The following is a 123,163-nucleotide window of genomic DNA, read 5'->3' as shown; positions in this document are numbered from 1 at the left end:
CCAGGGAAATGTAGGGTCCGGTTAAGAGCTGTCATCAATTTTCAAAAAAGCAGTAGGATGTTTGATTTCCTTTATTTAGTTTCGGCCGCTGGAGTGCAGACATGAAGTAGGCAGACAGCTGAGCTGCACTAGGGCTAGAGTTTTGCCAGGTGACTTCAGCGGCAGGAGAGAGATAGGAGACCAAGGGTGTTTGTAGGAGAGGGGCTAGAATGCTGGACTCTGAGCTGGGGAAGGAGGGAACGGAGAGGGTAGCTCTTTGTATGATGTGTGCGTACGTGTGCGCGCGTGTGTGTGCACCTGTGTACTGGGTGTCAGAGCGCCTTGTGATTTTGAAGTGTAGCTGGAAAGGGGGAACTTGAGTGAGCCAGGAGGTGAGGAGGTGGTGGCCAAGCATGAGCAGGTTGGTTGAAATACAGGATTTGGAGAACGTGTGGTTAATGGTGTAGACGGAGCTGAGGCTGCGCCCCTGGGATGGCTGAGATGGGCTGGAGAAAGTGACCGCTGGAGCCAAGAAGCCAAGAGGCTGTAGTTCTGGTCCTTTCCTCTCCCACCAGGCATCAAGCAGATGGCTCTACATCCCATCAGACCTTGGGAACTGTTGACTAAATGTTGGGCCAGAGGCCAGGTACAGAGGGGAAGTGGGAGCAAGGATGGGTTTAGTAATGAGTGTGGAGAGGGTGGAGAAGGGAAGTAAGAGACGGAAGAGCAGTTTCTAAATCATCTCCTGTCTCCTTGGGTCTGTCTAGAATGCTGCCATTTGTGGGAGTTTAATAGCCTCTAATGGAGCAATCTGAGGTCCGCGGGAAGACATATTTAACTCGATTCAATGTGACCAACTTAACTAGGCACCTACTGTGTTGAGAATGGCAGGCTCTACACTGAGAATGCCTAGGGAAGCTTATACTCCAGTTAGAGAGAGGGTATAAACCATGCATTAAAATGTCAGGCAGCTTCTGGTAAGTGCAAAACTGTAAATAAATAGCCTTACCTACTGTAGACAGTGAAGTAAATTCCTTGAGAGGTTTGTTTGAAATTGTAGAGTCTCTGGAAGGCCTGCTTTAATGCAGTGTGGGATGGAGGTGGAAGGGGCCACAAATCAGAAACTTGCAAACTGAGAGAGTTAGATCGTTTGCTTGGTAATTATCCACAATGCCCCCTTCAAAAATGCTCTGAATCTGTATTCCTCAGAGAGAACAGTTTTTTTTTCTTAATATCCTTATTGGAGTATAATTGCTTTACATTGTTGTGTTAGTTGCTGCTGTACAACAAGGTGAATCAGCTATACGTATACATATATCCCCATATCCCCTCCCTCTTGGGTCTCACTCCCACCCTCCCTATCCCACCCCTCTAGGTGGTCACAAAGCACGGAGCTGATCTCCCTGTGCTATGCGGCTGCTTCCCACTAGCTATCTGTTTTACATTTGGTAGTGTATATATGTCAATGCTACTCTCTCACTTCGTCCCAGCTTACCCTTCCCCCTCCCCGTGTCCTCAAGTCCATTCTCTATGTCTGCGTCTTTATTCCTGTCCTGCCCTAGGTTCTTCAGAACCTTTTTTTTTTTTAGATTCCATATATATGTGTTAGCATACGGTATTTGTTTTTCTCTTTCTGACTTACTTCACTCTGTATGACAGTCTCTAGGTCCATCCACCTCACTACAAATAACTCAATTTTGTTTCTTTTTATGGCTGAGTAATATTCCATTGTATATATGTGCCACATCCTCTTTATCCATTCATCTGTCGATGGACATTTAGGGGCTTCCATGTCCTGGCTATTGTAAATAGAGCTGCAATGAACATTGTGGTGCATGTGTCTTTTTGAATTATGGTTTTCTCAGGGTATATGCCCAGTAGTGGGATTGCTGGGTCATATGGTAGTTCTGTTTTTAGTTTTTTAAGGAACCTCCATACTGTTCTCCATAGTGGCTCTATCAATTTACATTCCCACCAACAGTGCAAGAGGGTTCCCTTTTCTCCACATCCTCTCCAGCATTTATTGTTTGTAGATTTTTTGATGATGGCCATTCTGACCGGTGTGAGGTGATACCTCAATGTGATTGGTCTGTTCATGTTTTCTATTTCTTCCTGGTTTAGTCTTGAAAGGTTGTACTCTCTCAGAATTTGTCCATTTCCTCCAGGTTGTCCACTTTATTGGCATATAGTTGCTTGTAGTAGTCTCTCATGATCCTTTGCATTTCTATGGTGTCAGTTGTTACTTCTCCTTTTTCATTTCTAATTCTGTTGATTTGAGTCTTTTTCCTCTTTTTCCTGATAAGTCTGGCTAATGGTATCAATTTTGTTTACCTTCTCAAAGAACCAGCTTTTAGTTTTATTGATCTTTGCTATTGTTTCCTTCATTTCTTTTTCATTTATTTCTGATCTGATCTTTATGATTTCTTTCCTTCTGCTAACTTTGAGGGCGGTTTTGTTATTCTTTCTCTAATTGCTTTAGGTGTAAGGTTAGGTTGTTTATTTGAGATTTTTCTTGTTTCTTGAGGTAGGATTGTATTGCTATAAACTTCCTCTTAGAACTGCTTTTGCTGCAGCCCATATGTTTTGGGTCGTCATCTTTTCATTGTCATTTGTTTCCAGGCATTTTTTGTGATCCTCTTTGATTTCTTCAGTGATCGCTTGGTTGTTTTGTAGCGTATTGTTTAGCCTCCATGTGTTTGTATTTTTTACAGTTTTTTTCCTGTAATTGATATCTACTCTCATAGGGTTGTGGTCGGAAAAGATGCTTGATATGATTTCAATTTTCTTAAATTTACTGAGGCTTGATTTGTGACCCAAGATGTGATCTATCCTGGAGAATGTTCCATGAGCACTTGAGAAGAAAGTGTATTCTGTTGTTTTTGGATGGAATGTCCTATAAATATCAATTAAGTCCATCTGGTCTAATGTATCATTTAAAGCTTGTGTTTCCTTATTTATTTTCTGTTTGGATGATCTGTCCATTGGTGTAAGTGGGGTGTTAAAGTCCCCTAGTATTATTGTGTTACTGTTGATTTCCCCTTTTATGGCTGTTAGCGTTTGCCTTATGTATTGAGTTGCTCCTATGTTGGATGCATATATATTTACCATTGTTGTATCTTCTTCTTGGATTGATCCTTTGATCATTATATAGTGTCCTTCCTTGTCTCTTGTAACAGTCTTTATTTTAAAGTATATTTTGTCTGATATGAGTATTGCTACTCTAGCTTTATTTTGATTTCAATTTGCATGGAATATCTTTTTCCATCCTCTCACTTTCAGTCTGTATATGTCCCTAGGTCTGAAGTGGGTCTCTTGTAGACAGCATATATATGGCTCTTGTTTTTGTATCCATTCAGCCAGTCTGTGTCTTTTGGTTGGGGCATTTAATCCATTTACATTTAAGGTAATTATTAATAAGTATGTTCCTGTTACCATTTTCTTAATTGTTTTGGGTTTGTTTTCATAAGTCTTTTCCTTCTCTTGTGTTTCCTGCCTAGAGAAGTTCCTTTAGCATTTGTTGTAAAGCTGGTTTGGTGGTGCTGAATTCTCTTAACTTTTGCTTGTCTGTAAAGCTTTTGATTTCTCCGTCAAATCTGAATGAGATCCTTGCTGGGTAGAGTCATCTTGGTTGTAGGTTTGTTCCCTTTCATCACTTTTAATATCTTGTCACTCCCTTCTGACCTGTAGAATTTCTGCTGAAAGATCAGCTGTTAACCTTATGGGGATTCCCTTCTATGTTATTTGCTCCTTTTCACTTGCTACTTTTAATATTTTTTCTTTGTGTTTAATTTTTGTTAGTTTGATTATTATGTGTCTCGCCATGTTTCTCCTTGGGTTTATCCTGTATGGGACGCTCTGTGCTTCCTGGAGTTGACTGACTATTTCCTTTCCCATGTTGGGAAAGTCTTCAACTATGAACTCTTCAAATATTTCCTCAGACCCTTTTGTTTTTTCTTCTTCTGGGATGCCTATGATTTGAATGTTGGAGCATTTTATGTTGTCCCAGAGGTCTCTGAGACTGTCCTCATTTCTTTTCATTCTTTTTTCTTTATTCTGCTCCGTGGCAGTTATTTCCACCATTCTGTCTTCCTGCTCACTTCTCCGTTCTTCTGCCTCAGTTATTCTGCTATTGATTCCTTCTAGAGTATTTTTAATTTCTTAGTTTCTTAGTTATGTGTTGTTCATTACTGTTTGTTTGCTCTTTAGTTCTTCTAGGTCCTTGTTAAATGTATTTTCTCTATTCTGTTTCCAAGATATTGGATCATCTTTAGTATCATTACTCTGAATTCTTTTTCAGGTAGTTTGCCTATTTCCTGTTCGTTTAGTTGGTCTTGTGGGTTTTTATCTTTCTCCTTTACCTGTAAGATATTTCTCTGTCTTCTCATTTTGTCTTATTTACAGTATCTGAGGTCTCCTTTCCCTAGGCTGCAGGGTCGCAGTTCCTCTTGCTTCTGTTCTCTGCCCCCGGTGGTGGGGTTGGTCCAGCATCTTGTGAAGGCTTCCTGATGGGAGGGAATGGTGCCTGCGTCCTGGTGGGTGGGGCTGAGTCTTTTCCCTGTGATGAGCAGGGCCGTGTCAGGTGGTGTGTTTTGGGGTGTCTGCGAGCTTAGTATGACTTTAGGTAGTCTGTGTGCTGATGGGTGGGTTTGTGTTCCTGTCTCGTTTGTTGTTTGGTGTGAGGCGTTCAGTGCTGGGAGCTGCTGGCAGTTGGGTAGAGTTGGGTCTTGGACTCAGATAGAGGCCTCGGTGAGAGCTCTCAGTGATTAATCTTCCCTGCGGCCAGGAATTCTCTAGTGGTCCAGCATCCTGGACTCGGTGCTCCCACTCCAGAGCCTCAGGCCCGACTTCTGGTCAAGGCACCAAGACCCCACAAGTCTCTCATCCTGGCCATAAAGGGGATTAAAAACAAAAAAAGACTAACAAAACCCCAGACAAATGATAAAAAGTAAAATCAAACAAACAGAAACAAGGAAACACGCACACACACAAAAGAAACCGAAACAGAACAAAATAAATCAAATAGCAAGAGAACAGCCAGACAAACAAAAGAACCCAAGAACAAAATCAAACAATTAAGCAGAAACCTGACAAAAACTCAAAACCAAAAAACAAAACCAAAGCAGAGTGCCAACTGAAGAATGAAGCAAAGAAACAAAACAAACGGACAAAAGTCATTTTTAAAAAAAGAAAGAGAAAGAGAAAGGGGAAAGAAGACAGAAAAACAGAAAAGCAACATAGAAACAGAAATATTAAAAAAATAAAATAGAAAATATATTTTTAAAAAAAGACAAAACTCAGGAAAAATGGTAAAAACAAAATCAAACAAAAACAAGGAAACACACACACACGTAAAAGAAACAAAAACAGAACCAAATAAAAAGCAAGAGAATAACCAGACAAATAGAAGAACTCAAAAATGAAATCAAACAATTAGGATTAAAACTAACAAAAACACGTAACCTAAAAGCAAAACCAAAGCAGTGTGCCAACTGAAGAGTAAAGCAAGGGAACAGACCAAACTGATAAAAATGATTTAAAAAAAATAAAACAAAATAAAAAGGGAAAAAACAGGACAACAGAGAAACAAAGTAGAAATGAAAATATAAATATATATAAATGTATATATAAAAGAAAAAGAGGACAAAAAAGGGAAAAGAACACAGACCAACAGAAAAACAGTAAAAATAGAAAGTATAAAAAAATAAAAAATGAAAATGTTATAAAACACAGAGATCCCAAAAGACTAAATTAAAAAAAAAAACTAAAACAACAACAATAAAAAAAAAAAAAAAGAAAATGAAACCAGAAAAAAAAAGCTAGAACAAACAATAGAATGAATCAAAACATAATAAAATTAGTAGTAATAATTTTGTTTCCCTGGGGTCTCTGCTGTAAGTGTCCTTGCACACGCCGTGAGCCACTGCCCACCTCCACCTCCCCAAGAGGCTCTCCTCTGCCTCTGGGCTGGTCTCTGGACCTGCTGTGGGCTGGGGGACCACTCAGACTCTGATCTAGCCCAATTCCTGTGTGTGCTGCCCCCAAAGTCCACAGCTGCCAGAGCTAGACCATTTTCGTTTGTGGGAACACTCATTGTCTGCTCAGATATTCCATAGACACAGGGTCTACCTAGCTGATCATGGGGATATAATCTGCAGCCTGTAAAGATGATGGAAAGATTTTCGATCTTGTTCCTTAGTCACTCCGTCCCTGGGGTTCAGCTTTGGTTTTATCCCCACGTCTGTGTGTGGTCCACCCACAGGAGTCTGTGTGTGGTCCACCCACAGGAGTCTGGTCCTGAGGCTTCCTTGGAGCTCTTGGGTCTGCCCCTGTGAGGACCAGGAAAAACAGCAGCCTTACATCAATTTCCTTGATGCACCCTACTAGGTTCCTGGGGTCTCATCTTTCCAGGCTCCTAATTACTTAACAGAAGAGTCAAAGCAGAAGAGTCTTTCTATGAGCACCAGAGGAAGGAATTTATAAACACTGACATCCCTGGAGTGTGAGAAAATCAGATTTCAGAATGCCTTCTCCACTGCACATTTCTCATCTGTTTATCTGCAGACCCACTCCTTTACCAAACCCGCCTCTCTCCACGCCACCAGGATGGAGCCCAGGCTCCTTTCCTTCCGCAGCATTGCCCCCTCCCCATCAGTGCAGAGGGTAGTGCTAATTGTACCCTGGGCTGTCATCAACAGGAGTCTTATGGCTCATCTACAAGAAGCAAAGTGAATTGGCTCGTCTGGGCAGTTCCAAGGACTTGGTACTTGGACCTCCCTAATGACTTGGATGAAATAATACAATTTCCTGGGCTCTGCAGAATTCTGAAGTCTCCAGCTATTAGAGCAACTGCAAAGTACCCTTTCAGTACTTAAATGCCTGATGCATTTTGTGTTTTTATTTTCTTGGGCCATCTATTCTGCTGAGCATGCCCAGTTTCCTTTTAGTTTGGCATACCCAAGAGGCCCTTGCTGCCCCCATCCTCAAGCTGTTAAGATGGAGAGAAGCCTGATAAACTGAGGAAACATTGGTGCCAAATGAATATGTGTCACATAAATGCTTGGCAAGGCTAAGGGGAGCTATTGGTTCTGTTAGTAAGTAGAAATTCCCTCATATGGGCAGGAGGGGTTTATACTAGCCAAAGGAACTATGGTTGGTATCCCTGGCTTTTGCTAATGGTAGGAGGATGCATAATTACTCAACATCTCTGAAATGTAGCATCCTCATCATTTAGGTATTATCAGATGGGACCATATCACAGTGTCACTGCAATCACTACATGAGAAAAAAAGAAACAGGGAAGGTTTGCACAGGTGATGGAAGAGCTGAGAGACCAAAAGAGGGACTAAGGTAACAGAGATTAGTACAGCGAGAGGCTATGGCCACCATAAGCTTCATGGACAGAGGGAGAACATGGCCTTCACCAAACTCGGGGTTCACTTAGCAGAAGTTGGGCACATGGTAAGTTGGGAGCAGGAGCTGGAGCCACAGAGGAGACACAGCTGCCATCGGAAATGCCACCGGAGGATCAGATGGGAAGAAATTCTCCCTTTCACTAGTGCCAAATCAAGCCAGAAGCTTGGTGGGCCTGGGAGTCTGAGCTGTGCAGCTTTTAACGGAGGGCCCTCCCCACCCACACCACTGACAGCAAGAACAGGGGAGAGGCAGGAACAGAGTGATAGAGGGACCAAGTGAAATGGTCTGGCTCCTAGGTCTTCACCTGGGGTGACAGTTTGTTTCCAACCTATCTCCTCCTCTCTTGTCCTTGTCCCCAGTCTTTCTCATGCCTCTATTTCCCAAATGTCCCTGAAGTGTTCTGCTCAAGCTGGGTCATTCTTCTGTCTACAGATGGGAAAGGAGGAGAGACAGCAAGGCCACAGCACCATCAGGCCAGCACCTGCTGTTTAAATGCCTGCACGTGCAGCCCCTGAGCCAGCCAAGCACAGAGGGAGGTCGGGCATCCCTGCGCCCCTGCTGCTCATGTGCTCTGCCCAGAGCTGGGAGGAAGTGGGCTCTTTCGGATCCCCAGGTGCTCTGGCCCTGAGCCTGGTCTCGGGGTGTGATATCAGGGGAGACACCTATATTAGTTCTTAAAGCCCTGGCCTCAAACTCAGGCTCAAGCCAGGGAAGGTGGAGAACAGAACATTCTTTAGGATTTTCTGGTGGCTCATTTGTCATTTATCTCAAGAGCCCGCCCATTATCTGCCATGTTGAACTTCATGTTTACAAGCTCTCTCCTTACATTCTATTACTGAAACTAACCCAGAGCCATCCACAGCGGTCTGTCACCCCAAATTTGGGAAAAGCTTCATGCATCAGTGGGAAAAATTCACACAGTGAATGCAGTTTATTCTCCCAACTACAGTGCATCCTGTTGATGGAGTAGAATTCAACCATTAAAAGGTTTATGCTGGGACTTCCCTGGAGGTCCAGTGGCTAAGACTCCGAGCTCTCAATGCAGGGGACCAGGGGTTCAATCCCTTGTCAGGGAACTAGATCCCACATGCATGCTGCAAATAAGAGTTCGCATGCCACAACTAAAGATCCCACATGCCGCAACTAAGACCTGGCGCAGCCGAAATAAATAAATAAATATAAAGTAAAATAAAATAAAATGTTTATGCTGACATGGGAAAATCTGTTAAAGTGTATGTGGGAAAAATCAGGATGCAAATTTATGGCAAACAAAGGAAGCAACAAATGAGCAAACAGCATAGAAAAACGTCTAGAAGGGAGTGCACTAAAATGCTGTGTTTTGGCAATTGGTAGCATGATTGACTTTTGTGGAAAGAAACTAAGTTTAGTTTAGAAATTCGTTGTGTTCAGTAACTGGTTGCACTTATCTTTGTATCCTCCTTCCTCCCCCTTCCCCCATGGAGGGGTCCCACTGTGTTTCCAAGACCAGACAATCAGCCTGCAGGCATCAGACCAGACTATCTCTTGACTCTGTTCGAGGTTCCTACCTGGCCACCTGCCACCTCAGGCAAAGATAAGAATGAAGAAGGCACTCAGCTGCCGGGGACTGAAGCCGCAGAGGACAGGGAGAGAGCCTTGAGAGCTGCAAGCTGGGATCATGATACCGTCGTTGGGATTTGGAAGAAACCAGAAGGGAATGATGAGCAATTACAGATTTAAAACTAAACAAGCAAGTTCAGATTCTCTTACATACCTGCATTTTGTTCAGGCTCTAATTCGGTGGACCTTTTCCAGAATACTATGTTCTAAGGCAGCGGTCCCCAACCTTTTTGGCACAAGGGACTGGTTTTGTGGCAGACAATTTTTCCATGGACTGGGGGTGGGGGGGGATGGTTCAGGCGGTAATGTGAGTGATGGGGAGCAATGGGGAGCGGCAGATGAAGCTTCGCTCCCTTGCCTGCCGCTCACCTCCTGCTGTGCCACCCAGTTCCCAAGAGGACGAGGCCCGGTGCTGGTCTGTGGCCAGGGGCGTTGGGGACCGCTGTTCTTAGGCACTAATTTATCCTAAGTGACTTGACTATTTGTTTCCTCTAAAAGGCCTAGGATGGGCAGCAAGAGATTTTCGGGGTCTGAAGCAGAGGAGCCTGAAAAGGAGGGGAAGAGTTCTGATAAGGGAATGAAGAGTGGGAGGGATTCTCCATGTTTACACTCTCCACAAAGCAAGCTCTGGGTAACTCCATTGTACAAATCATACAAAGGGAAATGGACCTGCTCCTTCCCCAAGGCTGTCAGCTGGTCCCCTTAAGGTCTAGACCTGGAGTCTCCTGACTCTCATTCTCATGCAATATTCTGTGAGAAATTCACCGCCTGTTAGAATTCTCAACTTGGCAACCCATCACCAATTTGCTCAACGTATTAAAAAAGCACTTCTGGGACTTCCCTGGTGGCGCAGTGGTTAAGAATCCGCCTGCCAATGCAGGGGACACGGGTTCGGGCCCTGGTCCAGGAAGATCCCACATGCTGCAGAGCAACTAAGCCCATGCGCCACAACTACTGAACCTGTGCTCTAGAGCCTGCGAGCCACAACTGCTGAGCCCATGTGCCACAACTACTGAAGCCCACGTGCCTAGAGCCCGTGCCCTGCAACAGGAGAAGCCACTGCAATGAGAAGCCCACGCACTGCAACGAAGAGTAAGCCCTGCTCGCGGCAACTTGAGAAAGCCTGCCCGCAGCAACAAAGACCCAACACACCCAAATACGTAAATGGGAAGCTACGTTGTTCCTCTGGAGGAAGAATTAAACATGGGAGATTGAAAATCAAAATATTAAAACAAAAGAGTTTTTATTTTAATAAAAATAAAATAAGTCCTCTGTGGTTTAAACCCACTGGATGGTTAATGGCAACCGAATCACTTTCTCCTTAAATTTTAGGTCTTCACGGTTGGTGAAGGTAGGTGTGTGGGTTCCCTAGGACTGCCGTACAAGTTGCCATAAACTTGATGGCTTAAAACAACAGAAATTCCTTCTCTCACAGTTCTGGAAGCCAGATTTCTGAAATCAGGGTGCTGAGAGAGCACCATCTGGAGGCTCTCGGGGAACCCTTCCTTGCTTTTTCCAGCGTCTAGTGGCGTCAGGTACTCCTTGGCTTATGGCTACCCCACTCTGTCCACTTAAGGCGGCCTTCTCTGTGGGGCTCTGTCAAAAGTCCCTCAGCCTCTCTTATAGTGATCCCTGTGATTGCATGTTGAGCCCACCTGAGTGGGTCCTTAAATTAGTGACAGCTTTTGTCATAAAAGGCAATATTAGGCCATCTTTCCAAACGTCAGAGAAGCCACACTGGAGAGGGTAAAGTATTTTAACTGTCAAATATGCTTTCTTTTTTTTTTTGCGGTACGCGGGCCTCTCACTGTTGTGGCCTCTCCCGTTGCGGAGCACAGGCCCCGGACGCGCAGGCCCAGCGGCCATGGCTCACGGGCCCAGCCGCTTCGCGGCACGTGGGATCCTCCCGGACCGGGGCACGAACCCGCGTCCCCTGCATCGGCAGGCAGACTCTCAACCACTGCGCCACCGGGGAAGCCCAAATATGCTTTCTTTTTGCTGACTTTTTTTTTTTTTTCCTTAAGCATGAATGCTAGGAGAAGCCCAGTAACTGCGGTATGAAACTCCAGTGGTAGATTTTGTTCCACTCAACATCAAGGGATACCTGAGGAGTGAGCACTCAAGAGATGGCCTGGTAGGAAGGAGGTCCTAAAGAGTTTTGGTGGATTCCTCACTTGCCAGTCCGCTGGGGCAGGGTCCCCTAACCATGCTTTGGGTCCCAGTAACCATGTCAGCATTGCCTTTTGCATAGTTAAACTGATGTGTATCCGGTATAACTAAGGAATAAACATTAAAACCATTTAAGTGTTTTAACATATATCCGAGAATTCTGATTTGTAAAGAATTGAGCCATACTGAACACAATTTAATCTGATTCAGAATAAATTTATAACATCTCCAAAAAAATGTACAGATTCCGAGGCTAGGATACCTTTGGTGCCACCGTTCAGCTCACTACACTGGGTAATTCTTTTCTCGTTTGTCTTATCCCAGAATGAGCCCAACTGCCCATAAAATTTGTTGTTTTCTAACGTTCATGAATTTTCAAGTTTTACTTTCATTCTTTCCCTTGGTTAATGACCTAAATAGAAACATGATTTCCATGGACTTCTTCCTTGTGTTCTGAAAATAAGCTACTCTCTCTGGTGCCCTAATGACTTAACAGTGGTCCTGATTGTTTAAAAATCCCAGATTTGTGTTTACAAGAACATACCTGCTAGATTCAAGCTCACCTCTCTAAAAGTCTAAGTAAACAGCTCTGTGACTAGTGCATTAGTGTAATCAGCAAGAAATTGGCCCTGATTCTCCTTAACTCACCTTGTCATCCGGGAACAAACTTTGAGATCTCCTTCAAAATTAGAGTTGAGCTCGACCGAAATCTGTGCGTTATGTCGGGTGGCCTCCTGAAGGCGCTGCGCAGCGACTCCTACGTCGAGCTGAGCCAGTACCGGGACCAGCACTTCCGGGGTGACAATGAAGAACAGGAAAAATTGCTGAAGAAAAGCTGTACATTGTATGTTGGAAATCTTTCCTTTTATACAACTGAAGAACAAATCTATGAACTCTTCAGCAAAAGTGGTGACATAAAGAAAATCATCATGGGCCTGGATAAAATGAAGAAAACAGCATGTGGGTTCTGCTTTGTGGAATACTATTTAAGAGCAGATGCAGAAAATGCCATGCGGTACATAAATGAAACTCGTCTGGATGACCGGATCATTCGCACAGACTGGGACGCAGGCTTTAAGGAGGGCAGGCAGTATGGCCGTGGGCGTTCTGGGGGCCAGGTGCGAGATGAGTATCGTCAGGACTACGATGCTGGGAGAGGAGGTTATGGAAAACTGGCCCAAAACCAGTGAGTGGTGAGAGCCCCGTCATGAAAAACTCACTCCTTTGGCCTGTTGAATTTGATGTGCATTCCCAAGGTCTGCGAACCTGCCTATTTTTACCAAGCTTTATTTAATATGTCTCTACTGAGCTGGAAGGCTCTTCATGGTTTTCCACTTAAAAACTTATTAAAGGACAGAATCCAAAAGAATGCCTTTAATTCTATAGTCTTAACATCTTGGTTGTGTGTCAGATTACCAGAATGATTTCTGTTACCAGGTCAAAAATTGTGTTCCTTAGCAACAGACTTCATGTGTTATGTTGCTCTATCAGCCAAAACACACTTCTTTTAGGAAGAATGGAAAAAAAATTTTTAAGTGTTTACCATGTTTGCATCTAAGTAGGTTTATGGTCTACCGTGGGGCCTGGAATTACTATTTTTATAATTTTAAGTTTGCATGAGATAAAGTTTAATAAGTGGAGTTTTGCTGTGTAATGTAGCTTTACTCTAAATTAGGAATAGATTTTGATAACTGAATTTTTTTCTATGTTGAATTTTAACCTCTAAAGGCAAACTTAGAGTCAAGGGAACTTCCTAAATAGTTGGGTAAGCCTTAGACAGTCGCAGGGGACACCACTTCTTATGTGCTTTTTGTATCAGGAAATTAGGTCAGGACTTGAAGGGTATTTACTAAACACATTTTTCAAAATATGTTTTCGCTAACGCTAAAAAAACCAAGGGTCTGTATTAGAGGGAACCTCAACTACTCTAAGGGCAAGGGGGGGACGCTGTCAGTAGGAAATGGGGAGGAAATATCAGGAGATGTGAGTTAAACCAGTGCCTTGACTTGATGAAGGTTGTTAGAGCCAGCAGATCTATATTTTTCATTTTCAAACTGATCTTGGGAATTGAGTGGGGTTGTTTGTTTTGTTTTTTTAAAAAAGAGCTTAAAGATCAAGAGAATACTTAACAAAATCAGAAATGCTTCCCTCGGGAAATGTTTTGGCTCATTCTCATACTGAAGTCTGTCTTGTTTTTTCCCTAGCTAACTGTGCTGAGTTTCAGAGCCTGGGTAGTGAGCTGGTGGTCTCTACAGAGAAGGCAGTCTGGAGGATTTATTTTGCATTTGTAAGGCAAGAGAGAATTTCTCTAATATTATGTGAACTATTGCTCATTTTAAACTGGTAGTCTAGTATTTTCCCTGATGTAAGTGATATTTTTTCATCTAGCAACAAAGGATCTCCTAATCTCCAGTAGTTTGTGAAGTTGGGGCTGAAGTATCTCAGTTGAACATCTTTCATGTTACAGTAAGTGTATGTTTTCTCAAATTTAAACTGGCTATTTGAACTTTAAAAGAAAGATATCTCTAAATTAGTTGTATTTAGGAAAACATTTGCAAATATCTAATTTAATGAGGACAAACAATTCATTATTAATTAAAATCTTTTTTACACTGTAGTTAGAATTAATGTATTTTATATTTTGCAGTAAAACGTAACTCAGATTTCTGTAGGCATTAAAACCACAGTGGTTCCTATTTGAATTGTCTTCTGTAACAGATTTCAATAAAATTGGACCAACTTAAAAAAAAAAAAAAATTAGAGTTGATTCTCATCTTTTGAGGACTTCCGCAGGCCCTTGAGAGTTCCAGAGAATTTCTCCGTGCACTTTATGCATTAAACATGCTGCCATTTTTTTGTTTTGTTTTTTTCCTCAAGGTCATCAGGAGCAACAGGTTGGAAAATGTGTTGATTCATTTCTCTGCTCTCAGGATTATCTTCTCTTTAAAGCCATGGACTCTTTCCCTATCTACTCCAAAAAACTGATTTCATTCTTCATCCTGGCAAATCTGATTAAAATGGGATTTCATCTCTTTACATCATCAGATCAAGTTGTACAAAGAAAGACTTTATAATGGGTACCTTTCAGTGAAGTTCCTGTCTATATAGGGCTTACAAATCCCAGGATGTTCTAAAAATAAAATCTTAAAGAGATTTCTCCTTTCCCTGAGGTTTACCTGCTGAGAGGTAGGGAGAAAAAAAAAAGAAAAAAAAGCTTTTCGCTCCTTATCTTTCTAACACTCTTGAAAAAGAGTCTTGTTCTGCTCCTTGAAAACCTGACGTGCAGAGTTAGCTCTGGCATTAGAGGGTTGAATTTTTTTCACTTTTTTTTTTTTTTTTTTGCGGTACGAGGCCTCTCACTGTTGTGGCCTCTCCCGTTGCGGAGCACAGGCTGCGGACGCGCAGGCTCAGCGGCCATGGCTCACGGGCCCAGCCGCTCCCCGGCATGCGGTATCCTCCCAGACTAGGGCACGAACCCGCGTCCCCTGCATCGGCAGGTGGACTCTCAACCACTGAGCCACCAGGGAAGCCCTAAAATGGTGCTTTTTGTTTTTGGAGATGAACAAATAATTCAGTTGGACTGGAGTGTGGGTAAGGAGCAAGAAGGGCACTAACAGGAAACATGACCAGAAAGGGAGGCTGGGGTGGGACCTTGAATGTAGAACCATTTGTAGACTCAGGCATGGGGAGTTGCTGCCCTGCTTTGGAGAACCCCCCTCTAGTCCTCTTACAGCCTTCCAGCCCCTCCTGTCCCAAGGGGGCTGGGAGACTGTGGGGCCAAAGGCTGTGCCCATCTCCCAGGCCCACTTCCTGAGAATTCCCCAGCCAAGTGTCCCCAGGGGCTGTGTGGCCTCTTCCCCAGGTATGTTGGAGCATACATCTTGTGTACCTCTATGTCCTAGGAATGGCCAAGGGTGGCTGTTTGCAGGGGCGGGGAAATGGACATGAAGGCTGGAGTGTCCACAGGCCTAAGTGTGGGAAGAGAGCAAGGGCTTTGCCAGCTCTTTGGAGGTTGGCCACATTCCAGCCAGAACCCCAAGGAGTCTGAGAAGTCTGTACAGACAAATAGCCTAGGAGTTTAACAATTTACAAATAAATATGTAATATTATCAGAAGTAGTAATGGTGATGAACACTATAAAGCAAAATAAAGCAGCATTAAGCGGGTAGAGAGTGTGTGGGGAGGTCTCTTAGGAAGAGAGGTCAGGGAAGTCATCTCTGAGGTGGTGGCATTTAAGCAGAGACCAGAACGAAGTGAGGGAGTGAGGGGTGCTGGGGCATTGCAGCACGTGTACACACACAGAGCAGCAGGCAAGTCCTCGTGGCAGAAGATGAGGTCGTATAGAACAGAGGAGGGGCTGATCAGGTCTGGCCTTTGTAGACCATGGTCAGGATTTTTGTTCTGAGAATGTTGGGAATCATTATGGAGTTTTGAGCGGGGGAGTGACATGATCTGATTGACTCTTTAAAAACCCGATTGTAGAACAGCAAGAGTGGAAACAGGTAGACAGCTAGATAGGCTGCTACTACTGCATTCTTTTTTTTTTTATACTTCCAATTTTTTACAAAAATATTTTTACTTTAAAAAATTGTGGTAACATATACATAACACAAACTTTACCATATTAACCATTTTTGAGAGTGCAGCTCAGTGGCATTAAGTATATTCATATTGTTGTGCACCCAACACCACTGTCTCTAGAACTTTTTCCATCTTACCAGACTGAAACTCTGTACCCATTAAATAACAGCTCTTCATTTCTACCTCCCTTCAGCCCCAGGCAACCACCATTCTACTTTCTGTCTCTTTAGATATTACATGTAAGTGGAATCATAGAGTACCTATCTTCGTATGACTGGCGTATTTCACTTAGCATAACGTCCTCAAAGTTCATCTGTGTTGTAGCATGTGTCAGAATTTCCTTCCTTCTAAAGGCTGAATAATATTACACTGTATGTATATATCACATTTTGTTTATCCATTCATCCATCAATGGACACTGGGTTGCTTCCACCTTTTGGCTACTGTGAACACTAGTATGGAAATATCTCTTCAAGACCCTGCTTTCAGTTCTCTGGGGTATATACTTAGAAGTAGAATTGCTGGATCATATGATAATTCTACTTTTTAAAAATAAATGTATTTATTTTTGGCTGCTTTGGGTCTTTGTTGCTGCTTGCAGGCTTTCTCTAGTTGCGGCGAGAGGGGGCTACTCTTCGTTGCGGTGCACGGGCTTTTCACTGCAGTGGCTTCTCTTATTGTGGAGCACGGGCTCTAGATACAAAGGCTTCAGTAGTTGTGGTGCATGGGCTCAGTTGCTCCACGGCTTGTGGGTTCTTCCCAGACCAAGGATCGAACCCGGGTCCCCAGCACTGGCAGGTGGGTTCTCAACCACTGCGCCACCAGGGAAGTCCCTGATAATTCTATTTTTAATTGCCGAGAAACTGCCATATTGTTTTTCATAGTGGCTGCACCATTTTACATTCTGGTCAGCAGTGCACAAGGGTTCAATTTCTCCACATCCTTGCCAACACTTGTTTTTTGTTTTTGTTTTTGCTTTTATAATAGCCATCCTGATGGATTTTTTTTAACATTTTTATTGGAGTATAATTGCTTTACAATGTTGTGTTGGTTTCTGCTGTATAACAAAGTGAATCAGCTATATGTATACATATATCCCCGTATCCCCTCCCTCTTGTATCTCACTCCCACCCTCCCTATCCCACCCCTCTCGGTGGTCACAAAGCACTGAGCTGATCTCCCTGTGCTATGCAGCTGCTTCCCACTAGCTATCTGTTTTACGTTTGGTAGTGTATATATGTCCATGCTACTCTCTCACTTTGTCCCAGCTTACCCTTCCCCCACCCCCGTGTCCTCAAGTCCTTTCTCTACGTCTGCGTCTTTATTCCTGCCCTGTCCCTAGGTTCATCAGAACTATTTTTTTCCTTTGATTCCGTATATATGTGTTAGCATATGGTATTTGTTTTTCTCTTTCTGACTTATTTCACTCTGTATGACAGACTCTAGGTCCATCCACCTCACTACAAATAACTCAATTTCGTTTCTTTTTATGGCTGAGTAATATTCCATTGTACCTATGTGCCACATCTTTTTTATCCTTTCATCTGTCGATGGACACTTTGGTTGCTTCCATGTCCTGGCTATTGTAAATAGTGCTGCAATGAACATTGTGGTACATGACTCTTTTTGAATTATGGTTTTCTCAGGGTATATGCTCAGTAGTGGGATTGCTGGGTCATATGATAGTTCTGTTTTTAGTTTTTTAAGGAACCTCCATACAGTTCTCCATAGTGTCCGTATCAATTTGCATTCCGACCAACAGTGCAAGAAGGTTCCCTTTTCTCCACACCCTCTCCAGCATTTATTGTTTGTAGATTTTTTGATGATGGCCATTCTGACTGGTGTGACGTGATACCTCAATGTGGTTTTGATTTGCATTTCTGTAATGATTAGTGGTGTTGAGCATCCTTTCATGTGTTTGTTGGCAATCTGTACATCTTCTTTGGAGAAACGTCTGTTTAGGTCTTCTGCCCATTTTTGGATTAGGTTGTTTGTTCATCCTAATGGATTTGAAGTGGTGTCTCATTTTTGTTTTGATTTGCATTTCCCTAATGATTAGTGATGTATACCATCTTGTCAAGTGCTAATTGACTCTTTGTATATCTTTTTTGGAGAAATGTCTATTCAAGTCCTAATATGGCATAAAAATATGCCTATTTTTATTTATTTATTTTTTTGGGGTTTGCGGGCCTCTCACTGTTGTGACCTCTCCCGTTGCAGAGCACAGGCTCCGGACGCGCAGGCTCAGCAGCCATGGCTCACGGGCCCAGCTGCTCCGTGGCATGTGGGATCTTCCCGGACCGGGGCACGAACCCGTGTCCCCTGCATCGGCAGGCAGACTCTCAACCACTGTGCCACCAGGGAAGCCCCCTATGCCTATTTTTAAATTGATTTTTTTTTTTTTTTTTTTTTTTTTTGCTTTTGAGTTAAAGGAGTTCTATATATATTCTGGGTATTAATCCGTTATCAGATGTGTGACTTGCAAATATTTTTTTCCCATTCTGTAGATTGCCCTTTTACTCTGTTGAGAGAGTCCTTTGATGCACAAAAGTTTTAAATTTGAATGAAGTCCAAAGCCTGTGCCTTTGGGGTCATATCCAAGAAATCATTGCCAAATCCCTGAAGATTTTCCCTTGTCTTCTTCTAAAAGTTTTATAGTTGTAGCTCTTACATTTAGGTCTTTGATCCATTTTGAGATAATTTTTGTATATGATGTTAGGGAAGGGTCCAGCTTAATTTTTTATATGTGGATATCCAGTTTTCCCAGCACCATTTGTTGAAAAGATTGTCCTTGCCAATAAATGGTCTTGGCACTCTTGTCAAAAATTATTGGACCATATATGTGAGGATTTGTTTCTGAGCTCTCTGTTGTACATCATTAAGCTATATATCTGTCTTTATGCTAAGCCTAAACTTTTTTTTATTACTGTAATTTTGTAGTAAGTTTTGAAATCAGGAAGTGTTCATTCTCCAGTTTTGTTCTTATTTTTCAACATTGTTTTGGCTATTTGGGGGTCCCTTTAGATTCCACATTGTCAAAAGTTCAGAAATAGCTGAAGCAAAACCAGTGAATCCCTGAAGTAAAAGTTTATTGTGCACATACTGAAAAGATACTTTGCAAACTGGGAGCATTCAAACCAAAACATGGAATGAGGCTCAGAAGTATATTGCTATAAAGCAGCTTATATAGGGAGAAAGCAGTGACTGTTTATTCTTCACAGCAGTTGGTTATAATATTAGAATTTTCAGTGATTACCTCATGTCAACCTTCGGAAATAGTTCAAGTTTTGCTTATGATTTTCAGAGGCCTGAGCAAGAAACGACCCAGGTAGTGTTAGCCTTGCAAGTAAACTAAATTAAGCTTTATTTGTGTAACTAAACTGGTTTTGTCTGCCCACGGAATTTTCTAGGCTGATCTCCATTTGTTTTCGATTTTACCAATTCCTCTTTTTGCTCATTCTTCCAGCAGCCTGAGAGTATCACCAACCAGTATAGGGTCATTCTCATTTACCGCTCGCTGATGGATAGTCAGGCCAAAGAATGGCATATTCACTGTGTCCATTAGTTGAGTCATCAGGCCAGAGGGCCATGTAGTCACCATCTTCATTGTTTATGCGGTTATTGTTGATTTCACCCAGTAATCTGATCACAGTGGATACCACTTGGTGTGAGAGTGGCTGCTGACAGGCAATAAAAACCCTTGAGAGTATACAGTGCCCTAGAGAGATTAATATGATGACTATAAGGAAAATTTGGGGGTGGCCAAGAAGTTTGTTGAGGGTTTTCTGTATGATCCTACGGAAAAATCCAAATGAACGTTTTGGCCAACCCAAGGATTGGAAAATTCCCTGGTGCAGAGATCCCCAGGAGACAAGATTTAAACAATTAAATAACTCAAATGGGTTATAATCAGATTCAGGGTTTACCTCTAAATCAATCTACAATCTTTTTTGGATAATGTGTAATTGGTTTTCAGTTTTTAAAAATTATTTACATAGACAAAACATGATGTATTAGCAAACATATCCTTATATCCTCATGGTTACAAGATGAACACGAGGATGTTTTAAGTCAGGAGATGTTATTGCAGGTGAGCTTCCACCTAAGTTACACTTCTATATGGTGTGAGCAATCAGGTAATTTAATGAGGCATTTCCATGGAAACAAAAGAAAAACAGAGGTTAATAGCAAATTATAAATTCCGTTTCTGAGCAAATTAAAAATTCAGTCTCTGAGGGGTGGGACAGGGAGGGTGGGAGGGAGATGCAAGAGGGAGGGGATAAGGGGATGTATGTATATGTATAGCTGATTCACTTTGTTATAAAGCAGAAACTAACACACCATTGTAAAGCAATTATACGCCAATAAAGATGTTAAAAAAAAAAAATTCAGTCTCTGAGTTTGGAGAGCAGCCAGTTGGGAAAATTTCCAGATGTCAAGTTTGAGCATCTTCAGGTGGAGGGGGGGCAAGCAGTGGCAATCAGATAGATTTTCCTGGTTTGCAGTGTGAAAGTCTCAGGTGATTTTTCTGAGTGGTCACATAGCCAACAGGCATGAAATACCCCACGTGAGCTGTTGTGATGATTTCTCTGAAGTTTACTTTAACTCGTCCAGCTTTAGCTTGCATGACTTTGGAAAAGGACAGTTTTAGTTTCCAAGCCAAAATAGTGGGAAAAAATCAGAAATATTTGTTTGGAAAGTTCAAGCTAAATATTGGAGGAAACTAGAAGAATTCAGTTTCCATTCCAGTCAACAGGTAGAAAACAAAACCTGAAAGACAATTAATAGCACTAGAATCTGATATCCACAAAGGTGTATTACTAAAATACAATTTTTCTCTCTATAATCATCCCCCTTTTTTAATCAAAGCTAATCACAAGATTAATTTGTTTGAAAATTAAGTCTAGTTTCAATGAACTTGGCCTCATTATTTATATAAGTGCAGCAAGAATAGTGACTGACTATATATACATATATATATTTTTTTAACTGTCTTTTTTTTAAATTAATTTATTTATTTTTGGCTCCGTTGGGTCTTCATTGCTGTACATGGGCTTTCTCTAGTTGCTGCGAGCGGGGGCTACTCTTCGTTGAGGCGCACGGGCTTCTCACTGCAGTGGCTTCTCTTGTTGCGGAGCACGGGCTCTAGGCAGGCAGGCTTCAGTAGTTGTGGCATGTGGGCTCCGTAGTTGTGGCTTGCGGGCTTTAGAACGGAGGCTCAGTAGTTGTGGCACACGTGCTTAGTTGCTCTGCAGCATGTGGGATCTTCCCGGACCAGGGCTCGAACCCGTGTCCCCTGCATTGGCAGGCAGATTCTTAACCACTGCACCACCAGGGAAGTCTAGTGACTGACTATATTGACTATTTTAAATCTCTGCTGGAACTTTTCATAAGGAATCTCAGCTTGAACTTTCAAAAGCCTCTCAAGGCCAGGAAGCCAAGACAAGGACCTGTCTAACTGTGTCCTATTATAAAGAGATTAGATTTTTATTGAACATAGACAAATACGTACATTGTCATGAAAAATAAGAATATTTACTAAGAAATTCAGAAATTCTGGAGGGATCAGGCAGAGAGAAAAAGACAGATGTGTTAACCTTTGCTGCCAAGATATACTTTACCAAACTGTTGTTAGTTACAGATAGATAGCTTTAAAGAGAGGAGAAAAGGGGTTCTTTGAATCTCAAAAGCAAAACATTAAAGAAGCAGCAGTGTTTTAAATGAAGTCATAAAAATTATAATCATCCTCATCAGTTCATTTAGTATCCTGTAATCAATTCTTGTTTATCTTGATCTTTTGTTAGCAGTTTTCTGAATTCATCAGTTTTCCATCAGAGTTTTAGAAATTCTTATTCAGTTCAGTGTTATGATCTTAAAGTTATCAGAAACCTGCATTCTGAAGTACTTGTCAGGGTCTTCTCCATGAATTTCTTTGAAGAAAGCATTTTTTTGCAAGAACACTTTTGCAAAAGCATCAGGGTAAAGCAATAACCATCGACAAATGTCAAAAGACAAAAACAGCCATGGTTAAAGATCTGGTGAAAGTTCGCATACAGACACACACAAATAACGCAACTGACAAATAAATTTAGTTATTTCTGTGACATACATTTGAAAATTATGACTGATAACATTATATCAGAATGTTAGGAATTTCATACCATTTCTAGTGTGGGACTCGAGGGACATTGTTCCAGCTAATGATTAAGAACTCTCCAGACAATAGGGGCTTCTTAGACAATGGGTGAATTTCCAGGATGTCCGGCCCCCTTCCGAGAAGGAGGGAGATAACAAAATGTAAAAAAGGTGTCTGCCAAAGACCAATCAGGCAGCTGGGGAGAAGGAGGGAGATAACAAAATGTAAAAAAGGTGTCTGTCAAAGACCAATCAGGCAGCTGGGGACAAGTTCCCTCTCTGGTCCGAGCCTAAGCCGGGACCAATCAGCAGGAGAACACAACCAAATCTATAATTTACATACGGGGAAGTGGGAAACTATAAAACTGACATATTCGCGCCCAAAAGGGTTCCTTCTTCGACCTCCTGCGTGAGGACCAAGGAACCCCGGTGCACCGGCCTTCAATAAACCTCTTGCGTTTTGCATCGACTTCCGACTCTTGTTGTTTCCTGGGCGAGTCGAAACTCCTAGGAGACCGCGCAGGTCTAACATTTGGGGGCTCGTCCGGGATTCCACTCGCCCCGGACCACAAGAACATCGGGAGTTGGAGGTACCAGGTAAGCTCGAGCTTGATTGTCTGTTTGTCCCTTGTTCTTTGTGGGCCATTATCGGAGGAAAGCCGTAAGAATCGGCTTATTATGGAATCTGTATCGGACCTCTGGCTAGGCAGACGTGCTAATAGCCGGCGTCCATGAGCCCTAGGGGACGCCCTGGTGGCTCATCTGGAAGGAGAGGCAAACTCTGTCTCCCCTTCACTCGGTTTCGGCAGTTCCCTTGGTGGTAACTGCCATCTGAAGAAGTTTCGGTTTTGAAGCGAGCTCGCGGTGGCCCATACGTATATGTGTTTCGTGGAGTTTTAACTGTTTCTGTATTGTGGTCTATTCTTCTTCTCTGACGGACGACAATGGGACAAACTATGACGACTCCTCTTTCCCTTACCCTAAGCTATTGGACCGAAGTTCGGGCCAGAGCCCATAATTTTTCGGTAGAGGTAAAGAAAGGAAAGTGGCAGACTTTGTGTGCCTCTGAATGGCCAACATTTCAGATAGGATGGCCCCCCGAAGGATCCTTTTTATTAGACAAGATTAAGCTGCTGAAGTCTAAGATATTTAATATAGATCCCCACGGACATCCAGACCAAGTACCATATGTCTTGGTCTGGGAAGATTTAATTCTCTCCCCACCTCCGTGGGTCCGGCCCTTTGTTTCCTCAACAGGTACGTCCGTGCACACATCAGCAGCGTCGGAGATATTAGCCTTAAAGAAAAACCCCAACACGGAAAAGCTACCTGACGCCCCGGATCCACCGAAGGCGATTTATCCTGACCCGCAGTCCGATTTGCTTCTTTTGGATTCCCCACCCCCTTATCCTCCGGCCCCAAATCCCCTACCACCTAGAGGACCCCCAGCTCCACTGCCCTCGGCACCAAGGGAACCATCCATGATGGAATAAGAAAGGGGTCCCTCAGCGGGCACTAGGAGCCGGAGGGCTATCTCCCCGGACTCCACTGCCCTACCTCTTAGAGAATATGGCCCCCCCGACGGCCAAGGGAATAGACCTCTCCAATATTGGCCCTTTTCCTCTGCAGATCTTTATAATTGGAAAATGCATAACCCAACTTTTTCCGCAAATCCACAGGCCCTTACCGCTTTAATAGAATCTCTTGTTTTCTCCCACCAGCCCACATGGGATGATTGTCAGCAGCTGCTCCAGACTCTCCTAACGACTGAGGAGAGGCAACGGGTTCTTTTAGAAGCCAGAAAAAAATGTATTAGGCGCCAATGGGCAACCTACCCAGCTGCCTAACGAGATTGATGCTGGTTTCCCACTCGTCAGGCCAAACTGGGATTTCAATGCCCCGGAAGGTAGGGAGCGCCTGAAAATGTATCGCCAGGCTCTGGTGGCGGGTCTCCATGGAGCGGCCAGACGGCCCACTAATTTGGCTAAGGTAAGGGAAGTAACTCAGGGGCCCCAGGAATCGCCAACTGTGTTCCTGGAACATTTAATGGAAGGCTTTAGACGCTTTACCCCTTATGATCCAACTTCGGAGGGACATAGGGCTACTATAGCAATGGCTTTCATAGATCAAGCGGCCCCTGATATTAAGAAGAAATTACAGAGGCTAGATGGCTTGCAGGGATTTTCACTTCAGGAGTTAGTAAAAGAGGCAGATAAAGTATATAACAAAAGAGAAACAGAGGAAGAGAAGGAAGAAAGAAAGCAGAAAGAGCAGGAAGCCCGTGAAATAAGACGGGATAAGAGACAGGAGAGGAATTTAAGTAAGATACTGGCCACTGTGGTTGGAGGAAGAAATATAGGGGATAGAAATAGGCAGGAAGGGCGAACGGCAGACAGAAGGCAGCCATTAGACAAGGACCAATGTGCCTACTGTAAAGAAAAGACATTGGGCGAGAGAATGCCCTAAGAAAAAGAATGGAGGAAGGCCAACCAAAAACAAAATCTTAACATTGAAAGAAGACGACTAGGAAAGTCAGGGCTCGAACCCTCTCCCCGAGCCCCGGGTAACTCTTAAAGTGGAGGGGGAACCTGTTCAATTTTTGGTAGATAGCGGAGCCCAGCACTCCGTCCTTCTCCACTCAAAAGGTCCTATCTCAGCTAAAAGGTCATGGGTACAAGGAGCCACTGGGAATAAACAATATTCATGGACCACACGAAGGACAGTAGATCTTGGGATTGGACGAGTAACCCATTCATTTTTGATTATTCCGGAATGCCCCTATCCTTTGCTGGGAAGAGATTTACTCTCCAAAGTAGGGGCTCAAATCCACTTTCAGCCAGAAGGTCCCACCATAACTGATAATAAGGGAAGGTTACTTCAAATATTGACTATGAAATTAGAAGATGAATATAAATTATACGAGCAGCCTTCATCCTCACGAGTTAATGTTACTGATTGGGTAACTCGGTTCCCTCAAGCCTGGGCAGAAACTGCCGGAATGGGGATGGCCAAAAATCGGCCCCCGGTGCTAGTGGAACTCAAGGCAACTGCCACCCCAATAACAGTCCGTCAATACCCCATGAGTAGAGAAGCCAAAGACGGTATCCGTCCCCATATACAGAGGCTACTAGACTTGGGCATCTTAATAAGATGTCAATCAGCATGGAACACCCCTCTCCTGCCGGTAAAGAAACCAGGAACAAATGATTATCGGCCGGTGCAGGATCTACGAGAGGTAAACAAACGGGTGGCAGACCTCCACCCCACAGTTCCAAACCCTTACAACCTCCTGAGCACTCTTCCACCTCAACATACGTGGTATACTGTTTTGGACCTTAAAGATGCTTTTTTCTATTTAAGACTCTCTCCCCTGAGCCAACCCTACTTTGCCTTCGAATGGAAAGATCCAACATCGGGAATGTCTGGTCAGCTGACATGGACATGGCTACCTCAGGGATTTAAGAACTCCCCGACCATCTTTGATGAAGCACTCCATCAGGATTTGGCATTATATAGAGAATCAAATCTCCAGGTAACATTACTCCAATACGTTGATGATATTTTATTAGCTGCTGAGACCCAAGAAGATTGTATCAAGGGTACTGAAAAACTGTTAACGGAACTTGGAACCTTGGGATATAGAGCCTCAGCCAAGAAAGCACAAATATGCCAACAACAGGTCAGTTACCTGGGGTATCTATTAAAAGGGGGGCAAAGATGGCTCACGGAGAGCAGAAAGGATACGGTGGCCCAAATTCCGGCTCCCAAAAACGCCAGGCAGGTTAGAGAATTTTTGGGGACGGCCGGATTCTGTAGACTATGGATTCCAGGGTTTGCTGAGCTGGCAGCCCCATTGTACCCCCTAACCAAAAACAGCACTCCTTTCGTTTGGGGCGATAAGGAACAACGGGCTTTTGACCAAATCAAACGAGCTTTACTTTCAGCTCCAGCCCTAGGACTGCCAGATGTAACCAAACCTTTTCATTTATATGTGGCCGAAAATAAGGGCATTGCAAAAGGAGTATTGACTCAGAAATTGGGTCCCTGGAATCGCCCAGTTGCTTATTTGTCAAAAAAATTGGACCCTGTGGCATCAGGATGGCCCACCTGTTTAAAGATAATCGCTGCAGTGGCCGTTCTAGTCAAAGATGCTGACAAACTAACTTTAGGACAAAATCTAACGATAACAGCTCCTCATGCCCTGGAAAATGTAGTCCGTCAACCACCGGATAGGTGGCTAACTAATGCCAGGATGACCCATTACCAAACCCTGTTGCTAAACTCAGATCGCATCAAGTTTGCTCCAGCCACAGGACTCAATCCAGCCACCTTGCTACCTGATCCTGACTTGGAAGGCTCCACCATCATACATGATTGTCAGGAAGTACTAGCCGCAGCACACGGCAGTAGGCCAGATCTGATGGACCTGCCCCTCCCTGATGCTGATTTCACCTGGTTCATGGATGGGAGCAGTTTCCTGGAGGAAGGTAAGCGTCGAACTGGGGCAGCCGTGGTAGACGGAAAACAAGTCATATGGGCAGCGGCGCTACCACAAGGGACCTCAGCCCAACGAGCTGAATTAATTGCCCTGACGAGGGCATTAGAGATGGCAGAGAATAAAAAAGTAAACATCTACACAGACAGTAGATATGCGTTTGCTACCGCTCATATCCACGGTGCCATTTACCAACAGAGAGGACTACTAACTTCAGGTGGCAAAGAAATTAAAAACAAAGACGAAATCGTGGCTTTGTTGACTGCACTCATGCTTCCTACTAAAGTCAGTATCATCCACTGCCCTGGACATCAAAAAGGAGATACCCCAATAATTAGGGGAAATAATATGGCTGACCAAGTGGCCCGAGAAATAGCATCGGGAGAAGTCATTTTAGGACTGTCAGATAAAGTTCCTGAAAAACCAGGCCGCGATGAAGAAATCATCCCGGCCACAACAAAAGGAACTTTGTCCCCTCAGCAAGCAGAATCCATGTTACAACAGATGCACAGATGGACACATTTGGGGACTAAAAAGATGGTAGCCTTGTTACAAAAAGCCGGGTACGAAACCCCTGGAATGACAAAATTAGCTGAACAAATTGTGCAGGAATGCGTCCCATGTCAACAGGTAAACGCTCACAAAGGGAAACTTGAAACTGGAAAGAGACTCGGGGGGGACCGCCCAGGAACTTACTGGGAAGTGGACTTTACCGAAGTGCGTCCTGGAAGGTACGGTAATAAATACCTTTTAGTTTTTGTAGACACTTTTTCAGGATGGATAGAGGCTTTCCCAACAAAGAAAGAAACAGCTGCTATAGTAGCCAAGAAGATTTTAGAAGAAATTTTTCCTCGATTTGGAGCATCAAAGGTAATAGGGTCTGATAATGGTCCAGCCTTCGTCGCCCAGGTAAGTCAGGATGTGGCCAGATATTTGGGGACTGATTGGAAATTACATTGTGCCTATAGACCCCAGAGTTCAGGTCAGGTAGAAAGAATGAATAGGACTCTAAAAGAGACCCTAACTAAATTGTCCTTGGAGACTGGCGGTACCGATTGGACGGTGCTCCTTCCATTGGCCCTATTCCGGGTTAGAAATACACCTTCCCGATACCATCTTACTCCTTTTTAAATATTATATGGTGCCCCGCCTCCCCTCCTCACTTTAGGAAAAGAAATAAAACCTGATTGCCAAAATAACACTGACTTATATGCTAGGCTACTGGGACTCCAATTGGTCCAGAAAGAAATATGGTCCCAACTCGCCAAGGCCTACCAACCGGGAACACCGGGAGAAACTCATCCTTTCCAAGTCGGAGACTCCGTATACGTCCGTCGGCATCGAACCCAGACGTTGGAACCTCGATGGAAAGGACCATACACCGTCCTCCTAACCACCCCAACGGCCATAAAAGTGGACGGCATCGCTGCCTGGATCCATGCTTCACACGTGAAAGCTGCACCAGCGGCGGCATCATCAGGATGGCGGGCCCAAAGAACCGACAACCCGCTCAAACTCAAGCTTCTACGAACCTAAGACTTATAATTTTGGTTTTACTGCCTTTACTGACTGTAAGTGATTTTAGCCCTCACCTCCCCCAACGTTTAACTTGGCAGGTAATTTCTCAGACTGGAGATGTAACCTGGTCCATTAGTCATACTGCACCCCCCTGGACCTGGTGGCCAGATCTTTTTCCTGATGTTTGTAAATTGGCTATAGGAGCACCTTATTGGGATACAGAAGATTCTCATGATATGAACACTGCCCCTTCCAAAGTTTCGGAAACTGATTGGTTTGGGCCGGGTTGCAAAAATGCAGGCAAAAGAATGATGCTTGGTATCCTCACTTTCTACGTATGCCCCGGGTTCCACCGCCCTTGATCTCTGAATTATAAATGTGGTGGAACTGAAAACTTTTATTGCAAAAGCTGGGGATGTGAAACTACCGGGGATACTAATTGGAAACCCATCTCAACTTGGGATTTTATTACTGTAACGGCTAATTATTCTCATAATGAGGATACCGGACACCGGAGTAAATGTTCAGGATGGTGTCATCCCCTTAAAATTTCCTTTAGTAATCCCGGAAAAAGAGATAAAAAATGGATAAATGGTCATTCTTGGGGCGTTAGATTTTACATGAGGGGATATGATTTAGGAATATTAATGACCCTTAAGCTAAAGATTGAGACTCCTGCTCCTATATCAATAGGCCCAAATCCCATACTTGGCCCCCCTTTGCTTCCCCCGGCCCCTTCAACTACGTCAACAAAGAATGAGACTAATGAAACCTCTGGATCCAAAGAACCCACAGTTAAGCCTGGGACTCCTCAGGATAGGATGCTTTCTTTGGTGCAGGCAGCCTTTACGGTTCTCAATGCTACAAACCCAGAGGCTACAAAATCATGTTGGCTTTGCTATGCTGCCCCTCCCCCTTATGATGATGCTATAGGATATAGCTCCACCTATACTAATTCTACCTCCTCAGACCAATGTCGATGGAAGCAAGAAGGGAACAGTAAATTAACCCTGTCCTCGGTTTTTGGAAATGGTACTTGTATAGGAACACCTCCCCAGTCCCATAGACACCTTTGTCATGATTTTAGCCTCCCTTCAGGCTCAGGATATCTTGTACCTCCTCAAGATGGATGGTGGACATGTAACACGGGGCTCACCCCTTGTGTCTCTTTAGAGGTTCTTAATACTTCAGCTGACTTTTGTGTGTTAGTGCAATAAGTCCCCCTGGTTTACCACCTTAATCTCTACTCTGTTGGGACCTCTTATTGTTTTATTGTTGATTTTAACTTTTGGACCATGTGTTCTAAATCGCTTGATAGCATTTATTAGAGAACGTATCAGTACTGTACAAGTTCTAATGTTAAGACAACAGTACCAAAGTTTACGGACAGAAGGTTGAGATTCCATGATTGGAATCAATAGTCACAAGAAAAAGGGGGGAATGTGGGACTCGAGGGACATTGTTCCAGCTAATGATTAAGAACTCTCCAGACAATAGGGGCTTCTTAGACAATGGGTGAATTTCCAGGATGTCCGGCCCCCTTCCGAGAAGGAGGGAGATAACAAAATGTAAAAAAGGTGTCTGTCAAAGACCAATCAGGCAGCTGGGGACAAGTTCCCTCTCTGGTCCGAGCCTAAGCCGGGACCAATCAGCAGGAGAACACAACCAAATCTATAATTTACATACGGGGAAGTGGGAAACTATAAAACTGACATATTCGCGCCCAAAAGGGTTCCTTCTTCGACCTCCTGCGTGAGGACCAAGGAACCCCGGTGCACCGGCCTTCAATAAACCTCTTGCGTTTTGCATCGACTTCCGACTCTTGTTGTTTCCTGGGCGAGTCGAAACTCCTAGGAGACCGCGCAGGTCTAACACTAGAACACTTATGTATCTATACAAATACAACATAAAGAAAGCTTAGTATCACTTAACTGACAATGATTCTTATATAATTTAACATACCAAATAAGCCTAATCAGTTTAACTTATCTCCTTTAAAAGGTGAGAAAACAAATCTTTTGAGATGTTCCAGGGGCCTTCTAGAAAATCCCAACTTGCTTCCAGGTCAGAAAGACTCCAATTTAGAATTTGATTTTGAGAAGTTTGTCAAAAATGTCAAAACAATTTGACCCAGGTCAAGTTAGTCTTGCAAAATAAATTAAGCTTAATTTAATTTATTTTAGTTTAGCTTTAGTTGTGTGACTAAACTGGTTTTGTTTGCTCTTGGAATTTTCAAGGCTAGTCCCTGTTTGTTTTTTATTTTCACAACATGAATTTTAGGATGGAGTTTTTTCTATTTCTGTAAAAACATCGTGGAAAATTTGATAAGAGATTGTGCTGAATCAGTTTGGGTAGTATATTAACGATATTGTCTTCCAATTCATGAACATGAGATATCTTTCCATTTATTTATGTCTTTCATATCTTTCAACCATGTTTTATTTTCAGTGTACGAGTCTTTTACCTCCCTGGTTAAGTTAATTCCTAAGTATTTTATTGTTTTTGATGCTATTATAAATGAAATTTCCTTTTTGGATTGTTCACTGTTAGTGTATAGAAATGCAATTGATTTTTGTGTATCCTGCCATTTTGCCAAATTTGTTTATTAGTTCTAGCAGGTCTCTGTGTGTGTGCACGCACATGCGTGTGCGCGTGTGTAATCTTTAGCGTTTTCTACATATAGGATTATATCATCTGTGAACAGACGTAATTTTACTTCTTTCTTTCCAATTTGGATACCTTTTATTTCTTGCCTAATGTTACTGCAACATTCAAGACATGCTGAGGATTTTAATGAAATTGTGAAGGTGAGAAATGGTTATGAACATATGAAATGGCTTAGAACATATTTTGCAGGTAGAACCAATGAAATTGTTGGCTTGGATGTTGGCTGTGGGAGCGAGAGAGAAGTTAAGGATGATCTCTAGGTTTATGGTCAGATCAACTGGCTGAATCATTGTAGTGCTTTTTGATTAGATGGGGTAAATGGGAGAGCATGCACTTGGATGGGGACTAGAAAAGCTGTATTTTGGCCATAGATGTGGACAATATAGTTAAAACAAGAAAATATGATGAGAAGAGGTCAGAAGACAGACTTTTGGGGCAAGCTCACATTTAGAGAAAGGATAGAAGAGAATCAGAAAGGGAAGGGAAAAAAAAGAGAGAAAAAAAGAAAGGGAAGCAAAGAGGAAACAATCCAAGGGATAGAATAAGAACCGAGAGAGTCGGAGAGACGAGGAGAACTGGCAGTGGTTAACTGCGCAGAACAAATTGAGGAAGGAAGATGAGGACTGAGAAAGGACCTTTAATGTGAGCAATGAGGATGCCATTGATAACTTTTGACAGCATTTTCAGCAGAATGGGTAAGGCCTCCACCCATGTGCAAGTAAGTTGAAAAAGCAAGAGGGAGATGGAAATTGCTCTAAATAGCTCAGAAGTGCTGTACTTATAAGGTGGTGCTGATGTTACTGCTGTGTGCAAACAAAAACATTTAGGAGAACTAAAAGCCACTTAAAACCCCTGAGTCTAGCCCATCACATCCCCTTGATCTGTTGTGAAAGATGCTGATAAAAACAGTCATTAGAGGGGCAGGGCTAATGCAGGTTTCTCCCTTTAGATGTAGTCCCTAAGTGGAACTCTTACCCTCTTCACACTCACACCAAAGTTCTATAGAGCACAGATGACTTTCTGACCAGAGTTCCTTATTCTCTTGCTATTGGCTGACACTGTTCATAAAATACAGTTTGCTGTTTCACTTTTCTTTGAAATGAGCAAGCTGAATTACTTGGAGGAGGAAGACGAGGTAGAGGAGACAGAGCCAACGCAGCTGAAAGAAAGAAAACTCGTGAGCATTTTAATCTTTGCTTTGTTAACTCATTGTTAAGAATTATGCTTTGCTTATCGCTTCATAGTAAGAAGAATAATTTTTAAAAAGTAAGTTTATTTTGTTCTACTATAAACTTTTTTCTACCAGATACATGATATTTTAAAAAATATTGGGAAAGTACAAAGAAGTAGAAGGAAGCAAAAACCACAGCTTCTATTGATATATTCAGGGCATTTCTTTCCATTCTTTTTTGGGTGTCTGCTTATGATTTTAGTTGATTTTCATAGTTGTGTTTGTACACAATGGATACATTTATATTCCTTTTATCCATTAGAGCATACATTTTCCCACATTGCTGTAAATACTTCATAATCATAATTTAAAATTGCTACATAGTATTGCATTGAGGAGATTTACTCTACTTTACCCAAGCATTCCCCTATTTGGGGCCATAAAGCATTTTTCCTATTTTTATAGAGTGGGTCATTTGATTACGTAAGATATATATTTTTTCCATTCAGAGTCTTGGTTTTTGAGGAGAGGAAGTTAGATTTGAGAATGTAGATTTTAGCAGTTTTACTGAGAGGCACAATGAGAGGGAAAGAGTTTGTGTGTGTGTTTATAATCTGCTTATAACCTTTGGGACCATAGTCGGTGGTTCTCAACTCTGGCTGTACATTCCGTCAGAATCACCTGGGGAGATTAGAAAATTACCTTTAGAATAATTGAAAATTAACCTCTGGTGATGAGCCAGTCATCTGTAGGTTTTTTTAGTTTGGTTTGGTTTGGTTTTTGTTTGTTTGTTTTTAACTTTCAAAAATTTCTCAGGTGGTTCTAATGGGTGGCAAGCGTGATAACAGCCGACCTAGGTTATTTGAAATATTTTCCTGTCTCTGATCCATACCTGAGAGTAATACACTTTAAGGGAAAGGGAGATACACTATCAGGCAAGCCGCCCAAATCTTCCTTTCAATACTGTATAAATAATGCAAAAGTAATTTGGGTGAAACGTCAAACTTCTAGCAATTTCTGTTCTCCACCTCAATCCCATAAACCCTTGAGATGAGAATCTACTTGAGAGTTCCAATTTACTAATGCTTTAAAGAGATGGGTCTGTTTCCAGTGCACTGGTGGTTAGAAGTTAGAGAGGTGGAGGCTCCAGAATGTTCTAAAAGTATCAGAATTAAGTCCAGCATCTGTTAGTGTTCCGCCAAGGTGCCAGCCTTCCTTTCATTTGCAAACTCTTCAAGGATCAATGAATGACAAGGTGGGCATTTAATAGCTGGCCACTGCCATTAAATTTTATTAATGGCGAACAGAACCTGCTATGTTCGGAGCAGTGAAATAAGTTCCACGAAGCTGGAGTGGATTTTACTGAGGAGAGTGGTGGCGAGGTGACAGTCCGTATTGGAGGGCCCTGAGCTGGCCCCTGTGACGGAAGGAGGGGCTGGTGGAAACCTTCGGTAATAAGGGCATGTCTGCCTCAGAGGAGACACTGAGCGGCAGGGTGGTCTGGGGGAGTGGGGAGCCGGCAGTGTGCTTTGCCCCTTGCTCTCTCCTTTTTAGGTCACACAAGCCCACTGTCCCCAGGCTACTGGCAGCTGGCTAGGGCTCTTTCCTGGGCAATTCCCCTAGTTTTCAATTTTTGGAGACATAGGAAAACATTTTCTTCTCATCAGTTTCTTACTGTCCTTTACAGGCATCCTGCACCTGGCATACTGAAAAGTTCTTAGGCTTTTTTTCCCCTGGTAGCCGTCAGGCTCGCGTAGGCTTGCTAATGTATTGAAAGTGTACGATGTGCCAGGCTCGGTGCAGCTGGGGGGCGTGGATTTCAGTGTGCTGCCTGCCTGGTCCCCTCAATACACCGAAAGGCTGAGTACTTGCTAATGCCCACACCACCAGTAAGGGCTAGAGCTAGGATTTGGAGCCTGTTGGGATCTACTCCCCAAATTTTCCTATGACTTCTTAACGCCTCTGAATCCTTCCAGGAATCCTGTGCTGTTTAACTAACTACCTTGGTAAATAATTCCTTTGCTCCAAGAAGTGAATTTAATGATGGGATGTGAAATGCCAAGGGGAAAGGCAGAGAGGGGGTTTTCATTTGGGTGAGTGGGCTTTGGGGGAGCCCCTGAGTCATGTCACTTAGTCACTTTGATTGTGGACGGGGAGAGTCCTAATGCTGACACAATCCCTTGGAAATTATTGGAATGAGTAGGGCAGTGGCCTCTGAGATAATACTTGCTGATTTTCTATATTTGGAATCAGAAGACTTAGAAATCAGAGACTCAGCTGCAGAATGACTCTGTGGCCTTTCTTGGGTCAGAAATTGGGTTAATAACAGATACCTCCCATCTTCCTTGATACACTGATGAAGTGCATTCGAAAATGATTTTTAAAATGCTTGGGACTTCCCTTGTGGTCCAGTGGTTAGGACTCTGTGCTCCCAACGCAGGGAGCCCAGGTTCGATCCCTGGTCAGGGAACTAGATCCCACATGCGTGCTGCAACTAAGAGTCCGCGTGCCACAGTGGTGATCCCGCGTGCTGCAACAAAGACCCGCAGCAGCCTAAATAAATAATTTTTTAAAAAGCTCAGGTATTTTTATAAAATTAAATCCACAATCAGCTTTATAGGCTTATATATTCTATTAACGTAGAAGAACCGAGAAGTTATGAGAGCCAGAGAGAAGACAGCACTAAGTCAAAATAATGCTTTAAAAAAAAAAAAATGAAGCCATATCTCCAAGGAGCCCAGAGCTCTCCTTACATGGTAAGTTTTCTCTGTGTTGCATTTGTGGTTGTTTGGTTATTGTGGGGCCTGAGTGTTAGTGGTTCGGATGAACATGAAAGAAATGCTAGCTTTGGGAGAATATTAGAGAATGAAATAAGGCGATTCAACAAGGATGGAGGTGGGAAGAAGGATGTCGAGATACTGCCGCGCGTGTCGCTCTCAGAGGCAGAGAGGGCCCTCATGGGCTGGGATGCCAACCTTCTGCTATAGGGTTCAGCCCTGCCATATCCCTGGGATAAGTTGTTCTCTGGGAGAACAACAAACAATGACATTGTGAAAAGACTCCAGTTTTAAGGTGTAGTTATCCCCAAAAGTGTCCCTAACCCACAGGCACCTTTTTGCACAGGGAAATTCTCAAGAACGGAATTTCAGAAGAGAACACGCAAACTGACCGATCAGGTAAATAGAGGGGAAAAGCTTGTCAGCAAAAGAGAGAAAAAAGGCAGCTGTTGCTAAACCGTCAGCAAGACGCTGCTACTTAAAAGATCTGATATCTTGACCATACCAACACTCTCCAGATTATCAGTGTTCACCCATGCTGTCTTTGTCCTGATGGCAGCTCTGGCAATACACTTCTTCTTGAGGTGCTTCTTCCTCCATCTGCCCATGTGCATTTGGGGTGATGGATGTCATTTCACCACACACTCTGTGGTCTGAGCAAAAGTTCTCCTTTTAGTGGGAGAAGGCCACAGCTACTGTGCACTGCATGTCCAGCCTCCCCCCAAACGGGGCCTGACAGGCAGTATTTCAAGAGGGCCCAGCAGCCTGAGGCAGAGTCCAGGCAAGGAAGGCTTTGGTGGGTTCTCAGGCATCAGGGAAAGTGCTAGAAGGAGAGAGAGGCAGGTGTCAGCTAAAGGGCCCATGTAGATCGGCAGCAGTTAGGAATCGCTAAGAAGCTGACAACCCAATACCTGTGATTTCAAGACAAGATTCTAATTAGGAAACTTAATACCATAGAGTGTGTCTGGTCTTTAGAAATAAAATAGAAAACCAAGATAATGAAATTCAGAAGTTATTTGGGAGGGTTCTGAACTTCATCTGAACTTTCTAGAATTTAGTCAGGAAACCGGGCTGAAAGACTGATTAATCACCAATATCCCCCTTCCTACTGGCCCAATCCTGGTGGGTTCCTGAGGAATCTGGGGAGAAATGGTGAAGGGGGGCTGGACAGTTTCCTTGTGATAGAAGCCAGTGAGAGGAGGCGATTACAAGCGGGAAACTGCTCAGAGCACTCGGTCCCCCAAAGGATCCTCTGCCTGGTGAGACTATTCCCACCCTTGCTGCAAGGACTCACTCAGCTCTTCCCCTTGATGGAAAACAGATCAGGTCCAAAGACTGCTCCTCAGGGCTTCAAGCTCTCCAGGGACCCCCAGAAATCTTGGGAAGAACACATTGACTTTTCTGTCTGCAGAGCTCTGGGGCAAGTCTGGCACAGTTTGGTTGGGATCTGGGAGGAGAGGTTGGGCCCTACGAGCTTTGCATCTTCCAAATGTGGACTCCTAGCCAGAGGACAGATATGAGACAATGAAACTCTACTTAGGCCATAGGCCCTGGAGGGGAAACTTCATGGTCAGCCTGCAGGGAGAATTATCAGGCCCAGGACCCTGGCTGAGGAGTCCCTCTGGGGCCCAGAGCTGTTAAAGAGATCTTTGCAGCACAGAGAAAGTAAATTAGGGAATTTGCTCCTGGGGGACTTCCAAAGTCATAAATGCTATTTAACATCTACTAGTTTACAGCAGATCTGCAAGCACCCCTTTCAACGATGGGCTGACTTCACAGCTATGAGGTGTGGGGAAGTCAACGGCATTCAGAAGGCAAAGGAGCATTAGGCTGGTGGTGTGAGACGTGACTTGCACTTTGAGGCATTTGGGGAGAGACAGGGTGGGGGATCAGTAGCAGAATGCTCTGAGGTGCTGACTGCATGGAAACAGGGCCCCAGGTTTTTCACACCCCTGCTCCCTATTTATTCTGGAGGCCTGGAGACCAGCTCAGTTCCTCATTCAAAAGATGTTGTAATCTCAGATCTTTTCATTTGTATTTCTGTTTTGGTCTCCAAGCATTTAATTCACTTTATCCCTTGAAAAAATTCTAAAAGTGCAAGACTGTTCCTGGGAGGCTAAAGAAGTCTCCGAAGCTTTACGCTTCCACCAGGACATTTGGAGCCAGTTACAACTGAGGGCTGAGCCAGCAGTGTTGGATTTCAAAAACGAGGCACTCACTGATACTTCTCTGTTTTGTGGGGCATATTAGTTTTGTACTCCAGGGCCTCTGGGATTTTGAGGTTGTAGCATCTTCCAATCCAGAGGGTCGAATCCTCTCTGCACAACTTCAGGGAGCTAAGTCTGTGAGCCTTTGCAGTAATAACAGCTAATGATGCTGAAAGCTCAGCCTCTGTGCACTGGTGCTGCATCAGATCTCGGAGACAGAGTTTTGGGTGAAGTAGAAAAGAATAGCTTTATTGCTTTGCCAGGCAGTGGGGGACACAGTGGACTCCTGCCATTGAAACTGTGTGTCCCAACCCAGGAGGATTGGATGAGTTTTAGAGCAAACGATTCAAGGATGGGGCTGCTGAACAAGATTAGCGTGTGTGCAGCACCTACACTCCTAATCTGGTCTCAGGTGATCTGCTTCTTCTTTTTTTTTGGCCATACCAATGTGGCATGTGGTCTCTTAGATTCCCCCGACCAGGGATCAAACCGTGCCCCCTGCGTTGGGAGCACGGAGTCTTAACCACTGGACTTCCAGGCAGGTCTCTCAGGTAATCTTCTCAATGAGCTTCTCTGGTTTCTTTAATCTGGCCTCAGGTGGTCTTCTCTGGTATGAAGAATGCTGACATCTTCCATTTGTTGGGTTTTAATTCTATGAAGAGCTTAAAGACATTGTTATGTGTATCCCTTGAGGCAGAACCAGGACCCTGTCCCAAGGCTGCACCCTTGTTTCTTGGCTGCCCCTCCCTTGTCTCTGCATCCCTCACTTTCCCGGATTAGCAACTGTTTGAATCTGCCCTTTGAATCTCAGGGAAAGTCATGGACGTTGGAGTCTGTTCCCTATAAGAAAAGGGGGACAGAAAGGCTTCTGTGCCAGGTTTCCCTAACATATGCTGCTTTCTCCTCTGGTTCAGGCTCTGACCTCAGTGCCACTCACATGTTTTCTTGCTTAATCCTCACAACAACTCAGAGAAGTAAGGACTATTGTCTTCATTATCTCTATTTTACTGATAAGGATCTGAGGCCCGGAGATAAAGGTGGCTGTCCAAGGTCACAGAGGGCTGGTGAGTGAAAGAACCAGGATTCAAACCAGAGTTTGTGTTCTTTCCTTCTGCTCTACTACTTCTTCCCTGCAGCAGAGAGGAAACCTTGTCATTCCTTTCACCATTTGAATCATTAAATTATCTCTCAGCCTTTGCTTTTATATTTTTACAAATGCTCTGAGATCCTTTTCGCCTCTTTAATCATATGCCTAAGCCCACACTTTGAGATTTAATCATAGTAGTAAACGTCATTGTGTGCTCACCCTGTGCAAAATACTTCACGTTCTTTATGCTGTTTACAGATGAGGAAACTGAGACTCTGAGAAGATAAGTTATTTGTGCAAGATTCCCAAGCTTGAAAGTGGCAGATTTGGCTCTATGACCTTACACCAACATTTCTTTGAACTTCAAAAAGAATGTTCTATTTGCCATTGCACAGTATGCAGTAGCTCTGGGAGCTAAAATCCAAGTTATGCTCTAAAGTTATTAGGGAAGATACAGAGCATTATTGTGGAGAGAGTTGTGATTTGCAGGTTGGTTTATTAAAACAGAAGCTTCCCACTGTGGAGAACTTCAAACCCACAAGGACATGGCGGTTGGACGTAGACGTAAGTGAGGAGGAGAAGAAGACTAATGGGGCTGTGAATTCACCTGGACCATCAGATTCTGTAATCTGTGTCTAACACATGCACTTTATGAGCCTGCTATGGCAACTCATTTGTCTAGTGATTAAGAGTTTACCAAGTTCCCTCAAATATGTGTTTGGCATAATAAGGTATGCAAAATCAGTAGAGGACTGTCTCTTCCTCTTGCAAGTCTCATAATCTGGAGAGGCCAGTGTAATGTCTGCCTAAGATGTATCTATCAAAGCACATGAAGAATTAATTTCAGGCTGCTGTAGTTGATTTACAAGTGCTGCAGGAGTGATAAAAAAGAGAGAGACCCGTGAGAAGTGTCAGTTGGGTAAGGTGACATGCAGAAGGTGATACAGGTGTTGAAGAAGAGGATTTGGCTTGACTAGAGTTGGGCACCCTGCAGATCGGGGACGAGGGGGATAGAGAAGAGGGGAAAGGCAGAGATAAAAGAGAGCAGAGTGAATGGCACAGGTACGTGCCTGAAGAAGTGCAAATCCAGGTTTCTGCTGCCCGACGTTAAGAAGCAGCAAAATAATAGCAATAATGTCAGCTTTACGGTTTTCAAAGTGCTTTTACATCCATTATTGCATTTGCTCCTCTCAGAGCTCTTTTCTGATATGGAGTCCAGGGGCAGCATAACCCTCATTTTACAGACACAGTTCCCCAAAGAAGCTAAGTGATGTGTTAGTCAAGGCCATGTGTACCTAGAAACTGGCAGACCAGGACCCAGACTTCTGTGCTTTTCCCACCATCTGTCACTTTGTGGCAGGCTCCACTAGCTGAATCTCATTTACGAAAATACAGGTATTGCTGGGACAAGGGGTGCAAAGTCTTAGAGCTAGAAAGTGGGACGGTTGGGAGTCAAATCACATCTACTGGACTTCAGGTTCGGTGTACATTCTACTCTAGCCCTGTTCAGGTGTCTGATGTTGAAAAGATAGGACAAGAAATGAACAGAAGAAGGCATTGAAGTCATTTGTAGGAGACGGGCTGAGAGTAAGAAGGTGTCTCAAGAGAAGAGAATGCATCTTCCCTCCCTGACTTCCTCCAAAAACAAGCCCTTCACAGAAGCTGAGCTGAGATGTTCTCTCTCTCCTCTGAGAAAGTGTTCACTTTCTCAACCCCTCCTCCTTTATCAGCTTCCTGGCCTTGGGTCGCGCCCCACCCCCTCTGAACGCTGATAAACTTATTGCTAAATCTCCTGACACTTGACACTTTTTAACCCCACTGACCACTCCCCCCTCCTTGAAGTTGCATTCTTTTTTTTTTTTTTTTTAACCTGGGCCCTCAGCAGTGAAAGCGTGGAGCCCTAACCACTGGACCACCAGGGAATTCCCAGAAGTTGCCTTCTTGATTCGTGTCTTATCATTCGGCCAGTCTTTCTGAATCGTCTTTCCAGGCTCCCATTCTCTCTGCCCGTCCCTTAATTGTTGACGTTCCCCGAGATTCTGTTCTTGACCCTCTTTCCTTCTCTGCTCTTAAACCCCTGCAGGAGCTCCTCCACTCTTCTGGCTTCAGGTACCAAGTGCTGATGGCCCCTAAATTCGTCAGGCTGTAGACTGTAATGGGACAGTTCTTGCATGTGTTTTGTCGACTTAAAAAAAAAAAAAGTACAATGCAAGAGTTGCAAGTTAAGTTTTAGTTGGGGCAAAATGTGGACTGCAGCCTGGGAGACAGCACTTCAGATAGCTCTGAGAAACTGCTCCAAAGAGGTGGTGGGGGGAAGAGGTCAATATATATGTGATTTTGGTGAAGGGGGAATACATGCAATCAAGCACATATTTTTGCAGAAGTTCCCATCAGGGTTTCTGCTAGTCACGAAGAGCAGACGTCACCATGAAGGAATTTAGTGCTTTTCTGGATACGAGGACATGCAAGAATTGGGCTCATAAAATCAGCTACTGAAAATATCTAACTATCTGAAGACCTGTTCTGCCAATTTTTCTCAGAGCACCAAGTGTCTCATTCCTGATCTCCACCCTGAACTCCTTTCAGGGGGTGTTGAAGGTCAGCAGCTGCAGTGGCACCTGATTTAATCCTTGGAGAGGTAGATGGCAAGTGCTAATTTGTAGTTGACCGTTTCATAAATGCTTCAAATTCAAAATGCCCCAACTTGAACTCATTTTACCACCCCAAACAGCAACTTCCTCTTATTCTTCTTCTGTTCTTTTTATCAATGTAATGTACCTTTCTCCTCCTCAAAATACATGAGAGGGTCCTTGACCATCCCCACCTCCAACTGCCCCTGACCTTCCATAATTAGTCCATCCCCAACTCCAGTCAACTCTCTTTCCTTTCTACTCTCAATCTCATCCAGATATGTTCACCCCCTCTTTCCTGGACAGTCACAAGAGCATCCCCACGTGTCTCTCAGGACCTAGGCTTGCCTTCTTCCAAAAGGTCCTCCATCCGCTGCCAGAATCACACCTTTAAAATGCAGATCTGCTCTCCACAATTCAAGGGCTCTCATTGCCGTCAAGATAAACCCCAAATTCCCCAGTGTGGATGTAAGTCATTCTCAAACTACCCTCTGCCTACCTCGTCCTTCCTTTCATGCCTCACCTAGACTATCATATTTGCACTTCCTCAAACTGTGTCCCTGCATCTTAGGGTCTCGGTCTTTGGGCTCTGCTGCCAGGTCACAGGCTTGTTACCTGAGAACCGCAGGTAAGCACACCTGTGGACTTACAGTCCTGGTCAGTGCTGATAATGGGGGCAGGATGTGTGACAAGGTCTATCCTGGCAAGGCATCAAAATATATATATTTTTTCTAAGTATAAACAAAAATAACTTCTGTGAGGTTTTGAACAGTTGCAGCTTTGCAGGGACCATGAAAACATTCTAATTACCCACATAAGCTCTTCGTCCTCATTAGCCTTTGGTCACGCAGCATGTTTAGTTTTCTTCATACCTGAAATCTGGAATCTCCATCTGCTGCTGCTTTGCATTGTTTCTTCTTTGTTGTTTTATTATCAGTAAGGCTGCAAGAGACAAAGCCTCAATTCTTTCTTTGTCTCAAGACCGCTTTCAGTCCCGGAAGCTGTGCTCTCCCTCTAAGGCAGTGCAAATTACACTGTCAATTTATGTCCTAATTTTCCTTGAATTTACCTCTTCATCTGTTTCTCAGCTTCCTGTCACATACTTAATTGGTCTGGCTGATTTTTACAGACACTTCTAACAGGCCATTTCTTTTTCTTTTCTTTTTTTTTTTTTTAAACAGTCTAGTGAAAGTTTGCAGTGTGGTGTAGTGAAGTGTATTTTTTATGGGCGGAAAAGAACAATCAAAGTGGTTTAAAGATTTCTCAAGAGAAAGTGGCGAGCTTAATGGAGTTGTGGATCTGAGCTGGCCCTGCTTTTAGCCTGTGGCGGTTGGCTAAATGAGCCTTCTAGGAAGGGTGTTTGTGTATTTTCTTTCTTTAGCTTTGCAAAGATTAAGATGCTCTTGGAATCAAAGTCCCAGCTTCTGTAGTTATCCTCTTCCTACAAGTGGGGCTGTTTGATAGCCTTGGACCACTCCCACTCCCGTCCCCCTCCAGCCCCTCCAGGGCCCAGAACCAATCGCAATCTGAGGCAGAGGAATTGAAGTAACTCTGGGACTCAGTGTTACCCTTGGGGTAGATCTGATCCTGATCTGGTGCCTCGATTCTAAAATTGGGCATCTCTCTTTTTCCCGAGATTTGGTCCCCACCTCAACAGGGGAAAAGGGCCTCTGTCTTGGCGTCCCTGGCCTGCATCTCTGTGCCCAAAGTATTGTCCAGCACTGAGGTTCTCCATGACTCAGGGCCTGCCTGCAATGGCTGACCCTCCTCTCAGATCCAAAGTCCTCTTCTTCCATCATGGCCTGGAAGTACAAGGGCCTTGCTGCTTGCAGACTGACCTTCCCTCGTGAGTTATGCCTTCCTCCCCAATTGCTCAAGAAGTCCCTGTTGCTAGGGTCTGTTGTTGGTCCCCCCATATCCCTCAATTCCCTTGTGGAGCAACTGTTACCATCGTTTTTATGATCTCTTGTCTGTGCTCATACCTGCTGGATCCCATGCTCTGCCTGTGATAAGGGACTTTCCCCAGCATCTGTAGCTGTCCTTGCACACTTGCCACCCCCAGTGAAGGAGGAGTGCAGGGCGGGGTCCCAGGTGGCCCATCTCATTGCAATTTACAGGCCCTGTCGGTCTTGAGATGGGAGAAGTGGTTTTAAGGTCTTCATGGTCAAAAAGTTTAAGGACTTGATTGCTTTCAAGTCTATTTCTACTTTTTCAGACCCTTTCCTGATATAAGCTTTTCCTAAGATTATATCCGAATCCTGGCTTCGAGGTCAGGGCTGTGTGGACAAGACTCTGTCCTTTTCAAAAAAGGCCATTTGTAATAGAACACATCATGAGAATTCCTCAGGCTTAGCTCCCTTGCCTGTTTCTTTGTCCTCTGAGCTCTGTGTTAACCCTGGTTCCAGTGCTCTGCCCATCCAGAGCTGACACATAACTGTGACACCTAATCCAACTCCACGTTGGCTTCATGGTCTGTGCATGCTGCCTGTACTATTTCTAGCATTTCAACTCTGTACTACCTGATTTGGGGTTTGATCCTTCTGTCTTGGCCCCGCCAACCAACAGAATCTCTAATTCTCTCTAATGTTGAGTTAAGACAAAATCTCCAAGCTTCTGTTTTTGCTGTATTCCCTTTCCCAAGTCAGGCCTACAGACTTCCAGCCTCTATGTGATGATTTCTCTGAACTGTATCTCCAAGCCCAGCTAATGGCCTCACCATTCTCCCTGCAACCCAAGCTAGAAACTTCAGACTTGCTGGTGAGACAGATCAGAAGGAGAGGGAGAGCCATCATCCGTGCAATCAGAACTAAGGCCCTGGAGTCATCTCAGAAATAGGATGTGACATATCAGCTTCGCACAGGAGAAATTTCATCCGGTCAGTCTACTCCTAGGCCTCAAAAAAATCAATTTACGCAAACCAGACTCACAGGGGTCTAAATTTTCACCCACAATTCTTTTTTTTTTTAAATTTACTTATTTTTGGCTGAGTTGGGTCTTTGTTGCTGCGCTTGGGCTTTCTCTAGTTGCGGTGAGTGGGGGCTATTCTGCATCGTGGTGTGCAGGCTTCTCAGTGCGGTGGCTTCTCTTTTGTTGTGGAGCATGGACTCTAGGCACGTAGGCTTCAATAGTTGTGGCACGCAGGCTCAATAGTTGTAGCTCGTGGGCTGTAGAGCACAGGCTCAGTAGTTGTGGTGCACGGGCTTAGTTGCTCCGCGGCATGTGGGATCTTCCTGGACCAGGGCTCGAACCTGCGTCCCCTGCATTGGCAGGTGGATTCTTAACCACTGCGCCACCAGGGAAGTCCTTTACCCAGAATTCTGATTTGTATATTTACAATGGGCGATTTCACTTTACTGGAATCTTCCATTCACGATCCACAGTCCACACTTCCGGAGAGGCCTGACTAAGCTGAGGGGTCATCAGAAGCTTCTCTGGTAGACTGAGAGCAAAGGAGTGGAGAAGGCTTCAGATAGTTTCACAATAAAAAGGTCAGAATAATCTGAGAGTAATCAGTGTTTCTGTAGAGTATACCTTTGTAGTAAACACCAAGAGGAGTGTACTTTTTACTTTGCATATGAATGTGAGAATTGAGGTCATCAACTCTTCCCTGCGGTCAGTGGGATAAGGTCAGTGGGATAACAAACGTTGAAGCTAGATCATTCCTGCGCTGATTCATGTGAGTGGAGCAGCTAGGGAGCACTTACTCGGTGCCAAGTGCCCTGTAAGACTCTCTCTATCTCTCATGTAATCCTGACAGCAGCTCTATGAAACATATGTTACATATCCCTACTGTGGGTTGAATTATGTCCCCTGAAAGATACGTGCAAGTTCTCACCCCAGGTTCCAAATAAGCACTGTCGTCTTATTTGGAAATAGGATCTTTGCAGGTATGATTAGTTAAGATGAGGTCATATTGGATTAAGGTAGGTCCTAGGCCCAGCATGACTGGTGTTCTTATAAGAAGAGGAGAAGATACAGACACGGACACACAGTAGGAAGATGATGGAAAGATACAGAAGGAAAATACCATGTGACAGAGTCACGTGGCGTATGCGTCTACAAGCCAAGGAATACCATGGACTGGGGGTAACCGCCAGAGGCTGGAAGAGGCAAAGAATTCTTCCCTAGAGCCTTCAAAAGAAGCATGGCCCTGCTGACACCTTGATTTCAGACTTATGGCCTCCAGAACTTGAGAAAATACATTTATGTTGCTTTATGCCCCCCAGTGTGTGGTACTTTGTTAAGGCAGCCCTAGAAAACTAATACAATCTCCATTTTTTACAAACAACATAATGGATGCCCAGAAATGCTCATTTCCCCAGTAGGAAATGCTTAGAACCCCTTGACTTCAGATACTTGAACCCTTGTTGACTGATCTGGCCCATTAAGTAGGGATCCTCTTCTTTTTCTGTCAAAACCATTTTCTAGATAAATTACATAATAACATCAGCATTTCACAGGGAAGATTTTGTAGAACACTTGTGGGATATTAGATTGTGTTAGTGTGCAAAAAAGTTTTCAGAGTCAGAAAAAGGAGGCATACTCTGTTATTAAGAAGACTTTTTTTTTCTTTTAGGACCTCTTAGAGCCTTTAACATGAGTTATGAATCTCCAAGAGAGGGACACTAAAGCTTGCTGTGTTTCTCAGGCTGATCTGAACACAGAAGCCTTTTCTTACACAAAGCATCTCGTGGAATTTGTAGTTTATGGAAGATAATTTGGGAAGTGCTGAGTTAAAGAAAAAACTTTTTTTTTTTCATTATTTACATGCCAACCGTGTTTTCTGAGTTGCACCTCCACACGGGTCTCTGAAGGAGAATTGAAAAACATATTTACTGCATCAGAAGTATATTTACAAACCATATATTTTGGGTAGGTTAATTTAACTAATGTTTTACCATACTTCTTTTAGTTTTTAGATCATTATGTGAATTCTCAGAGTCAGTGTCTTCTAGTCAAAGGCCTATAGGAGCAAACCTGTAGTTGAACACAGTTGGGTTTATTGATTTGTGGTATCAATGCAGAATGCACACCATGGGAAATTAGGACATCTCAGAAAGAGAGTGTTAGGAAGGAATTATTATAGGATCTGTGCTTGTGTAATTTGGGGCTTAGATTCAAAAAGGCAGGATTTTGAAGCAATGAAAATGGTTATTAGTTCTTAGACTCTGAAAAACAGGGGTCCAGACTATCATACCCAGACAAAGAAAATACCCCCCCACACACAATCTACCTGTTTTTTCCTAGACATCCAGAAGGTTCCCCCTACCTCTGCAGTCATGGGCTGTTCTGTAGTGTTTATCTAGGTGAGGCAAGAAATGTCGAGTATAAATTTCTCTTTGGCCAGCAAAGAAGAAATTAAGAGCCATGTGATTATCCATGACAACTCTGCCTAATGAATTTACATTTAAACCAAGGCTTGGTCAAAGATACACAAAGCTGCACACTACTTAAAGTGGTAAGACAGATTTTATTCAGTGATATACTATTGCAATAGGGAAAAGAGTCCAACGTGAACTGAACTCAGAGGTAACTGGATGTTTTAAAGGGAGAGAATGAAGGAAAGGAGAGGGGAGTGAGCAGGGGCTCAGTAGAGCCAGGGAATTAAAAAATTACGGAAAGTAGAACTTGGTGGTGCAGTGATTAAGAATCCGCCTGCCAATGCAGGGGCACAGGTTCGAGCCTGGATCCAGGAAAATCCCACATGCTGCAGAGCAACTAAGCCCACGTGCCACAACTACTGAGCCTGCGCTCTAGAGCCCATGCTCCGCAACAAGAGAAGCCACCGCAATGAGAAGCCCACACACCACAATGAAGAGTAGCCCCTGCTCGCCGCAACTAGAGAAAGCCCGCGCACAGCAACCAAGACCCAACACAGCCAAAAATAAATGAATAAAATAAATAATTTTTTTTAAAAATTACAGAAAGTAGGAAGGGAAGGTTGATCCAAGTGGAAAGCATCTGGGTTTGCTAACTGGAGCTTATAGAAGTTAGGCTCTAAGCTCTTTCCACAGAGGCTGGAGGCAGAGGCCCTGTGTCCAGGTACGGGCTGGAACAAACAGAAAATTCTTTCAGCAGGCTTGAGTTTTCTCAGGCTATGTAAGAATGGGAGGGTATGGTCATCCTAGAGATGCAGCCTTGAGCTGTTAAAAACCATATTAGCACTTTTATGTTAGCTGTTATTCAAGTCTGTGTAGGCCAAGGTTGACACCTGGTTGAGAAGAGGACTCGGAAGAGCTTGGCTAGAGTTTGATCAAGAAGAGAATCTTTGTCAGCTTCCAGAGCAGAAGCTGTGTAATTGATGACCTTCTCCAGGGTCAGAGACAAGCTTTGGAGGATTCTCATTTGGGCACTGGGCAAAAGTCCCCCCAGTTTGAGGATTCAGCTTCAACCAAATAAATTAATGTTTATTCTGCATTCCAGAAATTTATCATGAAATGTAATGAAGCATACAGTAAAGACGTATAGTAAAAGTATAAGCATACAGTAAAAGTGTAAGCATATAGTAAAATATAGCCAATATTTTTTGACTCACGTTTCAAAGAGAAGCTAGTATTTCTCTCTGTTTCATTAAAACCTGGGAAAATGTCAGCAGGAAGTAACTTTCTGTATCTGTTTCTTTTTAATTCAGCATGGAGAGAAAACCTGTGTCCTTAGCTCCGTCCATCTCCATATCAGAAATGGAACCCAACGGCAACTTCAGCAATCACAGTAGCAACAGGAACTGTACGATTGAAACCTTCAAGAGAGAATTTTACCCCATCGTGTACCTGGCAATATTTATCTGGGGAGCCTTGGGGAATGGCTTTTCTATATATGTTTTCCTGCAACCTCATAAGAAGTCCACATCTGTGAACGTTTTCATGCTAAATCTGGCCATTTCCGATCTCTTGTTCACAGCCACACTGCCCTTCAGGGTTGACTATTATCTCAGAGGCTCCAATTGGATATTCGGGGACCTAACCTGCAGAATTATGTCTTTTTCTATGTATGTCAACATGTACAGCAGCATTTATTTCCTGACTGTGTTGAGTGTTGTGCGTTTCCTGGCAACGGTTCACCCGCTGCGGCTCCTTCATGCCACTAGCGTCAGGAATGCCTGGATTTTATGTGGGGCCATATGGATCTTTATCACGGCCTCCTCAACACTGCTGCTGAAAAATGGCTCTGAGCTGAAGGGCAATGTCACCTTGTGCTTGGAGCTGAATCCCAATAAAGCCACTAAGCTGAAGACCATGAACCACATTGCCTTGGTGGTGGGCTTTCTGCTGCCATTCTGCACGCTCAGCATCTGTTACCTGCTGATCATTCGAGCTTTGTTAAAGGTGGAGGTCCCAGAATTAGGGCTGCGTCCTTCTCACAGGAAAGCGCTAACCACCATCATCATTGCCTTGATCATCTTCCTCCTGTGCTTCCTGCCCTATCATATACTGAGAACCCTCCACTTAGTCGAGTGGAAAGTGGATAAATGCAAAGAGAGTCTGCATAAAGCTGTGGCCGTCACACTGGCTTTGGCAGCGGCCAACAGCTGCTTCAACCCTTTGCTCTATTACTTTGCTGGCGAGAATTTTAAGGACAGACTAAAGTCTACACTCAGGAAATGTCATTCACAGCAAACAAAGTGTAGCTTTCCTGTGTGTGCGTGTGGTTAAAAAAGGAAACAAGAGTGTGAGGGGTTATTAGGTGAGGCTGTCCCTATGTCCTTGTGTCCACCTTCATTCACACGTAGTCTGCAAATGACTGTGTATTTATACCATTTCCAACAAAGGTCGATTCCCAAGATTGAACTGACCATGACTTTTGTTCATAAGACCTACTTCAGAATTTTCATTCAGTGTATCTTCAGTGTTTGAGTCTAAATAGAGAGTATAGCAGGAAAAATCCCTATCAGAGTCTTGCAACTTGAAATGTCAGACTGGGAAAAAATGCTGAGCATGGTGACTGCTGCTTCTCATCGGATCCTGTACCAGATCTCTGGCCCACTAGGCATTCTAAATTCTTAATTTTAAGGCCACCCCAACATTCCTAGCTTCTCCTCTTCCCTCTTCAATCCCCTGAGACATAGCCAGTTAACAAAGCTACTGGAGGCCCCAGAGCAGATAAGAAAAGCATCCTTAGAACTCAGGAGAAAGACTTAAGACTGTGAAGAGGAAGGCTGTCCTCTAACAAAGTAGAGTCAAGATCCCCAACAAGCACAGAGGGACAGAAACAGGGAGAAGAGAGAAAGGGGAAAAAAGAATTTCATTTTGCGCTAGGAGAGGGTCTCTAGCACACTGAAGGCAAAGGGCATGCCTCTCTCTTGTCAGGGGGTGAGGAAAACAGGAAGGGTAGGAGGAAGACCCGGGGCATTGCCCTAGCAGGTGGAGGGATTATGTGTGGAATAGGAGAGAAGGGGATCCATTTGACTCCTGAGATTTGGGCCCGGGCTGTTCACTGCAGTTCCCATCCTGCAGGTTAATCCACTTGGATGGGAGCCAGAGCAGAGGAGGTGGTGCTAAGGGTTTGGCTGGGCACTCAGAGAGAGGGTGGGGTAGAAGGCAAGTTGCAAAGATTGTGGTACCCCTGAAATTCTATTAACATTTTGGCAGAACATGAGTAGGGTGGCTTTCTTCTGAGAGAGTGTAGCAAAGCACTGGATTGTCGGAGGGAGATCCTTTCTGTCCAGTGAAACAAGGCTAAGGAGACTACCTACTGCTACCACCATGACCGCTGTACTGCCAACAATTGCGTACCCTCTCTGTGCTGGGCAGACTGCACAAGGCACTCCCCATCCGTTACTTCCATTTCACCCTCACGCCAAAGCCCTTCATCTTCCTTTTACAGATGAAATCAAGGAACTTGTTCAAGTTCACACAACTTCGTAAGAGTTTTAGAAACCTCTGTGCAGAGAGGTTGGCTGGGTGCTTTCCCTCCCATTCCCCTTGCAAACCTCCATAAGGATTAGTTGAAAGTCTGAGTAAGAGTTCTCCGCCCCCATCAGGTACCTACCGCTTCTCACTCTCATGAGAAGACTGAAGGCTGAAGTTTTCTCTGGAGTTGTTGACCCCAAGATAGAGTGGAGCGTGGGAGGGTGGTGGTCTGAAGCTAGCAAAGGACTGAAGGAAAGTCTTTATAGAGAACAAGAGCCCCAGAGCCATTCCCTCACTCAGCTGCAAGAATGCCGACAGACTCATACCTTGTCAAGACAGAAGCCTGGAGGCTCCTCCTATGGGGAAACTGCCCGACTCAAGGAAAAAGACCAACAGACACAGACTTTTGGGGATTCTCCCAACACAAAAGCTGCTGCCGGCCCTATTACTTACCGGACAGGAAGCCCACACTGCAACTAATCCCTTCTACTCATCGAGAGCATCTAATCAACCTGTTAGAGCCTCACTCTTATTATGAGCAGTCAGTGACGACCACACATCAGAGGAAAGGGCCTGAACATGAGAAACCAACAATAAATGAGAGGGTAGATAGAGACGTTTTCAGTATGAAAGGTCTCAACATTCTTATCACCCTCACACTTTTTATTAGAAACCTACTGGAGAATTTGCTTCTCTAAAATAAGAGATTAACCAGGATAAAGGAAAACCTGACATCTAGCAAACAAGGAGTAAGATGAAGAAAACTCCCAGCACGTTTGTGCGTAGCAGAAAAACAAGAAACTAACTGATCTGCATACGTTGGAGGGATTTATATTTTTCTTGGATAGCGTGGGATGAACTAGTAAAAATACATAGGAAAATAAACAAGTGAAAAGACAATGCAATTATTAAATGCTAAGGAAACAGAAATTGTTGTTTAAGAAAGGAAATATAACCATAGTACACTACATGGCTCAGCTGTGAACAATATATACATAGAGAGTGTAAATAGCAAAATACGGTGATATAACTTTTTTCAGGAAATGAGGGGGAGAGGATGTGTATGGGGGGGAGGGGTATAATAAATCTATGTTCCTATATTTTATCACAGAAAATTTGTAATAACTAAAGCTAAAGAATGACAAATATCTGTATAAAAATGTTATTTAACAATAGAGGATAAAGCCCAGAAGAAACAGTGAAAAACATTGACAGGGATTGCCTTTGGGGAGAAGTTGGGTGTGGGAGGATAAGGTGGGGATTTCTTTTTTCCTCTTAATAAGTATTTAACTGTCTAACTTGTGAATATGTATTGCTGAAATAAAATAAAAATAAAGTTGAAAATTCAAATTAATTCTGCCTTAAAAAAAAAAAAAAAAAAAGACGAGGAAGAAAAGAAAGGAGACCAGAAATGGAAATTGTGCACTGAGAGAAGAAAGGAAAGCAGAAGAGGACTACATTTGGATTTGGTCCCGTGAGGGAAGCCCACCCAGCCCTGCCATGGAAAGGGAGCTCCCTTCTGGGGTGAGGGGAGTCACCTTCTGAGGTGAGGGGTGATTTGGTATGTCAGGATTTTTTAGCTGTAAGTAACAGAATACCCAACTCCAAGGGGCTTAAACAACCACTATACTGCATAACTGAACCATACAAAGGGAAGTTGGACTTCAGGCCCTAATCAACCAGGATTTCTGCAAGCCTTTCTCTCCAAGTGTTGTCTTGGTCCCATGGCTGAATCACCTCATGGAAACAAGCTGATTGCAAGCAGCCTGAGGCTATATGTTTCCTTACTTGTATCCAGGAGAAGAAACAGGGTATCTCCTGCCCAAGTCATCTAACAAAAGTCACAGGGTTCCTTTTGATCAGACCTACTCAGATTGCATACCAGCTCCTAAGAAACCAAGGAAGAAGGGATTACTCTGACTGAATGAGGATGGTCAGAGTCTACACCTAAAGTGGGAGCTGTGGGTAGAAGATCAAAATGGCGGGTGGGAAGACGCAAAACTCACTTCCCCCCACAAACACATCAAAAATACATCTACGTGTGGAACAATTCTTGTTGAAAACAAAGTGGAGTGGCAGGAAGACTCCTGCACGACCAAGGCTGTAAGAAAGATCCACATGGAATCAGGTAGGAAGGGAAGAGAAGCTATTGGGTCAGGACCTGTGCCCCTGGGAAGGGACTCAGCAGAGAAGGGAGATTACATAGGTAGAGACCCTCCCTGGGGAGTGAGCAGTTAAAGCCACACATTGGGCACCCTTACCTGGGGTTTGACACCAGGAAGACGAGTCGCCTTGGCTGGTTGGAGGGCCATTGGGACTAAAAGGAGGGCTACGGGGAGCCGGGACTCCACTCGTGGGGAGCATGGACACAGTTACTTACTTCCAAAACAAGGTGGAGAGAGTGGCCGGTTTTCCGCGACCGCCCCAGCACGTGTCCCAGCCTGAACCAAGCAACTGCTCCAGCCCCTCTTGCTTCAAGACGCAACTCCACTTTGGGGCAAGGGCTGCTGCGGCCAAGGAGAAAGCTCGGCTATGAGACACAAAAGGAGCTCAAACCGAAAATGGTGTCTGAGCAACGCTGGGGCAATCATTACTGGTGCATGTACAGGCAGCATGTCAGAAGCAGTCCTGATCTCTGTCTGGGTCTGGACCTCCACAGTCCATGCCCTGACCCATGCAAAGCACCCACACTGATCCCACCTGACCTGCAGTACAGCTCCACACCAGGGTAAGGGTGGCAAAGGCCAAGGGAGAGCTCAGCTGTGAGGGACAAAGGAGGCTGAGACCCCAAGCGGTATCTGAGCAGTGTGGGGAGGCAGCTACTACTGGGGCTTACACAGACAGCCCATCAGAAGCAGTCTGGGTCTCTGACCCCAGCCAGATGCCACAGCCTACGCTGCAAGCCATTCTGAATGCTCACACCACTCCTCTTGCTCCAGCACTGCTTCCCGCTGGGGCGGGGTGCTGGTGCTGGGAAGGGGGAGAGCACACCTTTACAGGGAAGAGAGCCCGCTTGGATCCGACCCTCAGGTCTTCTGCTCCAGCAACTTGGGACCCACCCCCACCCCCAATAGGGCAGTGACAGCCACTGAGCAGAGAAGAAGCCCCTGCTCACACCTGGCTCCGGCTCTCCCCCCCTCCATCTCCAGCTCCACCTCCTTCCAAGATGATAGCTGCCAGCATAACCTGAGGAAAGATGGGACTTGTGTTCAGATCCAGCTCTGCCACCAAAGCCACTGGTACATGCAGTATGTACAGGGATGCTCCAACACAAGGACACCCCCTTAAGACCACAATAGGTAACTGTTTCATCTAATTTCATAGAGACAGAGAAAGTTAAGCAAAATGAAAAGAGAGAGGAATTTGTTTCAATTGAAAGAGCAAGTGAAAACCCCTGAAGAAAACAACTAATGAAACAGAAATAAACAATTTACCAGATAAAGGGTTCAAAGCGTTAGTAATAAGAATGCTAACTGAATTAGGGAAGAGAATAGATGAAACCAGTGAGAATTTTAACAAGGAAACAGGAAATATAAAACAGAACCAGTCAGAACTGAAGAATACAATAATTGAAATGAAAAACACACTAGAAGGAATTAAGAGCAGACTAGGTGATACAGAAGAAGGAATGTATAGGTCAGCTAGAAGATAGAATAATATAAATCACCCAATCAGGACAGCAAAAAGAAAAACAGGACTTCCCTGGTGGCGCAGTGGTTGGGAGTCCGCCTGCCGATGCAGGGGACACGGGTTCGTGCCCCAGTCCGGGAGGATCCCACATGCTGCGGGGCGGCTGGGCCCGTGAGCCATGGCCGCTGAGTCTTCGTGTCCGGAGCCTGTGCTCCGCGACGGGAGGGAGAGGCCACAACAGTGAGAGGCCTGTGTACCGCAAAAAAAAAAAAAAAAAAAAAAAATAATAGAATGTAATTCCCCTCCTCTTGAATCTGGGCTGGGCTTAATAACCTGTTTGGACAACAGGATACAGCAGAAGGGACATTCTGGGACTTTAAATTACAACAGGCCTTGAGGCTTCTGCCTGAGAGTTTTGGACCTTTGCTCTTGAGATGCTCCCTCTTAGAATGTGACTGCTGTTCTATGAGAAGACCAAGCTACCTGGAGAGATAACGTGAAGGTGTTTTGGTTAACAGCCAAGTTCCTAGCCGACAGCCAGCATCAACAGCCAGCCATGTGAGTGAGCCCTCCTGGGTGGACAGCTAGGGTTTCAGACGACTCCAGCCCCAGCTTCCCTCTAGCTCCCACCCCAGGAAACTCCCCAAGTGAGAACTTCCTAGCTGAACCCAGTCAAACCATGGGCAGAATTTAGCAGGCAGACACTGTGGAAGAGAAAAGTAAAGGGAATTTCAAGTTGAGGGACATGGATAAAGACCCAAGCAAAATCTAGTGCTTTTTGAAAATTGTAAGCACTCTGATGTGGACTGGTGGACTTACAGGTATTCAGGGGGGCGGCAGTGGGAGACCATGGAAGACTTCTGAGCAGAGTAATATAATGAGTAGAATTATCCTTGTATGAAGAGCGTTACTCTAGAAAGAGCTTCTAGGCTAGATCTTCAACATAAATATAGAAACATGTTCTAAAGCTAAACAGAACTTATTCTTGATTACCTTCAATTACAAATGATTCATTCTCTCTTCTCTGCTAGAGGAGTTAAGTACGAATTAATTTTATTAGGTTTGCCTGCAAGGAAATGGGATAAATCTCTGAGCATAGGAGCCGTTCACTCTGAAAATCTATGATCCTCACTAGCAGTCCTCAGATTGCCTCACTCTGGCCACATTTGAACTTGTGCTTTTTAGTTTTGGCTGAGTGGACTCTTTAGCTTTAAAGAAAAACAAATAAACCCACACCTGGAAAGTCTTACTGAGTATATTTGTAGTCCAGCGTGATCATCTGTGTTTTTTTTAAAGCTTCACTGGTGATCCTGATGAGGTATATTTTTAGATCCTCTTTTCAGAATCATACAGATACCCAGCTACCCTCTTTGGAAGAAAAGTCATTTTTTACAAACAGTCCTCCATTTCAAATTTGAATATACTCCAAAATAACTCCTAAGTATCTGAGTCCTGCTTCAAAGGAAAAAATAAATCTAAAAAAGAAGTATGCTTATAAAGGGGAGTGTTTTAACAAAGAGTCACATGAGCTGGGATCTTGCCTCAGCTCAGATACTTTCCAGCTATGTGACCTCTGGCCAAGGACTTAGCTGTCTTTGCCTTAGTTTTCTCATCTGTAACACGGGAATGACAATACTCACCCCATCTAGCAAAGCGGTCCTGAGGACAAAATAAAATATGAAAACATACGTCAAATCCTTTTGAAATCGATGAAACCCCACAGAAATGCCAGCTATTCTATGCTACTAGATTTTTGCATAAATAGAGTTCATATTAATCACCTTACGAGTTAAATGCCTTTGGGGGGTCTGCCCTGCAAATGAAATCATGCAGTGAATGTTTACTTAAAGCAAATAAGTATTTGGGGATGAGTTGGTCCCTTATTTGTCCATTCTTTGTATTTGAATTTTGCTATTTTGACTGTTCTGAAAATAGGGTGTACTTGTGTCCTTACTTAAAAGATTGCAATGATTATGCTGAGCAGAATGCAGCACTGGACAGAGGGAGTTCCGATGCTGGCATTCGCTCATGTGATGAGGGAGAAGCAAGCCTCCTGGAATACCTCCACATGCCCACCAAGGGCTCCCGGAACAAATGACTTCAGTCTTCTTTACATAAGAACTGATGTCACAGAAGCCTAATTTATTATGACTCAAAGGCACTCTGGGTCTCCTTAACTGCCTCTCAAATGCTGACATCTATAAACAACTTCTTTCCTAAATATAGTTGCAACAGGGAAGAGCTAAATCAGGTTCCACGATCGATCTGTTTCTTTGACTTTAACCTTCGTTGCTTTTGTTATTATAATCATACATAACGGCCTGCCTCAGGGAACCCTGCCCCTCTGCCTGAATGTTAAACCAAAGTCCCTTTGTACAAAGTCCAGCCTTGTGGGTGTTCTGAGATACTCTGATCCTGTCCGCCTACGGATGGCTGCAAGAAAGAGGAAATGAACACATCCCCTCCCCGAGGCTGGCCATTCCAGGGGACATTTGCAAAACTTAGGGCCTTTTTACTTAACTTCCTCATCTCCTCCCCCTCTAAAAGAAACTGGCATCCAAACCCCAATAAGATGGTTTTTCAGAGACACTAGTCTGCCATCTTCTCGATCTGCCGGCTTTCTGAATAAACTCACGTTCCTTGCCAGAACACCTCGTCTCTGATTCATTGGTCTGTCGTGCGGCAAGCAGAGCGAGCTCGGACTCGGTCACATAGTCACTTCCAGAAATACAGGAATAAAGCCACCACCTCAAACAAGAAAGGTTAGACTCTCAAAGCTGTGTGCTAGGAATCAAGAGTAATGCAAACATGGTTGAATTCAGTCCTGACCATCTGTTCTCTAGGGAATCTTGAAATGCACGACCTTAAACCAGAGGTTATGGGGTTTATTTTGTGTTGGTTTGTTTCCATGTTGCCACAAGGCTGCAAAAAAGAGAAAGCCACAGAATAGTGAGGACTAGGTTACAGGTCCCATACAAGACTCGAGGCTAAGTTTCTAGAAAGCAGTTGAGTGCAGTGGGGAGGTCGTGGACTCACAGTCTGGGAGACCTGCATCTGAACTCCGGCTCTGAATTCTCAGGCAAGGAAGGCAATCTCTAGAAGCTCTGATTTTCTAATCTGTAAAGATGAAAGTAGTGAAATCTATCTCACAGTGTTGTGAAGATAATACGGGATAAAGTATGTAACGGCAGCCAGGAAAGTACTGGGTACAGAGTAGGCACTCAATAAATCTTGCTTATTTTGTAGGGAGAACCTATAGGGGAGGAAAGAGATTCTTTTTTTTTTAGAGTCCCTGGCAGTGTCTGAAAATGAAACTGACAAATATAGATGTAGTCAAATAAGAAATCTGTTTGGGCTTTGTCCCCGGATCCTATCTTAGAGCTCCTAAAACCGTTGGCGTTTCCTGAGTGATAAGAGTGTCTCTCTCGTTTCTCAGAAGATTTCCCCTTCAAGAACACCGAGTTTATCTAATGAGGTGCCTTAGGGTGGGACCCCTCGATAGCCTCAGGGTGGGGTGGGTCATTAGAAAGACCAAGTGATTAGAGGGTTGGAACTTTCAGCACCATCCACTGAACTCTGGGAAGGGGAGGCGGGGGCTACAGATGAAGCTCTGTAAAACCCTTGAGCTTCAAGAGTTGATGAGATTCTGGGTTGATGAAGCAGCCACATGCTGGGATGGTAGTGCACACAGTTCCAAGGGGACAGAAGCTCTGCCCTTGGGACCCTTCCGGACCCCTTATGTACCTCTTCATCTGGCTGTTCATCATAGCCTTTACTATATTTTTTTTAATGATCAAAAATCTGTTCATTACTTTTTCTTTTTTGTCTGCTCCTCATGGCTTGTGGGATCTTAGTTCGTGACCAAACCCGGGCCCCAGAAGTGAGAGCACCGAATCCTAACCACTGGAGCGCCAGGGGATTCCCTAATATCCTTTATAATAAACTGGTAAACGTAAGTAAATGTTTTTCTCCGTCCTGTGAGCCACTCTAGCAAATTAACCACACCCAAGGAGGAGGTCAGGGGACCTTCCAATGTATAGCCAGTTGGTCAGAAGCACAGGTAACAACCTGGAGTTGCAATTGGCATCTAACGTGCAGGAGCGGGTGGGCAGTCGATGGGACTGGACGCTTAACCTGTGAAATCTGATGCTCTCTCCAGGTAGATAGTGTCAGAACTGAGTTAACTGCTTGGTGGCGTTGGAAAAACACGCACTGGAACAGATGAACAAAAAAGGAACATACACATTTATTGAATATAAATTTTACATGACACAGGAGCCTTAATAAGGAAATGAAGACCTGGAAGAAAGAGACCTGAGTGTTTTTATGCTAGGCTTGATGAAGAGTGGGCAGTCAGGTAGAAATATGACAGCTTAAGGAATATAAGGTGAGTGGAGTAAACTGGGGAAAACCTGGCAAGGCCTGTTCAGATTCTGCTTGGAGTTCCTTGGTCTTCTGAGACAAGGATACTCTCTTCCTCTGGGTATAGGGAGGGCACGCCTCACATGAAGGTTTTATGACCTGTTTTCTGGGAAGAGGGGTGGTGGGAAGGGTCAGAGTGACCTTCCTGCTTCTGCTGTTCTTTCAAATTCCCTCAGCCCCAAATATTCAATACGCCAAGGTGCCATATTTTGAGATGGTGTGTCCTGAATTCCACCACACCACAGGGTCGGAAAATTTGAACTATTACAGTCGTGCGAAATAGTCATGAAAGAGAGAACCAAAACAGAATCCCGGCTCAGTGTGTGTGTGTGTGTGTGTGTGTGTGTGTGTGCACTCGCATCTGTCTGTGAGGTCATTTGTAGGTCAAAAGGGAAACATTTCAAGCATTGGATGTAAGTTCCAGCCTTGTGGGTTTTCTGAGATACTCTGATCTAAATAACATCATCCTCTATCTATACACCAACTTGGACACAGTCATTTTGCAGGAATTTTAAGTTTAGTCCATTTGTAGTTTTCTGAAGGAAAGTCTTTGGGTCCATTTGGATGATACTGCAGAGAAAGCTGCTTCCTTTAAATCATTCTGTGCATTAACCTTGCACATTTACTCCTGTGACTTGTGTAAAGCCAGGTATTTTTTTTGGTCCAATCATAGCATGGGGTCGTATTTAAAGAAACACAGCCTGGCAACCAAAGAGTAATTAAGCACTTAGAATCTTTATTATAACCCTTCCAGAAAATGCCCAAGAGGATTTGTTTTCTTAGCATATAGCAGTTTTCCTCCACTCTCCTCTCTGTCATTATCTCTCAAACATCAGGCAGCTGCTCTAGAGTCCCTCTACACCCCCCCATGCGTTCTTTTTTTTTTTTTTCTGGCTGCGCAGCTCGGCATGTGGGACCTTAGTTCCCCCACCAGGGATCGAACCCGTGCCCCCTGCAGTAGAAGCACAGAGTCTTAACAATGGACCACCAGGCAAGTCCTTACGCTGCATTCTTAATACCCTCCACTTCTCCCCAACTTTTTGTTACCTAGGGGTGATGCATAATGTAGTAATCTTACACACACTTTTATTAAATGATTAGCATTTCTTTGAACATTAAATAATCAACAATCCTCTAAATACTCTCAGACTACTTACATAACTAGTAAATCAAAATATATAAATTTAAGAGTGAATTGTCCCAAATATTTAAACATTGCAAACCTAATCCAATACTTCCAAATGTTAAATTCAATTCACAAATATATTAGTCTTGTAAATGTTTTAACACCTTAAGAGACAGTACTTAGACTATTATAATGATTACAAAATCAGTAGGTTTACATTAAACAAGTAACAAGATTGTTAATATTATGGAAAAAAACCCTCATTTAAAAATGTCGCAAAATACTTTCACAGTTATTAAACACATATACCTTATGATTGAGAAAAATTTCCCATAAGGGAAGCATACATATTTACCCTTACATCCTTCCCAGTACAACGCCTTATGCATAAATGATGTCAACAGCTGTTTATTAAACTGAATTTTATATTTAGAACTTCCCCAAAGCACTGGTATTATCTTCCCCATTTTATAGGTGAAGAAATAGAGGCATAAACAAGTGCATCTCGGATTCCAAATTACCTCTTGCTCACCCCTCCTGCGAGCAAAACTGCCCTTCCTAGAAGTCAGAGGGAGCCTTCCTCTCTGATTTGATGGTGAGGTAGGCCATCGCCAGGCCTGCCAGAGGTCCTGTGATGCATAATAAACAGAATACAGAAGTAACTCATTGGAATGTGTTTTAGTGAGCTCAGGCTGCTATAACAAAATTCCACAGACTGGGTGGCTTAAACTACAGACATTTTCTTACAGTTTCGGAGGCTAGAAATCCAAGATCAAGGTGCCATCCGGGTTGGTTCCCGGTGTCAACTTTAAGTTCTCAGGAGGCAATCAATCAAAGTGTTTATTCAGGATCGAAGAACTGCAATTCAGGGTACACAGATTTGAGTAGCAACCAAAATAGTGTCCCTTTAGGGAGTGAAAGTCGGGAGGTTTTAAAGACAAAAGGAAATGCTGCGTAAGCTGTTTACAAAGAATTTTGATTGGTGTGGACAGCCGAAAGCTTGCCTTGGCTACACATGCTTTGGTTGCTAAGGCTGTCACTAGGCAGAAGCCCATTGCTGGAGCAAGTTGCAGGTGTTCTTGCAGAGTTCTCCGAATATTTGCTACTTGGCCCAGTTCAAAAGTTCACAGTTCCACTGGAGTGAGGACCTGCATAAGGCCCACCTCCTATATGTCCCCCCAGCTCCATTGAAAACCCCTTGACATGAGCGACCCCATCTTATTTCACCTTTCACTCTGGTGAGGCCTCACCTTCTGACTTGTAGACCACTACCTTCTCACTATGTCCTCACATGGCCTTTTCTCTGTTTGCACAGAGAGGGAGAGAGCCTCTTGTATCTCTTCCTCTTCTTATAAGGACACCAGTCATATCACGTTAGGGCCCCGCCCTTATGATCTTAATTACCTCCTTAAGGTCCTATCTCCAAATACAGTCACATTGGGGTTAGGGCTTGAACATATGAATTTGGGGGGTGACACAGTTCAGTCTATAGGAGAATGCACCAATAAATTAGAGGCAGAGCCCCCGAAGGCAACATGACCCTCCTCAGCCCAAGCGTTCTGGGCTCCTCTTGATGGCAGATTCCACTCTCCACATGGGCTACGTGAACTCAGAACTTGGGGTACGCCTCTGCAAAGAATAAGGGAGGTGTTAGGAAGCTTTGTTCTTTGTATTCTTGATCTCGTGTATAACTTCACTCTGATTGTTGGTTGGTTTGCAAATGAACCGAAGGAAAGAAAATGTCAAGAGAGCCCAAAGCATCATTTTTGCTGATCTTCAAAACCAGACTCCCTCTCATGATAACTCCTTAAAGAGGCAGCATGGTGCAGTATAAACAGCACTGTATCTGGGACCTAGCGCCCTAGTGACTGGGGCTCAGGCTCCCCTGCCCCTCCCCACCCTCACCCCTGACCCCCCTTCTCTCTTATTCCCTCCAGCAATGCTGTCCTCCTGCTTCCTTCCACTCAAAGCCAACAAGCACACTCCCACCTCAGGGGTTTTGCAACAGCTATTTCCTCTGCCCGCAGTACTCTCTATCTGGCATTCACTTGGACCATTCTCTTACTTCATTTTATTACTTCACTTAAATGCCACCCCTCCTAGAAGAGCTCTTCTCTGACGACACTATCTAAAAGAGCACCCTTTCCCCACTTCCATCAGCTCTGTCCCCAGACGCTGCTTTATTTCTCCTTATAATATTTATCACCATCTGACACTTGTATATATTTATTTGTTTATGGTTTGTCTTTCCCAATATATTGCAAACTTCACAAGGGCAGATTCGTTGGTTCTGTTCATAGCTGTAGCCCAGGCCTAGAATAATGCCTGAAACAAAAAAGGTACTGAATACATATTCTGAATGAATGAATGAATGAATGAATGAATGAAGCACTTAACCTGTTTCCTCTTCTCTAACCTGGCTCTTCCTCACTTAGGTCTAGCTCTCAGGGGCCTCTGGCTTGCCCTTGGCCTCACTAAGCTCTAGCATCTCAGGCAGGCCCTGACCTGCCATCGCCCTTCAGCTTCTACAGCTGCGCCAGCTTCCTGCTGTCAGCAAGCAGTGGGGGATGGGCTGCCGGGAGTGTGTGTGAGGTTCCAGAAAGGCCAGCTTCCCTGAAATGGCGGCTTTCTCATGAAGCGGTACGGGGTAGGGCCGGATGGGGGTGGGGTGCGGATATGGAAAAGCTGAGGGCTCAGAGCCAGCTGACACCTTAAACGCTGGGGACAAACCCGGGAATGGCCAGCAGAGTAACGTTGAGAGAGGAGAGGCTGGAAGGGGTTTGCTAAAGACACAACACAAAGCAAAGCATTGTCCAGTCCATATCTGCCCAAGATAAAAGTGTTTCTGGAACAAAGGCAGAAGCCAGCCGATGAAGCAAAAGGGCCCGAACGAGTCTGAATGTCAGTGCAAAAAAGGAAGAGACTGGAAGCTCCGTGAGAGAAGCCCTGCTCACTGCTCTCTCCCGGGCCCTAGAGCAGTTCCTGGCACATCACAGGGACTCCATCAATTTGCAGTCTTTTGGAAGATGCACTTAGAGGGCACGTGGTAGGGGTGTGTGTGGTGAGACCTATCAAAGGTAGCACATGGGAAAGACAGTGAAGATGGACAGTGTCCAAATGAAGAAGCTACTTAAAGAGGCAACAGTGATGAGATGGAGAGTCTGGAGAGGAAGGGTCACAGGCTGGTCTCAGGGGCAAGTTACTTAATTCCTTTGTGCCTTAGTTTTCTGGTCCGGAAAATGGGTACAAATGCTACTTACTTTGTAGACTGCATGTTTTTGGGTTTTTTTTGGCTGCTCTGCAGGGCTTGTGGGATCTTCATTCCCCAACCAGGGGTTGAGCCCAGGCCCACAGCAGTGAAAGCAACAAGTCCTAACCACTGGACTGCCAGGGAATTCCCAATTGCATCTTAATTATGTACAAGAGCCCAGCATGGCCCTGGCACGTGAAGGGAGTTCTACTCAAAGGCACGGAAGACAAGAGGGAGGAAGAAGGGCCCAAATGGAGAGGTGGGACAGGACAGGGAGAGAGCCGTGAGTCAGTGAAGAGGATTCAGGCTGACAGAGGAACCTAGGGGGAGAAATGAGGGTTGCAGAGAGGACTAAGAGAGTCCAAAGGATCAAGGAGAGGGAGCTTTGTAATGGGATGGACAGGAGTGAGGAGGAACAGGGGAAGGGGAGGAGGGAAGGAAGAGGAATCTGGTGACTGAGGTAACTGAGACTTTGACAGAGACCCAGGGACACCGCGACCCGCACAGCCGCTGAAGCACTGGCTCTGGTTCTCCCTCTGCTGAAGGCAGCCTGGGGGACCTCATGCCCGCCTGGGCGGATGCAGGGCAGTTAGGGCCCAAGGAAGTCACACAAGTCTCAGCAGGAGGCAGAGGCTCATTAACGCAGGACTCATCAGGCTCAGATGCCTGCTGGGGAGGAGACAGAAGCGCAGTAAATGCATCTCATCATCCCGAGCAGGAAGGAAATGAGACATTTTAGAAGTCATTGAAAGGCAGATTTTATGTTCATTTGAAATAAAATGTTTGGTTAACCAGTTGCTCTCTGAGTGGCTTCCATGACTTTTGTTTTTAGTTGAAGTGGAGTTGGTTCACAATACTGTATTAATTTCAGGTATACAGCATAGTGATTCAGTATTTTTACAGATTATGCTCCATTCAAAATCATTACACGATAATGGCTATAATTCCTTGTGCTGTACAATGTATCCTTGTTGCTTATCTACTTTATACGTAGTAGTTTTGTATCTCTTAATTCCATACCCCTAATTTTTCCCTTCCACTCTTCCTCTCTCCTTTGGTAACCACTAGTTAGTTTTCTATATCTGAGTCTGTTTCTGTTTTGCATATATATATTCTTTTGTAATATTTTTTAGATTCCACGTGTAAGTGATATCATATAGCAAACACTGTCTGACTTATTTCACTAAGTATAATATTCTGTAGATGCATCCACATTGCTGCAAATGGTAGTATTTCATTCTTTTTTAATGGCTGAGTAATATTTCATTGTGTGTATATATATATATATATATATACACACACACACACACACACACACACACATTTTCTTAATCCAATCATCTGTTGATGGGCACTTGTGTTGCTTCCATGTCTTGGCTATTGTAAATAGTGCTGCTATGAACATTGAGGTGTATTTTTTTTGTGTGTGTGTGGTACGCGGGCCTCTCACTGTTGTGGCCTCTCCCGTTGCGGAGCACAGGCTCCGGACGCGCAGGCTCAGCGGCCATGGCTCACGGGCCCAGCCGCCCCGCAGCATGTGGGATCCTCCCGGACCGGGGCACGAACCCGTGTCCCCTGCATCGGCAGGCAGACTCTCAACCACTGCGCCACTAGGGAAGCCCTGAGGTGTATCTTTTGAAATTAGTGTTCTCATTTTTTCCCAGATATATACCCAGGAGTAGAATTGCTGAATCATATGGTAGTTCTATTTTTAGTATTTGTCTTTTTCTGACTTATTTCACTAAATTTAATATTCTCTAGGTCCAAACACATTGCTGCAAACGGCAGAATATCATTCTTTTTTATGACTTCTGGATTTTGTATGTTCAAAATAGATATCAACTTGGCACTCACTGGAAACACCATGAGCTCAGGCTTGTTCTAACTGTGCAAGGTCTGAGTCATCTCGTCAATGACTTGATTTCTCATCAGACTCTTTGCATGCTGAGTAAAACCTCTCATAACCCTCATGGGTTTCTCCAAGGACCAGCTTACCTCCTGTGCACACAGAGCGTCCTATGTTACAGGCTGGAGTAGCCACCCAAAATTGGTATGAACTCTCTTGGGGAACAGTGTAATCACTCTCACTTATTGAATGCCTGGATCAAAACTATTTCCATAGAACGCAAGGATGTTATTTGCATTTTTCACTCCCATTCTTCCATGGTGTACAATAGAGTTTTCTAGAGGCTACTGATGTGTGATATCACAACAGTTTGCATGTAGAACATATGTGCGAATGTCAGACATTAAAGAGGTTTGCAAAAATGCACTGTCACTCTTCTAACTAAATACTTTTTATTTTGACAATACAGTTATTTTTCATAAAAACATGTTTTTAAGTTAGCCTGTGATGGGCTAATTGATACGTATTTTTGGTTACTCTTTTTTAAATTGCAGTATAGTTGCTTTACAACTTTTCTTGCTAATTAATTTTTTTTCCTAACGAAATAGATATTTTAATGAGAAATTTAATTGAAAAGTAAATCTTAGTTTTTAATGTCGTAAATATGATAGAACCCACTTAAACAAAAGCTCTTTGAGGGAATTCCCTGGTGGTCCAGTCATTAGAACTCGGCACTTTCACTGCTGTGGGCCTGGTTTCAGCCCCTGGTCAGGGAACTAAGATCCCTGCAAGCTGCACGGCCAAAAAAAAAAAAAAAGCTCTTTGAGTCTTCAATAATTTTTAAGACTGTAAATAGATCATAAGACCAAACTGATTGCAAGCTGAGTGAGACTGTGTACTTACCTTTTCTGTGTCTTTTCTTTAGTCTTCAGAACAAACCTGTAAGATAAAGCCTTCGATCTCCAGCATCCAAAAACACAAACGAGTTTCAGAGAAAACCCACACCTCTAACAAGAGGCAGATCTGGGATGGGGCATGCCCACTTTATTCTACCCGCTTTTCTACAGTGTCTCCTCGACATCCATTGCGGCAAAAGGAAGTCTTATGTAAGAGAAAGAAAGCCACAACAATTAGTGATTTTGCAAGAGGCAAAATTCACTCTCCAAAGCTTTCTGAAAAGTATGCTGTGTTACTTTGTCTCAAGGGAAAGAAACAAATTTAGCTCAAAATGACCTCTCCATCCCTGGCCCTCAGCACTTGCTCGGCCTTCGCCAGGCAGAGTTCTATGGTAAGACATGAGCCCACCATGTCTGCACAGCGCCCTCTGCCGGCCCCTCTCCGCTCCAGCATGGCTTGGTCAGGTCTGGTGGCCTTAGACCAGGTTCCTCTTTCCTGTGAGAGCCCACGGGGACCAGTGGCATCTTCCAAGGGTTGGGAATTCCTCCAGTGGCAACCAGGCTTTTATATGAATATGAGAGGCTACCTTCACCAGTGAACCAGCCCTTGGGACCACTCCTGGTTTGCAGGTCCATTTTTCTGCCTGTTTTCCACATCCAGAGCTCAGAACACACACAAAGAACCACCTTTTCCTCTCTTGTGACTTGAGGAGGAAGCCTGGCATGAGCTTTGAGCCCACACAAACCTAGCTTTGAATCCAGGCCCTTCAACCTGTAGCTTGGCAAATTACTTAACCTTTCTGAGCCCCACTTTTCTCACTTTAAAAATGGAAATGTTAATATTTCTCTTGTAGGGTTACTGTGAGCTTGAAGTGGCACAGTGCAGAAGTAATTGGCACAGGGCTAAACAGTGCTGGTTTCTGGTTGCCCACTTCTGCTCTACGCTGACGCTGAAGGTGACACTGAGCTGCATGAAATGTCACCACACCCTGGTTTCCTCCCATCAGGGGCAGGAATGTGTGCAGCTCTCAGGATGTAAGGTTGAAATAAGGTAGGTTTAATGCAGTAGTTCCTAACCTTTTCACAAACATTACACAGCTCATTCTTCCCTTAAAAGACTTTTTAAAAAATTATATATATTTATATATATAAATTATATATATATGCATATTTTTAGCCATGCCGCATGGCTTGTGGGATCTTAGTTCCCCGAGCAGGGATTGAGGCCATGCACCCTGCAGTGGAAGCTCGGAGTCCTAACCACTGGACGACCAGGGAATGCCCAAGATTTTATTTTTGTTTTGGCTGTTGTGGGGTTCAGAGCAATACTGAGCAGAAAGTACAGAAATATCCTATATACTCCCTTTCCCCAGATATCCACAGCCTTCCCACCATCAACACCTCCCACCAGATGGTACACTTGTTACAATCGATGAATCTACATCAACACATCATTACCATCCCAAGTCCATAGTTTACCTGAGGGTTCACTCTTGGTGCTGCACGTTCTATGGGTTTTGACAAATGTATGTAAGAGAAATGCATGTGTGCTAAACTGAAAGCAAGGGTCAGAGGAAGAGAGAGATTTGAAGCTATTCCGATGCTGGCTCTGAAGATGGAGGAGGGGGCCATTCGCCACGGAATGTAGGTGGCTTCTAGAAGCTGGAAAAGGCAAGGGAATGGATTCTCTCCTCGAATCTCCAAAAGGAACACCGCCCTGTCAACACCTTGATTTTAGCCCAATGAGACCCGTATCGGACTTCTGATCTACAGACCTGAAAGACAACAAAGATGTGTATCACTTGAAGCCACTAGGCTCATGGTAATTTGTTTCAGCAGCAAGAGGAAATGAATACTGGGAGAAGTACATACCTCTGGGGATCAGAGTACTCCCACTGCTGGTGGGAACTTCAGGGCTCACTTCATTATCATCAGTGCCACTCACTTCAAAACTTGGATTTTTTTGCATTTCAGCAATTCTCAAAATATGGCACCCACAGCACTGAAATGTCTGTTTTCCTTATGTGAGGGGTTATTTATCGCATTAGCCTGTTGAAGTGATTATTCTCATTCATAAAGCCAAATTTAATTAATTTTCATATTTCAAGGGCTTGATAGCTGCTAACTATATCCACTTGGCCAGTCACTCCATAAAGCAATCTGTGTTTGTCCCTCTTGCACTTGTTTGCATCCTAAAAGGCTATACATACTTCTCGTAAAACTGCTCGGGATGCCAAGCCAGACTGGCAAATTCTCTGGAGGGAAGAGGATCCGCTAGTAGAACGCAGCTCGAGAATATGTGGCAAACAGATGAACACTAAGAGCGTTGCTTTAGTGGATGGGAGAGGGTAGAAGAGAGACAGTGCTTTTCCTTTCGACTCCGTGAGGATCCGGAAGGTGGAGCTGGGGGACTAGAGCAGAAGCGGTGGCCCCCAGCATCTACGCGCATACAGCTTCAGAGGCACTTCCCATTCTGTGCAGCCTATTCCTGACCTTCCTTGTCTGGGGAAGCTTTCCAAGGGCTTTTTCAGATTTGGCTTCCGGTTGCCTCAGAGGAAGCCCAGGTCTGCGAATGCTTTCACGCCCATGCTGGCCATTTCAGATCTCCTGCTCAGGGACACACTGCCTTCAGAGCCGACTATGTCCTCAGGGCTCCACCTGGGTGTCTGGTGGCCCAGCTTGCAGTGCCATGTTTTATTTTTGTGAGTCAACATGTATAGCAGCACTTATTCCCAGACAGGCCTGAGGGTGGTGCTAGAAAGTGCTTCAAAAGAAAAGGACAGGGCTTCTGTGGTGGCGCAGTGGTTGAGAGTCCACCTGCCGATGCAGGGGACACGGGTTCGTGCCCCGGTCCGGGAAGATCCCACATCCGCGGAGCGGCTGGGCCCGTGAGCCACGGCCGCTGCGCCTGCGCGTCCGGAGCCTGTGCTCCGCAACGGGAGAGGCCACAACAATGAGAAGCCCGCGTGCCGCAAAAAAAAAAAAAAAAAAAAAAAAAAAGTAAAGCAAAGGACAAATTATTGCTGGATTTCTGTGATGCATAATCAAATGGATAGCATCGTTCAACTTATTATTACACGTCTATACAAGTTATGTGTTCTAAGTTGAGGAGTTTGGGCTTATTCCTTTTGATAGTGAAGTCACTGAAAATTTTTGAGCAGGCAAATGGCATAGTGAAAGTGGTGTTTTAAGAGTTATATTGATGGTGGTGTTTGGAGGGGGTTGTCATTAAGGAGGAAAAGAAGAGATACAAGGTGGGGGAGTAGTTTGGGGACTATTACAAAGAGCTGATATGAAATCATAAGAACCCAAACTAGGAAGACCCCAGAGGGAAAGAAGAATAAGCAACAAATAAATACAAGTTGGAGAGCAAGCAGATAGTGTGCTTAAAGAAACAGCAGGAGAAGCAATGACATCATACGGTGAAGGTGGAAAATCTGGAGCTTGTTTGTATTGTTGGCTTAAACAAGTTAAATTTGAGGTCTGGTGAGACACCCCAAGTGAGAGGTGAAATGGCCAGCAAGACACTGGAGATTTGAGAAAGTGACTGAGAATGAATTCCAGGCTGCAAACATGATTTGGGTGGCATTTGTGTGGAAGGGATAGCTGAAGTTGAGTATATAGTCACTTTATTCTTTTTCAAAACTGTTTTAGCTATTCTAATTCTTTTGTCTTTCCATATCAATTTTAAAATCAACTTGCCTCTATCTACAAGAAAAATCTTGCTGGGATTTTGATAGGAATTGCATTAAACCTATAAATCAGCGTGAGGAGAACTGACATTTTAATTATACCAAGTCTTCCAATCCATGAACATGGTATGTCTCTCCATTTATTTAGATCTTCCTTCATTTCTTTCATCAGTATTTTGTAGTTTTCAGCATACAAGCCATACAGATGTTTAATTTTATTGGAAAAAATCCAATAACGTAATTTTAAAATCATTGGTACAGATGATAAGTACAGAGACACAGGGTTTTGAAATGGAATTAGGTGTCAAAAGCAAATGTTATGTATTTATCTTTTCTCTCCACAGCAGCAAGAAAGAAGGGAAAGAAGTAAGAGCTGCCAAGGGCAAGACCCAACAGCAAAGGGCTCCAGGCAGTTAGAGATACCGCAGGAGAAGCAAGCCCAGAATGGGGCAAAGCGTCCCTGAGAGGAATGTGCAGAGGTACCCCAGATGGCCTCTACCCTACTTCACAGTGTTATCAAGGAGTACCCAGGGCCACTACCAGCTCAGAGTGAGACGTGGAGGCCTGGGATCTCACAAGCAGGAGACACATGAGCCTTTTTACTGAGGAAGCCCTATATGAGATTCCCAGTTTCCCATCCAACTATGGTAAGGTAGTGTATATGAATTTGAAATTGCTCAATGACCAGGGGACTCAGTCCTAGAAAGTACACTATGGCAGCTTGCTCAGATGTCACATCCACTGTGCTAATGTACTCTTCTTAATAGCTCAGTGTTTCTCCTTATTACCAACAGTGGTGGCAGTAAACTCACCCTTAACATTTCCCAACTGCAAAGCCACTAAGACACAGCTTCCAGTTAAGTCTATTGTGGTCTCTACCACAGGGCAGAGGAGCTAACACCAGGAAAGGTCATTTTTTCCCCTTACACTTTTGCAAAGATAAAAGTAAAACTGACTTCAAATATTGAGAGTTTTTGCCTTGAAGTCTCATCTCCTCCACGATAACACATGATGGAATTCAGAAAAACAAAGAAAATGTAAATCCATGAAGAAAATGACAAATCAAATTATATTATATCTGAAAGAAATAGGATTTTGTTTTTAAAGGCAAGTACGATCTTTCTCCAGCAGGATATAATTTTTGGCTCTTTTGTCACAAACAAATCACTAAAAGGAATAGCATTTTATTATTGCACAGAGCAATTCCTGAAGAGAAGGAAATGATGCGTGTGCAGTGTCTTGTCAGGTTTTTCTTCAGGCTTATGGAATATATTGAAAACACCAAGGTAGACATCTATCCAAACTCCACACAGAAACCCACAGAGGAATGGAGCAGACTCCAAGACCAAAAAGTGTAAAATAGCACACAATAGAACATTGGTCTCCACGAGCATGTTACAAATTTTAATATAAAGCTATCTAATAGAAATTAGTGACACCTGCTACTCAAGATTACTTGAGAGAGTTCAGAACTAATACTAGAAGAGAAAACGGGCACAGTGAGTAGAACAGTCCACAGCTGGGCATTTGGAAGGGGGCCCTGGAGGAAGCTAGAGCATGATTTTGAGGGGTAGGAGGAGTGAGCTGGGAGCTGGTGTGAACAGAGTCTTTCCTTCTGTGATATGGGCTTTCTTGAGCTGGGGGGAGTCACTGTGAGGAATGTCACTCCAGAATGAACATTGTGAACTCCTCAGCTACTTGTTTCTGTAGGCAAATGTTGTCTAAATACGACACGGGGGAATTAAATGATGATTTGATCAGAGTTGGAGGGACCACAGGAAGTAATCAGAAAAGGGAACAGTGGCAAAGGCTCAGTGGTCTCCGTGCTTCCACTGCAGGGGGCATGGGTTCGATCCCTGGTCAGGGAACTAAGATCCCACATGCTGCGAGGCGTGGGCCCCACTCCCACCCCCCCAAAAGAAAAGGCTCAGTAGTGCTTACTGTGGGCCAGGCACTGTTCACAGCACAGTTTACAGATGAAGAAAGTAAGGCATGAAGAGGTTAAGTAAACTGTCCAAGATTATTCAATGTTCCTAACCACTACACTATGAAAGTGGTTTAACAGGATGCTAAATATGATTCACAAATAGAAAAATTGGTGCCAAGTCCTCCCATTTCAGAGCAAGTTGCCGTGGCAAATTCCCCTGTTTTGGACTTACAACTATGGCCCCGTCACTGCCATTAAGACCGGAAGTTTCCCATTGCTGCTACAGAGACTTAAAGGAAATGCAATCACTGAGAGAGAAATTCTTCATGAGAAGAGAAAGGGCCTGGGAGGGGAGATTTGGTTAAGAGACACAGCAAAATACGGAAAAAACAGGAGGCTGGGATTCAGGAGGCCATTGAACAACCATTTAAACCTGAATCAAAGGGTTAAGTCTGGAATGTCTAACAAGAAGGTCCAAAGTGTCACCAAGGTGAAGTGACCCAACTAGGCAGGGAGTAAACAGAAGAGAGACAAATTGACCAGGCAACAGCCCAATCATTGTGTGAAGCCAAATCTGGTTGACTAAAATACACTGCATACCTGTAAATTACCTTCTTTATGGTTTACTCATAATTTGGCAATGTGGCTTTGCCCAATAAGCATCCAACTAACAGAGCTGTGCTGAAGACCACTTGGGGGGTGGGGAGCAGTACCATGGAGAAACAGCGGGGAAGGTGGTCTTCCCAAGGTCTCACCTTTTAGAGAAGAGCCTGTAGTTCTTTCTCACCATCCGTGGCAGGTACTAGCAGCAACAACAGGGAGCCCTCTCTTCCATCCATTCCATCACAGTGGTTTCCTTCTTCTCTGCAGTTATGTTTAATAGGAAAACAAGATTCATCCTCCCAAACTTTGGCTTTGAGGTTGCACCAGGGTGTAACATGGGATCTTGACCACACAAAGTGGGCCAGTCCACCAGGTTCACGGTGGCTGACCCTGGAGCTTTATCACAGAGCATCTTTATCAGGCTTCTCAGAGCTTCTGGTGAGGGCCAGGACAGCATTTACACATCCATTTCAGTCCACAAGGGGGAAGAAAAGGCTTTCTTCTTACCTCTCTCTCAGAGCTTTTCCTCTGCAAAGCGGTGTTCCTTTCAGAATGAGGCTGCCAGCATCCTGCCAGACACAGAAAACAAAAGTCAGCCCCCAAATGAGCCAACTCCTTGGCCCCTCCCTGAAACTCTCTAATTATAAGAGTGTTTCCCCAGTGCTCAGCACATGGGACCTCTGGTCACTCATGTTTTCTGCTTATTTTGTCTGAAACGTCCTTCTCTAATTCCCTCCTTCCTTGTGCCTGCCTAATTCCCATTCATCCAATAGGAATTAACTTGGTCACTTCCTCCAGCAAGTCTATCCTGATTGCCCCCAGGTTATACCACAAGCTACTCATATATTGGCTCCCAGCACCCTGTACTTACCTCACTACAGCATTTATCAATCTATATCACATTTTCTCTTTTCTCCATGAGGGAACAGTCTGTGTCTGGATCATAGCTGATAACCAATATTCAATAGAATGCACATTTAGGGCCTTGACAAATATTTGCAGGATGAGCTGATGTTGGAAGCCGGCAGGTGCAGAGAAGTGAAGACATCATTAAGGAGTAGAATGGTCAAGAACGCAGCTACTGGTGCCTGACGGGCCTGTGTTAGTATCCCAGTCCTGCCACTTACTAGCTAAGTGATGTTAGACGTCCCTAAACCTTAACTCCCTCATTTATAAAATAACAACCACAACAATGACAGTAATAATTATTAGCTTTGTTTTTATTACAGTACTTACCTCAGGATTGAAATAAGGATTAAGTGAGATGTTCTTAGTGCTTACAACAGAACTCAGCACTTTCTAAAGGCTTGACAAACATTAGCAATACACCCTCCCCTCCCCCAATGCTGGCCTAGTCCTTTCTCTGCCAGGGTGGATTTTGAAGAGAAAAATCATTAATTGTTTAGAAAATCCTGAAATTCATATTTGAAGAAAACAAAATCGGATTGTTTTTCAAAGACAGCCTCCAGTCGGCCAGAAGCCGGTTAGTCATCTTTTAAAAGATGAGTAAATATCTTTTGAGCCGTCATCTGGAATGACTCACAGCCACAGAGGGTCTATTTCCAAGGGCGCACTTGAAGTGTTTCTCAAGAGCCATTTTTTACTCCCAAAACTCACCATTAGGTGGCAGCCGAGCCGGGGACCCTCGGAGAGAAGAGCAGCCTGACCCTTAGAGGGCTTGCAGAGGCCGCGGTGCTTGGAAGCAAATATCTGACTCATCCAGGGAGTGTTAGCCCAGAAAACGACAAGGGCTTCTTTCAACAGCGTGTAAAATATAACGTCCCTGGACCCAAAGTAGTACAACAGACACGGGAATCTTGAGTGTAATCTCCCCAGAAATAAAAAATTCAGGCAGTTGACCAATGAAGACACAAGAGCATATCAACTATTTCAGACACATGTTACAATACTGATCCCAAGATAATTAAGTGATACTGCAAGCAGCCTCATCTAGTTGTGTGTCTCCCCTGCTTAAAAGCCTACAGTGACCCCATCGGGGTTTCTCAACCAGTGGTGGGGGTGAAGGTGGGAGACTGGCATCAGGATCTCCAGGGGAGCAGCCCTGGTTTGAGAAAGAATATCCAATATGCCTACTTTTTTCATAATACCAACACAGGAAGCAAAGCTGGATGGGTTCTATCTAGTGGCTGTATGCAGAAGACAGAGTGAAAAAGCATTGAAAAGGCATGGAATTTTTAAAAAAGGTATCAGAAGCATGGACCCAATATTAACAACAATAATGATAATGAACATTTATTAAGTATTTAATATGCACAGTGCTCTCTGCCTTTTTCTCTGCTTTATTTCGTTTAGTCCTTACAGCCACCCAATTATTAATAGTCCCACTTGACAAAAAGAGAACTAAGGCTCAGAGAGGTTAAATAATTTGTCTCCAGGCACACAGCTAGAAGCCAGAGACAACATTCAGATCTCAGCATTCTAACTCCACAGTGCACAGGAAGTCTGAGGTGGCCGGCAGGACTCCTGAATGCTCTGAAAGGTTCTCTCCTGCCTCTTCTCCTCCCAGGTACATCCAGACCGCTTGGTGAACAAACTGCCTGGCTGGACATTCCAGGAGCTAAGGTGTCTCCTGAGGTTACACTGAAGGGGGAGGGACTAAAGGATAAACAATTCCATCGAACAGGTGTTGGCCGCTGGCCCTCCACGACTGAGTACAAACCAAGGCATTCACTGTTCCAAGATGGAAGCCTCCACAGTTAGAACTCTCCAGCCCAAACAGGCTTCAGCTCATGGTTGCTAGAGTACAGTGCTGCTTGCCACGAAAGCTTTGGGAATCCCTCTTGTCTATCTTTCTTCTTTCAAGGGCAGCAGGGTCCCAGCTCACCTTGCTCTCTCACGTGCCCATGTTTTGCTCATGCCCTGCCAGCCACTTGTCATCATCTCAGACGGTGCTTCCTCTGCGGAACCCCAACGGCCACCATCCGTGTTCCATGCGCTCTTACGCTCTGCTCCCAGGGGACTCTGTCACAGCTATCACCGGATCATTTCTCTTACTGCATTTTACCCGTTTGTTTGCCTCCCGCACTGGACGATGAGCTCCCTGAGGGCCCAACTTGCTCATCCTTGGCTGTGCAGTCCAGCCCAGTGCCTGGCACAAAAGAGATGATCACCATTCCAAATTTTACTGAATGAATGAAATCTTAAATATCCTGTTTGTTCTCAGGTTGGAGAGTGGAATACCTTAAAGTTTCCAGCGGTCCCCAGCCTTTTCAGCACCAGGGACCAGTATCGTGGAAGACAATTTTTCAGGTAAGGTGGGGAGGGGATGGTGCAGGCGGTACTGCGAGCGATGGGGAGCGGCAGATGAAGCTTCACTCGCTCACCCGCTGCTCACCTCCTGCTGTGTGGCCCAGCTCCTGACAGGCCCCGGACGGTAGGGGTCTGTAGCCCCTGGAGTGGGGACGCCTGCCTTAAACCATACAACTGGCCCATATTTAAGGGCAGGAGCGGGCTGTATGCAATCCCAGTTCTTGGCCCCCAGTCTCAGCTACGTTCCAAGACGGAACGCAAGTCTGGGACGCCCTGGAGATCGCTGAAGCTGTTAAAGGGACATTTGCAATGTCCCCCACGGGGCTTCTTCAGGAGCCTGTGGGTACTTGACAGAAGTCCCTCATTTGTAGCAAGGAGTGAGGGGCAGTCCCTCTGGCCCCCATCTTGATTCGCCCTCTGGTTCTCAATGATAGCTGGGGGTTCGTCCAGGGAGGAACTCAGCTGTCCCGAAGTTGGTTTTTCTCACAATTAACTTCAGGCCGTTTGTCTTCCTTTAGGCGTGTGGCGCTACAGGGCTGGAGCCCTCACCCACTGTCCTAAATCCCTTGCAGATTTAGATGTGTGCATTTTTAAACTATAGAGATGCAGTGTCAACTCACTGCTCAGAGTGTCAATTTAGTGCTCTCCCTGGGGACAAAAGCACCGCAGCGAGCTTGCTGTCTCGCGAGAAATACCTTCTGAAATCACCCTCTCCTGAAAGCTCCGTCTCCTGAGTTTAGAGCAAGTTTCTGGCCTGCCTGCTATAAGGGCAGAACAAAATGCATATTCCCCGGTCCTGTCTTGCCAAAGATCTCAAAAATATACTGTGACTATTTTACGCTTACGGTAAAGTAGAGGGACTAATATAACAAACGTCTGTCCTCTGTCACCCGGCTTTGTCACATGTTAACATTTTGCTATATTGTTCCCAAATCATTTTTCTTAAGAAGTAAATTACAGATACGGTTGAAGATTCCTTGGGGGCAGAGGCTCCACAATCTCATTCCTCTCTCTCTTCACTATCTTGAATTTTTATGTTTATCATCTTCAATATTCTTAAACATTGACTACATATGTATGAACCCATAATCAAGGCTTAGTGCTGTTTTGAACTATTTTGGCAGTATAAAAATGATATACTATGACACTGATCATTCTGTAAATTGCTTTCTTCGCTCAATAATATTATTTTTGAGATTTTAAAATATTGATACGTGTAGGACTAGCTCTTTCACTCTAACTACTGAATTGTAAGAATAATTGGAATTGGTGGGTCATAGGTTATAGACACCTTTAACTTTACTAGATATTGCCAAATCATTGTCTAAAATGGCTGTATTGATTTACAGTGCCAATCACAATAACAAAGTTTCCATTTCTTCATGCCCTTACCAACCCTTTTTTGGGAAAAATTCCCTTGCTTTATTTATCTGTCCCTAAGCCAATATCACACTATCTTAGTTTAGGTACATCTTTGCAATACGTGTTGTTATCTGGTAAAAGAGGTCTGTTTCACCTGCTGGTCCCAAGAGGAGGATGAGAGACAGGTGAGGCAGAGCCTAACTTCCTCAGCTGTGCCTTAGCTGACCTCTCTCTCCTACTCACAGACACACACTGGCTAAATAAATGCTTATTGATGAGTGCTACGGAGATTTTGTGGTTGTTTGTCACTTAGCATTAGAAGAATGTTGCAAAGATGAAATGAACAATGAACTTTGAAGTGCTTGGTACAAAGTAAGCCCTCTATAAATATAAGCTATTATATTATTCAATTTCAGTTAATGTCAGTGAATTAGCTGACTCACTCAAGTTGGAGACCGGGGGCTCATCCATGATTCCTATACTGTCCCTTCACATGCAGTTACCAAGTCCACTGATTCTACTTCCTTGGTATTTCTCACACTGGTTACTTCTCCCTTTCCTTGCTGCCATGCGCTGGTTCAGGTCCTCATTGCTGCTTATATGGATTACTGGGCTCCCAACAGCCCCTCTTGTCCTTCCGATTCTTTCTCCATGGTACTGCCAGAATGATATTTCTAAGATACATTTTAATCGTGACAGTCCTCGGTGCCTTCAGAATGATACACTTACTAGCTGTGTGACTGTGAGTAAGCTACTTAACACCTCCTGTCTTTGTTTCCTGATCTGCAAAATGGGGATCATTATAGTACCTCTTATAGCTGTTGCAAACATATGATCTAATTCACGTGTAGTGCATGGTGCGTGATAAGCACTCAGAAAATATTAGTTTTTCATTTTCGTTCTTTGATACCTGTAATGGTTCTGTGAGGCTGGTTTTGTCTCCAGAATCTTCATTACTTTCCTTCTTGTTAATAGTATCTTAAGTCTCAGCCCTGAGGTTTGAGTTGGATTGACCCCATCCCAACTCTAGAGGTGAGTCCCAATTGACTTAAGCCAATCAGAGTATCCCATCACCTTAAGCCAAGTCAGACCAATGAAAGCCAAAAAGGTTTAATTCCAGTGATTCAGTTTGCATTACCGAAAAGTGGACTCTCCTTTCCTGGAGATCCTGGACAAGACTACTTGCCGTCCCAGGAGCTACAGGCTGCCACTGTCGGAACACAAGTAAAAAGCTAGCTTTATGAGGAAGCAACTCTACAGAGGGCAAACTAGAGGCTTGGAATGAAACATGATTGAGCTGCTGATTCAAGCCTCACCTGAAGCTAGCCCTCTGTCTTGACTTTTCATGAGCCCGTGAGTTTGATTTATTGTTTAGGCCAATTTTAGATGGGTTTCCTACTACTGGCAACATAGAATCTGACATATGGTGCCTGAAAATGGATTCTTGAGCACTCCCTCATCTTCAGGCCGTATTGTTTTAGGTGACGCTGACTCTGAGGTCCATACTTGCTGTGGTGGATTGAATGGTGGCTCCCCAAAAGAAATGTCCATCTGGAGCCTGTGAATGTGACCTTATTTGGAAAAAGGGTCTTTGCCGATGTAATTAAATTAAGGATGTCAAAATGAGATATACTGAATTAGCAGGGTGGGTCCTAAATCCAATGACAAGTGTCTTTATAAGAGACAGAAGAGGACACGACATGGACAGAAAAGAAGGGAAGGCCATGTGAAGGCAGAAGCAAATTTTGGAGCGATGTAGCCACAAGCCAATGACTGCCTGGAACCACTAGAGGCTGCAAGAAGCAAGGAAGGACTCTCCCCTGGAGTCTTCATCACTAGAGCCTAGGGGCACTTTGATTTCGGGCTTCTAAGCCTCCAGAACTGTGACAGGATCAATTCCTATTGTTTTAAGCCATCAAGTTTGTGGTAATTTGTTAATTAGGAAACTGCTACACTTTAGGTGGGCAATTTGCACATCCAGAACTGCCACAATGAGGGGACCCTCATCTCCAGGAATTTCTACCCTATATAGGAGAAGTTCCCTGAGTATATTTATTCACATCCTCGTCTTCACTATGGTTCTTCCGACTGTATCTATAACACAAGATTACTTTCCATATCCATACCCTGAAATTTTATCTAGGTCTTTTTCCCCCCTTTTCTATCAAAATTTAAATCAAAGTAGGGTGGCCATATGTGCCACTCTGCCTGGAACTGTTCCAGTTTATACCTCCTGTCCAGTGTTATTAACAGCACCCTTTCACTCTCAAAGTGTCCTAATTTTTGTCATGTGTCTTTAAAAGCTGAGCTGGAGACGACGAGGGGAAAATGGCGGAAGAGTAAGACGCGGAGATCACCTTCCTCCCCACAGATACACCAGAAATACTTCTACACGTGGAACAACTCCTACAGAACACCTACTGAACGCTGGCAGAAGACCTCAGACCTCCCAAAAGGCAAGAAACTCCCCACGTACCTGGGTAGGGCAAAAGAAAAAAGAATAAACAGAGACAAAGGGATAGGGACGGGACCTGCACCAGTGGGAGGGAGCCGTGAAGGAGGAAAGGTTCCCACACACTAGGAAGGCCCTTCACGGGCGGAGACTGCGGGTGGCAGAGGGGGGAAGCTTCGAAGCGGGTGGCAGAGGGGGAAAGCTTCGGAGCCGCGGAGGAGAGCACAGCAACAGGGGTGCGAAGGGCAAAGCGGGGAGATTCCCGCGCAGATGCTCGGCCGGCCCTCACCAGCCCGAGAGGCTTGTCTGCTCATCCGCCGGGGCGGGCGGGGCTGGGAGCTGAGGCTCAGGCTTCGGTCGGAGCGCCGGGAGAGGACTGGGGTTGGCGGCGTGTACGCAGCCTGCAGGGTTTCAGCGCGCCGCGCCACAGCTAGCAGGGAGGGAGTCGGGGGAAAAGTCTGGACCTGCCTAAGAGGCAAGAGACTGTTTTTTGTTTTTTTTTAAATTTTTTATGTTTATTTATTTTGCGGTACGCGGGCCTCTCACCGTTGCGGCCTCTCCCGCCGCGGGGCACAGGCTCCGGACGCGCAGGCTCAGCGGCCATGGCTCACGGGACCAGCCGCTCCGCGGCACGTGGGCTCCTCCCGGACCGGGGCACGAATCCGCGTTCCCTGCATTAGCAGGGGGAGGCCCAACCACTGCGCCACCAGGGAAACCCCGAGGCAAGAGGCTTTTTCTTCCCTCTTTGTTTCCTGGTGTGCGAGGAGAGGGGATTAAGAGCGCTGCTTAAAGGTGCTCTAGAGACTGGCGCGAGCCGCGGCTAAAAGCGCGGACCCCAGAGACGGGCATGAGATGCTAAGGCTGCTGCTGCCGCCACCAAGAAGCCTGTGTGCGAGCACAGGTCACTGTCCACACCCCCCTTCCGGGGAGCCTGTGCAGCCAGCCACTGCCAGGGTCCCGGGATCCAGGGACAACTTCTGCGGGAGAACGCACGGCGCGCCTCAGGCTGGTGCAACGTCACGCTGGCCTCTGCCGCCGCAGACTCGCCCCGCACTCCGTGCCCCTCCCTCCACCCGGCCTGAGTGAGCCAGAGCCCCCGAATCAGCGGCTCCTTTAACCCCGTCCTGTCTGAGCGAAGAACAGACGCCCTCCGGCGACCAACACGCAGAGGCAGGGCCAAATCCAAAACTGAGCCCTTGGGAGCTGTGAGAACAAAGAAGAGAAAGGGAAATCTCTCCCAGCAGCCTCAGAAGCAGTGGATTAAAGCTCCACAATCAACTTGATGTACCTGCATCTGTGGAATACATGAATAGACAACCAATCATCCCAAATTGAGGAGGTGGACTTTGAGAGCAAGATTTATGATTCTTTCCCTTTTCCTCTTTTTGTGAGTGTGTATGTGTACGCTTCTGTGTGAGATATTGTCTGTATAGCTTTGCTTCCACCATTTGTCCTAGGGTTCCATCCGTCCTTTTTTTTTAAATTTTTTTCTTTTTTTTAATAATTATTTTTTATTTTAATAAGTTTATTATATTTTATGTTACTTTATTTTATTTTACTTTATGTTCTTTCTTTTATTCCTTGTTTCCTTCCTTCCTTCCTTCCTTCTTTCTTTCTTTCATTCGTTCTACTTCTACTAATTCTTTCTTTCTACTTTTTCTCCCTTTTATTCTGAGCCATGTGGATGAAAGGCTCTTGGTGCTGCAGCCAGGAGTCAGTGCTGTGCCTCTAGGCGGGAGAGACAACTTCAGGACACTGGTCCACAAGAGACCTCCCAGCTCCACATAATATCAAACGGCGAAAATCTCCCGGAGATCTCCATCTCAACACCAGCACTCAGCTTCACTCAACGACCAGCAAGCTACAGTGCTGGACACCCTATGCCAAACAACTAGCAAGACAGGAACACAACCCCACCCATTAGCAGAAAGGCTGCCTAAAATCATAATAAGTCCACAGACACCCCAAAAAGCACCACCAGACGTGGACCTGCCCACCAGAAAGACAAGATCCAGCCTCATCCACCAGAACACAGGCACTAGTCCCCTCCACCAGGAAGCCTACACAACCCACTGAACCAACCTTAGCCACTGGGGACAGACACCAAAGACAACGGGAACTACGAACCTGCAGCCTGCAAAAAGGAGACCCCAAACACAGTAAGATAAGCAAAATGAGAAGACAGAAAAACACACAGCAGATGAAGGAGCAAGATAAAAACCCACCAGACCTAACAAATGAAGAGGAAATAGGCAGTCTACCTGAAAAAGAATTCAGAATAATGATAGTAAAGATGACCTAAAATCTTGGAAACAGAATAGACAAAATGCAAGAAACATTTAACAAGAACCAAGAAGAACTAAAGATGAAACAAACAATGATGAACAACACAATAAATGAAATGACAAATACTCTAGATGGGATCAACAGCAGGTTAACTGAGGCAGAAGAATGGATATGTGACCTGGAAGATAAAATAGTGGAAATAACTACTGCAGAGCAGAATAAAGAAAAAAGAATGAAAAGAACTCAGGACAGTCTCAGAGACCTCTGGGACAACATTAAACGCACCAACATTCGAATTATAGGGGTTCCAGAAGAAGAAGAGAAAAACAAAGGGACTGAGAAAATATTTGAAGAGATTATAGTTGAAAACCTCCCTAATATGGGAAAGGAAATAGTTAATCAAGTCCAGGAAGCACAGAGAGTCCCATACAGGATAAATCCAAGGAGAAATACGCCAAGACACATACTAATCAAACTGTCAAAAATTAAAAACAAAGAAAACATATTAAAAGCAGCAAGGGAAAAACAACAAATAACACACAAGGGAAGCCCCATAAGGTTAACAGCTGTTCTTTCAGCAGAAACTCTGCAAGCCAGAAGGGACGGGCAGGACATATTTAAAGTGATGAAGGAGAAAAACCTGCAACCAAGATTACTCTACCCAGCAAGGATCTCATTCAGATTTGATGGAGAAATTAAAACCTTTACAGACAAGCAAAAGCTGAGAGAGTTCAGCACCACCAAACCAGCTTTACAACAAATGCTAAAGGAACTTCTCTAGGCAAGAAACACAAAAGAAGGAAAAGACCTACAATAACGAACCCAAAACAATTAAGAAAATGGGAATAGGAACATACATATCGATAATTACCTTAAATGTAAATGGACTAAATGCTCTCACCAAAAGACACAGATTGGCTGAATGGATACAAAAACAAGACCCATATATATGCTGTCTACAAGAGACCCACTTCAGACCTAGAGACACATACAGATTGAAAATAAGAGGATGGAAAAATATATTTCATGCAAATGGAAGCCAAAAGGAAGCTGGATTAGCAATTCTCATATCAGACAAAATAGACTTTAAAGACTATTAGAAGAGACAAAGAAGGGCACTACATAATGATCAAGGGATTGATCCAAGAAGATGTAACAATTGTAAATATTTATGCACCCAATATAGGAGCACCTCAATACATAAGGCAAATACTAACAGCCATAAAAGGGGAAATCAACAGTAACACATTATAGTAGGGGACTTTAACACCCCACTTTCACCAATGGACAGATCATCCAAAACGAAAATAAATAAGGAAACACAAGCTTTAAATGATACATTAAACAAGATGGACTTAATTGATATTTATAGGACATTCCATCCAAAACAACAGAATACACATTTTTCTCAAGTGCTCATGGAACATTCTCCAGGATAGATCATATCTTGGGTCACAAATCAAGCATTGGTAAATTTAAGAAAATTGAAATTGTATCAAGTATCTTTTCTGACCGCAACACTATGAGACTAGATATCAATTACAGGAAAAGATCTGTAAAAAATACAAACACATGGAGGCTAAACAATACACTACTTAATAACGAAGTAATCACTGAAGAAATCAAAGAGGAAATCAAAATATACCTAGAAACAAATGACAATGGAGACACGACGACCCAAAACCTATGGGATGCAGCAAAAGCAGTTCTAAGAGGGAAGTTTATAGCAATACAATCCTACCTCAAGAAACAGGAAACATCTCGAATAAACAACCTAACCTTGCACCTAAAGCAATTAGAGAAAGAAGAACAAAAAAACTCCAAAGTTAGCAAAAGGAAAGAAATCATAAAAATCAGATCAGAAATAAATGAAAAAGAAATGAAGGAAACGATAGCAAAGATCAATAAAACTAAAAGCTGGTTCTTTGAGAAGATAAACAAAATTGATAAACCATTAGCCAGACTCATCAAGAAAAAAAGGGAGAAGACTCTAATCAATAGAATTAGAAATGAAAAAGGAGAAGTAACAACTGACACTACAGAAATACAAAAGGTCATGAGAGATTACTACAAGCAACACTATGCCAATGAAATGGACAACCTGGAAGAAATGTACAAATTCTTAGAAATGCACAACCTGTCAAGACTGAATCAGGAAGAAATGGAAAATATGAACAGACCAATCACAAGCACTGAAATTGAAACTGTGATTAAAAATCTTCCAACAAACAAAAGCCCAGGACCAGATGGCGTCACAGGTGAATTCTATCAAACATTTAGAGAAGAACTAACACCTATCCTTCTCAAACTCTTCCAAAATATAGCAGAGGGAGAAACACTCCCAAACTCATTCTACGAGGCCACCATCACCTTGATACCAAAACCAGACAAGGATGTCACAAAGAAAGAAAACTACAGGCCAATATCACTGATGAACATAGATGCAAAAATCCTCAACAAAATACTAGCAAACAGAATGCAACAGCACATTAAAAGGATCATACACCATGATCAAGTGGGGTTTATCCCAGGAATGCAAGGATTCTTCAATATATGCAAATCAATCAATGTGATAAGCCATATTAACTAATTGAAGGAGGAAAACCATATGATCATCTCAATAGATGCAAAGAAAGCTTTTGACAAAATTCAACACCCATTTATGATAAAAACCCTGCAGAAAGTAGGCATAGAGGGAACTTTCCTCAACATAATAAAGGCCATATATGACAAACCCACAGCCAACATCGTCCTCAATGGTGAAAAGCTGAAAGCATTTCCAATAAGATCAGGAACAAGACAAGGTTGCCCACTCTCACCACTGTTATTCAACATAGTTTTGGAAGTTTTAGCCACAGCAATCAGAGAAGAAAAGGAAATAAAAGGAATCCAAAAGGAAATAAAAGGAATCCAAATTGGAAAAGAAGAAGTAAAGCTGTCACTGTTTGCAGATGACATGATACTATACATAGAGAATCCTAAAGATGCTAGCAGAAAACTACTAGAGCTAATCAATGAATTTGGTAAAGTAGCAGGATACAAAATTAATGCACAGAAATCTCTGGCATTCCTGTACACTAATGATGAAAAATCTGAAAGTGAGATCAAGAAAACACTCCCATTTACCATTGCAACAAAAAGAATAAAATATCTAGGAATAAACCTACCTATGGAGACAAAAGACCTGTATGCAGAAAATTATAAGACACTGATGAAAGAAATTAAAGGTGATACAAATAGATGGAAAGATATATCATGTTCTTGGATTGGAAGAATCAACATTGTGAAAATGACTCTATTACCCAAAGCAATCTACAGATTCAATGCAATCCCTATCAAACTACCACTGGCATTTTTCACAGAACTAGAACAAAAAATTTCGCAATTTGTATGGAAACACAAAAGACCCCGAATAGCCAAAGCAATCTTGAGAACGAAAAATGCAGCTGGAGGAATCGGCTTCCTGACTTCAGACTATACTACAAAGCTACAGTAATGAAGACAGTATGGTACTGGCACAAAAACAGAAAGATAGATCAATGGAACAGGATAGAAAGCCCAGAGATAAACCCATGCACATATGGTCACATTATCTTTTGTAAAGGAGGCAGGAATGTACAGTGGAGAAAGGGCAGCCTCTTCAATAAGTAGTGCTGGGAAAACTGGACAGGTACATGTAAAAGTATGAGATTAGATCACTCCCTAACACCATACACAAAAATAAGCTGAAAATGGATTAAAGACCTAAATGTAAGGCCAGAGACTATCAAACTCTTAGAGGAAAACATAGGCAGAACACTCTATGACACACATCACAGCAAGATCCTTTTTGACCCACCTCCTAGAGAAATGGAAATAAAAATGAAAATAAACAAATGGGACCTAATGAAACTTCAAAGCTTTTGCACAGCAAAGGAAACCATGAACAAGACCAAAAGACAACCCTCAGAATGGGAGAAAATATTTGCAAATGAAGCAACTGACAAAGGATTAATCTCCAAAATTTACAAGCAGCTCATGCAGCTCAATAACAAAAAAATAAACAACCCAATCCAAAAATGGGCAGAAGAGCTAAATAGACATTTCTCCAAAGAAGATGTACAGACTGCCAACAAACACATGAAAGAATGCTCAACATCATGAATCATTAGAGAAATGCAAATCAAAACTACAATGAGGTATCATCTCACACCAGTCAGAATGGCCATCATCAAAAAATCTAGAAACAATAAATGCTGGAGAGGGGGTGGAGAAAAGGGAACACTCTTGCACTGCTGGTGGGAATGTGAATTGGTACAGCCACTATGGAATAGTATGGAGGTTCCTTAAAAAACTAAAAATACAATTGCCATATGACTCAGCAGTCCCACTACTGGGCATATACCTAGAGAAGACCATAATTCAAAAAGAGTCATGTACCAAAATGTTCATTGCAGCTCTATTTACAATAGCCTGGAGATGGAAACAACCTAAGTGCCCATCATCGGATGAATGGTTAAAGAAGATGTGGCACATATATACAAAAGAATATTACTCAGCCATAAAAAGAAACTAAATAGAGCTATTTGTAATGAGGTGGATAGACCTAGAGTCTGTCATACAGAGTGAAGTAAGTCAGAAAGAGAAAGACATATACCGTATGCTAACATATATATATGGAATTTAAGAAAAAAAAAGTCATGAAGAACCTAGGGGTAAGACAGGAATAAAGACACAGACTTACTAGAGAATGGACTTGAGGATATGGGGAGGGGAAAGGTAGCTGTGACAAAGCGAGAGAGGCATGGACATATATACACTACCAAACGTAAGGTAGATAGCTAGTGGGAAGCAGCCGCATAGCACAGGGAGATCAGCTTGGTGCTTTGTGACCGCCTGGAGGGGTGGGATAGGGAGGGTGGGAGGGAGAGAGACACAAGAGGGAAGAGATATGGGAACATATGTATATGTATAACTGATTCACTTTGTTATAAAGCAGAAACTAACACACCATTGTAAAGCAATTATACTCCAATAAAGATGTAAAAAAAAAATACTGAGCTGGATATATTAAATTCCTTTCTTAGGGATTTGAGATTGGGAAATGGAGAGACTTGGGTGATTAGGAACATAGCTATAGTGAAAGAGCACGAGGCAGCGTTCAAGACTTGAGTAACAATGTTTGTCCCCTAAGGAAAGGGATGGAGGGACTGTCAATACACCGCAGGCTTACACATCTGGAGTTGCGCTCTAGGGGGCGCCATTCACACAGAACGCCTGGTGACTGATGCTCCCTGAAGCTGTGCAATGCGGTAGCCTTGATTGTTTTGCTTCCTGGCATTTCTGTTACAGTTCCGGTTGTTATATATTTCTATCAGTGGTTCTCAGACACTGCTGTGTATTAGAATTACCTGGGGAGTTTAAAAAATCCTGATGCCTAAGTCACACCCCACACTGAATAAATGAAAATCACTTGAGTGAGAGCCAGATCTCAGTAGTTTTAAAAACTCTTCAGGTGAGGTGAACGTGTAGCCAAGTTTGAGAATCACTGATAACTCCCTAGTCCCCCTTCTCCGAGGTCATTTGAACGGTGTCTGTTGCAGCCGAAGGATTTGTATGCGTCGCTCGTCCCAATATTTTTAAGGAGCTTTGACACTTGCCTGGTGTTCTGGATAGCAGGATATGGTCTATGACAGTCTTCTTACTGACCAGCTGTCATAATCCTTATCTAGAAAAATCTCGTGCACTTTGCCTGACACTCTAAATAATGAGGAAGTTAAATTGCTTGCTAATTTCATGAGCTGTTTGAAGAGCTCTTTGCATGAAAATGAGAATTATGTAAAACAGAATCTTGTTTTTGTTCATGCTTCCTGCTTCATTCCTCTTGGTGCTTCTGTGGACAGGATGAGTCATCTCTCAGCTACAACTGGACTGGGATTTCTTTTAAAATATACAGCAGACCTTGATTGTGCTTTTTTTTTCTTCCAGTATTTCTTACTGGTTTCAGCCTGTTCGTTTTCTATCATGTTTTTGTCCTTCTGCCTGGATATAAACATTCCTGTCTCAGGAGCAGCAGCTGGCAGATGCCAGAGGTTTATACAAGAGTATAGGGACATAAGTTAGGGACATAACTATATTTGGGAATGGCCACTTTGAATGACAAACTGATTCATGCTCTGGAATTTTCTTTATTAAATGGACCTGGAGGAACAGACTTTTCTGTCCACTGAGTGATTTCCTCCTATATTTGCTGGAAGAATCATTGATCATTTGTTATTATTAGCAGCATCCACCCATCCAACACCTGAACACCACTTTTAGAAATGAGATTAAATGATCTGATTCCAGAGAGAAAAATCTCTCATGATCAATAGTGACAGGCAGGACTGCCAGACACCACCATGGTGATTTACTTAGTTCTCTCCGTGAAAAGGTAAAAGAAAAGGACGAGCTAAGCCTTTTCCAGGTAGACATGAAGGCCTGGGCTCATGTATGGAGCTCCAAGCTCCAGCCTGTGATGGGCATTAATATTTCTTGGCTTTTCTATTGAATGCAATGCCCAGGGATTTGAACAGATGCCAGACAAAGGAGAGACTGTGAGAATTCTGGGCCAGGCATTCTCTAGAAGAAAGAAAAGTACTCAGCAGTTTTAGAACACTCCATGCTCTTTCTGTCTTTGCTTTTTTAACACCTGTCCTTCTTACCTGCCTGGTGAACTCATTCTCATCCTTCAAGACCCAGCTAAAGCAGCACCTCTGTGAAGGCCCCTCTTATTTCCTCTGCTGGGACATGTGGATCCTAGCTGTAATATTATTATTGCACTTATCATTCTCTTAAGTTCACTTAGCCCTGGCCTTTCTCATTAGTTTAAAAACGCTCTGGAAAATTCCCTGGTGGTCCAGGAGGCATGGGTTAGATCTCTGGTTGGGGAACTAAGATCCCGTATGCCGCATGGGAAGGCCAATAAATAAATAAATAAATAAAAACCCTCTGAAGGTGGGACTGGCTCTCTGATGTGTCCCTTTACCCCGCAGCCTATAAAAGTGCCTGCTGTCACAGAGCTGATACTCGAGAAATGGATGGTGAATTCAGAATACCACTAGAAGGAAGACAAGAATGAACAGTATTTAAGGATGGCTGTGTGCGCAGTACTTCCATACATCATCTTGTTAAATCTTCTTCACAACCTTATGAGGTAAATATAAATATAAGAAATATTAAGGGTCTTTCACTGCTAATAATGGGCAAGGGTGAGTGGGGCTCCCGACTCCCAGTCACATTTGCTCTCCATTCCATGATAGCCTGAGTTACTCAAAAAGCCTCTTTTAAAACGGAACCAGATATTCCTTCAGATATTCCTTTTCCTTAAACAGAACATGCTAACGAGCACAGTTCACTTCATTTGAAAATGGCCATTCTGACGATATTAACTTAATTTTATTCTCTTACATGCAAAAACGTTGAAAAGCGTAGGTATCTGCAGATACGTGGAGAAGCGTTTTTTCAGGAAAAATATAGCATGACTCATGCACATATTCATATATTAAATTAAAAGCCTCAAGTGGTCTTATGAGATAGGAACCCACAGTACGATGGGCTTCTTTCAAAAGGCCATTTAGAAATGCAGCACAGAGTGTGTGGGCATCTCTGAAACGCGGACCCAACGTGCAGTAGTAACAAAATGATCTCAATCCCACAGGACTGTACTAGAATGACCCCATCTATAGATGAGCTTAGAGTGGTAGAGTAGGAGTGGTAAGGGCCACCATACATTACTGACAATATGCCAGAGACCGTGATAAGCATAGCAGGCCTCAGCCCATTGACACCCAGCAAGCAGGGTCTTGAAGAGTTTTGTACACCCATGTTCCTAGCGGCATTATTCACAATAGCTAAAACATGGAAGCAACCCAAGCAATGGAGAAGCAAACTGTGGTATATAAATACAAAGGAATATTATTCAACCTTAAAAAGGAAGGAGGGCTTCCCTGGTGGCTCAGAATGGTTAAGAATCCGCCTGCCAATGCAGGAGACACAGGTTCGCGCCCTGGTCTGGGAAGATCCCACGTGCCGCAGAGCAGCTAAGCCCGTGTGCCACAACTACTGAGCTCACGTGCCACAACTACTGAAGCCCACGCACCTAGAGCCCGTGCTCTGCAATAAGAGAAGCCACCGCAATGAGAAGCCTGCACACCGCAACAAAGAGTAGCCCCCGCTCGCCGCAACTAGAGAAAGCTCGCACAGCAACGAAGACCCAACACAGCCAAAAATAAATAAATTTATCAGGAAAAAAAAAAGGAAGGAAATTCTGACATGTGCTACAACGTGGATGAACCTTCAGCCCATTATGCTAAGTGAAATAAGTCAGCTAAAAGAAGACAAACACCGTATGGTTCCTCTTACGTGAGGTACTTAGAATAGTCCAAATCACAGAGATGGAGAGTAGAATGGTGGTTGCCAGGGACTTGGGGAGTGGGGAGTTAATGTTTAATAGATATGGAGTTCCAGTTTGTGAAGAAGGAAAGAGCTCTGGAGATGGAGGGTGGTGATGGATACGCACTATGCATGTATTTAATGCCGCTGAACAGTACACTTAAAAATAGTTACGATGGTAAATGTTATGATACGCATATTTTATCACATTAAAAAAATGGAGAATCAAAACAAAAATAGAGTATATGTATGTATATAGGTATATTTGGAAAAAGGACGGAAACGGGGAGGGAAGGATGCACAGCAGACTGATAACACTGGTTCCCTCCAGGGTTGGGGTGCGATGGGAACCAGGATTGGGGAGGGGGGGGGCAGATGGAACTTAAGCCTTATTTGTAATGCAAAATGGACGCCTGCTTCCTCCTTTTCTCCCCCTCTGCCTCCTGGTTCATTCCAAACCCCGTTCTACCAGGAGCGCGTCTGATTGGCAGCCTCCAAACCACATCCTGAAGCCTAAGTACTTGGAGGCCTGGGAAATGTCCATTTTAGCTTCCTGTCTTCCCCTGCTGTGATAGAAAAGGGCTGGGCAGATTGTGCAGCTTATCAATACACACAGTAATATTCCAGGCAACGAAGCCTTCGGCCAATTGCCAAATAAAATCAAGCTAAAGAGAAAAGAATGGAAGTGTGAATCACGTGGATTTTTGTATGATTTCTTATTCCACACAGTCAACTATAGTCTGAAACTGTAATAGTATAAGCACACAAGAGAAAGACGTGCACACAAACTTTTGACCTCTATGAACGCTGACATTTGTGCCCTCCTCCCAGGGGGTTCCCCCTCCACCCAACTTCCTGAAAGACCCACTCTCACCTCCTCTTGGGATGTTTTCATTCTCTGTTATGAAGAAACGCACCATGATGAAGTAATTTAGAGAAATATTTAGGAACAAAGATGTTCATCACCAAGTTACTTATCATCATAAAACTGAAAATATTTTATATATTCAAAAACAGGAGAGTAGTTTTATTTATGTATTTACGGACTGAGGAAAAAGTGAAAAGCAGCATTTCGAAATGTTACATACAATTATTATGGGTATTTTCTTTTTGTTTTTTAGTGTTATTTATTTATTTATTTTTATTATTATTTTTGGCTGCGTGGTTGGGCTTTTCTCTAGTTGCGCCGAGCGGAGTCTACTCTTTGTTGCAGTGCACGGGCTTCTCATCGCGGTGGCTTCTCCTGTTGCAGAGCATGGGCTCTAGGCATGTGGGCGTCAGTAGTTGCAGCATGTGGCTCAGTAGTTGTGGCACACGGGCTCAGTGGTTGTCGCACATAGGCTTAGTTGCTCCACGGCATGTGGGATCTTACCGGAGCAGGGATCGAACCTGTGTCCCCTGCATTGGCAGGCGGATTCTTAACCACTGCGCCACCAGGGAAGTCCCATGGGTATTTTCTTTGTAGTTCTTTTTTTATTTTCCAAATTTTCCACAGTGAGTTTGTAATGATAATCAGAAATACAGTCATTTGTATTTTTAAAAAAGAAACACATATAACCGTCCTATCTTCCACCACTCTTGCTGCCTGTGGCATGGAGTTTCATCTCTTCATCATGTTCATTTTCCAGACAAGAAGTTATGCTCTGCTCTGCCTGCTTCCATCTCACTTTCCATGTCTGAAATCGTTTTGTTTCTGTTGAGAGCAGCTCCCTTCCTACTCCTCACCCCTGCACCAGGGGAAGATTAGGCTTTTAGGATTTAGGGATGGAGAATTTTCAGGTGCTCAAGGTTAATCCCACTGGCAAAGGCCACCGATAGGTGAAGGGAGAGACTATTTGGTGCAGAACTACACCGAGGCACAACCTGAACCCCACAGATGCCCGTGTCACCTCCCCTGACAGGAGCTGTCCAGTGCCATCCAGTTGAGTTCTCAGTTCCCAGCTTCTGAAGCCACCCAAGTCAGTAAATGGATCAAACAGAAAGTGAGATAGTATGAGCTGTGATGACTATGAGAACCCTGCAAGGAAGGACACCCACAGATCCCCTCTGCTATTGTCATTTAATTACCTACCACGGTCTGGTAATTCAGGCCTCATTGGCCATCCTTAATTTCACCTTTCAGATCAAAGGTCTAGTCCCTGGCTAGAAATTCTTTTTTCCTGTTTTAGATAGTATCTTCATAGCAGGGGAGGAAGCCTCCTACAGGCTGGAGTCAGAAGGCTATGCTGTCACCTGCAGACATCTCCAGGGGCATGAGGAATGTCAGTGATAAGGAATTATTACTGGGTACCTACAGAATGTAGTGCCCTCTGGGCAGCCCAGCCCTGAAGGAAAAGCAGGAGGACAGGCACTAAGGACCAAGAGATAGCAGGGTCAGAAATGGGGACATTTCTGATCAGAGAACTAGGCTTGCTGACCAGGAGGCATCTGGAAAAAATTGCAAAATGCTTTCAGGGCAGAATGATAAGCCTAGTGACGGTGGTACTTCCAGCCTGAACTCCACCCCTTGGTGACCGAGCTCCACCCCTTGGTGACCAAGCTCCGCCCCTTGGTGACCGAGCTCCGCCCCTTGGTGACCGAGCTTTGCCCCTTGGCTGCGTGCGCAATAGCCCTGGGAGGTGATCAAGACTCCAGCAGCTCAGGCGACCGAGAGGAAGGTGTGGTGAGGAAAGGGACAAGTGACACAGACTTTCTGAGGAACTTCTGCCTGTTACTTAGGACAGTTAGGACATCTGAGGGTCAGGCAGCTTAACGTCCCCTGCCAGCGAGACAGGGCTACTGTCTAGTAGCTAGTGAGGCAGGACAAGGGCAGGGACAGCAGGACCCAACACGTTTGTGTTGAATCGGGAGGAGACAAACACACCGGCTAAAGAGGGGGCCGCTGCAGAGGTGGAGAAACCGTGGCAGGGTGCCCGTTCTGTCCTTGAACCAACTGAGATGAAGGTCTCCCTCACCAATTTATCAGGAGTGACAGTACAAGGGAAAGCCCCGCCTGAAAGCCAGACTGTAAGCTCTGCTAAGTTCCAAGAAAGCACATTCCGTCTGCAGTCCCAAGGCTGTGTCTGAAACATCATAGATGCTCAGAAAATATTTGTTGTCCAGAGGGAGAAACAAACAAAGTGGGAACCTAGAGGCTAGGAAATCTGCACGTGGAGGGTGGACCATTTCGTACTCCTCTCTGTTCACAGGACCTGGATTCCAGGCCTTTCTGAGTCTGTGACTTTGGACAAGTTACAGCTTCTCAGATCTGGTGCTTTGTTTTGGTTTGGTTTCTCATTTGTAAGGTGGAGATAATAAGACTTCATAGGGTTCTTGTAAGGGTTAAATGAGGTCATGTATATCAAAGTGATTTGTAAACTGTGAAGTGTTAGATAAATGTCAACGTTTGCTCTTTTGTGAGGATGATATGATGACTGTGAGGCTGGTGATAGCAATGACGGTCACGATGATGGTTTCTTTTGGAAGAGGATGTGAAATGGCGAAGTGAGCTTTCGAGTATTCCATACATGGAACAGGAGTGGATGTATTGATGGAAAGAAAGGTTCACAGAAGCCAGAGAACCCAATGCAGGATTTTGCTCACATGGGCTTGTATAGTCACCCTTTACGTTTGTTAGTTTTGAACCCCAGATTGGGGAAGCTCAGTTAAGGCAAGGAGTGTCTTTTGCTCCTGCTACTTCTCCATGCCCCTTGCATAGTACTTTGCTCATAACAAGCAGTAAACATTTGTTGGGAAAAAATAGTGAATGAATGATTTGATGAAGGGTGACATAGCTACAGTAGGCAAAGAGAAATGAAAATATTAGCTGGGCAGAGATTGCTCCCTGAAAGTAATTTGTTCAGGCAGAATCAAAACTGATCTTGTCACTTCCTGATTTAAAAACTTCACTGGCTCTTCACTGCTCAAAAAACAAAGTCCAAACGTATTAGGAGGGCATAGAAGGTCCTTCCGAAACTGGATCCAACCTATCCCTCTAGCCTCATCTTCCTTCTATCGCTGCATCTCGCCAAATCCTAATTCCTTCCACAGCTGTCTTGACTCAGCCGACATGCTAACAATGCTGAACTCCTTAGGGTTCCCTGGACGTGCCAGATCTTTGCATAGGCTATTTCCTCCCATTGGCAAACTCCTATGCACCCGCGGAGATACGGCTTCAATGCTCTCTGTTTTGGAAGGTGATCCCTGATATCCCAGGCATTTATTCATTCACAGAACTAGTGTTTCCTGAGCATCTGTGTATGAGCAGGCCACACAAGATGGCTGTTCTCTTGCTCTCTGTACATCCCCTACTCGACCAGTATCTTCTTCACCTACACCCTACTCACCTGACCAACCTTCCCTCTAAATCGCAGAGCCTAATCAGTAAGTGCCTATGTACTTGCCCCCGGCCCAGCTAGTGATTGTCCTAATCTTTAGATCAGAACTATCTCCATTATGATAGTTTATCAAAGAGGCAGTGAGGTGCACCCCTCTGCTGGTTTCCCTGGCAACCCATGAGCCAACCTGACATCAGTTCCCCCTGTAACTGGTCATCTCCCTCTTCCCCTGGTAGCAAAGACCACAGCCATGTCCTGCCCACCGTCTGCCACACGCAGTGGGATGTCACTCCAGGACCTTGCTTCAGACATGTAAGATCCCCCATCCATTAAACCACTGATGTCTCTGTCACTGACTCTGGGCTCTTTCTTTGGTCTTGTGGTTGGGCAAGTACAGGGATTGCAGGCCTGCAGGGTGCAGCCTAACAACCTGCTGTGAACCAGATATTGTTCTAAGTGCTGGACATAGCAGTGAACACATCAGACCAGGTGTCCGTCCTCATGGAGCATTCATTCAAATAAGAGGGGGGTGGAAATTAAAAAAGAAAGAAAGAAAATCAATGTATACTATGTTAGCATGTAGTAAAAGTGAGGGGGATGGGGCACTGAGGAAGGGCTTGAGATTTCTATTGTATTTAGGGTGATGTATCAGTCAGGATAGGCTGGGTTATGTTGCAATAACAAATAACCCCCTAAAATCTTAGTTTTATAACAAAGATTTGCTTCCAGCTGATGCTACATGATCACAGAAGGTCAGCTGGGACTTAGCTCCACGTTCCTCACTCTGAAGATAAGCCCAAGCAAACGTTTCTTTTTTCTTTTGTTAAAAATTTTTATCTTATATTGGAGCATAGTTGATTAACAACGTTGTGACAGTTTCAGGTATACAGCAAAATGATTCAGTTATACACGTACATGTATCTATTCTTTTTCAAATTCTTTTCCCATTTAGGTTATTTTAGAATATTGAGCAGAGTTCCCAAGCAAACATTTCTGATTGCTCTGACAGAAGCTAGAGAAAAGGAGGGGAAGCATGCACCAGCATTAAGGGTTTCACCTGAAAATGGTGCAAGTCCTATCTGCTCACGTTTCATTGGCCCAAATGAGTCACATGGTCACACCTGAGTTAAACAGGGCGTGGAAGGGCAATCCTACCATCTTCCTAAGAAGACAGAACTGAGCTTGTGTGAACAGCCCTAATGATTGCTACACGTGGTCGAGGAAGGCCTCTCTGATGATAAAGGGACACTTAGGCAGAAAACTCAAGAAAGTAAGAGCTAGCTGGTAGATATTCGGGGCGGAGGACTTCATCCTTCTGGGTTCTCAGGCCAAACAGCTTAGAGACATCCTGACTCTTTCTTCTCTTCCTCTACAGTCCACATCAAATCCATCAGCAAATCCCATTGGCTATGCCTTCAAAATACATCCAGATTTAAGTGACTGCCTGCACCTCTGGTTCAAGCCTCATCATGTCTCCTCTGGATTATTGCCGTAGCATCCTAATCGTTCTCGCTGCTTCTGCCTATGGCCCCTGCAGTCTGTTCTCCCCACAGTAGCCAGAGGGACCCTTTTCAAATTTAAGTCAGAGCGTGACACTCCTCCACCCAAACACGTGTATGGCTTCCCACCTTTCTTGGAGTAAAAGCCACATCGTACTTACAGAGCCTCACGCCGTCCACACCCCACCCACCCAGTCCCACCCTGAATGCTCTCTGCTGTCATCCACAGCTCTCCCTCTCACTCACTTTGCTTCTGTGATGTATCATCCAATTTGGTCAATAAGGACTTGAGTGCCTACTCTGTCTTAGACACCAAAATATAAGCCAGAAATCATAGTTAAAAACAGAGGCCTACACTGTACTATAATCAGTCTGTTTTCCTATATCTCTCCCCTACTACACTAGTACCTCTGTTTTCACGTTATTCATCTGTGTATCTATATGCCCAGCACTATGCTTGGCATGGCATGGCTTTGTGATTGATACATATTTGAGCAGAGGATGGACAGATACATTGGATAGATAGACAGACAGACTGACTGCAACTTTATTGGAATTATGGCATGTGCTGTGGATTCTCTGAGGTGGAATACGCCAGCCTCTAACAGCTGAGGCCATTTGCAAGGGAAGCCTAACAGCAGAGGGCCCTATCTGAATTTGATCGGCATTATCAGGGAGACGATAGAAATGAACAGACTTTCTTGTATGAAAAAAAAAATAGATTCCAGATCTGAGATGATTTAGTCTTGCTAGATGAGTCAACCCTAGGAAAGAAACACGGGTTCAAGTGGTCAACCACAGTCCATTTACACACCCCTTGGTTTGACTTGAACTTTGAGGAGAGGAAAGAAGATGGGTTGATGAGGTCAGAAATAAAAGTAACATATGACCTATAATATTGGAGGAGACTGTACGAGGGCCCATCAAAACTCTATTTATTCATTTATTTTTTAAAGATTTACTTATTTATTTTTGGCTGCATCAGGTCTTAGTTGCAGCACGCGGGATCTTTGTTGAGGCATGCAGGATCTTTTGTTGCGGCACTTGGGCTCTTCATTGCAGCATGCAGGCTTCTCTCTAGTTGTGGAGCCCGGGTTCCAGAGCACATGGGCTCTGCAGTTTGCTGCACGTGGGCTCTCTAGTTGAGGTGCGTAAGCTCAGTAGTTGTGACGCATGGGCTTAATTGCCCCGCGGCATGTGGGATCTTAGTTCCCTGGCCAGGGATCGAACCCACGTCCCCTGCATTGGAAGTTGGATTCTTTACCACTGGACCACAGAAAAGTCCCCAAAACTTTATTTAAACTAATAAGTTTTCTGTCTACAGCTTGTGGTTAAAATCCTCAAATGTGAATATATAATCTTTCCACTTCCACCACATCAATTTCAGAGAACTCAAATTATTAGTGTGGCCCAGAAGCAAGTTTATTTAAATTGCAGGCTGTAATTTTGCAAAGAGAAATTCTAGTATTTAAAGTAAAACCAGAAACAAAATTCATCCAGAAGATACCAAAAAAACCGAAAAGATCCTTAATAGATTCCCCCACAAAGATGATTCCTTCCCCCTTGGAAAGAAGAAAGTTACTCCCTCTGATTGGAAAAGAGACAGCATGTGGTCGTACTGTGTTTCATGGAGATGCGCTCCTGTGGCTGGCTCACCTTCTGCCATCTTCTGCCACGTGATTGGGAAGTTTGCCTTCCTAGCGCTAGCTGAAAGGAAGAGAGAGCAGTTTTCAGGAATGTAGGGAGACCACCAGCTGAGTCAGGAAGTCCTGGGCCCCCCAGGTTGTTGACAGAGAACTCACAGCCAATACAGGATAACAAGTGTTGTCAGTGATTAGTGAGCCCTTCGAACAGCTGAGCCTGTTCTAGATCTTCAAGCATTCTGCCAAGTGAGGAAATTCTTCATCTTCCCCCAAATTAAAAGGTGTGTCCTGTAGATTATGTAACAGCATGCACAGACAATTTATATTCTCTGAACACATAGGGACGTGTTTATATGATTACAGTATATTCTGTGTGAGCTCTAGTTGTGTCTCGCAACCCAAGTAGGTGGTAAGCTCCTGATTAGAAGGGATCCTTTTTGTCTACTTTTTAAGCACAATTAATGGCGTTTATATAGGGTTGAATCCTTAACAGAAGATTAAAATATGCCAGTTGATTGAAAGAGTGAATGAATGAATGAATGAATGAAAGAAAAACACTGCCATTGAGAGGAAGCAGCAAGAGTAAAGAGCTGCTAAAATACCTTGCTTGGTTCTCTTTAGAGGATGAACAATATAGCTTATGCACCATAGAAGCCTACTGATTTTGGTTTTAAAGTATCAACAATATAAAAAACTCTGGAAATGATTTGCTACGCAAAGAGCAAAATAAGAAGAGAAATATTTGGGGCTTCTAAGTTCCTGAAAGGGTAATGTAAGCAGTATGGTCTGTTGGTAAATTTCAGATTAGGTGGCAATGTAAATTAAGTGGCAATTTCAGTTTAGAAGACTGAGGTGGGTACTAGAATAAAGTCATACAGTGGGAGTTAAAAGCAAACTTAAAAGGGATAAAACCACGTACGTTCACAGCATGCAACTGAACAGCCTAGAAAGTTTAGGCTCCCTTTCTGCGGACTTTCAGAAAAGGAGCCTTCCAATGAGAGGTTTATTTTCATGAGATGTTTGTTCCTGTGGTGATCTGCATAACTTTACTACTATCTACTTGGCAATAAATCATTTGTGAAGAGATGAAAAAGTCTCTCACTAGCTGACACAGAACCTCTTTGCACCAGTTTGCCTCTGTGCTTCACTAATCTCTATTCTGGAAAGAGTGAAATCTCCCACATCTTACATGGGCTCAGTGTGTCAATCCCAGGGCACTGGTGAACATGGCATTCACTTTGTATGAATCTGGCTACAGCAAGGACAACCTTCAGGTTACATGAAAATGAGAATTAAAGGTACCAGACACCAGAGCAAAGACAACTTAGGAGCTCAGAGCAACAGAAACAGAAACAAAACAAAACAAGCAGAGGACACAAGGTGTAGAAACCCTCAAGCCACCTGGAAATAAATCATGCTCACCTAGGTCTCGCCCACAATCTCCACAGGTGTTTGCTGATGGATGTGAATGGCACTGGCTCCACACACAGGCGTCCCTCTGTTGCTATGCCCCCTTTGGATTAGATAAATGGAGCAAAGCACCCTCTGCAGTAGGCTGGTCTATGAGTCCAAAGACCCACGTTTTGGGTTCTGATCTGCTTCTTATTAATTTGTTGAATGTACCTTCTCTTAACTTTAGTTCTTTTATCTCTAGCTGGTTGAAAGTTTAACTTTAATTTTTCGCTTCTAGGTTGTAGATAAAAGTGCCTGCCTGCCTTGTTGTAGGGGAATAAGTGAGGAAATGCACTTGAACATACCCTAGAGATGTGAGCTCCAGGAAGCAGATGATGGCAGGATTTTTGAGTTGAGGGTGAAAGAGATAGAGATCATAGGGCATCAGAGGTAACTACTAAAACAGAACCTCAGAGTCGACTGTCACAAAGCTACTGGATTTTATACCCAGTGTACCCAGAGACTAGGCTCAGAGGGATGGACTCATGCAGACCAGACTTACAAGAGATCAGTATTTGAATTACAATGTCAATTTATTTAATATACAATGGGAGATATCCCTTTACAGTGACAAGAATGTTTGTAGCTACTATCCAAGGAATCCCCCTCCTTTATTATCATGGCCAGAAGGTTGTTTTAATGAGAAGATTGGACAGGGTTCTCAGATGCGGTAGAAAATAACTATGTAAATGTATGTAAGTACAACAGGAATTTATTAAAATTATATTGGACATTTGGAATTGTGATTGGCTATAGACTCAAGTTCAGGTACATAGGCAAGAGCAAGCCTCCAGATCATGTCTCAGAATGGGTAAGGAGAAGACATTCCTCTTCAGCCGCTGGGCGTTAGGTATTGCACTTTGCACTGAGAAGCACTAAGAGTTTGAGATATTGTTAGTGGGAATAACAACTGCCCACCACCATCCACCCCTTTGGCTGTCCAACATTAACAGACACTCTTCTTCATCCGAAATGCTCCTGCCTGACAAAATGTAACCGTCCCTCATACAATCATACAATTTCTCACTCCTTCCTCAAAAAGACAGCAACACCGAATCTCATCACGGACTGCATCCAGCTCATGTCCTGGAAGTCTGAGTGGGACTCTTCTACTTCTAGAAGAGGAATAACTGTACTGATATTCTATATTACCTATAATATCCTACGGACTTGATATTAAAGGAATAAAGGTATGGTAGTAGTTAAGGAAACTACTACCAATTCATTCTATACAAAATAATGGGGGAAAGAGAGAGAAAAAGGAAAAATAGTTAAAATATGAACATGACACTATAGGGAAGAAAATACAGAAAGAAAATATAACTCTGAAGAGTCGAGACTGTCTGGTTGCCTGTTGTCCCACCATCAGTATTTAGCAGGGTCGACCAGCAAGCAGGAGGTATTTTTCAAAGGTGAATAGTGCCTTTACTTGCTCTCAAGCCTTAGGGATCTCCTCTGTGACGATCCCACTGAGACCTTCTACAGGCTTCATTCAACATCATAATCTGCAACAAACCCTTGGAGGCTTGTTGCTCTATCACTGCAACCTTGACCAGCTGGAGAGAGTTCTCTTGCTCCTGGTTCTACTCAAAGCTGCTTGTCTTTCAAAAGAAACAGTACACCCAAATGTACTATATGTTTTCTATAAAATCGAAACATTTCTGCTAAGCATTTTCTTTTTCTTTAGTGGCAGGGGTTACAAGATGTAGAAACAAGTTCTCAGCTTTTAATGTTATCCCATCATGCTCCAGACTGCTGGAGCCTCAAAAATCCTCCCTGATGTAGCAAGCCTAGGATTTTCATGGGCGTCTGTCTCCCTACATCTGGCATCCTCAGTCATAGCAATGCTTATCGAGCTCCAGCAACTTTTTGCTCCCAGGAATCTATCTCATCAATGTAGTGGAACAGCATGATCTTCTGTGAGATGATAAGATAATCGAGGTCCCTGCAGGTTGACTTGTGTGACACAAGGACAGGAAGTTGATGTGTCCCTGGGGCAATACACTTAAGGTATACTGCTCTCCTCACTAGGTGAAAGCAAACTACTTCACGTATTTTCAGTTTGGGGGGATAGAGATCAACAGTTGCATTCCTACACCGTGGGATATATATATTTGCTTTAGTAAAGAGACCACATCTAGAAGAGTAGTTACAATTGTCATTATTTCCTGATTAAGCTTACAACAAATTGCTGTCATTATCCCAAATCTATCATTTTTAATACTGTCAAAAGGGCAATCAAGTAAGGATGTGAAAATAATCCCACTCCTGTATCTTTTCAGGTCCATAATAATGGCATTTATGTCGTCAATTTTACCAAGGATGAGGCAGTGCTTTTGATTTACCGAGTCAGGGTTTTCTAATTGATCTTTTCAACTAGAATAGTTTTATTCCATGGGTCCAGGGCCCAGCGAGAGGATTCTGAAGATTGCTAAGTAAATCTATGCCATCAATACCTAAGGAACTAGGGCAATAACTATGGGGTCTCACTGAGCCTACTGTGAAGTGAACTCAGGTTAAATCTCCGTCTATTGCATGACCCTGATAAACCTCCACTCTGTAGATGACAGTGGCATTCTGGGTCCCTGGAAATTAATGTTGCTTAAGGATAGTGTCTAATGTCCGGAATAGACTAGGTATTTCTTCTTCTCCTAGTAAGTGACCACAGGACCCTTTGGAGAAGCTGAAGGAAGATATACAATAAAGTGCGTGTCAGATGATTGCATGGCCCTTGTCTGTAAACTGACTCAACCTGGGAATTGAGTGGGAGAGAGTGACTCTTCTGTGGTGGTTAAAGTAAAGCCTTTATTCATAATTCTTGGAGTTTGGAGGGGGGGTTTACAAATTAAGTAGTAACTTTATAGTCTGCTTCTCTATATTGGTTCTCAGAATTCAAGAGCAATTAGATCACTGGTTCTCAAAGTGCCCCTGGATCAACAACATCAATACAACCTGGGAAGTTGTTAGTTAGAAGTGCAAATTCTTGGATCCCGTCCATACTTACTGAATCAAAAACTCTGTGCCCATGCCCCCAACCTCTCCTTTCTCCCTTCAGCCAAAAGGAAGTCTTTCTCCCTATATCCTGTGACTGACTAGGGGTCCAGAGGGAGGCACTCTTCGTTCCCACAGTTCCAACTTCCACACAGGTTTGGCCAAGACCACCCTGCTACATTCGATTTAGGAAAGTTATAAATAAAGGAACTGGGGAGATTTTAAATTCTGGAAGCATCATAGCCAACAGTGACTTTGAGTATGGGAGGGTGAGAGTTTCAATATATCTTGTTTCAGTGGTTTGTCATCATGACTCACACTTAGCAAGCTTCCATTTAGCAGTGCATCAGCATTTTAACCCAGTAAGCAAGTGGACTTTAGTCATTGTCCCAATGCTACGTAAATAGATGTGTTCTCACTAGCTCAGAGATCAGCTTTTCCTGCTGTCGTCAATCCTTGGGAGCTCATCTCAAGGATGACACACATCCCTGCCCCACACTCCACCAACACACACACACACACACACACACACACACACACACACACACACACACATTCCTCTCCCACCCTCACTCCTCTCCAGAAAGTTCTGTTCAGGCCCTGGCTCACATCCAGCCTGATGCAAGGACATGTCTCCTAATTGTCTCTGAGTCCCAGGTCTGGTTCCCCTGAGCAGCATCATGACCCATATCTCCATAGTAAACTTGTGCTTCCTTTTGAGAACATGATGGTCTTTTGGAGGATACTCAGTGGCACTTCTGTTAATGAAGAGCTGTGTTCTGACAGCATGCTTTGTGATCAGGAACTTCATTACCGTGGTCAGAAATAAAGTTGGACACGTAGGCGTGCACCCCTTGAAATCAGTAAAGGTCCCCATTTCCTCCTAATACCAAATTCAGTAGGTGCTTTCTAATCATCCCACTTGATTCCTCTTCTACCTCTGACAGGATTGAATCAGGGAAGCGGGAGAGAGTGATGGAAATACACAAACTGGGTTCAAATCCTTACTCCTGCATTCCTAGTCATGGGACTCTGGACAAGTTACTTAACTTCTGAGACTAACTTTTCTTCATCTGTAAAATAAGTAAGGTGATTTACAAGGAAGATTATTATGCATATATGAGCTACTGGAATACAGATAGTCTTTGATAATGAGTAGTTATTACTGCCCTTGTTGACGAGTTTTCATTTTTAAACTCTTCCCTTGGATATTGTGGCACCTCTATACCATGGTTCTCTTTCTATCTCAATTTCCATTTCTCATTCATTCATTCAACAATATTTATTAAACGTCTACTATGTACCAGGCATTTTACTAGGCACTGGGATTACAAAAATTACTAATACACAGTCTCTATTCTAGAGAAGTTCACAGACCAGTGGGGAGCGAGACGTACAGACAAATGTGACTCGACACGATAACTGCTATACTAGAGGTCCACTCATGGTGGTCTAGACACAGTGGCCTGAGGCGCCAACAGGAACCTGGGAAGTCTTCCAGCTTGAGCTAAGCCTTGAAGGATGGGTCTAAATTTGGCAGGCAAACAAAGAATGGAAGCTTGTCCCAATCCAAAGGAGCAGTATGCATAACATTAGTGAAAATCACCTAGCTGGCGGCAAAATCAAAAGCCTCAGACAGAAAAAAATGTTGGACGATACCATTTATTTTAGTCACAGACCAAAAATGATGTGAACCTTTTTGTGCACAAACTTTTGGATATGGAGGCTGTCTCGCATATGATCAAAGTGTTTAACATCACTTAGGAATACACTGATACAACAACTCTCAAAATGGCCAACAGTGTTGTCTTGGCTTTTGGCATATGGTATGAAAATCGCTCTAAAACTCTAGAATCACAATCTGCATGAATGAGATGCTCACACTGGAAGAGGCACATGAAAACTCAGATCAACTGAGGAAAAGCACGTTCAACTTTCATGTAAAACTCACATATATTTGTTGAGTGGAATGGTCAGAAAAAAATCACTATAGGTTAAAATTTTTTTCTCTCTTTCTCTTTCCTCCTCCTGTCCAGGGGTATAATTGATTTTGCTCAAGTCGAATCCAAGTATGATATGACTTCCCCTATCTGAAGCCTTTTTATCAGAATTTGCACAGAATTTGCTGAGACTTTCCTTTTATGGGCTGGAACATTAACGATGAAGTCCTGCAGTCCATGTTTTTATTACAAAAACTATAGAGAAATTTAATAGAGTCGTGTTTAAGAGTCTTTTAAAATAATTACTGAGTTTGCTTGGACACCCTTATACGTTGCTGATGGCGTTGATGTTGATCCCCTTTTGAAGAGCAGCTTGGCAATACTTATCGAGTGTCATGATGGTGATCATGATGATGGTAGTGATTATATTTATTGACTGTTACTTTATTGTGTATTAATCACTGTGCAAGTAATTTACATGTATTAACCTACCACACTCCCCTCAGTAGTACTACTGTTATTATTCCTATTGACAGATGAGGAAAGTAGAACACAGAGCTTAAAAAACTTGCCCAAAGTCACACAGCTAGCAAATGGCAGATCAAGAATCTAAACAAAAGCACTCTGACTTATACTCCAGAGACTATGCTCTGAACTATTCACTATACTGCCTTCTACTGTATCAAATTCTAATATCTCTCTACCCAGTTATTACATTTCTGGGAATCAATCCAGAGCAAAAAAAAAAAAAAGTCCTAATCATGAACAATGTTATATGCAAGAAGATTTATTGCATAGTATTATATGTCACTGGAAGCAACCCAAATGTCCAGACATTGGGGAACAGTTAAGTAAATGATGTATGTCCAGATAGTTGACAACTTCATACCATTAAAAATGGTGGTCTTGTCTTCCACATAAAGAAGATGGATTGAATATATGCATCTACTATTACTCCTTCCCTAAGTGACAGTGAAAGGATCTTTTTAAGAGGCTTAAGTCCACAAGGACAAGAGTAAAAGAAGAGGAGACAATAGCAATTTTATTTGCAAAGCCTGAAAGTAGTGGATTATCAAGAAGTAAATGACTTAGCACATCAGAGAAAGTGGACTCATAAACGGGCAGTGGGGTCAAAGTATGAATCAATCTAATTTATATTTGAGGCTTCTTTAAAGGCTCAGAAATTGGTGGCATCCACTTAAAAGTGGAATGAAGGGAGGGGGCAACTAAAATAAGGGGCAAGGGTTGACAGTCTAAGAAGCACTTTGATATCCCATTTCCCATTATCCTCTCCTATTCTGCACAACCAGGAGACTATCCTTCCTCCAACCCTGCATATGGTTGGAGGTTTGATCCTGGAGAAGATGCTACACAAGCTTTCTGGATTAGATGGATCAAAGTGTCTCTGAACTAGAGGGCTCTTCCAGCAGCACCTGAAACAATTCATCACTCTCTCTCTCTTGAAACATTTTTTCAGTTGGCGTCCAGATAATTCTCCCTCTTGATTCTCTGTTTTCTTAACTGACCCCTCTTTTCAGTCTCCTGTTCTAGTTCCTTCTCATCTCCTCAACCTCTAAATGTTGATGTACTGCAGGATTCTATGCTTGGTCCACTCTTCAATCTATATTATTCCCTAGGCAATTTCACCCAACCTCATGACCTTAAATACCATCTCCAGAATTTATGTCTCCAGCCTCTTCCTTGAGCACCTTGAGGACTGTGATTTATAAGAAATTTACATGTGGTCATTCAGGTGATAAAAATATTTTTTTCATATTTATTTGGTCTTTGTCCACAGTTCCTGGCTAATAGCTCCCCAAACCCTTGGAATTTCCCGAGCCATAAGAGCAATGAGAGCATCTTTTGTTACATTTGGTCTCTTGTGCTCAGTTCCTGAAAACACTTCAGAGCCATAAAGGTGAAATGGGTGTCTTGTTATTCACATAAAAAGGCTTTTCCACCACAACTGGATTTATGCTAATGAGGCGACTTCTGGAAAGCACCTAAGAATGGAGGCTGGTTGCCAAGGTAACCAACCAGAAATAGATGATTAGGACTGATTTGCAGGGATAGGAGAGAGGGTGGAGATTGAATCAATCGCCAATGGCCAGTGATTTAATTAATCATGCCTATGTAATGAAGCCTCCGTAACAAAAACCAAAAAGGAAGGGTTTCTGAGAGCTTTCACGTTGGGGAAACAGAATGCTTCCACAAGCCACTGTGCTGGATCCCAAACTCCCATGAGGACAGATGCTCCTGTATTTGGAAACTTACCCTATGTATCTCTTCATCTGGCTGTTGATTTGTATCCTTTAATATGCTTTATAATAAACAGGTAAACTAGTGTGTAAACTGGTTTCCTGAGTTCTGTGAGCCTCTCTAGCAAATTAATTGAACCCAAGGAGGGGGTCATGGGACCCTCTCGTTTATGGCCAGTTGGTCAGAAGCACAGGGCTTGTGACTGGCATCTGAAGTGGAGGGTGGTCTTGCAGGAATGAGCTCTTTGACTTTGGAGTCTGATGCCATCTCTGGGTAAATTGGGTCAGAATTGAGTTGAATTACAGGACACCCTGTTGATGCCCCCAGCATTCCTTGGTGATGTTGTGGGAAAGCTGCCCCTCCACACATTGGAATTGGGTGCAGAACCCAAACAACACCAGACTCATATAGCCACCTATTACTCTACACATACATTCCACAGATGTCTCAAATATGACACGTGTAAAATCTAACTCACGATGTCTCTCCAAAACCTCTCCCATCTCAGTAAATGGCAGTTCCATACTTTCGAATGCTCCGACTAAGACCCTTGGAGACACCCCTGATTCCCTCCTTTCTCTGTCACCTCATAACCAATCCATTAGTAAATCCAGAAAGCATATACAGAATCTAACCATTTCTCAGCCGCAGTTTGGTCGCAGCCCTGGTCCAAAACACCACCATGACTTGACTGGATTGATGCAATGGCTTCCTACCTGGACTTCCTTTTTCTTCCCTTGAGCCCATATGTTCTGTTTTCCACTCAGCAATTAGAATGACTAGGCACCTCCTTACTCACTAGCTCACTATGCTACAGCCATACCCCTCTTGCTCTTCTCCAAAGGTATCATGCACATTTGTGCCTCAGGGACCTTGCTGGTTCCCTTTGCTTGGGAGACTCTTCCTCCAAATATCCACCTTATATTCTTTAGGTCTTTGCCCAATGTCATCCCTTCAGTAAGATCTTCTCTGATCACTCTATTTAAAATAGTCTTAAAATCATGTACACACTAGTATATATAAAATAGATAACTAATTAGGACCTATTGTATAGCACAGGGAACACTATTCAATACTCTAATGACCTATATGGGAAAAGAATCTAAAAAAGAGTGGATATGTACATGTATAACTGATTCACTTTGCTGTACAGCAGAAACTAACAAAACATTGTAAATCAACTATACTCCAATAAAAATAAAATAAAAATAAATAATCTTAAAATAACCCATTTACCCTAGCTCTGTCTTTCCTTCTCTCCTGTTTTTTTTATTCATAGCATTTATCATTTTCTGACAAATCATAATTTTAAAAAATTAATTGATCGATTGCCTGCCTTCCTACATGAGTCACAGAAGCAGATGTTTTTATGTTTTATTCCCTGCAACCTCCCCAGTGCTTAAAACAGTGCCTGACACATGGCAAGCACTCAGTAAAGACTGAATAGGAAAAACCAGACACAGCTGAAGTGAGATTAAGAGGATATTTTCATATTGCAAGCTGACAATCCCTGCTGTACGCCTCCAACTAAAGCCCAAGAATGTTCGAAGGCAGGACTTTGACCCCCGTGCAGGAACTTGGAATAGCATTCTTTGGGGAATCTGCCAGCTCATGGGAAAAGAACAGAAGACACTGACATTGGGCCCTCTGGGAACTTTTCCAGACTGTTCACCCTATAGAGATGATCACAACTAGGGTGACCTTAGCTAGGACTGGTGTGGTTTCCAGGTCCATGGAACTTTCAGTGTTAAAACTGGCATAGTCCCAGGCAAACCATGGTGGTTGGTCATCTTAAGTACCACCCACATTCTCAGAGCTCGCAATCTCTCAGCTATAAACAAACTTACCAAAATATCTAGGTTAACACACATCTGGACAGTCATTAGCTTGAAATACTGAGACCAAAATAAATACTCAGTTAAAAAGTAACTTGGAGAAAACAAAGACTATGCATGGAGAAGGGAAAAAAAGTCATTGATATCCTCAGAGAGATAAGAGAATATCACAACCATGAAAATGGACAGGAAACTGGACATTAAAGATTAGATAATTAGAGAATTAATCCAGGAGATCTAACAGTAAGAGTTCTAAGTAAGAGAGAACAGAGAACACAGAGGGCAGAAATCATTAACAAAAAATTCAAGAACATTTCCCAGAGCAGGAAGTCTTGAATTTTCAGATTAAAAAGGACCCACTTTGTGACCAGAATATTAGGTGAAATTAGATACACACACAGCAAGACACGACAATTTGAAATTTTAGATCACTAGGTACAAAGAGAAGCTCCTACAAGAGAGAAAAAACAGGTCACATATGCAAAAAAGAAGTAAGAATGGCCACAGACTTCTGAATATCAGCATATAAATTTATAAGACAATGGAGCAATGTCTTCAAAATTCTGAAAGGATATTATCTTGAGCATAGAATTCTATACCAAGCTAAACCATCAATCTAGTGTGAAAATAGAATAAAAACACTTTCATGCATGCAAAGTCTTAACATTTTACATCCCATTTCCCAGTACCCATCTGGGAAAAAGGGTACATTTTTACATGTACCCTTTTACCAGAAAGCTACTGAAGAAGGCTGTCCTTTAAAACTAAGGAAATAAACCAAGAAAAGGAAGACTACACAAAAAAACAGGGACCAGAAAATGAACAGAGAAGAAGGTACAGTGAATCCCCAGAATACTTTTGAAGGGAAATCTCAGGATAAGAGCTGTGAACGAGATATAAAGTGCAACCAGCCCAGAACAGAGCAAATCGCAAGACTCTAGAAGAGATTTCTTCCAGATGAAATTAATAATTTAACAAATATGTCTGATGGCCTTGGAGGAAGATTTAAACAAGTGATGCAGTATTTGGGATTGAAATTCTCTGAAAACGAAACAGACAAAATGAAGATAACAGGGAAAACAAGAAGTGCAATAAAAGAGGAGTGATCAAAGTTTATTACATGGCTCAGCTGCAAAAGCACTTGTATAGAAAATGTCATATAAACATTGAATATTAATGAGATTAAAATGATAAATAATCCACATTAAGAGGATGTAGAGATGGAAAGAATATGCATAAGTACGGGGAGTAGGTAAAGGAAAAAGGGCTACATCCCTATCTTCCATGCTTAAATAATGCTTAGATAATGTTTCAAACTGAAACATTAAGAGGTACAGTCAAGCATGTTATTTAGAGGTATGGATGTCAAAGGCAAAAGAATCAACCAAAAAAGTTGAAAGAGTCTATGTGGGGAGATGGACACTACAGAGTGAGGGTGAGGGAGGAGGAAGCAAAGAGATGCTGTTTTTAAACTTTGTAGAGGGGCTTCACTGGTGGCGCAGTTGTTAAGAATCCACCTGTCAACTCAGGTGACACAGGTTCGAGCCCTGGTCGGGGAAGATCCCACATGCCGCGGGGCAACTAAGGCCGTGCGCCACAACTACTGAGCCTGCACTCTAGAGCCCGTGAGCCACAACTATTGAGCCTGTGTGCCATAACTCTGAAGCCCCGGGTGCCTAGAGCCTGTGCTCCACAAGAGAAGCCACTGCAATGAGAAGCCCACGCACCACAACGAAGAGTAGCCCCCGCTCGCTGCAACTAGAAAAAGTCTGCACGCAGCAACAAAGACAATGCAAAAATAATAAATTAATTAATTAATTTTAAAAAACCCTTGTAGAACTATTTGACTGTTTAAAAGATTTGCGCCTAAAATTCACTAAATTTTTAAGTAAACATTTTGAAGTATTACATAAGTAGGTAAAAGTATACAATTTATTAGTTCAATGCCTTTTTCCCATGTGAACACATTATATAATAGGACCCAAATCAAGAAATTAAACATTACCAGTACCCAGAAAGTCCTCCTGTGTTCCCTCCCAGTCCCCACCATCCCACCAAGGATAACCAGTATCCTGACTTGTGACATCATAAATCAGTATCCCCTGCTTTTGGAATCTGTATAAATGGAATCATATGTAAGTACTCTTGTTTCTGGCTTCATTTGCTAGTATGTTTGTAAGATTTATCCATGTTGTTATATGTAGCAAGACTGAAAATATTGCTCTGTAATAGTCCATTTAATGAAAACACCAGAATTCATTTATCTGTTTTCCTGTTGATGGACCTTTGGATTATTTCCAGTTTGAGCATTCTTGTACAAGTATGCATGTATAATTTTGATAAAAGTAAAAAAAAAATCAGAAAGGAACAACATGGAGATATGCGTTGGTATGAAAAAGCAGGATATAAAATTGATTCAACTATTCATAAACCCATTTAACCACAACAAAAATTTTTAGCATCTCCTATATGCCAGGCAATGATCTACGCACTGAGGTTTCAATGGTGAAGACAATTATGGCTTCTGTCATCCAGGAACTTAGAGGGTAAAGGAGAGGGAGGAAACCTGTAATTATATGTCCAATGACTATTTTGAAGCAGGATTGCCGTGATCTTATCTAACTTTGTGACATTTATGTTGAGCTCTGAAGGAAGAGAAGAGGTTAACTGGGTAAAGGGGCAGGAGGAACTGGGAGGAAGAGCCTTCCAAGGAGGAGTTAGAGAATATGCAAAAGGGCCGAGGAAGGAAAGAACACCGTGTGGACCCAAAGTCAGTCAACCCACAGTGCCTGGAATACAGAGAATAAGGAGGAGAGAGCTGGGGTCTGGACTTTGTTGAAGGCTCTTGGTAGCCCAGGCAAACAAGGACTGAAAGGAATCCACTGAGGCTACTGGTGACTTGAACAAGAGCAATTTCGGTGGCCTGGTGGGGGTAGAATCCAGAGTAGGGTGATTTAGAAATGAATGGAAGGTAATGACATGAATATAAAAATAACTGGAAGGAAATACACGAAAATAAAAAGTTGTGTATCAGGTTAGGATGAGATTATATATGTCTTTTTCTTCAAACTTTCTTTTAGATCTATCATCTACTTGTCTTTTATTTTTTTGGAAAAATGACCTAACCCCTTCAAATTTAAAGATTTACATGAAAGTCAAAAGTTACTGTTGTTTTTTGGAGGGGTATGCATACCAATTTATTCTTAGTCTTTCTGGATTATATTAATATCCTGCCTTGTAAAAATGAGGTACTTTGACTATATCAGAGATACATTGTTTTCACAAAATTGTGAAAACATTGGTAAACGTAGGAATAACAAAGTATGTAGGGCCTGGGGAGTCCTCATTTTCTTGTGCTAAATACACACACACACACACACACACACACACACACACAAATTTTTAATACAAAACACATGGTGTGGTGAGGTCAGTCAATCTGATGATTCAACTTTGGCCCAGAATCAGGGACAGCTTCACAACTTCAAGAGGCTTCATGCCACATGATGGAAACAAAATGGAGCCGATTGTCCCAACAAAGAAACAAAGTATGTTTATGGAAATGGCTTCCTTCTTTAGGGAACGCATACCTTTGCCAGAAATACTCTCTACATATTTACTTATGCTAAAGACTCTATTGAGAAGATGAAAGGTTTTATTTTATTTGAAAACCAAGGCATAAATAATCCAAGTAATGAGCCATATTCAGAGAAAGATTATTCTCCTCCTCATGAATTCTCATACCATTGAACACTATTTCTCTTGTGGCCCTTAATACTTTCTTTGTTACATGTTTATGTCTCATTTCCCTTTATTTAGTAATTCATCTCTAATTTCCTTCAGCACCAGATCTTACACAGAAAAGCAACTTAATAAGTTCTACTAAATTTATTCATACACACATTCATCCAGCATAGCAGTTGACAAGAGGTGGAAATCTTTGCCTTTCACAACTGTGTTTGTTCTTCCTCTTCAAATTTGCCTTGGTTTTCAATGTCTCCTTTGGCTACTAGATCATTGCTGTTTACTGAATGTGCAGAAACCCGACACAGGCTATATTCTCTCAAACTTTGGTCTAAGGTCCTCTGAGTAATAAACAGTAATTTTGTCCACCCAAAATTTGAACCAGCTGCTCATATTACATTCCTTTCCTGGACTAGTTTCATCAACAGCAGCTATATCTTATAATTAACATTATAATGATAATAACAAAAGCCTTTGTAATTAATTTGCCCATGCACCCTCTATTCCCAAGAAACAATGACTCATCATCCTTAATTTGCAAAACACATTCTTTTAAAATTTTATATTTAGCATAATGAGATACAAAATTAATTTATTCAGGGTCTTACAAAAGCAAAATTGCAGGATGAGAAAACAATTACCAAGTCCCAGGTATTAGTGTTGTGTCAAAATCATTCTTTTAATAGTCAAAGTCATCCATCCATCCATCCATTTATTCATTCAGTATAACTTTATTGTGCTAGACACTGTGCTAAACTCAACAGAAACAAAAAAATTATTGTTATTGCTCTCAAAGAGTTCACAGTTTCATTGGGAAGGCATTGGGAAGTATACACAAGAAAACAGGCAGTTTTTTTTTTTTTTAAAAGAGGAATAAATGCAACGGTTAGATGTGTTGTGCACTTTACAAGCTCATCTGTAGCTTTCTGACATTTGAACTGATAAAGATTTCTGTACTTTCTAGGAGACCAAACTGTTTCCCAAAGACAACCAGATGCCACCACCAATTCTCAGGTAGGAATTTTATATGTAAGAATATTACAATTATTTGAGAACAGTGTTAGGTGGTTATCTGACATAGGCTTTTGAAGTTTTTGGTGTTTTTTTTTTTTCTTTGAAGTCATGGAACTTGTCCTTCAAAGGGAATTTTACAGACATGTAAACAAAAAAAACCACAGATGAACTGTGATGGATAAAGGCAGAAGTAACAGGTTAGAGCCCCATCCAACTGGCTTGCTCAAGATTTCCATGAAACCTCAAAGGCTCCTTGGAACATCATTGAAAACCAATAAAGAAAAGTCACCATCCTTTCAAGTTTGAGTATCAAAATGCCAAATTTGTCCAATTTTGTTGACTATGAAAATTAATTTAGGGTCTAATATCTGAATCAAACTTGGCTAATCTAAAAGTGGTCAGCCTTTGAGTAAGAACGCTCTGCTCTATAATGAACCTCAGCAAAACTTCTGAGGCTCTTCAGGTTCATCAGTGGTATATTTTTTGTTGTGTTGCTCCCTTAGCTGTGTAATATGCAGAATGCTTTCAAAGGTTTTGAATAACTTTGCCCTCCTCTTTCCAAAAACTGAACAAGAATTTTTTAAAAGCCAAATTTATTGAGGTATAATTGACGTATAGCACTATACTGGTTTCAGGTGTACCACATAATGATTTGATGTCTGTGTGTATACTGTGAAATGAGCAGCACAGTTACGTGTAGTTACCATCTGTCACCAAACAAAGTTAACTTTTAGGATTTACTCTCTTGGCAACTTTCAAGGACTCTCCACTTTCAAGTCCAATATTATCGACTATTGTCGCTCAACTTTCAAGTCCAATATTATCGACTATTGTCATCATGCCTTACTTTGTATCCCTGTGATTTATTTATTTTGTAACTGGAAGTTTATAGCTCATGACCCCCTTCACATGTTTTACCCATCCCCAATCCTCCTCCCCTCTGGCAACCACCATCCCTGAACAAGTATTTTTGAACCTAACCATGTATCAGGATTGGAGATGCAGTGGTTGGCAAGATAGACACACCCTTTCCCTAAAAGGAGCCACACACAGAACTACATACTGCTTGAGAAGACCACATAAAGCCTAGGCAAGCATAAAAGAACACAAGTTCCTTATAGCCAGCATTCATACAACTGTGTTATAATTCAATTCAACAAATAATTATTGTTACCTACTAAATGCCACGCACTAATTAGACTGAGGGAGACAAAAAATGAATGCTACCTTCACCCTCGGGAAGCTCATAATATAATATATAACAAGGAAAAGACAAGCATACCAATGGCAGGCTATTAAATGTCAAAGTAGATCACCATCATTTTTCCTTACAAGGGTGAGATTAGAAAGCCCTTTACAATCAGGAGTGGAAAAGCCTGCATAACAGGCTTTTTCTGAACCTGTCTTCCTGGCTGATTAAGATGATAATTTTCTTTGGGGGATCAAAAAAAGGACTTTCAGAAATTCTCTTTTCTTTGGGGAGGGGGCGGGGAAGAAGAGACAGGAGAGAGAGAAAGAGAGAGAGAGAGAGAGATCAGCATATGACATTTTCACCCAGAAAAAAATCCAATTTCCCTTGGATTTTTTCTTACTAATCTGTTCCTCCTCTATCTTCCCCTGCCATATTCCCCCACCATCCATCCGGCTCATCATGCAGTCATGCCTTTAACTCCTCACTCACCCTCCCGTATCGAATAAATCCAGCCCTGTTGATTCAGCTTACTAGATATCCATTAAGTAGATATTGAATGTATCCATTTCTCTCTGTCTTCCCTGCTCAAGCACCTTCTATTTCTAAGCAGCACTTATAAACATTATAATTATCTGCATAATTCGTGGTTTGCCATCTCCAATCACCCCATCTTCCATACTCTCCCCACCTCAGCTGTAAGTTCCATGAGGCCAAAGACTGTGTCTGTCGTGTTCACTACTGTATCCCCAATACTTAAAGGGTCTAACACAGAGTGTATACTCAGTGAGGGGATAGAAGGTGGAAGGGAGGAAATAAGTTGATTGAAACTCAGTAATCATCAGCTCTTCCGTTAAACTCCCTCATGATTATGTGAAAACAAAATGTGGATAGAAATGTATGCACATCATTTGTATTATGTATCAACGTATTTTTATGTGCATCATTATTTCACTGAAATGGTCAACTCCTGACAATGTCAAGTATTTGAGCTAACTATTTTATGATAGATTAAAGATTAAGAAACAATGCAATGTATATGTATATCAAATCACCACTCCGTACACTATGCACATCTTACAATTTTATGTCAATCATAACTCAATAAAACTGAAATGTAAAAAAAGGAAAAAAAAGAAACAGAGCCACATATCCCTTTAGGAGTTGATGTAGTGTAGCAATATAACCCAGCTGTTCACATTTTGAGTCTTTTAATTAATCTGCTGGTCTGTAAACACTGGGTGGCTTGTGAAATTGAATTTGCTATGCTCATATGGCAGCCCCGCCACACACCCAGCATTTGACCAAGAGTACATCCTAGACACGTGTATGAGTGAATCTGACCTTAGTGTCTGTGATATGCATTAAGTCTTTGGTTTATCCTTAAATTAATTTCATTTACCAGGAGATACAATAGGCTCTTGTGTCCATTGTTGATTCGGGCCCACATCCTCTGTTTGTCAAGCTTGTCTCATAACATAGTCACGAGGTCTGTGTGTCTGGAGTCAACATTTCCCAGATCGACACATTTTTAAAGCAGATTCAGTTTCAACAATCTTTTTTCAGGAGGGAGGGGCCTCCATCTCATCTTTCAAAGAGTAGAACATCTGCTTTGATTTGGTAAACAGTAATGTTTCGTGCCCTGCCCGCCTGCTTCAGAAGCCCACATATCACAAAACCCTAAATGCCACTGGAGGGTTCAGCCTCCAGGCTGGATGCTCTGTGTCCAGTCCAACCCAGCAATTGCCACGAAGTAAAGTCCACCTCATTATGGCCTGTTCCATCTGCCTCGAGCCTTAGAAAAGGTTAAAACTTTGCAGAAGCTTAATGAAACACGGCCTGCCCTGGAGAAATACAGATTGGTTAGTGCTTTATACAGAAATGAAACAAGTGGAATAAAACCAGGAGTGGATCCTCTGAGTCATAGGATGTGGGTGAAGAGTGCTCACTAAACGGAGAACTTAAATACTAATTCATTAAATTGACAGCAACAATATTTGAGGTCAAGGTCTTGCTCTGCACCAATGAGCTGTGTGACCTTCAGTAAATTGAACTCCTCTGGGTCTCTATTTCCAAATGGGAATGATATTCTACCCTAACTTCCCTTCAGGACTGATAAAAGAATGAGATGGTAGGTGTGAAAGCACATTATAACTTTAAAGAAAACTATTACTAGGGAATTCCCTGGCGGTCCAGTGGTTAGGACTTGGCACTTTCACGGCCAAGGGGGTTCGATCCCTGGTCGGGGAACTAAGATCCCGCAAGCCATGGGGCCAAAAAAGAAAGGAAAAGAAAACTATAACCAAAAGATACTCTGAAATGGAGGAAAACCCCCCACATCACTCCTATTGAGAAATTGAAACACGTAGGTAGGGTCCTTTCAACGAATCTGTTTTTCTAGATGTATATTAAATTTAACGTTTCCTGAGTGAGTCTGTGTTTTAAAGAGCAAGCTTTTAGAACTGGAAAGGGCAGAGGAAGGAAGACAGCTCATGATTCAAAATTTCCACCAGAAACTCCAGAAATTTTTTTTTTTTTTTTTTTTTTTTTGCGGTTCTTGGGCCTCTCACTGTTGTGGCCTCTCCTGTTGTGGAGCACAGGCTCTGGACGTGCAGGCCCAGCAGCCATGGCTCACAGGCCCAGCCGCTCCACAGCATGTGGGATCTTCCCAGACCGGGGCACGAACCCGTGTCCGCTGCATTGGCAGGCAGACTCTCAACCACTGCGCCACCAGGGAAGCCCCAAAGCATTTTTTGAAATGCAGGAATGGATCAGATATGATTTCCACCCTGAAGCAGTCATAAACTAGTAGAAAAGAAAGTGGCTATGAAGCAAAATTGAATCCTTCTCAAAGGACTCTGCTTTTAACGGTAAGAAAAAGAGATGAAGGGTTCTCATCAATTCTCTCTTTTTCCTGGATCAGCAAACAACATCAACACCAGCATATAGACATGCTTTAGTAACTGCTATCTTAAACCCTCCCTTGACTTCATTCCCTTTTATAGCAAAACTTTTTACAAGACTTGCCTATCATCAGTGTCTCCACTTCCTTTCTACACTTGCCCTCCTCGAACCAGTTCAACTGGGGTCCTCTCCTCACCACTCCACTGAGACTGCTTTTGGCAAGGCCACCTGTGGCCTCCATCTTGCCAAATTAAGTGGTCCCTGAATTCAGTGGCCAATATCTTGTATTGATATTTGGCTCCATTTCCTTCAAGAGCTTGAATTCTACAGTTGTATCTTAAAAAGCACCTCTTTTCTCATCATCTGGAAGTGGGGGTGGGGAGGAGGATGGAGAAAAACTCGGAGGTGAAACGAAACACTGAAATGCTTCCCTCCATTTAAGTGACTGATGTACATATGCTGCTCTCAGTCTACTCTACGGAAACGGTTCTATGAATCATAGATGTGGTTATGGGAAGTAGGTGGTGATGTTAGCTTCCACTTTTTGTTTTATTAGGAGCCATGGGGAATGGTGAGCCTGAACCCCTCTTCCAAGTTGGAGCTTAGCTTGCTGATCCCACTGTCTGCACCTCCTAGAAAACCCCCCTCACCCATCAGGATACCATTAACGGTAGATCTAATTTCCCGGGGAGCCAGTGAGAAAGCACTCTGACTAGAGGCAAAATAACAGTGTTATCTGCCTTCTGTAATGGCCAAGGGATGCTGTTTGGCAGGAGGGGAGAGCTCAGTGTGATAACAAAAAAATCAGCTTTTGTCACTTGTGTGACAGCCTCAAGGTCCTTGTCAGTCTGACGCAGCTATTACATGAAAACACATCTGCTCCTACCCAGACCGTCTCTGTCTTGTCTATGGCTTTCTCCATCTGTAGGAGCCAAAGCTATGTCATATCTCAGCAGCATGTGTAAAACAGAAATAAGAGAGTTTTATCCACTTTTCCAGAAAATATACCAGGGAAACAAGCTACTAGAAAACTGCTTGCTTGTATCTGATGAAGTCAAAAAATCTCAGAGGCTGTGATTGAGAAATGATGCCCTTCTCCAGGGAAAGGAAGCTTGTGAGACTCAGCTGATGTAAATGGAGGCTTCTCTACCTCTGTAAAAGCCTGCTTCTGCTCTTTATAACAGGTTGCATGTAGCCAAGAGAGTGACTACACCAAAGAACACATTCAGAATCAGAAGCACTGGATTCATATCACATCAACAGAGGGTGAGGTCCGTAGAGGCCCTTACAGGTTAGCAGTAGTATTGTAGGCCAGGCCCGTGTCCAAAGAGGCAGCCATGCAAGGGAATGCGCACTATATTTCTCCTAGGACTTCCTGTGGTTCAGAGAAGGGCAGTCTATCGTTTTCCTGAGTGTTATAGTCACCAGCTTGACCTAAGCATGTAAAAATGAAAAGCTAAGTGGGAAAGCCCTGTACAGTCATTGATTTTTCACAAGGAGCCATGACCTTGGCCATGACTATTTTTCAAATCATAGAGCCATAGATCTGGTAGAAACCTGGAGGAAAGGGTTATCCTGCAGAGAATGCACACCAACCCTCAAGCCTGATCTGTATTCCCTTCTCTGCAACAGATTCTACGCTGACCTTCATAGCATATTCTAAGGCTTAATGGCTTCTCAATCAAAAGGCACTGTATCCTGTCTAATTTAAGTCTCCCTTACCACAGTCAAAACCTACTTGGCTGAAGATCATCGTGCACATGCAAAAGGGCTGCTTGTTCTCCTCCACAGAAATGCATTTTAGGGAATTCCCTGGTGGTCCAGTGGTTAGGACTCCATGCTTTCACTGCCAAGGGCACAGGTTCGATCCCTGGTCAGGGAACCAAGATTCCACAAGCCACGAGGTATGGCCAAACATTAAAAAAGATGCACTTTATCTGTTAGAAGACCTTTATTTTTCATTTATGATTTGTATCTCCAACTTATTAAAATGATTAAGGTGTCTGCAGAGAATTATTAACCATGCTTTCTTTCCTCTGGCCAATAAAGATCTTTCCTTTCCAATAATTCCTCAATGGTTTTACATAGACAAATCTGTTTTGAGCTGTCCCTCTGACCCACGAGACCCACCACTGCTCGGCTTCACCCTGCCTGTCCAAAGCCATCTCCTACCATCTCCACCCGCAACTCTGGTGAGGTCATTTGTGTTGGTCCCTGAGCAGAACATCTTCAGTCCTCCTTTCACTCATGTTGACCCTCTCATCTGATCTGTCATGTGCTCATTTTCCCATCCGACATTCCATGAAACTTTCCATCTCAGCCCTTACTAGTCTCTCTCTCTGCTTTGAACTCCTGAAGAACTCAGTCTGCACTCCACTCCACAATTTAACACTTCCTAATACCATCACCATTCACCACTGTTCCACATGTGATTCTGTCCCCCCTCCCATTCCTTTTTTTTTTTTTTTTTTGCGGTACGCGGGCCACTCACTGTTGTGGCCTCTCCCGTTGCGGAGCACAGGCTCCGGATGCACAGGCTCAGCGGCCATGGCTCACGGGCCTAGGCGCTCTGCGGCATGTGGGATCTTCCCGGACCGGGGCATGAACCCATGTCCCCTGCATCGGCAGGCGGACTCTCAACCACTGTGCCACCAGGGAACCCTCTTTTTTAAATAAGTATCTTAGTGTACTTTAGAACAATTTTAGATTTGCAGGAGACTTACAAAATAGTACCAAGATTTCCTGTATTCCCCTCTCCCAGTTCCAGTGGCCTCCCCCTCACAATGTTACCATCATACACTATGAGAGTCTGTTAGCCAAAATTAAGAAACCAACGCAGATACATTGCTATTAACAGAACTCCAGATCTTATTCCAATTTCATGAGGTTTTCCTTAAAGTTATTTTCCTGTTCCAGGAAACAATCTGGAATAACACTTTGAATTTAGTTGTCATGTTTCCTTAGTATGTTCTTACCTTCCAGTGAGAATTTCTCAGTTTTTCCTTGTTTTTTCCATCACCTTGACTTTGACAGTTTTGAGGCGTACTAGTTAAGGATTTTGTAGAATGTCCCCCTATCTGGGTTGATTTGTTTCTTTTCTTATGATAAAACCGTGGTTAGTGGTTTTTGGAGAGAATACCACAGAGGTGAAGTACCCTTCTCATCACATTGTATTGGGGATACATGTCAGCTACAGGACATCACTGGTAATGTTAACCTTAGTCATTTGATTGAGGTAGTATTTGCCAGTTTTCTCCATTATAAATTTTATATTTTTCCCATTCTATACTCTATTCTTGGATACATGTGTAACTCACACTCAAAGTACCCTCACACTCCTTTTTTCTTTTTTTTTTTTTTGCTGTACGCGGGCCTCTCACTGTTGTGGCCTCTCCTGTTGCAGAGCACAGGCTCCGGATGCGCAGGCTCAGCGGCCATGGCTCACGGGCCTAGCTGTTCCGCGGCATGTGGGATCTTCCAGGACCGGGGCACGAACCCGTGTCCCCTGCATTGGCAGGCAGACTCTAAACCACTGCGCCACCAGGCAAGCCCCTCACACTCCTTCTTGACCACATAATTATTTCCGCTGCATTTTGTGGAGACCTTTCTAAATTCTCCATACCTCTTCCCCAAGTTCATCTCTAAAGGGAATATAATACTTTAATATGGATTCAATCAATAGAATAAACATCTTTAAAACTTTTGCACATTATAGACTGGTCAGTTGTTTTAATTCTTGTCACATTACCCTACCACATATCTCTTTTGCAGCTATTAGAAATTCACATAGTAAACAATTTTTAAGCTGTCTCTTTCAAGGTCTTTTTAAATATATATAGAAGGGAAACGAGATCCACCAGAGGGCAGACAGCAGAAGCAAGAAGAACTACAATCCTGCAGCCTGTGGAACAAAAACCACATTCACAGAAAGATAGACAAGATGAAAAGGCAGAGGGCTATGTACCAGATGAAGGAACAAGATAAAACCCCAGAAGAACAACTAAATGAAGTGGAGATAGGCAACCTTCCAGAAAAAGAATTAAGAATAATGATAGTGAAGATGATCCAGGACCTTGGAAAAAGAATGGAGGCAAAGATCGAGAAGATGCAAGAAATGTTTAACAAAGAGCTAGAAGAATTAAAGAACAAACAAACAGAGATGAACAATACAATAACTGAAATGAAAACTACACTAGAAGGAATCAATAGCACAATAACTGAGGCAGAAGAACGGAAAAGTGACCCAGAAGACAGAATGGTGGAATTCACTGCTGCGGAACAGAATAAAGAAAAAGAACGAAAAGAAAGGAAGACAGCCTAAGAGACCTCTGGGACAACATTAAATGCAACAACATTAGCATTATAGGGGTCCCAGAAGGAGAAGAGAGAGAGAAAGGACCCGAGAAAATATTTGAAGAGATTGTAGTCGAAAACTTCCCTAACATGGGAAAGGAAATAGCCACCCAAGTCCAGGAAGCGCAGTGAGTCCCATACAGGATAAACCAAAGGAGAAACATGCCAAGACACATAGTAATCAAACTGGCAAAAATTAAAGACAAAGAAAAATTACTGAAAGCAGCAAGGGAAAAATGACAACATACAAGGGAACTCCCATAAGGTTAACAGCTGATTTCTCAGCAGAAACTCTACAAGCCAGAGGGGAGTGGCATGATATACTTAAAGTGATGAAAGGCAAGAACCTACAACCAAGATTACTTTACCTAGCAAGTATCTCATTCAGATTTGATGGAGAAATCAAAAGCTTTACAGACAAGGGAAAGCTAAGGGAAGGCAGCAGCACCAAACCAGCTCTACAATAAATGCTAAAGGAACTTCTCTAAGTGGGAAACACAAGAGGAGAAAAGGACCTACAAAAACAAACCCAGAACAATTAAGAAGATGGTCATAGGAACATACACATTGATAATTACCTTAAATGTGAATGGATTAAATGCCCCAACCAAAAGACACAGGCTTGCTGAATGGATACAAAAACAAGACCCATATATATGCTGTCTACAAGAGACTCACTTCATACCTAAGGACATATACAGACTGAAAGTGAGGGGATGGAAAAAGATATTCCATGCAAATGGAAATCGAACGAAAGCTGGAGTAGCAATACTCATATCAGATAAAATAGACTTTAAAATAAAAAATGTTACAAGAGGCAAGGAAGGACACTACATAATGATCAAGGGATCAATCCAAGAAGAAGATATAACAATTAAAAATATATATGCACCCAACATAGGAGCACCTCAATACATAAGGCAACTGCTAACAGCTATAAAATAGGAAATGGACAGTAAATAATAGTGGGGGACTTTAACACCTCACTTACACCAATGGACAGACCATCCAAAATGAAAATAAATAGGGAAACAGAAGCTTTAAATGACACAGTAGACCAGATAGATTTAATTGATATTTATAGGACATTCCAACCAGAAACTGCAGATTACACCTTCTTCTCAAGTGCGCATGGAACATTCTCCAGGATAGATCACATCTTGGGTCACAAATCAAGCCATAGTAAATTTAAGAAAATTGAAATCATATCAAGCATCTTTTCTGACCACAATGCTAGGAGATTAGAAATGAATTACAGGGAAACAAATGTAAAAACCACAAACACATGGAGGCTAAACAATACGTTACTAAATAACAGATCACTGAAGAAATGAAAGAGGAAATCAAAAAATACCTAGAGACAAATGACAATGAAAACACGACAATCCAAAACCTATGGGATGCAGCAAAAGCTGTTCTAAGAGGGAAGTTTATAGCTATACAAGCCTACCTCAAGATACAAGAAAAATATCAAATAAACAACCTAACCTTACATCTAAAGGAACTAGAGAAAGAAGAACAAACAAAACCCAAAGTTAGCAGAAGGAAAGAAATCATAAAGATCAGAGCAGAAATAAATGAAATAGAAACAAAGAAAACAATAGCAAAGATTAATAAAACTAATAGCTGGTTCTGTGAGAAGATAAACAAAATTGATAAACCATTAGCCAGACTCATCAAGAAAAACAGGGATAGGACTCAAATCAATAAAATTAGAAATGAAAAAGGAGAAGTAACAACTGACTGCAGAAATACAAAGCATCCTAAGAGACTACTACAAGCAACTCTATGCCAATAAAATGGATAACCTGGAACAAATGGACAAATTCTTAGAAAGGTATAACCCTCCAAGACTGAACCAGGGAGAAACAGAAAATTTGAACAGACCAATCACAAGCACTGAAATTGAAACTGTGATTAAAAGTCTTCCAAGAAACAAAAGTCTAGGACCAGATGACTTCACAGGTGAATTCTATGAAACATTTAGAGAAGAGCTAACACCCATCCTTCTGAAACTCTTCCAAAAAATTGCAGAGGAAGGAACATTCCCAAACTCATTCTATGATGCCACCATCACCCTGATACCAAAACCAGACAAAGATACTACAAGAAAAGAAAATTACAGACCAATAACACTGATGAATATAGATGCAAAAATCCTCAAGAAAATACTAGCAAACAGAATCCAATAACACATTAAAAGGATCATACACCATGATCAAGTGGGATTTATCCCACGGATGCAAGGATTCTTCAATATATGCAAATCAATCAATGTGATACACCATATTAACAAACTGAAGAATAAAAACCATATGATCATCTCAATAGATGCAGAAAAAGCTTCTGACAGAATTCAACACCCATTTATGATAAAAACTCTCCAGAAAGTGGGCATAGATGGAACCTACCTCAACATAATAAAGGCCATATATGACAAACCCACAGCAAACATCATTCTTAAAGATGAAAAACTGAAAGCACTTCCTCTAAGATCAGGAGCAAGACAAGGATGTCCACTCTCACCACTATTATTCAACATAGTTTTGGAAGTCCTAACCACGGCAATGAGAGAAGAAAAAGAAATAAAAGGAATACAAATTGGAAAAGAAGAAGTAAAACTGTCACTGTTTGCAGATGACATGATACTATACATAGAGAATCCTAAAGGTGCCATCAGAAAACTACTAGAGCTAATCAATGAATTTAGTAAAGTTGAAGGATACAAAATTAATGCACAGAAATCTCTTGCATTCCTATACATTAATGATGAAAAATCTGAAAGATAAATTAAGGAAACACTCCCATTTACCACTGCAGCAAAAAGAATGAAATATCTAGGAATAAACCTACCTATGGAGACAAAAGACCTGTATGCAGAAAACTATAAGACACTGATGAAAGAAATTAAAGATGATACAAACAGATGTAGAGATATACCATGTTCTTGGATTCGAAGAATCAATATTTTGAAAATGATTATATTACCCAAAGCAATCTACAGATTCAATGCAATCCCTATCAAATTACCAATGGCAGTTTTTATGGAACTAGAACAAAAAATCTTAAAATTTGTATGGAGACACAAAAGACCCTGAAAAGCCAAAGCAGTCTTGAGGGGAAAAAACGGAGCTGGAGGAATCAGACTCCCTGGCTTCAGACTATATTACAAAGCTATAGTAATCAAGACAATATGGTACTGGCACAAAAACAGAAACATAGATCAATGCAACAAGATAGAAAGCCCAGAGATAAACCCATGCACCTATGGTCAACTAATCTATGACAAAGGAGGCAAGGATATACAATGGAGAAAAGATAGTCTCTTCAATAAGTGCTGCTGAGAAAACTGGACAGCTACTTGTAAAAGAATGAAATTAGAACACTCCCTAACACCATACACAAAAATAAACTAAAAATGGATTCGAGACCTAAATGTAAGACCGGACACTATAAAACTCTTAGAGGAAAACATAGGAAGAACACTCTCTGACGTAAATCAGAGCAGGATCTTTTTTGTCCCACCTCCTAGAGTAATGGAAATAAAAACAAAAATAAACAAATGGGACCTAA

At 43.1% G+C, this 123,163-nt stretch overlaps 1 protein-coding gene, 2 long non-coding RNA genes, 1 other non-coding gene and 1 pseudogene across 4 annotated transcripts; 4 read left to right on the top strand and 1 right to left on the bottom strand.

Annotated features, from left to right (window-relative positions):
* Positions 1-11,842: 11,842 nt before the first annotated feature.
* On the top strand, positions 11,843-12,538 carry LOC109550182 (nuclear cap-binding protein subunit 2 pseudogene; annotated as a pseudogene).
* Positions 12,539-13,488: 950 nt separating this feature from the next.
* Positions 13,489-55,556, top strand: CYSLTR2 (cysteinyl leukotriene receptor 2). The gene is made up of 2 exons (XM_073795187.1): positions 13,489-13,626; positions 47,060-55,556. Exons 1-2 carry the CDS (start codon positions 13,619-13,621, stop codon positions 48,078-48,080), a joined length of 1,029 nt encoding a protein of 342 aa, XP_073651288.1. The 5' UTR covers positions 13,489-13,618; the 3' UTR covers positions 48,081-55,556.
* A 4,171-nt stretch (positions 55,557-59,727) lies between these two features.
* LOC141277037 (uncharacterized) lies at positions 59,728-67,068 on the bottom strand. Its single transcript, XR_012327662.1, has 2 exons — positions 64,455-67,068; positions 59,728-60,084 (listed from the first exon to the last, which is right to left on the bottom strand). It is a non-coding gene; the product is annotated as an uncharacterized lncRNA (long non-coding RNA).
* Positions 67,069-68,488: 1,420 nt separating this feature from the next.
* LOC141277038 (uncharacterized) lies at positions 68,489-78,057 on the top strand. Its single transcript, XR_012327663.1, has 3 exons — positions 68,489-68,786; positions 73,854-73,939; positions 77,605-78,057. It is a non-coding gene; the product is annotated as an uncharacterized lncRNA (long non-coding RNA).
* Positions 78,058-117,046: 38,989 nt separating this feature from the next.
* On the top strand, positions 117,047-117,119 carry TRNAS-CGA (transfer RNA serine (anticodon CGA)). The gene has a single exon. It is a non-coding gene; the product is annotated as a tRNA-Ser (tRNA).
* Positions 117,120-123,163: the final 6,044 nt, after the last annotated feature.

The sequence above is a fragment of the Tursiops truncatus genome, chromosome 18 (assembly GCF_011762595.2).
Source record: "Tursiops truncatus isolate mTurTru1 chromosome 18, mTurTru1.mat.Y, whole genome shotgun sequence".
Lineage (NCBI taxonomy): Eukaryota > Metazoa > Chordata > Mammalia > Artiodactyla > Delphinidae > Tursiops > Tursiops truncatus.
The sequence above is the reverse complement of the archived record's forward strand: the minus strand, read 5'-3'. Positions and strand labels throughout refer to the sequence as shown.